Raw genomic sequence first — 140,365 nt, forward strand, 5'->3', positions numbered from 1 at the left:
TGTGGGGAGAGGGTCCCTTGACAAGCTTCAATCCCAGTTTCAGCCTATTTCTGGTGTAAAGAAGCTGGCATGCTTTAAAGCTCAGGATGGTGAGAAGGGGAATGTACTTACTATGAAGAAAATATATTTAGACATTTAACCACATGAGCATTCCAATTGTTGACCACACTGAAACCAAGTTATTTGTGACTCAGCATCTCCAGAGGTACATTCGCAGCGATAGCATCTCTTTAGTTGCATGGCCTTGTAATTTCTGCTGAATAATTATAAAACAAAAACAAAACAGTCACCACCACCAATACACAAGTCCCAACTTGCAGTACTGAAGATGAGTGTTCTGTCCAACAAGCTACAGTCAGGGTTTGGCTTACCAGAGTTCAAATACATAATTTCTTTTGTCCAGCTGTAAACAGCCTTTTTGTTGTCTCTAATATTTTACTTGCACCCATATCTCATGTCTTCCTCTCCAGAAAGCACTGTAACAGCTAAGGATAAACCAAGGGACAGCATTCTTCTGAGACTCCCTTTCTCTACACGCTCTAGAAGATGGAAAGTACAAAGGTAGCCATGTATGGTTGCTCTGCCAGTTCTACTCTGCCTATAGAGCCAATTTAAACAGTAATCACTCCCCAGGGCTGGGACTGCATTTTCTCAGTGTTAAGGGTCTGGAGTGGAACTGGCAGAACGGGGACTCAGCACATCATGCTCATCGACTGGAGAAAGAAACTCCAAAATTAGAGGCTAAAGCAGGGAAAACGCTGACAGAGCCTCACAGAAAGGCCCTTTTCTTAGAACAATTTTGTCTTACAGCCATTAAAGTTGCAAATTTCAGTCTCTAACCAACTGCTTTAAAATAAATAAAGAAATAATATCACCTCTTAGCCTTGAGAAAAGCCTGGCTATCAATAGCTGAAGGGTGGGACACAGGGGGGCATGGGCAGCCTCTGCTCAGGGTCTGTGGGGACAGGACAAGGGGCGATGGGCTCAAGTTGGAGCACAGGGAGTTCCCCCCAATGTGGGGAAGAACTTCTTCCCAGTGAGGGTGAGGGAGCCCTGGGACAGGCTGCCCAGGGGGTGTGGAGTCTCCTTCTCTGGAGAGATTCCAGACCCATCTGGACGCCGCCCTGTGCGCCCTGTCCTAGGGACCCTGCTTTGGCAGGGGGTTGGACTCAATGAGCTCTTCCAATCCCTATGATTCTGTGATTCTGTGAAATTAAGGTTTGCACTTAAAGGTAACAGAAATGTAAGAATTCCGTTTGAACCAGAAAACCCCAAGTACCCCTTTGATATCCCCATGAGTAGGCAAGTTCAAGCCAACTTCCAATCTTGAGAGAGTAAAGTTTTACCTTAGATACTCACAAAGGGAAATAAATCCTACATATCAGAGAGGGATTTTTTTTTCTTTTCTCCCTAATGCAAACTTAGCAAGAGAAGCAAAAGAGTTAATTCCCAGGCTTCAGCTGATCAAATAAAGTTCTACATGCACACTTTGTTTACATATGCCTATCTTATGGTCAAAAAAAATTAAATACCATATAGTGCTTTAAACCCTCAGACACTTTGTGGGCTGCACTAGATAATCTTGAGATGTTCCTTCCAACCTAAACAATTCCATTGCTTCTCCAAGATCACGTGCAGCGATGTTTTTGGCTGTAGCTGTTTGAGACAGGCTGGTAAAAACAAACATGCAAGTAGGAAAAAGACCAAGATGCTAAACATAACCACATAAAATTAAGTTCATTAACTTGCTTTCACAGGCTGCTTACTCACAGCTATGGATGGGGAATCAACGTTCCAAGCAGCACTGAATCACAGAATCACACACTGGGCTGGGTTGGAAGGAACCCCAAGGATCACAGAGCTCCAACCCCCTGCCACAGGCAGGGACACCAACCTCCAGGCCTGGAGCTACACAAGGGTGCCCAGGGCCCCAGCCAACCTGGCCTTGAACACCCCCAGGGACGGGGCACCCACCCCCTCTCTGGGCAGCCCCTTCCAGCCCCTCACCACTCTCTCTGCAAACAACTTCCCCCGAGTCTCTCCTCTCCCCCTTCCCTCCTCCAGCTTCACTCCAGCCCCTTGTCCTGACAGTCTCTGCCCTTTAACAAGCCCATTCCCCTCCTGTTCCTGGGGTCCCTTCAGGGACGGGGAGGCTGCAGTGAGGTCCCCCCACAGCCTTCTCTTCTCCAGGCTGACCCAGCCCAGCTCCCTCAGCCTCTCTCCGTAGGGGAGCTGCTCCAGCCCTCTGAGCATCCCCGGGGCTCCTCTGACCCCTCTCCGACAGCCTCACATCTTCCTTGTGTTGGGCCCCAGCTCTGGACACAGGACTCCGGCTGGAGCTTCATGAGGGCAGAGCAGATAAAGAAAACAAAAAGCAAAAATTCCAAATTTAGGAAAGAGAAAACTTGAACAAAAGAAGAAAAGCAGAAGAGGGAATTATCCACAGCTTAAGTTAGGGGGTAGAACCAACCAACACAGCTTGGATCAAGCAAGCGTTGTCGTGTTTTGATCCAAGCAATGAATTTTAAAGGTCAAAATTAGCTACAATTAGCCATGATATTTAAGACATGCTACATCTAACCACACCTGATTTTACTCTGATATGGCCCTGAAAAGTGATGGCCTCCTCATCTAAGGAAGCCATTTCTCAGATTTATTTTTCAAGAATTTGCTGCCTCTTTAAAAGCATCCCAACAAAGACCTGAACTACCCCATCTTCCAGCCAAGCATTTCTTAGTCCTAAAGGTTTCCCCATATTCTCACATCCTAGACAGAAGATTACAAGTTACAGACAGACAAAATCAATTCCCACTTAGTGTTTTTACAACATCCTTAATCCTCTTTGAATCTAGCCTTTTGATTCTGACATTTTACTAACAGTTCCCCAACCTCAGGAGAAAAACCCTTCTCAGTTTGTTGTCATCTCCAAAACACCAGCTTCATGCAATTTATTTCTTTTTCCTCTTTTTTTCCCCCTCAAAGACTTTGGCCACCAACTTCAAAAAGAGTTTATTAAACAACTTCAGTGAGGCCAACTCATAATGTGGATTAGCAACTGATTTCTTAGCATGCTCCCCCTGTAATTCAAGTGCCATTCCAGCAGTGATCAGCAGATAACGCTTCATAAGTGTGGTTCAGAAGCAACCTAAGATAAACTGCATTCACACCAGGTATTGTGTTAAAGTTGGAAGCACAAACATTGGGCAAATCCACATCAGGATCTAAAGTCTTGGGGAAAACTCCAAGAACACTTCACACAAATCATCCTATTAATCACCTTCAAAGTAGAGACTCCAAACAAATCCACCCATCCTCTGGCTTCCTCACAACCCCAAACTGAAAAAAAACCCCATGGAAAATTCCAAACTTGAATAAACCATTGCAAGTTTTAACTGTGCAAAAAGCAGGAAAAGGAATTAATCATTATTTCCTTTTAGGTCTCTTCTACTTTATGCTTGAGATCTTATTACAGAACCACAAGGTTGGAAAAGCCCTTTAAGCTCCTGGAGTCCACCCGTCCCTGTCCTGTGCTGACCCAGATCTCTCAGCACCTCATCTTCCCCCTGTTAAACACCCCCAGGGCTGGGGACTCAGCCCCCTCCCTGGGCAGCCTGTGCCACAGCCCCACAACTCTGCCAGGGAAGAACTTTGCCCTCCCAGATGAGCTGACCCTGCCCTGGGGCAGCTTGAGCCCATTGCCCCTTGGCCCAGCTCCTGGCCCCTGGCTGCAGAGACCATCGCCCACCTCTCTGCACCCTCCTGGCAGGGCAGGGGAGGTGGGGAGAAGGGCTCCCCTCAGCCTCCTCTTCTCCAGGCTCAACACCCCCAGCTCCCTCAGCTGCTCCTCAGAGGATTTGCCCTCCAGCCCCTTCCCCAGCCTGGTTGCCCTTCTCTGCACTTGCTCCAGGACCTCCATGTCCTTCTGATGCTGAGGAGCCCAGAACTGGACCCAGCACTGGAGCTGCAGCCTCCCCAATGCTGAGTACAGGGACAATTATTATTATTATTATTTATGACTATAATGTATCATAAAGGAAATGAAGGATATATTTAGTAGAGCCAACAAAGACTGTCATGACATACAGCCTCATTGTGCAGTGCCTTTTCACAGAAAAAAAAATACATCTGGGTGAAATTAAGTAAAAAGATAACACCAGCATTGCAAAAGGAGATGGAAGTTTTGCAATCGAGTCTATAGATGACCTATTAATTGGTGTAGACAGATGAATGCTGTAATAAGCACTCTTTAGTCTCGAGATAGCTGCTTACCACACATTCTGTTCTGTATGCTCCTTGTTAAGCCTCTACATATGAAATTTTGTGGTTATTTTTATATGTATATGAAACCAAAGCCAAAACACTTTCGATGACACAGTATAAAAGAGGAGGAAGGGATAGCTACCCATCTACCCCAAGGCACTGCAAAAAAGCCCTGTGGGCAAAAGGGGTAGGAAACAGCTAGTTTGTCAGGTGGTTATGGATTTATACATTATTTATAATTATAAAAAGCCCATCCAATCCCTGCTGTAAAGGATAAATTAAGAGATGTGTAGACAACTATGACAAAGAGTGAAAAGTCCCCAAACTGAAGAGTTGAATCCCACAAGTGAATCATTTTTTTTCCAAATGAAATAGATTTTAAAGTTACTAATGAGGCAATGAGAGGGGGCAAGGAGAAAAACAGTCATGAGACTTCAGGAAAAAAAACCCCAACGTAGGTGGATTAATTCATGGTTATCTGTCCCAGAGAAATGAGGTGACAAAAGAACCAACTTGACTCCTCCTGTACAAGTGAGGAGGCAAGAGGAGAATGTCACCTTAGTCATTCCCCACCCAATTCTGATCATGGAGAAAGGAAAGGAGTCCATTCATTGCTTGCAAGCACTGGCAGCGTTTCCCCAACCCATTCCCACCCACATGAAGGCACAAAAGGAGAATACATTATTCTCCCAACTCCATTTTAATTAGTCAGTGGGAAAGAAACTCCAGTGCTGCACTCGGCCATTCCACTTCTATTAGGTATTAAGAAGAACCACACTATAATCCCCAACATCTTCTGTGTCAATCAGGAGTCTGTGGAGGAAGGAGGGCACGTGCTACACTCCCCCGCTCCTCCACGCTCCTCCTCACTGTACTACAGGGCAGAAGGAAGGAATCACAGAATCATAGAATTGTAGGGGTTGGAAGGGACCTCCAGAGATCATCGGGTCCAACCCCCTGCCAAAGCAGCTCCCCAGCTCATATTGCACAGGTCAGCATCGAGATGGGTCTTGAATCTCTCCAGAGAAGGAGACTCCACACCCCCTGGGCAGCCTGTCCCAGGGCTCCCTCACCCTCACCGTGTAAAAGTTCTTCCCTGTGTTGTTGGGGAACTCCCTGTGCTCTAATTTGCAGCCACTGCCCCTTGTCCTGTCCTCACAGACCACTGAAAAGGGGCTGCCCATGGCCCCCTGCACCCCATGCTTAAGATATTTATAAACATTAATTAGGTCCCCCCTTAGTCTTCTTTTCTCCAGGCTGAACAGCCCCAGCTCCCTCAGCCTTTCCTCACAGGGGAGATGCTCTCCCTTAATCATCTTCGTAGCCCTTCTTTGGACTCTCTCCAGGAGATCCCTGTCCTTTTCATATCAGGGACTCCAGGAAGATGCCAAGTATCTCCTCTTCCCCTCTCCCTCCACACAGTGACACCACGACAGCCCCTGTCCCACTCCCCACAGGGAGGATGGGGAGGGTGAAGTCCTTTCTGCTTAGATGCTCCATGTATATGGAGGGACAGGTCTAGCACCTCTCTCCACTGGAGTCCATACTGCACGGTGAGCTAAAGGAACTGGAGAGGGGACTCACATCCCTCAGAGGCAGGGTGCAGGCTGGAGCAGCATCCCCCTTCCCCTTAAATCCTTGCTCTGTTTCAAAGGCAAAAGGAACAAGTGCACGCATGGGGCTGGCACCTGCTTGGATCCCGAAGGGAATTCCGAAGGGAAAGGATGGATATCAGCGCTGATTGAAACCCCTGGGTTTCTGCTATACTCGCTGCAAAAGGCAGAGGAGAGAGTGCGTGTAGAGAGCCAGCATCCCCTCGGGTCTGTGCCGCACTGCACAAGGAGAAGGGATTAGCATCCTTCCCTCCTGGGTCACGGCAACCGCACTGCGAGGAGAAAGGAGGGAAGGAAGGAAGGAAGCACGGGGCTCGCAACCTCCCAAGAAGAAGGTGTCTGCGTGAGGAGGGGGGGGACACGGCATCCCCTCCTCCTCGGGCCCTGCTGGGGGGAAGAGGGGCAGCGCGTCCCGCTCTTCTCGGACAGCGAGGGGGCAAGAGGGGAGGGCGGGCGGCACAGGGGACGAACATCCCCCTGCCCCGAGCTCCCAGGGCGCTGCGAGGGGGAGCGCGGAGCATCCCTGAGGCTCGCACCCCGCTCCCTTCGGGTCCCTAACGGGAATCCAAGGGATGAGCATCCCCTTCTGCTGGCTGCGGGGGGGGGACAGGGGGAAGGGGGGGGGGGGATGCACGGCCACAACCTCCCCCAGCCCTGAGGCGCTGCTGAAGGAGACGGGCTGGGTCCAGCAGCTCCATGTCGTTCAGCGGAGGGCAGGACTAGCATCCCCTGCCCTTCGGCCGCCCGCCTGTATCAGAGGCAGGGGGGGACTTACCCCTCCGCTCCGCCCAACGGACGCCTCATGGCCGCCCCCCCCTCCCCTCAGCGCCGTCTCCGGGAGCGGGTGTCTCTCTGCCCTTGGCGGGCGCCGGGGGGGTGAAAATACGACACCCCTGAGGGAAAACCCCCACCCGCCTCCACGTCCCGCCCCACCTCGGCGCCGCCCGGGGCCCAGGTCCCCGCCGTTACCTCAGCGCAGGGTCCCGCCGCTGCGGCCCCGCTCCTTCCCTCAGGTGGCAGCGGCGGAGGCAACGGCCGCGCCTCCTCGCGCCCGACCCCGCCGCAGCGCCCGCCCCGCCCCGCCCAGCCGCGCCCCGCCCCTCTCCCTGCCGAGGCCGACGAACCAATCGGAGCGGGCGGAGGGGGTTGCTAGGTAGATCTGGACCTCCGGCGGCTCTGGCTTCCCGCCCTCCTCCCCTTCCTCTCCCTATTGGTAGGAACCTCCCGGGGGGGGGGGGGGGGGGGGGGGCCGCGGGAAACGGTTGCCATAGCGACCGCAAGCGGCCTTGCGGGAGGAGCAGGCCGCGCCGCCCGGGGCGGGCAGGAGGCAGGTGAGGGGCGGCCCGGCCCGGCCCAGCCCGGGGCTGCGAGGGGCCCGCGGGGGGAGGGATCCCCCCGAGGAGCGTGGGGCACCCGGGGGTGCGTGGGGAGAGGGGGGGGAAAGAGGGGGCAAATGCCGTGGGGGACTTGGGGGGAGAAGGACCTGGGTGTCGGGGTGGGAGAGGAACGTCCCCTGAGCCAGCAGTGGCTCTGGCAGCTGGGAAGGGCGATGGGATCCTGGGCTCCATCAGCAGAGGGGTGGCAGCAGGGACAGGGAGGGGATTGTCCCTCTCTGCTCTGCCCTCCCCAGCTGGAGTCCTGTGTCCCGGAGAAGAGCTCTGAGCTCCTTCCCGGCCCTCAAGGGGCTGGTGCCCAGGGCAGGGAGGGCCAGGCCCAGGCCCAGGGGAGCGGCCTTCAGCTGCAGGAGGGGGATGGAGAGGGGCTGGGAGGCAGAAATCCTTCCTGGGGAGGGGAAAGGCCCTGGCACAGGGTGCCCAGAGAAGCTGGGGCTGCCCCTGGATCCCTGGCAGGGCTCAAGGCTGGGTTGGATGGGGCTTTGGGCACCCTGGGCTGAGAGAGGTGTCCCTGCCCATGGCAGGGGGGCACTGGGTGGTTTCTGAGGTTCCTTCCCACCCAAACCAGTTTGGGGTTCTGGGATTCTGTGAATATAAATCCAGTGAGGTTCGGGGTAGAAAGGGAAAAGCTTTATTTTCTAGGGATAAAAGTGACCCTGCTGTTGTTTTATTTAGGGGGGGAAAGGTGTTAGGGGTCAATACTGATCAGTTCCTCCAACTATGACAGTCCCAGTGCTGTGACAGCTCCCAGGAGGAGGACGTTGGCCCAGTGGGTCCCAAGGAGGCTGATGTGGAGCAGGAGTGGCAGTCAGTGGCTCTGGGCTCAGAGCAGATGCAGAACATCTGTAATGTGAACACAGGGGAAAGCAGTCAGGTCTTGACAGCTTCAGGGAGGGGAGATGGTTGGGATTACTGGAGACCAAAGAAGGTACCAGTCATTTGGAGCTGAGTGATGCTGTGGTTAGAGGGTTTAGGATATGATAGGATAGGATATTTCATTTGGAAGGGACCTAATCATCTGGTCCAACACAGCCTGACTACTTCAGGGCTCACCCAAAGTTAAAGCCTGCTATTAAGGGCATCCTCAGAATGCCTCTTAAACAGCTGGCAGGCTTGGGGCATTGACCACCTCTCTAGGACGTCTATTCCAGGGTCTCATCACCCTCTTGGTAATGAAATGCTTCCTGCTCTCTAGTGAGGACCTCCTCTGACACAGCTTTGAGTCCTGGAGAAAGGGCTGGAAGTTAAAGCAGGGGCATTGGTAGGAGACAATGGTATGGAGGAGCACAAGGGATTGGGGGTCTGTGGATCAGTGGAGTGTGTGGCCACTAGGATGCTGTGTGGGGCTACCTATGTCTCTGTAGGCTTCATGGACTGGGGAGGGACATGGAATTATTCATTGCCTGGGGGAAGGGGCATTGTAGGGCTCCTCAGACCTTGAGTTCTCATGCACAGGGGTGTTTCTAACAGGTGTAAAGAGTGTTGGTCCCATGTGGTGCAGGGTGCACAGAGGGGATGGAGCTGGGAAGAGGCAGAAGGATCAGTGGCACAAGGTGCTGCAGGTGTTTGGGTTTATCAGTGCCATGCTCTGAGATTTATTGGTACCATGGAGATCTCTCTGGGGGATGACCTGTTGGAGAGGAGCTCTGTGGAGAAGGACCTGGGGGTGCTGGTGGGTGACAGGGTGGCCATGAGCCAGCAGTGTGTCCTGGGGCTGAGAGAGACAATGGGATCCTGGGGGCATCAGGGGGAGTGTGGGCAGCAGGTGACAGGAGGGGATCCTCCCCCTCTGCTCTGCCCTGGCCAGGCCCCACCTGGAGTGTTGTGTCCAGTGCTGGGCTCCCTGGGATCAACCAGCCAGGGATCTCCTGGAGAGAGTCCAGAGGAGGGACAGAGATGCTGAAGGGCCTGGAGCATCTCCCCTGGGAGGAAAGGCTGAGGGAGCTGGGGCTGTTCAGTCTTGACAAGAGAACACTAACAGGGGATCTAATTAATGTCTATAAATATCTTAAGCATGGGGTGCAGGGGGAAATGGGCAGCCCCTTTTCAGTGTCTGTGGGGACAGGACAAGGGGCAATGGCTGCAAATTGGAGCACAGGAAGTTCCCCAACAACATGTGGAAGAACTTTTACACAGTGAGGGTGAGGGAGCCCTGGGACAGGCTGCCCAGGGGGTGTGGAGTCTCCTTCTCTGGAGAGATTCCAGCCCTGTCTGGATGCCGCCCTGTGCAATATGAGCTGGGGAGCTGCTTTGGCAGGGGGGTCGGACCTGATGATCTCTGGAGGTCCCTTCCAACCCCTGTGATTCTGTGATTCTGTGATCTTCAAAGCCAGCTGGGGAAACATCTGTGTCGGGGTCACAGAGCCTTCCACAGGACTGGGGACAACTGTGAGGAGACCAATGTCAATGCCAGTGCCAAGGGGAACACTGGCAACATCATCCCATCAGAGTGGAGATGTTAACCAAGGACAGGGCATCTCTACACAACATGCAGGTGACAGTCTTGGAAGGGTCTCACCCTCCTCCTGTTGTCATCTTTCCACGCGTCCCCCTACATATGAGGACCTGTTTCACATTACCTTTGTCACCCAGAGCTATCCTCTTGAATTTTTCCCCTTTTAAGTACCTTACAGCTTGGTCCACCCCTACATTGGTTTTTCTGTTCCTACTTTTTGAAAGCATTCCTTCTGCAGCATCAATCATCATGCTGTTTGTTGTTGATATAATACTTTGCTGTAAAAGTGACTTTCCTGTCAAATCACAGAATCCCCAGGTTGGAAAAGCCCTTTAAGCTCCTGGAGTCCAACCATCCCTGTCCTGTGCTGCCCCAGATCTCTCAGCACCTCATCTCCCCCCTGTTAAACACCCCCAGGGCTGGGGACTCAGCCCCCTCCCTGGGCAGCCTGTGCCACAGCCCCACAACTCTGCCAGGGAAGAACTTTGCCCTCCCAGCTGAGCTGACCCTGCCCTGGGGCAGCTTGAGCCCATTGCCCCTTGGCCCATCTCCTGGCCCCTGGCTGCAGAGACCATCGCCCACCTCTCTGCACCCTCCTGGCAGGGCAGGGGAGGTGGGGAGAAGGTCTCCCAAAGCTTGAGATTGATCCAGTTCAGTCCCTCTGCTGCTGAACTCTGCGGTTGCGCCGCTGTCATCACCTGGATCAGTGTGATCAGGCTTTTCCTCTCCAAAAGGCATCCTTAAGCCTCTGAGTGTGCCAGGCTCTGTTGAACCCCAAAGGCTCCTGTGCTCAAAGCTGTTACTACAACAGGGCTGTTCCTGAAGGATTTGCTTAGAGTGCTTTGTGCACCCTGTGGAATGACATTGCAGCGGGTTAAGTGGAGATTAAAGAACTTCCCCCCAGTATCTGCACCCTTTTCATTCCTGTGATGGATGACAGAGGCACAGGGAGAATTAGCTCCAAAGGACTGTGATCATAGAATCACAGACTGGACTGGGCTGGAAGGGACCCCAAGGGTCCCAGAGCTCCAACCCCCTGCCACAGGCAGGGACACCAACCTCCAGGCCTGGAGCTACACAAGGGTGCCCAGGGCCCCAGCCAACCTGGCCTTGGACACCCCCAGGGACGGGGCACCCACCCCCTCTCTGGGCAGCCCCTTCCAGCCCCTCACCACTCTCTCTGTAAAGAACTTCCCCCCAGTCTCTCCTCTCCCCCTTCCCTCCTCCAGCTTCACTCCAGCCCCTTGTCCTGCCAGTCTCTGCCCTTTAACAAGCCCATTCCCCTCCTGTTCCTGGGGTCCCTTCAGGGACGGGGAGGCTGCAGTGAGGTCCCCCCACAGCCTTCTCTTCTCCAGGCTGACCCAGCCCAGCTCCCTCAGCCTCTCTCCATGGGGAGCTGCTCCAGCCCTCTGAGCATCTCCATGGCTCCTCTGACCCCTCTCCACCAGTCCTGCATCTCTCTTTTCCCTGATCTTTGCTGCCCTGCTTCCACATCCTGCTCAAACATCAAACTCAGGCAGTTTTATGACATGTAAGTTGGGAATGTGACTTCTTCCAGGTGGTCTGTGAGCCATACCTTTGGCATAGACGTTCCACAGGAGGGTCCAGAGGCACAACTATCTCTTTGGGTTATGAGACATCAGTGTGCCAGCTCACAGAGGTGCTTTGTGAATGCAGCTGCTCCAGCACTGGGAAAGCACCATCTGCATAGGGAAACTGGAATATGAATCCAGGGCTGGGAGTGTGCTGCAGTGACAACTGATGGTTTTGTGACTAATATACAAGGTTGTCCCTGAAAAACAGGCCATGGTTGCCTGAACCTGTTTTTTTGGCAGGGGAGCTGTTTCTCTCACTTGTAATGTTGTGTTGAGAAGGGCAGGGGCCTTGCAGAAAAACAAAGCAAACCAAACCAAAACCAGCCCAGTCATAGATCCCACTGGAATGTGGGCAAATGCAAATCCCAAATGCACCTACTCACTTGCACAAGACGTCTCTGACATTGGCCAAGCACAGAGTGGGAAACGTGGAAACCTTATTAAGCCTTCAGCTTTCAGTGGCTTCCCTGTGGGCAGTTCAAATTCCAGTGTGCAGGCAAGAAGCTATGTCAGGATCTCTAGCAAAGAAGTTAAAATGCTGTAAGAACTCTGACTCTTCTAATGAACTTATTTTCTGCCCACAGACCATGTTATACCACTAGATGCAGAGAGGAAGAGAGGACATTCTTCATTTTTATCCCAGAATCCCCAGGTTGGAAAAGCCCTTTAAGCTCCTGGAGTCCAACCATCCCTGTCCTGTGCTGACCCAGACCTCTCAGCACCTCATCTCCCCCTGTTAAACACCCCCAGGGCTGGGGACTCAGCCCCCTCCCTGGGCAGCCTGTGCCACAGCCCCACAACTCTGCCAGGGAAGAACTTTGCCCTCCCAGCTGACCTGACCCTGCCCTGGGGCAGCTTGAGCCCATTGCCCCTTGGCCCAGCTCCTGGCCCCTGGCTGCAGAGACCATCGCCCACCTCTCTGCACCCTCCTGGCAGGGCAGGGGAGGTGGGGAGAAGGGCTCCCCTCAGCCTCCTCTTCTCCAGGCTCAACACCCCCAGCTCCCTCAGCTGCTCCTCAGAGGATTTGCCCTCCAATTTTCTTTGATTCCATAGAGAAAGGGAAGAAAAACTAATCAAATGGGTGATGTGCCCAAACAGATCCCATGGTGGGTTTTGAAAATTAATCTTCCATTGCCAGAGACAGGAATTTTGTCTGGGAAAGCAATGGAGACCTGGCCTTTCAGGAAGTCTAGTGAGTCTTGGAGCTGTATCAGCTAGAAAGATCCATTTGCTGGGTGGTTTTGAGGTGCCTGGGTTCAGGTTAACACAAGATTGGAGTTCCTTAGTGGACTTGCCTTTTATTCCAAAAGTGCTGTTATTCACTTGGCCACCCAGAAGGGTTTAACAAGCTGGCAAGGGAAGATTTAAAGGATGGATGCTAATGATAGGGGGATTCACACAGGAGACAAGGTTTCATCTTTTCATGGTATAGCAGAGTAATGAGAGAATTATTTGGAAGTGACAATATTTTCATTTCTTGATAACCCCCAAGGAAGCCAGGGTACCTTTGTGGGAGATGTATTTTAGCCAAACACCCTCTTGTGATCCTTCATGCAGCAGAAATCAAAGTCATATTCATTAATAATTGTGCTGGGGAAGACCTGCTTAATCATTAAGTCATTATATTGTGTTATTTCATCAGGTTCCATCAGGAAATCTGGCCATCAGAGTCATAATTACTGTGGGTACATAAAATCAGGCTTCACCCTATCAGACTTTCAAATAATTTCAGAGAATTACAGAATTATAAGGCTGGAAAAGACCTTTAAGATCATCAAGTCCAAGTTTCACTTGTATCATTGCTGTGCTGTGAAATCATTGGCTTTCTTCTTAAAAATACTTGCTTTTTACTAACCTACTGTAATGGGGTAATGTTGGTCTTTGTTCTGCTCAGGCATTAGAGCCAGTGGTGCTGACAAGACACCAGAAGACCCTCTGTCTCCCATACCTATGGCATTTGCACCTCCTAGAAACATGGATGGCCCCAAGCTACAGACCAAGATGAGCACATGGACTCCACTGAACAATCAGCTCATCAATGACAAGGCCAGTTCTGTGCAGATGGGTCCAATTCATAGAGACACAGGATTGTTGAGGATGGGGGGAGATTCTGGGGATCATCTGTTCTGATCCCTCAAGGCAGCATCAGAGCATCTGCTTAGGAGCTTAACCTGGTCACATGTTCTCAAGTTCTAAGGCAAAGCCTCAGGTTTACTTCAGAAATTCTTAAGTTGCAGAAAAATTTAACTTCTCACAGAACCCCAGACTGGTTTGAGTGGGAAGGGAAACCCCCCACCAGCCCAGGGTGCCCAAATCCCCATCCAACCCAGCCCTGAGCCCTACCAGGGATCCTGGTGCAGCCCCAGCTTCTCTGGGCACCCTGTGCCAGGGCCTCCCCCCTCCCCAGGAAGGATTTCTGCCTCAGATCTCATCTAAATCTCCCCTCTCTGTGTTTAAAGTTTAGCTCCTCACCAGTCCCTCCTTGTTGGTGAGAACAAGGATTTATCTCCTCACTGTGATTCCCAAAGGCTCTGTGACCATCACTGATGGGCTCAGCCTTGGTCAGCAATGACCCCAGCCTTGAGCTGGCTGGTGTTTGCTCTGTGGGGCCTGCAGAGACCTGCTGGCTGCTCCTTGCAGAAGCCACCCCCACAACCCCCTCCTCCAGCAGAGCCCAACAGCACCCACACTCTGGCTTCACTGCTAAACCTGGCAGTGATGAGCTTAGCTTGATATTTTGGAAACTGAAGTGCTGCTCTCAATGTATAAATAACAGGATGCATTTCCTTACCACCCACTCCACGTGCTATATCTGGGATCTGCTAACAGAACTGAGGGGGGGCTGGCTCATGTGTCACCCATGTATCACAGGGAACATATTCCTCCCTCAGAATTCACTTTAAATGTCTGCTGATGATTCAAGATTTCCTGCAGAGTGGGCTGTTACAGCATGTGGTCTGGCTGCCTCATGATCTTGGACTGTTCCTGTCAGTACAGGCTGAGGGGGAGCTGTTGGAGAGGAGCTCTGGGGAGAAAGACCTGGGGGTGCTGGTGGGTGACAGGGTGGCCAGGAGCCAGCAGTGTGTCCTGGGGGCTGAGAGAGACAATGGGATCCTGGGGGCATCAGGAGGAGTGTGGGCAGCAGGTGACAGGAGGGGATCCTCCCCCTCTGCTCTGCCCTGGCCAGGCCCCACCTGGAGTGTTGTGTCCAGTGCTGGGCTCCCTGGGATCAACCAGCCAGGGATCTCCTGGAGAGAGTCCAGAGGAGGGACAGAGATGCTGAAGGGCCTGGAGCATCTCCCCTGGGAGGAAAGGCTGAGGGAGCTGGGGCTGTTCAGCCTGGAGAGAAGAGCCTGAGAGGGGATCTGATCCCTGGGGATCAAGAGCTGAAGGGTGGGACCCAGGGGGCCATGGGCAGCCTCTGCTCAGTGTCTGTGGGGACAGGACAAGGGGCCATGGGCTCAAGTTGGAGCCCAGGGAGTTCCCCCCAATGTGGGGAAGAACTTCTTCCCAGTGAGGGTGAGGGAGCCCTGGGACAGGCTGCCCAGGGGGTGTGGAGTCTCCTTCTCTGGAGAGATTCCAGCCCCTGTCCTAGGGACCCTGCTTGGGCAGGGGGTTGGACCCCATGGGCTCTGGGGGTCCCTTCCAACCCCTGTGACTCTGTGATTCCTGGATTTCTTGGGCCTTCCCATTCTGTACAGTTCTCCCAGTCTTGATCTCACTAACTCAAGTTTGGCTGAAATACATCTCCCCCAGAGGTGCCCTGGCTTCCTTCGGGGTTATCAGGAAATGAAAATTTCATGACTTCACGAATCATTTTCTCTTGATTCCTCCCCAGTGCCATGAAAATATGAATCCTTGTCTCCTGTCTGAATACCTCTAGCATTAGCTTCTGTCATTTAAATCTTCCCCTTCTGGCTTATTAAACTCACCTGTAATCAGTTTTCCCCCATGGAAGGACTTTTATTCTGCTTCAAGCCAATCACTTGAACTTTTTTTGATCAACTAAACAGATTGAGCTCTTTAAAGCCCTTTCAATCTGGCACCTTTCCAGTCTTTGAATCATTTTACTCTCTTTAAAAAGTGGGAGGACCCTGGCACAGGGTGCCCAGAGAAGCTGGGGCTGCCCCTGGATCCCTGGCAGGGTTCAAGTCCAGGTTGGATGGGGCTTGGGGCACCCTGGGCTGGGGGTTTCTAGAAAAGAAAGAACCCAGTATAATGTCAGTGATGACATTCATGATTAAAAGTGTTTCCTTGTTCCTGATCCCAGAAAGCCCCCCATGTCCTGGGCTGCATCCCCAGCAGTGGGACCAGCAGGGCTGGAAAGGGGGATTCTGCCCCTCTGCTCCACTCTGGGACACAGACCCCCCGGCAGCGCTGCCTCCAGCTCGGGGGTCCCCAGGACAAGGAGGACATGGAGCTGTGGGAGCCAGTCCCCAGGAGCCCCAGAGATGATGGGAGGGCTGGAGCCCCTCTGCTCTGGAGCCAGGCTGGGAGAGCTGGGCTGGCTCAGTCTGGAGAAGAAAAGGCTGCTGCTGGGGAGAGCTCTGAGTCCCTTCCTGTCCCTGGAGGGGCTGCAGGAGAGCTGGAGAGGGGCTGGTGCCCAGGGCAGGGAGGGCCAGGCCCAGGGGAACGGCCTTCAGCTGCAGGAGGGGGATGGAGAGGGGCTGGGAGGCAGAAATCCTTCCTGGGCAGGGGGGAGGCCCTGGCACAGGGTGCCCAGAGAAGCTGGGGCTGCCCCTGGATCCCTGGCAGGGTTCAAGGCCAGGTTGGATGGGGATTGGGGCACCCTGGGCTGGGCAGGGGGTGTCTCTGCCCACATCGGGGAGGCACTTGGGGGCTCTAAGGTCCCTTTCCACCCAAACCAGTCTGGTGTGATTCACCTCATATTGGGCAGTGACTCAATCATGGGGTACAGGAGCCCCCAGTGGCATCTGCAACAAGGGCTGGAGGGTCTTGCCAGGCAGCTTTGAACTTTAGCTCATTTAAAACCTCCTGCAGACATGGATGTGAGGTGGCAGGTCTCCGGAGCAACTCAGGCTTCAGGCTGCATCCAAAGCCAGCCAGCATAAGTACTCTAAAGATATAACTCCAAGGCCTTGGATGAGAGGCCTGTAAACATGAGCTTGATTAAGGCAGTGCATGATTATACCAATTTTGGGCCATTCTGTTGCTTAATTAATACTTCCAAGTGCTTGGAGGAGGCAGAACTTTCTGACAAAGTTGGCTCAGAAGTATCTCCAAGAATGCTGAAAGCAACTCTGTGTCTGTCTTTGATCAGAGACCATTAACATTGCTCCCAGTTACATAAAGAGCTCCCTGCTTCACTGGAGTTATCCAACCCAGAACTTAGATCTTTGACTATTCATCACTTGCTTGTAGCAAATCCTGTTCCAAGTTGAGCTTGTTGGGGTGGTTGTTGTTTCTTTGGGGTTTTATTTCTATTTTTTACTTCACCAAGTGTCCCACCTGCAAATAAAGCAAATAACAACTGTCAACTAAAAGAAATGTCATTTTCCACCCCTTGCAAGAGCTCTCCTGCTGAGAGAGACAGAGCTACAACCATCAACCATGGTACCAGGCATCAGCACTGACAGCATCCTTCTCTGCAGGAACCTTCTTGGAGGCTGTCATGGCAATCACATGGTTGGGGTTTATAATGATTGAGTGTTTCCCTAGTTGTGGTTCATAGCTGGTTTGGTGTTCTGGGCTCCCTGGGATCAACCAGCCAGGGATCTCCTGGAGAGAGTCCAGAGGAGGGACAGAGATGCTGAAGGGCCTGGAGCATCTCCCCTGGGAGGAAAGGCTGAGGGAGCTGGGGCTGTTCAGCCTTGATGTATAGGGAAGGGTTGAGAGTCCTGGGGTTGTTCAGCCTAGAGAAGAGAACTTTATCAATGTGTATAGATAGATGTGTACAGATATCTGATTGGAGGGGGTAAAGAAGGCAGGACCAGGCTCTTTTTGGTGGCATCCAGTGAAAGGACAAGAGGAGACACCCACAGCTTGAAATTCCATGTAAATATAAGATTAAAACCACATTGTTACTGTGAGGGTGGTCACACACTGTAAGAAGTTGCCACAGAGACTGTGGAGTTTCCATCCAAGAAGATACTCAGAACCCAACTGGTTGTAGACCTGAGGAACACACTTTTGTTGTCAGGGCCTGGAACAGGCTGCCCAGAGAGGGGGCTGAGTCCCCAGCCCTGGGGGTGTTTAACAGGGGGGAGATGAGGTGCTGAGAGATCTGGGTCAGCACAGGACAGGGATGGTTGGACTCCAGGAGCTTAAAGGGCTTTTCCAACCTGGTGATTCTGAGATTCTGTGATCCTAGCAGGGAGTTTGGACTAAAAGTCCCCCACAGGTTCCTTCCAAACACTTCCACTCAGTGCTTTTGGTTATATTTTGTAGGTTACATAGCTTGGTTTTGGAGCTGTAATTGTCTAAGGATATATTGAGTCCTCTTTAAATGTTCATTTTGATTTGCATGTCTGTGTTTTACAGGTGTTTGAGGAAAGAAGGGTCCTGCTTGGAAAATGGGTAAGCTTTTCCCTTTAAATATATCTTTACATACAACTAGATTCCTGAACCAATCAAGACATTACTGTAATGGGAATGTAAAGCATATCCTAATTTGGAGAAGGGGTTCATTTTCCTGATGTAGATGTGACAGTGAGTGAGCTGTAACTGCTCTACTTTTCATAGAATCCCAGACTGGTCTGGGTTGGAAGGGACCCCAAGGATCAGAGAGTTCCAATCCCCCTGCCACAGGCAGGGACACCAGCCTCAGTGTCCCCATTCTGTGAGTTCTGAGCTTGGGAAATCCTAATCCATCATCAGAACGACCTGAAATGGGATAAGAAGCCCTGGAAAAAGTCTGTGAAGTCTTCAAAGAAGATGCTGGGTGTTTAGGTATCGCCCTTGCCTGCTGGCAGGGCTTTGAAACTAGTAATAAATGATGTGTTATCTACCAAGTGCACACATGTGGCTCCTAATACTGTCATCACTGAGCAACTCACAATCTCCTACTGTCGTTATCTTCAGGGCTCCTCCATAAGACAGAAAAAATGAGGTGCAGAAAGACATGAGACAGGATTTGTCTGCTCCAGCCACAAATGGTTGCAAGTTAGACATTCCCCCTCTGCTCTGCCCTGCTCAGGCCCCACCTGGAGTGTTGTGTCCAGTGCTGGGCTCCCTGGGATCAAACAGCCAGGGATCTCCTGGAGAGAGTCCAGAGGAGGGACAGAGATGCTGAAGGGGCTGGAGCATCTCCCCTGGGAGGAAAGGCTGAGGGAGCTGGGGCTGTTCAGCCTGGAGAGAAGAGCCTGAGAGGGGATCTGATCACTGGGGATCAAGAGCTGAAGGGTGGGACCCAGGGGGCCATGGGCAGCCTCTGCTCAGTGTCTGTGGGGACAGGACAAGGGGCAATGGGCTCAAGTTGGAGCCCAGGGAGTTCCCCCCAATGTGGGGAAGAACTTCTTCCCAGTGAGGGTGAGGGAGCCCTGGGACAGGCTGCCCGGGGGTGTGGAGTCTCCTTCTCTGGAGAGATTCCAGCCCTGTCCTAGGAACCCTGCTTGGGCAGGGGGTTGGACCCCATGGGCTCTGGATGTCCTGTCTAACCCCTGTGACTCTGTGATCCTGTGATTCTGTGATGGGGTGTGTATGTTCAAAATACCATATTTAAGCCTGGCTGGTTTGCTAATGACAGGCTCCTTGTACAGTCAGCAGAGAGAACGTGGTACTTCCAGAGGGTAATTTATCTTACTTAATATAGGGTAAATGAACAGCTCTTTAGAGATGCCTGTTTCTTTCCATAGCCTCTGAAGGGAACCCTACCTGCCTGTTTGAGAGGAATCATAGAATCATAGAATGATCTGGGTTGGAAGGGACTATGGTGCCTAATAGGTCACTCATGGAAATGTTTTGCACACCACCTGGTCTTTACAGAGAACTGGTTTCATTTTAAGCTCATAAGGATTATTCATCTTTATAGGAAAAGTGTTTTCCATAACTTGTTTTGCTTGTAAGGCATTTCATGGACAGCAAGAAAACAAAAGAAATTGAATTATTATTGTTCATAAAGCACCTTTTAGCATGATAATCAGCAACTGGCAGAGCTAAAGCCTGTCTGTTGAAAAGTGTTGGGTGTTTTATAGTGCCCAGGGGATAAACCCTGGCAAAAGGGCAGAAATGTTTTCATTAGAACATCCACAGCAAGAACCTGGAAACAACCTTCCTGGGAATGCCCTTGGAGAGCAGAATCATCCCAAGGGTTAAAGTTCTGACCCTTCATCTGATACTAGATCAGTAGCTCTCATCTCTCTGCTCTGCCCTGGGGAGGCCCCAGCTGGAGTCCTGTGTCCAGAGCTGGGGCCCAACACAAGGAAGATGTGGGGCTGTTGGAGAGGGGTCAGAGGAGCCACGGGGATGCTCAGAGGGCTGGAGCAGCTCCCCATGGAGAGAGGCTGAGGGAGCTGGGCTGGGTCAGCCTGGAGAAGAGAAGGCTGTGGGGGGACCTCACTGCAGCCCCCCAGTCCCTGAAGGGACCCCAGGAACAGGAGGGGAATGGGCTTGTTAAAGGGCAGAGCCTGGCAGGACAAGGGGCTGGAGTGAAGCTGGAGGAGGGAAGGGGGAGAGGAGAGACTGGGGGGAAGTTCTGTGCAGAGAGAGTGGTGAGGGGCTGGAAGGGGCTGCCCAGAGAGGGGGTGGGTGCCCCGTCCCTGGGGGTGTTCAAGGCCAGGTTGGCTGGGGCCCTGGGCACCCTTGTGTAGCTCCAGGCCTGGAGGTTGGTGTCCCTGCCTGTGGCAGGGGGTTGGAGCTCTGGGACCCTTGGGGTTCCTTCCAACCCAGCCCAGTCTGTGATTCCATGATCATGCTCCTTTGGAGCTAATTCTCCCTGTGCCCCTGTCATCCATCATGTGAATGAAAAGGGTGCAGAAAGCACAAAGGCTGCTCTTTACTCCCTTCAGAGCCTGTGGCATTGTGATGTGTGGTATAAAAAGCCTACAGCACTGAGTTTGGGAGTAACTGTGTCAAGAAATCACAGTGCTCAAGTCAGGACTTGTTTTCATTGATTCACATGACCCCCTCATAGTGCTCTTGGGAAGTCTGAGCCAGATGGAACTGCTCAGGGGTGGGTTTGTGTGGCTGGGAACCCATATTTCACCAAACTGGAAGGCCAGTGTCTGTCCTCAGTTCAGACTGGTTAAATGTTTTTGGTAATGTCTGGGTGATGGAATGGAAAGCAGATACTCACCCACAGATGATACCAGGCTTGGAGGGATTTTGGGAACTCTGGAGATTAGGAATCAGGCAGAAATGATTGGCAGTTTGCTAAGGACAAGTGAAAAGGGGTGGATGTAAGAATGACCTTTACAATACCTGATGATCTGAGGAAACCCAGTTGCTCTTATCATAGAATCATAGAATCATAGAATCACAGCCAGGGATGCAGCTCACCCTGTGGGCTACATCTTCTCCTGGTAATTTATACAGCACACCTGAGTGTTCCCAGGTATTGGGACTTGTTCATCCACACTGGACAATGACACAGAATCACAGAGTCACAAGGTTGAAAGGAGGCACAGAATCCCAGGATCCCCAGGTTGGAAAAGCCCTTTAAGCTCCTGGAGTCCAACCGTCCCTGTCCTGTGCTGACCCAGATCTCTCAGCACCTCATCTCCCCCCTGTTAAACACCCCCAGGGCTGGGGACTCAGCCCCCTCCCTGGGCAGCCTGTGCCACAGCCCCACAACTCTGCCAGGGAAGAACTTTGCCCTCCCAGCTGAGCTGACCCTGCCCTGGGGCAGCTTGAGCCCATTGCCCCTTGTCCTACCAAACTGTTGGCACGTTCCCCAGCAGGAGTTTGGCCTGGGCTGGTAGCACTCTGCCAGGCATCATTCATCGTTCACCTGGGCCAGGAACCATGCCAAATCCAGTTTGGATCAGAACCACCTTGTTTGGAAGGGTGAGAGCATGATAGTGTGGACATACAGGTGTCCTACCTCTCAGTCTCATTATCATGGCAGATATGATGCAGGACTTGCAGACAACCATCGCTCTTGGAGTGGCAGCTGTAGGCTTTGTGGGATAGCCCACAGCACAGGGCGCTGGTGTTTGGGCAGCTCAACCCCATCCTTTGCCTCTGAAGACCCCCTCCTGTAGACACTTCTTCAGCCAGTAGCTGGCCCCACAGTAGGTGCCAAGGTGTGGGAGCAATGGCTCCTGCCTAGGATGTTTTGTAAACACATCCCTGGGGGTGTTTAACAGGGGGGAGATGAGGTGCTGAGAGATCTGGGTCAGCACAGGACAGGGACAGTTGGACTCCAGGAGCTTAAAGGGCTTTTCCAACCTGGTCACTCTATGATTCTGTGCCTCTGGGCTGACAGCTTGCCTCCCAGAGCAGCCTTCCCAGGAGTCTCCTGCAAAATTTCAGGCTGAGTTGTTTCATTATAGCAGTGAAAGCAAAACGGGGCCAATCCCAGGGGCACATTGCTAATTGCTGACAGGGAGCAGCTTGGCAGTAGAGGTGTGTGGGGTTTTGTGGAGTAGACTAGTCTATCTTATGGATACCAGGTGCCAGTCTGCTCTTCTTATCCCTTTTCTACTCATCCCTTCTCTTCTCATCCCTTCTCTTTTCATCCCTTCTCATCCCTTCTCTCTTCATCCCTTCTCATCCCTTCCCATCCCTTCTATTCCCATCCCTTCCCTTCTCATCACTTCTCATCCCTTTTCTTCTCATCCCTTTTATTCTTATCCCTTCTCTTTTCATCCTTTCTCTTCCCATCCCTTCCCTTCTCATCACTTCTCATCCCTTTTCTTCTCATCCCTTTTTTTCTTATCCCTTCTCATCTCATCCCTTCTCATCCCTTCTCTTCTCATCCCTTTTCTTCTCATCCCTTTTATTCTTATCCCTTCTCTTTTCATCCCTTCTCTTCCCATCCCTTCCCTTCTCATCACTTCTCATCCCTTTTCTTCTCATCCCCTTTCTTCTTATGCCTTCTCTCTTCATCCCTTCTCATCCCTTCTCTTCTCATCCCTTCTCTTCTCATCCCTTCTTTTTTCATCCTTTCTCTTTTCATCCCTTCTCTTCCCATCCCTTCTCTCTTCATCCCTTCTCATCCCTTCTCTTTTCATCCCTTCTCTTCCCATCCCTTCTCTTCCCATCCCTTCTCTTCCCATCCCTTCTCTTCCCATCGTTTCTCTTCTCACCCATGTCCCAGGTCTCCAACAAATCCCTTTATCAAGACTAGCAGACAGCTGGGGAGAAAGGGAGGGGAAAAACTGCTTCTCCCTGGCTGAAGCATCTCCATCTGCTCACAAGACATTCTGCAGAAGAGCCTCAATGGCCAGAGAATTCTGTGCTCCATTTGAGGAGTGTGATTGTAACCCCGTGAACTCCCGGCTCGCTGGCGGTTTGGAGAGGAGGATTATGTCCCCTTCACTGAAGTCACTGAAACAACCTGTCTCCTCCAACAGAGAGGGGCCTCTCTGGGTTAAGCAGCAGAGCCTCTGCACTTTGGCACGGAGGTCCTGGGCTCTCCCCTCAGTGTCAGGCTGGGTTATTTGTGTGTGTGCACTCAGGGATTAATTGTAAACTGATCGCAGGAGCACGGACTGAGCACCCGGCACGGCCAGCCCAGCCTTATGTCATCCAGTCCCTGGGGAGACATTGTTCACCAGGGCTGGGGGGAAGGCACAAGAAGAGGAAATCAAACCTTTCCTGGCTGCAGATAGAGAAGGTGCAGCGCCTTGAAAAAAAAGGGGAATCCGGTCCAACTGGTCGGGTTGCTGTAATCAGAGGCCAGGGGAGGAACTGTGGAGAAAGGCAGCCAAATGTAGGATGGGGACATGCTTGTTAATACTGGAAAAGAGACAAATTATGCCTACTTAACTACTTGGCTGCTGCTGAATGTCTTGGAGAAGAAGCTGTGTGTTCCCATGCTCCTGAGTGCCTGGCACTGATTTAAATGGAGTTTCCCTTGCGCTGCAAGTGCAGAGAGGAATCGCTCTATTGCAGAACCAGTGGCAGAATGGGAAGGGTTAAACAGGAGCAAATATTCCCTGTCCTCCAAAGAGAAGCTAGGTTCTGTCTGATTAGATCATTTTTAACCCCTTTCGGTGGAAGAGAGTAACCCAGTGAGCCTCTTGTCTCTAGGAGAAATTTATCTTGGCAAACTGATGATTGCAACTTGTTTCCATGATCCTGCATGGGGAGTCTGTGCAGCAGCAGCCTTCCCCCTTCATGCCACAGAGAAAAGATTTCACATCAAGCTGAGGGTGAGAAGGGGACAGGCAGAACCTCCTCTGCCCCTCTCTGCTTCACCTTTATCTGATTTTATTCTCAGGAAACAGGTTTCTGAGCCCCAAATCCAAAGAACCAGCTTCAAGTTTTCTTCAGGATTGTGCTAAACATCATTAGAGGTGAAATTTATATGCAAAACAGGGATGGAAGGGAAAGGATCTGACAAGGCATGGCCATTTGGGAGCTTTATTCTCTTTTTTGTCTCTGGGGGAATCTCAGGAATGCCAAGTCCACCCTTTCTTCACACTGACCTTGCAGAGGTGTTTGCAAGGAGAAGAGCTATTTACTCCTGAGTTTATTCTCCAGTCCTGGAATTAAATGGATCCAAGTGAAAATAAAGAAAGAATATTCTGCTAATCCTCTTGGCCATAGATTAGGGGTGGGGGGGGAGAGAAATAGAAATATCTCCATTTGTATTCTGTTTTGTTCTGCCATGGAAATGAAAGCGTATTGGGTGTTAAACCATTTACACACAAATATTTAAAAAAAAATAAGAAGAAATGTGTGTTTTTTCTTGTTAATTTTAATTTTTGGAGGTCACATTGAAATGAAGAGTTCAAATGCCCCCGAGGTTAAACACAAAAGTGGATGTGCTGTGATTTGCCCTGTGGAGGACAAGCTGTTGGCTGTGGCAAGTGGCCTTGGGAAGCGACCCCGCGTCGCTGAGTGTGTGCTTCTGGGATGGCCAACGCCTGAGAAGGAAACAAAGAGGAGAAAGCAGCATTCCCAGACTGGGGAATTCCCCAAAGGCTTCACTTTTCCTTTTGGAAAGAAGCTGAGTTTAGGTTGAGGCTGCTTTTGCTGGGCTAGAGAATGGGATGAAGCAGGACTGCTCCAAAATCTTGATTTCCCCCCCGCTAGAAACCATCTCTAACCACACTGTGGGCAGCTCCTGCCAGGAGGGGGGTGGAAATTCCAACAGATGCTGCCTGCAACCTGCTGTGGTCCTTTGTATCAAAAATAGTGTGGCCAGTAGGTCTGGGGAAGTGATTGTGCCCCTGGACTGGGCACTAGGGAGGCTGCAGCTCCAGTGCTGGGTCCAGTTCTGGGCTCCTCAGCATCAGAAGGACAGGGAGGTCCTGGAGCGAGTGCAGAGAAGGGCAACCAGGCTGGGGAAGGGGCTGGAGGGCAAATCCTCTGAGGAGCAGCTGAGGGAGCTGGGGGTGTTGAGCCTGGAGAAGAGGAGGCTGAGGGGAGCCCTTCTCCCCACCTCCCCTGCCCTGCCAGGAGGGTGCAGAGAGGTGGGCGATGGTCTCTGCAGCCAGGGGCCAGGAGCTGGGCCAAGGGGCAATGGGCTCAAGCTGCCCCAGGGCAGGGTCAGCTCAGCTGGGAGGGCAAAGTTCTTCCCTGGCAGAGTTGTGGGGCTGTGGCACAGGCTGCCCAGGGAGGGGGCTGAGTCCCCACCCTTGGGGGTGTTTAACAGATGGGTAGATGAGGTACTTAGGGATCTGGTTTAGTTTAGGATGGGATTGGTTGGACTTGATGATCTGAAAAGGTCTTTTCCAGCCCTGGGATTCTGTGATCCTGGGACGTGTCCTCCCTCCTGGCACCCAGCGCTGCCCCGCAGCCTGGACCGCTCTTGCAGGTTTTAAGACAGATTGTGGCAGATTGTGGTGATGAGGTCAGTCTCTTCCCAGGAGATTCCTGCTGAGGAGGCCCTTTCCATCCTCTGCTATCAACACCAGTTAAACACCAGTCACCGCCAGTACTCCCACCCTGTTTACACAGCTCTGCCCCGCTCGGCTGCCACCGTGGCAGAGCGATACACACTCCTGTGGTTACCTAAGTGCTCCTTTCTTCCCACAGCTCTTTTAATCCACCTATTTAGGTACCTGCCCCCAGCAGAGACAGTCTGATCCTTGTTCCTGTGCTGCCAGATCTGTGCCATGGGTTTTCCTTGTGAGACGCTGGCAGCTGATGTAGTTTCTCTTCACCCCACGTCTCTGTAGTGGGGATTTCAATCTGATGCAGCAGGAGTGAGAGAATAAACACCCATCGTATGGAATGGGGTTGGTCAGGCCCCACCTGGAGTGTTGTGTCCAGTTCTGGGATAAAAAAGCCAGGGATTTCCTGGAGAGAGTCCAGAGGAGGCTATGGAGATGATGAAAGGCCTGGAACATCTCCCCTGGGAGGAAAGGCTGAGGGAGCTGGGGCTGTTCAGCCTGCAGAGAAGAGCCTGAGAGGGGATCTGATCACTGGGGATCAAGAGCTGAAGGGTGGGACCCAGGGGGCCATGGGCAGCCTCTGCTCAGTGTCTGTGGGGACAGGACAAGGGGCGATGGGCTCAAGCTGGAGCACAGGGAGTTCCCCCCCAATGTGGGGAAGAACTTCTTCCCAGTGAGGGTGAGGGAGCCCTGGGACAGGCTGCCCAGGGGGTGTGGAGTCTCCTTCTCTGGAGAGATTCCAGCCCCTGTCCTAGGGACCCTGCTTGGGCAGGGGGTTGGACCCCATGGGCTCTGGGAGGCCCTTCCAACCCCTGTGATCCTGTGATTCTATGAACACTGCAGTAGTGGGGGCCACAGAAGCGGTGGGATAGATGAGGAATCAGCAGTGAACTCAGTGTAATGGGGGGTGCCTCATCCTGTAAACAGACATCTGAGTTTCCTTTCCATGAGCAAGGCCAAGTCTCAGAGCTGGTCACAGGAGCAAGGAGCCTTTTGAGCATGACTGAGTCCTAGACTAGGTCATCCTGGATCCTTTGAGGATTATAAATCATATGTTAAGTGGCTTTAGAGTTTCTTTTAATGTAGCCTCTCCATTTGTTCCCAGTTCCTACGTGCTTTGCTCTTGAATGAGTCACCAGAAGCTGCTGCTTCTGCATTTTCCCTTCCCTTAAACGTGTCCTTCTATTCTGAGAAGCTGAATCTCCGGTTTCTCAGAACCTGAAACTCCTTTTTTTCAGTTTGACAAGTGGACAGATGGTCAGAGGAGGAGGATTCTGCTGGACCTGTTGGAACACTGCTCCCCATCACAGCAGAAATTCTGTGCCAAGCAGCTACAGGCTCGAGTCCCCACTGAGGCTCTAGATTTTACCACAAAGCTTCCTAGAGTCCTCTCTTTGTACATCTTCTCCTTCCTGGACCCACGGAGCCTCTGTCGATGTGCACAGGTAAACAAGAAGCCAACATGTAATTAAGGTTCCAAAAGCTGAGCAAGTCATGCAAGAAGAAAACAGCCCTAGCTGTCAGCAAGGACATCCCAGTGGTGTTCCTGATGCAGGGATGTCTTCTGCTGGGGCAACTTGGTACCCAACACACAGCAATGCTAGTAAGAGACCGAATGCCACCCTTCCACAGATCCTAAACTAAGCCAGATTGGCCAAGATTTACAAAAGCAAACAGTAATTGTAGGTACTTGGCATTTAAAATGTGACACTTTACAAGTCTAATTTGTCCCCCAAGGGGGAGGCTTGGTACTTTGTGAAAGTTATGTTCTCTTAAAGTGCTTTCCATTGTGTGCAGCATCATTGGTTTCTTGAAAATCATAGAATCATTGAATGTGTAAGGTTGGAAGGGACTTTTAGAGCCCACCCAGTCCCACCCTGCAGTGAGCAGGGACATCTTCACTAGAGCAGGGTGCTCAGAGCCCCATCCACCCTGACCTTGGATGCCTCCAGGGATGGGGCCTCCACCACCTCTCTGGGCACCCTGTCCCAGTGTCCCACCACCCTCAGAGGGAAGAACTTTTTCCTGACACCCACCCTAAATCTCCCCTTTCCCAGTTTAACCCATCCCCCCTCGTCCCATCGCTCCCTGCCCTGGGGAACAGTTCTTCACCAGCTTCCTACAGCACCTCTCAGGGACTGGAAGGGGCTCTAAGGTCCACTGGAACCTTCTCTTCTCCAGGCTGAGCCAGCCCAGCTCTCCCAGCCTGGCTTCACAGCAGAGCTGCTCCAGCCCTTGGGTCATTTTTGTGGCCTCCTCTGGCCCCTCTCCAACAGCTCCATGTCCTTCTTGTGCTGAGGGCTGCAGAGCTGGACAAATGGGTGCAACTCACACTATTCATTCACAGACAGGGAGAAGACAGGTTAGGAAATGACTTAGGAAGAAAGGTCTTCCCAGTGCTAAGTGTCTCACATCATTGGCCAGCTGCTACTATAAGCAAGGCAGTGCCAATAGATGATGCATCTCCTTATGCTGGAACAAGCGTTGCACACAAGGTGACTGAGATGGAGAGTAGCAGCAGCAGAAGGGAGCAAATGGGTCTGTCAGAATTGAGGAGTTTATTGATGCTGTTTTCTCAGTGAAAACAAAGTGCTTACTCCAAGTGCTCTGGCCCAGAAAGTTGCCCCAGATCAGCTGAAATCTTTCCTCTTCACAGAATCAGAGCCACAGAATGACAAGGTTGGAAAAGCCCTTTAAGCTCCTGGAGTCCAACCATCCCTGTCCTGTGCTGACCCAGATCTCTCAGCACCTCATCTCCCCCCTGTTAAACACCCCCAGGGCTGGGGACTCAGCCCCCTCCCTGGGCAGCCTGTGCCACAGCCCCACAACTCTGCCAGGGAAGAACTTTGCCCTCCCAGCTGAGCTGACCCTGCCCTGGGGCAGCTTGAGCCCATTGCCCCTTGGCCCATCTCCTGGCCCCTGGCTGCAGAGACCATCGCCCACCTCTCTGCACCCTCCTGGCAGGGCAGGGCAGGTGGGGAGAAGGGCTCCCCTCAGCCTCCTCTTCTCCAGGCTCAACACCCCCAGCTCCCTCAGCTGCTCCTCAGAGGATTTGCCCTCCAGCCCCTTCCCCAACCTCTTGGCCTGTGATTTTTGGAGATCAGCTAACACAGGCACTGAGCATGTCATGAAGACCTTGAATTGAGTCCCCACCCCTGGGGGTGTTTAACAGGGGGGAGATGAGGTGCTGAGAGATCTGGATCAGCCCTGGAATTGTTGGACTTGATGATCTCAAAGGTCTTTTCCAACCTTGGGATTCTGTGACTCTGTGAATGGTTTAAAAGGTTTAATTAAAGGTTTAAATCAAGCACAGACAGTGCTGAAGATCTGTGCTATTTTAAGGACTGGGGGGAATGACATCCACAGCACAGGGATCTCTAGCTGCAGTCTCAGATGCTTGAAATCCAAAGGTTTTCAACTTCCTGGGTGTTCACAGGTGAGCTGGTACTGGAAGTACCTGTCTGAACTGGATCAGCTCTGGATGCTGAAATGCCTGCGTTTTGGCTGGTACATCAACTTCTCCCCAACCCCCTTTGAGCAAGGAATCTGGAAGAAACATTACATTGAGATGGTGAAGGAGCTGCATGTCACAAGACCAAAGGTACATACCTACCACCTCTGGAGATGTTTGGGGCCAGTGGGAAACTGGGCCAGTGATGGTCCTAACCCCTTTGCCTCTTTATCTTTCTGTAATCTCCCTCTAATAAAGGCTTTTAAATTAGAGTCTAAACTCCTCTTGCCATGCACTGCACTTTCCCATCACCCATCCATGGTGGGGGGGAGTGAAAATATAACACTGGTTAGAAGGTGCCATCCCCAAGGTCTCACCCTTCTTTCAAGGTATTCTAGAGTAATCCTTGAAATTTCCCATTGGATTTTTTCCCCTCTCTTTTTCCCCAGTTTATAAAGCATATGATGGCTTGCCTGAGTCTGATTAGCAGAGATGGGGTACCCAGCACCACCCCTGAAGACATTTCAGTCAGTTTTCCTGGTGGTGAGTTAAAACCTCACCCATTATGCCTGTTGTAGCCCTTGGTGGTGTCTCTACCTCTCTTCTTTAAAGGTGGCAGGGTTGTTCTGGGGAGGTAGAAAGCTTTCTCCTGAGCTTCCTTGCCTGGTTTGTGAGGGTGGGATACTTTCATCTTGAATTCAAAACTCAACCCTCCAATTTTAACCAAATTCCCCCACAGATTCTCTGTGGTCAACAGAGAGAAGCTGATGCATCTCAAGAGCAGCTCAGCTCATCTTAAGACAGGTTTTGGGCCATGGGCGATGATGTGCACTGTCTGGGTGCCTGTTTCTCTCCACTGACCACAGAGGAGCCTGGAAGGATAAATTCTGAGTTAATACCCAATTCTCAGAAGCCCAAAGTTAGGGAAAATCCATCTCCTTTTCATGATGGGCTGAAATTCCTTTTCTTCTTTCAATCTCTTCTTAGACCCCTTCAAAGGATGAGTTTGTAATTATTGACGTGCAGCCAGTGAGAAGCATCACTCCAGAGGCAAAACCTTCTATGGCAGGAAGGAAGACAAAGAAGGAGAAGAAAGAGCTCCCACCATGGCGTTCATCAGACAGGCACCCTACAGACACCATCCGCTTCAACTACCTCGACAACTACGACCCCATCGAGCAGGCCAGGCAGGCGTAAGAGCTTCATCTCCTCCCTCCTCCTTTCTGTTTCCTGCAAGCCTGATACTTCAGCATCCTGGTTGCAAACCAACTTTGCTGCCCTTTTGGCTCTTCTTGGACTGATCTTGGTCCAGCTGTAGGTGCAGCTGCACTGCTTTGTGGCCCTGCAGCACAGAGCATGGGCAGAGCGGGTTAACGGCTGTCATAGAATCAGAGAATCCCAGAATGGGCTGGGTTGGGAGGGACCCCAAGGGTCCCAGAGCTCCAACCCCCTGCCACAGGCAGGGACACCAACCTCCAGGCTTGGAGCTACACAAGGGTGCCCAGGGCCCCAGCCAACCTGGCCTTGGACACCCCCAGGGACGGGGCACCCACCCCCTCTCTGGGCAGCCCCTTCCAGCCCCTCACCACTCTCTCTGCAAAGAACTTCCCCCCAGTCTCTCCTCTCCCCCTTCCCTCCTCCAGCTTCACTCCAGCCCCTTGTCCTGCCAGGCTCTGCCCTTTAACAAGCCCATTCCCCTCCTGTTCCTGGGGTCCCTTCAGGGACGGGGAGGCTGCACTGAGGTCCCCCCACAGCCTTCTCTTCTCCAGGCTGACCCAGCCCAGCTCCCTCAGCCTTTCCTCCCAGGGGAGATGCTCCAGGCCCTTCAGCATCTCTGTCCCTCCTCTGAACTCTCTCCAGGAGATCCCTGGCTGTTTGATCCCAGGGAGCCCAGCACTGGACACAACACTCCAGGTGGGACCTGACCAGGGCAGAGCAGAGGGAGAGGATCATCTCCTTTGACCTGCTGGCCACACTCCTCCTGATGCCCCCCAGGATCCCATTAGCCCTCTTAGCCACCAGCTATCCTTAATCCAAGCCTGGAGAACAAGGAGTGGGTTAGCTTGACCGTTGCCTAGTTCCTGTGTGAGTGCCTGGCAAGAAGCTGGCTCAGACTCTCACCCAACCGAATGTGCAGAGCAGAGGAGATTCCTCTTCACCAAGAAAAACCTTGGGAACCACCTGTGCCACAATTAAAGTCTCCAGGTTGTCCTTTAGGTGAAGAATGGATAGACCTGAGTTTAGCCCTGTGCACAGGAACCATCCAGCCACGAATTTCCCCAGCTGAGCGATTATTTGGCTAAGCACTTGTGCACTCACATAGGCTCTTTCTCAATGTGATTAACTTTGCTGGACCTACCACTCCTCCAGGGTGTTCCACAAAGTTCCCAGTGTCTGAGCTAAAGCCTTTTATGAATCACTTTTTAATCCGCGTCCCCTCGGCCTTGGATGCTGCAGCACTTCAAAGAGCTCCCCAGTTTCCACCTCACCCTCTTTCTGTGGTGTGTTTCCAAACTCCACCACCTTTTGGGTCAAGTTCTTTGAGGCTTTCAACTAAATATTTCTCTTGTTGCTAATGGGTGTCCTGATGTTATCTTTCAGTTGTGCTAAATGTTTCTGTTTAGGGGCTCCCAAAGCTTTCTGTGGGGTTTAAGGTTCCCTTTGCACTGGATGTGACCCAAAGTGGGAGCATCCTTCTGTGAAGAGTGTGTAAGTCACTCATTCCAGCACTAAGCCACAGATGCAGCTGACAACCAGATGCAAATAGCTCTTGAGTTGCTAATGATACAGTAAACACACTGTTTTCTTCTCCTAAGTGAGATTTGAGCATCTATCCATTTGTGGGATGGAGAATGTTTTAATGCTGAGTGTGCCAGCAAATCTGGCATTTATCTGTAATTACAGAGGATTACTGCAAGGAGAGAGAGGAATTCTCTGAGATTTACTTGTTTATCAAGGATCTCCCCTTAATATCACTTAAGCTGAAAGTAATTGCTAGTGTGTAGTCTCCTCTGTAATGATTATTCAGCAGCACAGGTATGATATTTCAGGTGCTGACCCAGCTCCCCACTCACAAAATGGTATTTCACAGACTCACAGAGCTGTAGGGGATGGAAGGGACCTCCAGAGCCCATGGGGTCCAACCTCCTGCCCAAGCAGGGTCCCTAGGACAGGGGCTGGAATCTCTCCAGAGAAGGAGACTCCACACCCCCTGGGCAGCCTGTCCCAGGGCTCCCTCACCCTCACTGGGAAGAAGTTCTTCCCCACATTGGGGGGAACTCCCTGGGCTCCAGCTTGAGCCCATCGCCCCTTGTCCTGTCCCCACAGACACTGAGCAGAGGCTGCCCATGGCCCCCTGGGTCCCACCCTTCAGCTCTTGATCCCCAGTGATCAGATCCCCTCTCAGGCTCTTCTCTGCAGGCTGAACAGCCCCAGCTCCCTCAGCCTTTCCTCCCAGGGGAGATGCTTCAGGCCCTTCAGCATCTCTGTCCCTCCTCTGGACTCTCTCCAGGAGATCCCTGGCTGTTTGATCCCAGGGAGCCCAGAACTGGACACAAATATTTGGGTGCTTGTTTTGTGTGGACACATTGCTGACCAATTCCCCTCTGAAGCCCTGTCCCAGAAGTCCTCCTGCTAAGGGTCTAGATAGGCTAGACAAGACTAGACTAGGCTACTTCAGTTGGACAGACCTGCAGCGATCATCTAGTCCAACTGCTTGACCAGTTCAGGGCTGACCAAGTTATTAAGGGTGTTGTCCAAATGCCTCTTGGCCACTGACAGGTTTGGGGCATCAACTACCTCTCCAGGAAGCCCAGTTTGAGGGTTTGAACACTCTCTCAGTAACTAAATGCTTCCTAATATCCTGATTAAATGTGGCTTTCTCCATCCTTTGCTCTGGGCAGTTCAGTGGGGTTCAGTCTTCAGTGCTTCACCCAGCTCCCTGTCTGCAGCACAAGGGCTTGTCAATGGCAAAGTGGTCAGATTGCCCCTCTGTGTCACCAAACTTCATTCTGGATGGCAGATGAAGACTGTGCTCAGCCAACTGTGAGTGAACTTCTAGCTGGTTGAGTGAGGGAGCCTCTCATGAATGCTGTGCAAGATGATCTGCCCTCCCTGCAGCTGGCAGGCTCAGGCAGACCCTGCCTGACCAGCGTGCAGGGTTGTAACATAGAAGAGAGAGCCAAGATAAAAATCTCTGCCCCCCCAGGCTGTGTTGGGTATCATCATTCTTCAGATTTGATGAATTCTTTGAGCTCAAGGGCATAACAACCCCTCTTCACATCAAATGAGTGTCAGGAGTAATGAAATCTATGTAAAACCAGATTCCTGAAACAATAGGAGTCATTTCCCAAACCACAGCCTGTTGCAAAGGCAGTTGGGGAGAGGAAATGAGGTTCACTCCAGTCTGAATGCACACAGAGGGGAAGGAGTATGTTCTTGAGGTCACGTATAAATAGACACAGAAGAAGAGGCAAAGTGGTGGCTGGGGAGGGAAGGACTGCAGAGACCACTTTGCAGGCCAGCAGATGGGCTGGAAAGCTGTGAGCCAACCAGCCATTCTTGCCCTTGGAGTTGTGCTGCACTGAGGAAAACCCAACCTGGAGAAAACCCTTTGTGAACAGACAAGATTCCATCTCAGGAATTCCTGATGCTGTCATCAAAGCAACGTGTGAGACTAGTCACCTTCTTTGAATCAAAGCTCATCTGCCTAATGGCAGGTTAAATTTTGCAGAGTTTAGGAGTTTTTCCCAGCTTTTGGATGTGGTTACAGTCTCTGCTGAGCTGGGGCTCACTCTACACTTGCTTTTTGTCCAAAGAGAGGGGAGAACTTTCCTGTTCACTGTGGAAGGGTGTTCATGCTGATGTCATTTAATGTCAGTTGTGAGCTGTTTCTTTGCTGGCCTTTGGGGGAAAGTCATTAGCTTCATGATCCCACAGCAGTGTCAGGACTTCACTGCTGTGAACTTAGAATTACAGGATCACAGAATGTGTTGGGTTGGAAGGGACCTTTAGAGGCCATCCAGTGCCACCCTGCAGTGAGCAGGGACATCTTCACTAGAGCAGGGTGCTCAGAGCCCCATCCACCCTGACCTTGGATGTCTCCAGGGATGGGGCCTCCAACACCTCTCTGGGCAACCTGTGCCAGTGGCCCACCACCCTCAGAGGGAAGAACTTTTCCCTGACACCCATCCTAAATCTCCCCTTTTCCAGTTTAACCCATCCCCCCTCGTCCCATGGCTCCCTGCCCTGGGGAACAGTTCTTCCCCAGCTTCCTACAGGCACCTCTCAGGGACTGGAAGGGGCTCTAAGGTCCCCCTGGAGCCTTCTCTTCTCCAGGCTGAGCCAGCCCAGCTCTCCCAGCCTGGCTTCACAGCAGAGCTGCTCCAGCCCTTGGATCATTTCTGGGGCCTCCTCTGGACACCACTGCTCCTTGCTTAGCCAAAAAAATATGTGAACCATGGGAAGCATAACCAGCTCCAGTCAACTCTCCCTTGTGCAGGGGAGGGGAGGCAAAGGAAGACTAAAGATAACAGGAAACATCCACTTTGGGCTATAAGGTGCTAATTGGGTATTTACCTTAGTGAAACAATTAGATTTTCTGAGGGAGGGTTTGGACTGAACAGTGCTGGTGCTTCATGTCACTGTGGAGAAGAACCCTCACAGCTGGGTACTGCCCAGAAAACGGCAGATCCCTGTTAATTTGCAAGCTGGGTGATAATTGAGACTTGTCTGGGATTTTTTGGTATGGATTTTATTACTGGGTTTTTTTGCTGTTTGCTTGGAAAAGCAGGAGCTGGTGCTCTAAAAACTGAATGGCACCCAAGAGCCTCAGTGATGAGCATCACTGCAGCACAGAATCATAGAACAAGAATGGTCTGGGTTGGAAGGGACCCCAAGGATCCCAGAGCTCCAACCCCCTGCCACAGGCAGGGACACCAACCTCCAGGCCTGGAGCTACACAAGGGTGCCCAGGGCCCCAGCCAACCTGGCCTTGAACACCCCCAGGGACGGGGCACCCACCCCCTCTCTGGGCAGCCCCTTCCAGCCCCTCACCACTCTCTCTGCAAAGAACTTCCCCCCAGTCTCTCCTCTCCCACTTCCCTCCTCCAGCTTCACTCCAGCCCCCTTGTCCTGCCATTATCCACCCTTTGGAAACGAAGAGGAAGGGACAGGGGTCCCTGAGTGTGTCCCTGAGAGGTGGTTTCCTTTAGGTGGAATGGGGTGGGAAAAGCTGCGCGGTCGCTGAGCGGTGAAATTAAGAGTCGTGTAGCTGAGGGAGCTGGGGGGTGACAGAGAAGAGAAGAGACACAGACAGGGCTTGAATTACAAACTGCCTGGAAGGGGTTATCAGAATCCCACAGCAGAATTACAGCTGGGACTTTGGGTGTCGCTGCACCTACGTGTGCAGTTTGTCAGAAGGATGATTTCTGGTAGGTCTGGTTTGGTTTCTGCCTGAAACACTGGAACAGGGTGCCCAGAGAGGGGGTGGAAACCCCATCCCTGGAGGTGTTCAAGGCCAGGTTGGATGGGGCTTTGGGCAGCCTGGTCTAGTGAGGGTGTCCCTGCCCATGGCAGGGGGTTGGGAATTGATGATCTTTGAGGTCCCTCCCAACCCAAACCACTCTGTGATCCTATGAATTGCCCAGGTAGTTTTTTACTCATCCACAAATAAGAGACCACCACGGATGGCCATGTCTCTTTGGGCACAAAGCCATATGGCAAAGACAAAGTGAAAGGTTATGGAACCTGGCACATCTTCTCTAGGACTCAGGTCTGCCTAAAACGGCCCAGGAGGGCGTTCCTGTCAGTCCATGCACTGCTGGAAGGCATCTGGTGTTTGCTCTGCTTGCTGCCAATAAATCAAAAGGCTTGCCTCCTGCTTTATCATGAATAATGAATTCCCATTCCAGCCTGGTGATGGACCCCTGCCAAGACTGTGTCCTTGTGCCTGAAGAAAGCACCCTGCCTACTTCTCATGACAACAGCTCAGCCAGAATTCAAGCTCCTTCCCCCACCCCCCAGCCCAGCTCAGGCTTCTGGAAGCCAGCACTAATTCAGGCTGGTAATTTATGGACGTAGGCTGGCTCTAAAAACAGATGCAGATTGTGCTGGAGTGTTTACCCAACGAGCAAATAATTACTTTCAGTAATTGTTCTGTCAGCAGCCTGGGCCCAGTTGCTGACAAAAAAGGGTCTGGCTTGCGTGCGAAGGGCATGGGGGTTCTGCTGTCCTCCTGAATCCTAAGGCTTGTCTCTTGGTTTTCATGTTGCTGAATAGCCAGCCCGGTGTCCTCTGCCTGTCAGGCTTGTGGGAATGAGAAATGTTCCTTCAGGGAGGGCAGTGGGGTGAGGAACACCCGGTTCAGTACTGGGAGGGAGAGACCTGCCACCCGCATCTCGGCTCTGATGCCCTTTTCCTTTGCAGCCTCATCCTTACTCCTTATATTTTCATTGAATCCCAGACTGGTTTGGGTGGGAAGGGACCTTTAAAGGACACCTAGTCCAACCCCCTGCCACAAACAGAGACATCTTCAACCAGACCAGGTTGCTCAGAGCCCTGACCAACCTGGCCTTGAGTGTTTCCAGGGATGGGACCTTCCTGAGCTTGAAGTGAGATCATGGTGCTGACCTGTAGGATGCTCTCACACCATCAGCAGGGACACTAGAATACAGCCAAAGAGGTTGACATCTTCATTGACAAGGCCAGGTCTGTGTCCTATCTAAAGGTGACCAGTTTGGTCTCTGTGATCATGTTTGGGATTGAATTTTCTCTCTTGGCCATTAGTGAAGTGTTTAAAAAGAATCTGCAGCCAGCCTGGGACCAGTGAATCTAGGCAGGTGATTGTGCGCCTGGGCTGGGCACTGGGGAGGGTGCAGCTGGAGTGCTGGGTCCAGTTCTGGGCTCCTCAGCATCAGAAGGACAGGGAGGTCCTGGAGCGAGTGCAGAGAAGGGCAACCAGGCTGGGGAAGGGGCTGGAGGGCAAATCCTCTGAGGAGCAGCTGAGGGAGCTGGGGGTGTTGAGCCTGGAGAAGAGGAGGCTGAGGGGAGACCTTCTCCCCACCTCCCCTGCCCTGCCAGGAGGGTGCAGAGAGGTGGGCGATGGTCTCTGCAGCCAGGGGCCAGGAGATGGGCCAAGGGGCAATGGGCTCAAGCTGCCCCAGGGCAGGGTCAGCTCAGCTGGGAGGGCAAAGTTCTTCCCTGGCAGAGTTGTGGGGCTGTGGCACAGGCTGCCCAGGGAGGGGGCTGAGTCCCCACCCCTGGGGGTGTTTAACAGGGGGGAGATGAGGTGCTGAGAGATCTGGGGCAGCACAGGACAGGGATGGTTGGACTCCAGGAGCTTAAAGGGCTTTTCCAACCTGGTGACTCTGGGATCCTGTGAAACTGCTGTAGCTAAACTTGCTTTTCTCTGAATTCCCCAAGGCTGCTGCAACATGTTATGTGAATTTAGCTTAAATCATTAAGCCCTGAGCTAAGGGCATTTGTCTGAGGGCTATAAAGTTCTCACAGCTTTAAAAGTAGCAAGTTGCCACCCTCTGCTGAGCCTGGGTGCCTTGATTGTTCCCCCTTGATCTGCTGCAGGTGCTGGATAAACTGGATTCTCTTAAACCCTGTCTTTGCAGGGGGCTGATATCATAAGGGATTTTCCTTTTCTTCCCCTCAGGGAGTCAACTCCACTTGTTAATACTACTCTGTCCTATTTTGCAGGAGAAAGAAGGGAGGAGGGGAGACCCCAGACCTGAGCTGGCAGGCAGCTGAGAAGAAAAAGAGAGCGGGTGGTGGATCTAATAAGCTCCAGAGGGCAAAATCACTGGCAAGTATCACCGGCGTGGAATGACATCCCTGGGGCCCAGTGTCACCTGCACCCAGGATCCTTGTCACTCCGAGCTTTTCCTTAACTTGGGGAAGTGTGAAACTGCTCCTGGTGGTAAGTAGGCTGCCAGGCATGTTTGCTGCCCATCTGTAAGGGAGGTTGTGTGAGCAGGAAGAGGACACAAAGCATCCCATGCCTGGCTGCTCCAGGGGTGGTCTCTGAATTCTCTTAGGGACGTGTGAGTCTCATCCCAACGGTTGGTTTCTCTCTTCATAACTTTGGAACGCTGTGATTTGCTCTTAGTTTTGGTCTCTGTTCATCAGGCAGAGCCTGAGCTCTGTCTAGTAGGTCAGGAGAGGTCCTTCTCCCCCTCTGCTCTGCCCTGGGGAGACCACACCTGGAATGTTGTGTCCAGTTCTGGCCCCTCAGCTCCAGAAGGACACAGAACTCCTTGGGAGAGCCCAGCACAGGGACACCAAGGTGATGGAGGGAGTGGAACCCCTTCCTCATGAGGAGAGGCTGAGGGAGCTGGGGCTCTTTAGCCTGGAGAAGAGGAGACTGAGGGGTGAGCTCATCAATGTCTGTCAGTATGTAAAGGGTGAGAGTCAGGAGGCTGGAGCCAGGCTCTGCTCAGGGGTGGCAGCAACAGGACAAGGGGCAGCGGGTGCAGCTGGAGCAGAGGAAGCTCCATGGGAATGTCAGGAGGAACTTTGTCCCTGTGGGGGTGACAGAGCCCTGGGCCAGGCTGCCCAGAGAGGTTGTGGAGTCTCCTTCTCTGGGGACATTCAAACCCACCTGGATGTGTTCCTGTGGGATTCAGTCTGGGTGCTCCTGCTCTGGCAGGGGGGTTGGACTGGATGATCTCTTGAGGTCCCTCCCAACTCCTAACCTTCTGGGATTCTGGGATTCTGTGACCCAGCAGCCCCAAGGTCTTAACACTGAGGATTCATTGTGCTCAGCCCTGGTGAAATAGGCCATCCTCACATGAAAGGAGTCTGGGGAAGTCGGGTTTCCAGAAAAACATCCCATGGCTGAGCTTTTGTAGATACAGCAACAAAGAACTGCCAGAAGAAGGACGTGCTCACAAGCGTATCAGGGGGGGTTGCAGACCTGGAAGTCTGTTTCCAGAGCGATGAGAGCTGGGGAACACATGTGAGTGGAGCTAAAGAAGGTTTACATAAAAGAGAGGCATTGTCTCCCGAGGCTGAGAGGCATTCTCCTGACCCAAATACAGCCTGTTTGCAAGGAAACACACTCACTCAGGGTTTCAGAACAGAAAATGTAATGAAAGTTGTTCGGCCTGTGACTTGCAATTGCCAATCTCCAAAGGCTTCCTTAGATCAGAGTGCCCCTACGTGGTTTCACCCCACCACAGTTTCCCATTTCATATCTAAAGCTGGTCCAGTGTCAGTCCAGAAGTGAGGGATTCTCCCTTCAGGGTAAAAACCAGCCAAATTTCATTTTCTTTCCCTGGATTTTAAGAAATTTATGTGCTCTTTGAAGTTATTCAACCTGCAGCCCCCAGTCAGGATGACCCAAGTGCCTGGTCTGACTCCCACCACGAAGCCCAAACCCTCCTGCACGACCTCAGTGGGAATTTTTAGCTGTAGCTCCCAGCAGCACAGGGCTGAGCAGTGTGGATACAGGCGTCTCCTTCGGTTGGCTGCCCACAGTTTAAAAGGGACATTGTTATTTCTCTACCAAATCATCACCAGGAAGCATTTGAGCCGACACAAAACACTCATCAGCAGATGTCTGGGGGGTGGGGGGGGGTTGGTGGGTACTGAATTCTCACCCCACAAAATGCCCTGGGAAGAATTTTAAAAGCCACTGCCTGCTGCCAAGGGCTGCCAGGTTCACCACCCTCCCTTGGTCCCTCCTAGGCAGATAGAACAGGCAAGAGACAAGAAGACATCAAGGTCCTGGAGTGTGTCCAGAGAAGGGTGACAAGGCTGGGGAAGGGGCTGGAACACACGTGTGATGAGGAGCAGCTGAGGGAGCTGGGGGTGTTCAGACTAGAGAAGAAGAGGCTCAGGGGAGACCTTCTTGTTCTCTCCAGCTCCCTGGAAGGTGGTTGTGGGGAGCTGGGGCTCAGCCTCTTCTCACAGATACCCAGCGACAGGAGGAGAGGGAATGGCTGCAAGTTGTGCCAGGGGAGGTTCAGGTTAGAAATGAGGAGACATTTCTTCTCCCAAAGAGCAGTTGGGCATTGGAAGGGGCTGCCCAGGGAGGTGGTAGAGTCACTGTCCCTTGGGGTGTTCAAGGAGAGGTTGGATGGGGTACTCAGGGACATGGTTAGTGAGTGATAGAGCTGGGAGGGGGCTGGTTGAACTGGATGATCTTGGAGGGCTTTTCCAACCTTAACAATTCCACAATTCTATGACAGCCTGACCCATGAGTCTGTAGAATCCAGGAGGTTACACCTTGGTGCTGCCAGCCCAGAACAGATCTCCACACCCTTGCACGATGCTTTCTTGGCAGCACTTCTCTTTGTGTTAAAAACCTGGGGTAGCCTGTCTTGCTGTGTCACTCTTTCCTAGACCATTACTTGAAAATAGGCTCTTCTTTCTCTTGAGTTTAGAGTTGTCTGGATTTCAGTAGATCTCATCTGATGCATGAGCCTGCTGGTAGGCTGGGCCATTAATGACTGCAACTCCACAGGACAATAAAGGTTAGGTTATAGTAGGCTGATGCATAGAGAAAAATACATATATATATATATATATATTACTCATGGGGAACAATTGAAAATTAATTTCCATTTATTATTAAAATAGCATTGGGAAACCTTCCTGAAATGAAGACCTGTGAAAACACTCTTCTTTAGCCAAGTCCAAATCAAGAGCCTTCACGCTCAAATCTTTCAGTAAATCCTCAGAAGAATAGACTCTGCTGAAAGAACAAGTGCCCCAAGCAAACATTCAGCAAGTCAAATTAAAATGAAGCTCTTAAAATAGATCAATGAGCCAAGTAGGTGAGAATAAAGTATATTATGGCCAACAATGAAGAGGTGAGAAGGGTTATTATATATATATATGGAGCTCCAAGCTCAGGAGGCTGAACAACAATGCACCAAAATAGAAGAAACACGTAATTAAGGTGATGACCTGAGCCCTGAAATTACATCTACTGGCTCCACGTCTGTGTGAGGTGAATCAGTTCTCCCTCCTGGTAAACTGGTGAGGTTTTTGGAGTTTATTAGTAATCCTGGAAATGGGAGAGTAAAATGTGACCAAGCTCTGGCTTAATTCTGGATTAATTAAAGTAAATTAGCTCAATTACAATCAATAGTAAATTACAATAAATTAAGTTAATTAGGTCTCGGAATGGCCACTTTGGTTCATATGGAGACACGTGCAACACCCATGGCTCTGAAGGGAGGCAGTACCTGCTCTGTTGTTACACAGAGCAATGCCTTACTCCAAGGATACGTCCAGCTTCAGTGTAGCCATCCTGTAGGGCTCTGCTGGATCAAGGCCTTAGGGCTTGTCTCTACCCCTGTGACGCTCACGCTGCCTTCAGCAGCTACTGTCCCAAGATTATATAAGGAAAAGTGAGGAATGCAAAGGGTTTGGTGTCTTGTCCAAGCTTTTCAGGCATGGCATGGAAACCAGATCTCTGTTTTAGGCCCCTGGAGCCCCTCTGCTCTGGAGCCAGGCTGGGAGAGCTGGGCTGGCTCAGCCCAGAGAAGAGAAGGCTGCTGCTGGGGAGAGCTCCCAGCCCCTTCCCATCCCTGGAGAGGCTCCAGGAGAGCTGGAGAGGGGCTGGTGCCCAGGGCAGGGAGGGCCAGGCCCAGGAGAACGGCCTTCAGCTGCAGGAGGGGGATGGAGAGGGGCTGGGAGGCAGGAATCCTTCCTGGGGAGGGGGGAGGCCCTGGCACAGGGTGCCCAGAGAAGCTGGGGCTGCCCCTGGATCCCTGGCAGGGTTCAAGGCCGGGTTGGATGGGGCTGGGGGCACCCTGGGCTGGGGGTGGGGGGGTGTCTCTGCCCATGGCAGGGTTGACATTGTGGGGGTCTGAGGTCCCTTCCCACCCAACCCAGCCTGGGGTCTGATCACTCTGTGTCACCCCTCCTGTTCTCCCTGCCATGGAGCTGTGCTGCCCGGCCCCGATTCCCCAGCTCTGGCCCTACAGGCCCCTTCTGAGGCGTCACTGCTGCCACACCAGTGTCCTGCACACAAAGTCCTTGAGGACTTTCCCTCAGGAGCCTTTGCAGCTCCTCAGCAAAACAGGCAGCCTCATGCCCAAGCCTCAGAGCTCCCAGACACCTTAGGAAGGCAGAGTTTGACTGATGCTTTTGACAGCTTTGCAAACGACATCAATGGCAGCAATTAGGGGGTGGTTTTGCCTTTGGGCTGTGTCCTTGTTTCTGTTGAGCGACTGCTCCACCCTCCCAGCTGTTCCTGAACTACTGACTTATTTTTAGTACTTACTCCATAATGACTTTTTTGACAGGACAGTCTCACCTCCCTGGCTGTATCCTGAGGGAAGGAGATTGCAGCTTTTGAAGTCAGGAATAAATTGCCCTGTGAGATATTGACAGGGAATTGATGGTTTGAGTGTGGATGGCATTTGTTAGATAGGACAGCATCACAAGGTTGAAAAAGACCTTTAAGATCACTGAGTCCAACCATCCCTGTCCTATGAAACCACATCCCTGAGCACCTCATCTCCCCCCTGTTAAACACCCCCAGGGCTGGGGACTCAGCCCCCTCCCTGGGCAGCCTGTGCCACAGCCCCACAACTCTGCCAGGGAAGAACTTTGCCCTCCCAGCTGAGCTGACCCTGCCCTGGGGCAGCTTGAGCCCATTGCCCCTTGGCCCATCTCCTGGCCCCTGGCTGCAGAGACCATCGCCCACCTCTCTGCACCCTCCTGGCAGGGCAGGGGAGGTGGGGAGAAGGGCTCCCCTCAGCCTCCTCTTCTCCAGGCTCAACACCCCCAGCTCCCTCAGCTGCTCCTCAGAGGATTTGCCCTCCAGCCCCTTCCCCAGCCTGGTTGCCCTTCTCTGCACTCGCTCCAGGACCTCCCTGTCCTTCTGATGCTGAGGAGCCCAGAACTGGACCCAGCACTGGAGCTGCAGCCTCCCCAGTGCCCAGCCCAGGGGCACAAGCCCTGCCCTGGCCCTGTGGCCACGCTGGCTCTGACACAAGCCAGGATGCCCTTGGCCTTCTTGCTCCCCCAGGCACACTGCTGGCTCCTGGGCAGTCAGCATGGAATAAACAATCCCTGGGTCACTAAGATATTTTTTACTTTTAATTTTTATACTGTTTGTAAAAGGTTCATTGAGAAGTGTGTTAAAAAAACCTCACCTCAGCCTTTACTCTGCAAGACTTCAGAGACAGCCAGACTGGGATCAGTCACAGCCAGACTGGGATTGGTTGCAGCCAGACTGGGATCAGTCACAGCCAGACTGGGATCAGTCAGAGCCAGACAGGGGTCAGTCACAGCCAGACTGGGATCAGCACCAGCCATGTGCATCATGCTGCAGGGCATTTGTGCATTAACATATGAATTGATGTGGAGAATCAATTGGTGTGGGTTTGGCTTATGAGCATTGATTTCTAATTGGGGCCTTTTGTCCTTAAGGTAGACTGAGTACAACCCCTGTATCATTTAGGGAGAGAATTTAGGGATGTAATTTATAGAATGTGTAGAATTTATAGACATTCTCAATGGACCCCAATGTTTTCAGGACCCCTGAAGCTGGGATGATGTGATCTTTTCTGCCTTCTCTTCCTAGCTATCACTTTCTGCTCATCTTGAGTCTGTGCCAAAGCCACCAGTTCGTCCCAGCTGGGCCACTCCTCAACCAACTGGGAGTTTGCCCTCCAAAGCAGCAGGAAAGACCCTGGCCCAGAGCTCCCAGTGGAACGCCGGGATACGACCAGCGCCTGTTCGAGCTCCAGTGCCAAAGCCACAGGAAAGAGGAAGGACAAACACCAGCTCTCCATGTTAGTACACACAGAGGCTATGGTAGGGATGGTGGACACCCAAATTTAGCACACAGAGGGAAGGAGATGGCTCTGGTGGTGTTTTTCTGCAGGGGAAGGAGGAGGCAGTTGGTTGGGATGGTGGGAATCCAGATGACAGTGATGTCCCATTTCAGAAGAGACCATATGGCCAAAGATGTCACATGTAGCACTTGCTAGATGCACCTGACTGTCACAACTCTGGTGCTGAACGCTGGCACGGGCTTCAGATGGGTTTAACCCACTAATACCCAGTGGTGGAGTGGGAGATCTTAGATCAGACGTGACAGGAGGCTCAGCCTGGTGTCCACAGACTCTGCCAGGTCCTGGATGGACAGATGCCAAGAGGAGCTGGTGTGGTGGGGCTGGTATCAGAGCAGTCAGCAAATTACAGGAGAAAAGCAACTGACTTCAGGGAGGCAACAGCTGAGAAAGCAGCTGATCTGTGAATGCCTTCCAAAAATAAGGAGGCAGCCTGACACGATCAAAACCAGCTCGATGCTTCAGTCTAGGGCTGGCTTGGGCAGCTATTCATGAAGACCTCACCTCTCAATACACCCAACATCTCCTGAAGGTCCTGTGTCTGCAGCTGGCTGGGAAAGTTCTGCAGATCTTGCAGAAGCACACAGTGTTTCTGCAGACTTTGGTGAAATCCTATGAGTACACAAGCAGGCTTTCCACATAAGGACTGTGATTTGTGATCCCTGATGAACTTCAGCAGCACAGGAAGGGTGGGGGATAAAGAACCTGGAGGGAGCAAAGGAAAAGAGGCTTCTGATGTGACACTGTTAGGATTTTCAAAGAGAACATGGGGTAGAGTGAGGGGATCTCCTACAGGGCAGTGCCTATCCTGTAATTACTGATGACCCCATCCAGAAGGGAGATAATGGAGCATGTGAAGACCTCCAGCAACCCTCTAGGTCTCCCTGGCATCCAGCATTTTGAGCAGGTGCCCAGGCTCAGCTCCATGAGGAGGATCCATGGTGCAAAGGAGTCATCACAGAGCCTTCTGTGGGAGGTGAGAGAAAGAATCCAAAGGATAAAGAAGGCTACAAGGGGGAAAACATGGGAATGAGTAAGATGAGGCCTAAGAACAACACAGAAGTCCTCTTAACCCAAGTGACAGGAGATAGGATGAGGGGCAATGGGCTCAAGCTGTGCCAGGGCAGGGTCAGCTCAGCTGGGAGGGCAAAGTTCTTCCCTGGCAGAGTTGTGGGGCTGTGGCACAGGCTGCCCAGGGAGGGGGCTGAGTCCCCAGCCCTGGGGGTGTTTAACAGGGGGGAGATGAGGTGCTGAGAGATCTGGGGCAGCACAGGACAGGGACGGTTGGACTCCAGGAGCTTAAAGGGCTTTTCTAACCTTGTGATTCTGTGGTTCAGGCAGAAAGCTGAACCTAAATGAATCCCCATCATAGAAGCCAAGAGAGGAAAGCATCAGGATTGGGCTGCAGGGTTACAGTGCTGCCTATTCTAAAGCAATACAGGGTTTCTATAATGTAGGACCCTCATCCTGAAGTCACACTGCCTGGATAGAGCCTTGGGCAGGTGGTCTGCTGGGCTGAGACCAGTCAGGAAGAGTTAAGTTAAGCCAAGAGCTGAGTTATGGGTTGTTGTAGTCAATCAAGGGGATTCCACTTGCTGTGGCCTCCCAGGAATGTGGCTCTGACTGCTGCCATCCAGGGAGCACTGGGAATGGGAACAGGGTGGTTTTAAGTCTCCTAACATCTGCAAACCAATCTGCAACTGCTGCTGAGGTGTGGTTTAGTGTTGTCAAAGAGGAGGTGGGGGATGAAGTAAGGGGAGCTCCTGCATGGAAGTGGCCACCCAGGGATAATCAGTGATTCCATCTCTGTGGAGGATAGCAGCACATGCAGGGATGTGCAGGGTCCTGTCTGAGCTGTGCTGCAGTCACCATCTTCTACAAAATGAGACATTTTAAAACTCTGTGTGATGAAAAGGGCTTGGGGTACCCATGGGGGAGAAGCTGGACAGGAGCCACCAGTGTGCATCTGCAGCCCACAAGGCCAACCCCATCCTGGGCTGCATCCCCAGCAGTGTGGGCAGCAGATGAGAGAGGGGATTCTGCCCCTCTGCTCTGCTCTGCTCTGCTCTGCTCTGCTCTGCTCTGCTCTGCTCTGCTCTGCTCTGGGGAGACCTCACCTCCAGTGCTGGGTCCAGCTCTGGAGCCCTCAGCACAAGAAGGACATGGAGCTGTTGGAGAGGGGCCAGAGGAGGCCACAAAAATGATCCAAGGGCTGGAGCAGCTCTGCTGTGAAGCCAGGCTGGGAGAGCTGGGCTGGCTCAGCCTGGAGAAGAGAAGGCTCCAGGGGACCTTAGAGCCCCTTCCAGTCCCTGAGAGGTGCCTGTAGGAAGCTGGGGAAGAACTGTTCCCAGGGCAGGGAGCGATGGGACGAGGGGGGATGGGTTAAACTGGAAAAGGGGAGATTTAGGGTGGGTGTTAGGAAAAAGTTCTTCCCTCTGAGGGTGGTGGGTCACTGGGACAGGTTGCCCAGAGAGGTGGTGGAGGCCCCATCCCTGGAGATATTCAAGGTCAGGGTGGATGGGGCTCTGAGCACCCTGCTCTAGTGAAGATGTCCCTGCTCACTGCAGGATGGGGCTGGGTGGGCTCTGAAGGTCCCTTTGAACCTTACAGGTTCTGTGATCTGATGATTCTGACAGTGCTGGGAAGGTGGGAAATCCAGCTCCTACAAACTCCATCAGCACATGAGTATAAAAACTACCCAGATTAATTCTCCCCAAGGGATTGCATTTGGATGAGGAGCAATTTGTAAGGCAAACCTATAAATTCTGTATCAGAGAGAGACAAATCCTCCCTTAATTCCTTCAGTGACCTCTCCAGACCCTTGTCATCTCTACTAGGCTTTTCCCAAGGTGCAGTTATCCAACTGTAGATAGTTCTCCAGCTGGGCTTTGCCAGGGCATGTCTTCAGACTGTCATAAAGGTGGGCAGGCAAAGTAAAGATGTTTTTGATTGAGGATTATTTTCTCTATGATGAGATGATGAATGGAGACTGTCTTTCCAGTCAATCCCGATTTGCAAAGGTATTTGAGGTATTAAATGCCACCTAAATCCCAAGGATCAGCTGAATACCTAAATATGTTTACAATCTGAATTCTCTCACTGAATTAATCTGATTCTGACATTATTTCTCTGCCATGTAGCATCTCCAGTGTTTGAGGCTCAGCCCTGGCACATTCCTCCATCTAACCAAGGATCAGACACAGACTAAGGGATGATCTGGAGAATCCTTCATCCCAGGAGAACAGAAACTGCCTGGTCCTGGGGAAACAACAGCAGTGTTACCTGCGTCACAGGCTGTGCTCAGTGAAGAACAGCTGCTTTGGGCTCTTTCCTAAGTACTCAGCTTCAGTTTTATTCAATTCTTGCTGGAAGGGAGTTTCTTTGTTGGCCTCACCACACCGTGCAAAGAAACGGGCATGGAGGTTCCCCATCTGCTCTCCCACAGGCTGCCCAAAAGACATCTTAACTGCCTTGTACCCAATCCAGGCAGAAAGGTGTTGAAGGAATGGCTTCAACCACACTTGGTGTGGGGACTCCTGCCAGCCTTTGAGTTCTCCAGGTGGGATCTCCTGTTTCCAAGCTGAAGCATGGTCTACATCTGTTTTCCTGTTGTGCTCCTCAGCCTGGTTTCTTGTCCATCTGCTCTTGAGCTGGTGCTATGTTCTGTTTTTCTTCTGGGTATGTCATCTCCACAGGGCTCACCCAGGCTTCTGACCATGCAGACAATTGTGTTCATCCTTGCTAGAGCTGCAGGACCTCATGTGAGCTTGCCTGCCTGTCACACAGACATCTTGGGGTGTATCCCATGGCCTGAGCTGCTCTGTGACCCTTTGCCAAGGAGTTACAGAACTTTTCTGCCTCTGTGAGCTCCAAGGGCATTGTGGAAGAGAACAGAGGACTACCAGCCACCTAAGCCATGGAAAGTGAGTGGTCACCATCAATGTTAATGTGATCCCTCAGCTGTAACTCACAGCCCCTGCCAAAGCAGCTCGACCACGAAGAGAGCACCACAGCCTTCAAATGTTGTCCCTTCAATACATGGGAGAGAGGAGGCTGAGGGAAAACACCTTGAGAAGAACCTGGTTAGGGCTGTACTGAAGCCAGAATTTCTTCCTCTGGTTAAACAAGGCAACTCCATCTTTTCCATCCTGAAGGAAATCAAATCCCACGCTCTGGATCCCGGCGTTGCACGCGGATCCATGTGGGGAGCTGGCAAGAGTCTCCTCATTTAAGAGGATGTAAATCATGGGCTCTTATTTGTCTTTTTCCTAATTAAGGAAGTGACTGGTAAATGTAATGAGTGGCAGTTTGTAAGGGTACAGGGACTGAAGTTATAACTCAGGGTCTTGTTGTATCCTGGAGTGGGAGAGCTGGGATAGCCCAGAACCTTTCCACACGTCAGGAAAGGTTTTCTCCCCTGTCCAACTGAAAAGGAGAGTGATGGGCCAACGTTGGTGGGTGTGTGGCCTCCAGACAGGGCTAATCCACCACAAGGAGTCACAGTGTACCCATGAATTCTCAACATTTACAGACCAGAAATCCTGTTTCAGATCCCAACTACTGACTGACACGGATCAGGAGAGGACTTCTGCTCAGGGAGCAGAGGATTCTGCAGTGTGTTGCTTCAGGGTTTTGAGGTTTTTGGCCTGAGACACATTGATCATCGTTGAGGCCAAGCAGCAGGTGTGATGCACCGTGGATCTTACTCACAGGGAGAGTGTCCAGCAGGAGGGTCTGCCCAGGGGTGTTTGCTCTATGAATTCCAGCCCCGAATCCATGATTTGGTAAGTCAGTGCATCTCCCCTGGGAGGAAAGGCTGAGGGAGCTGGGGCTGTTCAGCCTGCAGAGAAGAAGCCCCAGAGGGGATCTGATCACTGGGGATCAAGAGCTGAAGGGTGGGACCCAGGGGGCCATGGGCAGCCTCTGCTCAGTGTCTGTGGGGACAGGACAAGGGGCGATGGGCTCAAGTTGGAACACAGGGAGTTCCCCCCAATGTGGGGAAGAACTTCTTCCCAGTGAGGGTGAGGGAGCCCTGGGACAGGCTGCCCAGGGGGTGTGGAGTCTCCTTCTCTAGAGAGATTCCAGCCCCATCTGGACACTGCCCTGTCCTAGGGACCCTGCTTTGGCAGGGGGTTGCACTTGATGATCTGTAAAGAGTGGTGAAGTACTGGAAGGGGCTGCCCAGAGAGGGGGTGGGTGCCCCATCCCTGGGGGTGTTCAAGGCCAGGTTGGCTGGGGCCCTGGGTAACCTCTCTGGAGCTCTCTTCCAATCACTACGATTCTGTGACACTGTGATCTCCTTCTCCAAAACTTCATCCTGTCATTTGTCCAGTTGCTCTGTAAGGACGTTAAGAGTTCATCTCAACCAATACAATGGCCTAATTGCTAATTAAGTCTAAGCAACTTGCAGGTGGTAATTAGCTCATACATTTTAGTATGAGCTGATTGTGCGAAAGACCAGAGTGATTAATTTTAATGATAAAAGCAAACTTTGGAGCATTGAAGTTGAGGTGGGGTAAATCCCATCCCATTGCCATCATTCCCTGGCACTGTAAATCCCTGCCCTGGCCCTGTGGCCACGCTGGCTCTGACACAAGCCAGGATGCCCTTGGCCTTCCTGGCCCCCGGGCACACTGCTGGCTCCTGGGCAGTCCCAGTCCCCCCACACCCCCAGGTCCTTCTCCCCAGCAGCTCTCCAGCCGCTCTGCCCCAGCCTGTAGCGCTGCTGGGGGTCGGGGTGTCCCATGGGCAGGACTCTGCCCTTGGCCTGGTTCAACCTCAGCCCCTTGGGCTCAGTCCATGGCTCCAGCCTGGCCAGACCCCTCTGAAGAACCTCCCTGCCCTCTGGCAGATCACCACTTCCTCCCAGCTCAGTGTCATCTGCAGACTTACTGAGGGCACATTCAGTCCCTTCATCCAGGCCACTGAAGGGATGGTGTGTTGTACAAGCTCACTGTACATTTTAAAGCTCAGGCCTTCTCTGATTTCTAAAGTGTTTGTATTTCTGAGGCTGGAAGATAACTAACAGGAACGTCCAGGAATGTACTAAGCCAAGTAGTCTGTCCTTGAGCTGCAACCCTACATAAGGCCTTGATGTAACTCCTACTGATGATGCTACCAGAATAAAGAGAAACGAGCTCACAGGAGCCTTGACAGTCATTCCTGAGGTCTCAAAATGGGTCATCTCCATCTGGAATGGAGAGAAAAGTTACAGAGAGACAGAGTCTCCATCACCTGCCTCTGCCAGTGCCTCAGGGAAGCTGCATCCCCCTCCATGTCCCAGGCTGCTGATCTGCAGAGGGTTTATTTATCCACCTTTCCTGGTGCTGATAAGAAACTGCTACTCCAGTCCAGAGGGAGGGGGTTGTGCCAGCACCCTTCCTTGCATCTCCCAGTGCTGCTTGGCATTTCCAGCTCCTGCCCAACTCTCATTAGCCCCAGCCTTCCATTGAAGAACTGAAAGTACCTTTTAAAGCCCCGAGGCCAATGAATCAGCATCACCACATCTGAATTCCACCAGTACAAGCAAGATCAGAAGGTGAGCCCTAGGCTACAGCCCTGCTCAGATGTGGGGAACAAACCCAAACACGCCAGCCGCCCTTTTACCCAAGCTTCACCATCCCTTTCTGCCCAAAACTCCACCTGGTGTTCCTTGCTGGAGGCAATGGCAGAGTTTGGGACTGTAGTTTGGCTTTGTAGCCCAAAAGTTCTCCTAATTAGCACACTTCTCAGCTAAAGCAACACAAACTCAGAGGAAGGACTGTGCCTGGCTGAAGGTGATGGGGGTTGCAGATGGGAGCGTGGTTGGGTTGAAGCTGAGGATTGTTGGGAACACCCGACTTATGTGGTAAGATGGAAGATGAGTGAGCAGGAGTTCTCACCAGGGAAGTAAGAACATTGAGGGAGTGAAGTCTCAGCATGGCATTAGGGTTTGCAGTAGGTTAAAGGATGGTTTCTGAGTGGTGAGGGGCTGGAAGGGGCTGCCCAGAGAGGGGGTGGGTGCCCCGTCCCTGGGGGTGTTCAAGGCCAGGTTGGCTGGGGCCCTGGGCACCCTTGTGTAGCTCCAGGCCTGGAGGTTGGTGTCCCTGCCTGTGGCAGGGGGTTGGAGCTCTGGGATCCTTGGGGTCCCTCCCAACCCAGCCCAGTCTGGGATTCTGTAATTCTGTGAAGAGTGTGGAGACCTTGTGGCGTCGGGAAAGCAGGTGATAAGGGCAGTGAAGTGCAAGATAAGAAGTTGCTGGCATAGGTGGATGGAACTGATGTGGTTGGAGAGCAGAGCTCTGCTCAGGGAATGAAGGGAGGAGGAGATGAGGAGCAGTGACATGGTGTGTAAGGCTGTGGGTTAAGGGGAGGGAGGGGGTGTGTGTGGGAAGTGGTTTGAAGTCATAGAATCATTGAATGTGTTATGTGGGAAGGGACCTTTAGAGCCCACCCAGCCCCACCCTGCAGTGAGCAGGGACATCTTCACTAGAGCAGGGTGCTCAGAGCCCCATCCACCCTGACCTTGGGTGTCTCCAGGGATGGGGCCTCCCCCACCTCTCTGGGCAACCTGACCCAGTGACCCACCACCCTTAGAGGGAAGAACTTTTTCCTGACACCCACCCTAAATCTCCCCTTTCCCAGTTTAACCCATCCCCCCTCGTCCCATCTCTCCCTGCCCTGGGGAACAGTTCTTCCCCAGCTTCCTACAGGCACCTTGTCCCTGCTGGCACGCTCTTTGATGCTCTCACCATGCATCTAGCCTGGGCATCCTACCTGTCCTGTGCTCCGTGCCATCCCCAGCACCACACAAAGACAGCAGAATGCTGGGTACTATGTGCCCCACCAAATAATTCAGGGGGAAGGAACTGCTGTCACAGCCCAGCCAGCTCAAAGCAGGGCTGGACACACAACCAACCCCTGCCACTGAAATGCCCCTTGCTGCAGGGTTTGGGAAAGGGGGTGACAAGACTTGTGTGCCTAGCTAGATGTTTTATAGCTGTTTGCACACCCATATCCTGGTCCCAACCGCTCTCCAAACCACTGATAAAATTGCTGGTTGGCACAAGGTGCTTGGGAGACCTCTGGGGAGGTAAAATCACAGGGAAGGGCAGGTCCAGGCACTGCGGGGCACTCCCAGCACATCCCGCAGGAAGGAAGCTGCCTGCAGATCTCTGAAAAGCCCCGAAGGCAGCAGAGATGCACCAACAGGGAGCAGCAGATGGTCCAAACCATATTTCCAACCTGCTCCATCCTGGGATCTTGCTTTGCAGAGGCTGGATGCTGCCAAATCCACCCAGCAAGGTGGGGGGAGGCTGGATGGTCTCACAACACGTGCACAAGGCGCTGCCAGGCTGTGTGTGTGGACCTCAAGCTCTGGGTGCTTTATAAACCAACCCTCAGAGAGGGAACAGCTCCTTCCACGTGCCCTCTGCCCTCCGTGCAAACCCTCCTGTCCCCAGGTGCACACCGGTCGTCGGCGTGATGCCAGAAATCTTCAGCTCCTGGGTTGGGAGGTTTTCCAGGGAAGGTTTTTACCTTCTCATGAAACACTTGGCTGTTGCCAGCACCTCGCTTCAGTTTTGTCCTGTGTTTTTTCCTTTTGGTGGCCTGTTTGGCCTTGCTGCTTTTCTCCTCTGCAAGAATCATAGAATCCCAGACTGGGCTGGGCTGGGAGGGACCCCAAGGGTCCCAGAGCTCCAACCCCCTGCCACAGGCAGGGACACCAACCTCCAGGCCTGGAGCAACACAAGGTTGCCCAGGGCCCCATCCAGCCTGTCCCTGAACACCCCCAGGGACGGGGCATCCACTACTTCTCTGGGCAGGAATGTTCTCTTGCCTCTCCTCTCTGATCACCTTACAAGACCCACCAGAAGCTACTGGCTGTCCAGGATGCCACCAGGAGCTGGTGGCACCAGCGAGGCTCTGGCTAACAGCACCTAACAAAAGCAAGGAGTTCTCCACGTGAGATGTAGTTGGAAGGGGCTGCCCAGGGAGGTGGTGGAGTCTCCATCCCTCGGGGTGTTCAAGGAGAGGTTGGATGAGGCACTCAGGGACATGGTTAGTGAGTGATAGAGGTGGGAGGGAGATAGTTGGACCAAATGGTCTTGGAGAACTTTTCCAACTTTAATAATTCTATGATTCTGCATCACCAGCCCCTCTAAAACGTGTGTCCCTGTTTGCAGTGACAAGTAGTGACAGAATGAGGGGCAACGGTTTTAAACCAGGACAAATTTAGGTGAGCTGGGAGGCAGAAATCCTTCCTGGGCAGGGGGGAGGCCCTGGCACAGGGTGCCCAGAGAAGCTGGGGCTGCCCCTGGATCCCTGGCAGGGCTCAAGGCCGGGTTGGTTGGGGCTGGGGGCACCCTGGGCACTCAGGGACAGCGTTAGTAACAGAGGTGGCAGCCGACCGGCTGGGCTGGATGCCCTGGGAGGGCTTTTCCAGCCTCAGTGGCTCCGTGATTCTGCTCAGCGCTGCTTCCCGCAGCCCGGCCCGAGCTGTCCGGGGTTATCCAGCCACAAGCCCGACCGGGCTGAACCTCAACGGGTTCCCCTCGGCCCGCCCGGGTCCCGCTGGAGGGCAGCGGTGTGCCTGCCAGTGCTCCCCCGGCCCCGGGGCACGGCGCCGGCCGCCTCAGCGGGAAACCTGCCTCACGCCACCACCCAGCGCCGGGCGGGCGCGGGGCCGCAGGCGGGGGGCGCTCAAAGGCGAGCGAAGGGCAGGGAGCCCGCCGGAGGGACACGGAGAGGCGGCCGGGAGGGCAGCGGGGCTGAGGGGAGCGGGGCGGAGAGGAGCGGGGCTGAGGGGAGCGGGGCGGAGGGGAGCGGGACGGAGCGGAGCGGGACGGAGGGGAGCGGAGCGGGACGCGCCTCAGGCGCTGCACACGGCCCGGGGGGGGGGGGGGCTGCACACGGCCCCCGGGGGGCTGCACACGGCCCCGAAATGCCGCGGGTCGCCCCAAAGGGAGCGCAGCCGCCGCCCCGCAGCGCCCCTCAACGGCTGGCGGAGGCTCCGCAGCGCCTGGCCTGAGATATGCGCATGCGCGGTACGGCAGCGCTCATCCTCCTCCTCCTCCCGCCTTTTTCCTGTCGCTTTCCGGCAGCGCGGCTGGAGGTGCGGCGTTTTTACGGCGGTGAAGGGGGTTTTCTTGCTTTACGGTAGGAGCTGGCGGCCTGGCTGTGAGGGGAGAAGGAGCAGCCGCCGGCGCCATGAGGCAGAAGAGACAAGGTACCGGTCTGGGGAGGTGGGGTAGGGCTTTGCGGCGTCCCCCGGCGCTGGGAGGGAGGAGGGCGGGAGGAAAGTCCGCGGGGCAGAGCGTCAGCGCCTTCCCCGGGCCCGTGGGGGGCTGCGAGACAGGCCCCCCCGCGCTGCCCCGGCCTGTGAGGCGGCGGCTGTGGGGCGGCGGAGCGCTGCCAGCCCGCGGGGTGATCAGCCAGCACAACCGGACTCGTCCTCTGCTAACCCGTGTCACAGAGCCGCTGAGGTTGGAAAAGCCTTCCCAGGTCATCCAGCCCAACCACCCCCCTCCCACCTCTGTCACTCACTAACCATGTCCCTAAGTATCTCATCCAACCTTTCCCTGAACACCCCCAGGGACGGTGACTCCACCAGCTCCCTGGGCAGCCCCTTCCAGTGCCCAACTGCTCTTTGGGAGAAGAAATGTCTCCTCATTTCTAACCTGACCCTCCCCTGGCACAACTTGCAGCCATTCCCTCTCCTCCTGTCACTGGGTATCTGTGAGAAGAGGCTGAGCCCCAGCTCCCCACAACCTCCTTTCAGGGAGCTGGAGAGAACAAGGAGGTCTCCCCTCAGCCTCCTCTTTTCCATGATAAACAGCCCCAGTTCACTTAGCAGCTCCCCACCAGACTTGTGTTCCAGCCCCTTCCCCAGCCTGGCTGCCCTTCTCTGGACTCACTCCAGGGCCTCAATGCCTTTCTTGGACTGAGGGGCCCAAAGCTGACCCCAGCATTGGAGGTGCAGCCTCACCAGAGCTGAGCACAGGGGGATGATCCCCTCCCTGGTCCTGCTGGCTCCACTCTTCCTGACACAAGCCAGGATGCCATTGGCCTTCTTGGCCACCTGGGCACACTGCTGGCTCGTGTTCAGGTGTCAACCAGCACCCCCAGGTCATTTTCCTCTGTGCAGCTCTCCAGCTGCTCTGCCCCAAACCTGTAGCACTGCTGGGGGTTATGACCAAAGTGCAGGGCCTGGCACTTGACCATGTTGATCTTCATCCAGTTGGGCTCTGCCCATCAATTCAACCTGTTCAGGTCAACCATATCCCTGAGCACCTCATCTGCCCATCTTTTAAATACATCCAGGGATGGTGACTCAACCCCCTCCCTGGGCAGCCTGTTCCAATGCCTCCCCTCACACTGGGTGCTTGGGACCTTGCCTTGTTCCTCCCCACTGCCCTGACCAGTGGCATGGTCTGAGCATTTCTGGGCTTCTCCCTCCTGACAAGAAACACTCAGAGAAACAGATGTGGTACAGCAAAGTGACACAGGGGAGTGCAGGGCCAGCAGCAAGAGGGGCTGAACCACAGAGCTGCCTGCAGAGAGAGACCAGATGGGAGCATTGCTGTGGTGCTTCTCCCAGGTGGGTGGAAATGCTGCCAGATCTGAGCACAGCTGGTGCAGACAGAAGCTGGAGTGGTTGTGCACCCAGCTGTGTTCCTGCTGACAAATTTGGGGTGTGTGTTCTACTGTCCTGACGCTTGCTGGTGTTGGCAGAGCTGCACAAGGTGAAGTAAGTGCCTGGAGCCCTTAATAGCAATGCCCCCTCTTCTGCCAGTGCTGGTATGGAAGGACAGCTGGGAAGGGCGATGGGATCCTGGGCTCCATCAGCAGAGGGATGGCAGCAGGGACAGGGAGGGGATTGTCCCTCTCTGCTCTGCCCTCCCCAGCTGGAGTCCTGTGTCCAGAGCTGGGGCCCAACACAAGGAAGATGTGGGGCTGTTGGAGAGGGGTCAGAGGAGCCCTGGGGATGCTCTGAGGGCTGGAGCAGCTCCCCATGGAGAGAGGCTGAGGGAGCTGGGCTGGGTCAGCCTGGAGAAGAGAAGGCTGTGGGGGGACCTCACTGCAGCCTTCCCATCCCTGAAGGGACCCCAGGAACAGGAGGGGAATGGGCTTGTTAAAGGGCAGAGACTGGCAGGACAAGGGGTCTGGAGTGAAGCTGGAGGAGGGAAGGGGGAGAGGAGAGACTGGGGGGAAGTTCTTTGCAGAGAGAGTGGTGAGGGGCTGGAAGGGGCTGCCCAGAGAGGGGGTGGGTGCCCCGTCCCTGGGGGTGTTCAAGGCCAGGTTGGCTGGGGCCCTGGGCACCCTTGTGTAGCTCCAGGCCTGGAGGTTGGTGTCCCTGCCTGTGGCAGGGGGTTGGAGCTCTGGGACCCTTGGGGTCCCTCCCAACCCAGCCCAATGTGTGATTCCCTGTTTGGGGGAACTCTGCAGAGCAGGAGTGACACAGGGTGCTAGAATTCCCTCTTTGAAAATGAGCCATGGAGCAGATGCACCTCAATGGTCCCAAGTGGTTGGAAAGCACTGGCTGTACACATGGTTTGCTGTTTTGTTCTGGTTGCAGGAGACCTCAGCCATGCTGAGCTGATGATGATGACAATAGCTGACATCATAAAGCAATTAATTGAAGCTCACGAGCAGGGAAAAGATGTGAATCTGAACAAGTAAGTCACTCTGGGATGGCACTGAAGGGCTGGTCCCCTGGTGATAGATGTGTCCTGTGTGGTCTCTTGTGTTCAGAGGTGATTTTAAAAGGTGTGATTTGCACAGGCTGTTGTCACTTCTCTTACTTCTGCCTGCTTAAAACTTGTCATTGTCTGTGTTTCCACCCGTGTTCATCCTTCATTAGACCCAAAGTCAGTTCCATCAGCCAAAGGAGAGATTAATTTAGGGATAAACTGTAAATCAGGTTTTCCTAGAAGCACTTTCTAAATGAAGCTGTTGTTGTTCACAGCAAGTTCTCCCTTCTTTGCATGTGTGGAATGATAGAAACAGTGGGAGAAAATCAGGTTTTATTTTGTTTGCACAAGGTAATTGCAAAGTTTGCTGCTGCTGCTGGAAATAACTGGCATGAATATCTGAGAGAGGAGCTTGACCAGAGTCTGTGTGTAGGAGTTCACAGTGTGGAAGATACAGAAGGTGGAGAGGGGCTGGTGCCCAGGGCAGGGAGGGCCAGGCCCAGGGGAACGGCCTTCAGCTGCAGGAGGGGGATGGAGAGGGGCTGGGAGGCAGAAATCCTTCCCAGGGAGGGGGGAGGCCCTGGCACAGGGTGCCCAGAGAAGCTGGGGTGCCCCTGGATCCCTGGCAGGGCTCAAGGCCGGGTTGGATGGGGCTTGGGGCACCTTGGGCTTTGAGGGGGGCGGGTGTCCTTGACCATGGTGGGGGGGAGGCACTGGGGGAGCTCTGAACTCCCTTCCCACCCAAACCAGTGTGACATTCAATGAGATTTGAATCACTTCAAACTGATAAACCAGAGTCTGTGGGTGGCTGTCACAAGCCTTTAGTGAAACCCCATTTACAAGGAAAACACAGAAGCTGAGAACTTTGGCAGTTGTTACATAGAACGTTGTCTGGGAGCTATTTTCTGTGTCTTAATTCTCAGTGCAGCTGTTGCAGGAAATCTCTGGAGGAGTTTAAATAAGTCCCTTGGCAAGGCAGGTTGGGGGATCCCACCTCCACCTCCACAGAGCTGGAGGGGAATGGGCTAAACTGGGGGGGGACGGGCTAAACTGGAGGGGGACAGACTAAACTGGAGGGCAATGTGATAGTGCTGCCCTGCAATAGAGCTGGAGGTGTTAATTTGAGGTGTTAATTTGAGGTATTCCTGCTTTCAGGCTGAAAACCAAGACCTCAGCCAAGTACAACCTTTCAGCGCAGCCGCGGCTGGTTGACATCATCGCTGCTGTTCCGCCGCAGTACCGCAAGGTGCTGGTCCCAAAGCTGAAGGCCAAGCCCATAAGAACTGCCAGTGGGGTAAGCACCTCCATCATCATCATCTTCATCTCTGTACCCCACCATCCTGCCTTCATTTCAGCCATAAATTGTGATTGACCCCAGGGCTCAGTCCTGGCTCCAGTCTTATTCAGAATCTTTATCAATGACCTGGCTGAAGGGATTGAATGTTCCCTCAGTCAGTTTGCAGATGACACTAAACTAGGATGAAGTATTGATCTGCCTGAGGGTGGGGAGGCTCTTCAGAGGATCTGAACAGACTGGACCCATGGGCTGAGACCAACAGGATGAGGTTTAACAAGGCCAAGTGCAGAGTGCTGCACATGGGACAGAACAACCCCCTGCAGCGCTACAGGCTGGGGAGAGACTGGCTGGAGAGCTGTCAGGCAGAGAAGGACCTGGGGGTGTTGGGTGGCTGCAGGCTGAATATGAGCCAGCAGTGTGCCCAGGGGCCAGGAAAGCCAATGGCATCCTGGCTTGTGTCAGACACAGCATGGCCAGTAGGGCTGGGAAGTGATTGTGCCTCTGGACTCGGCATTGGTGAGGCCAAACCTCGAGTGCTGGGTCCAGTTCCTTCTCCCCCTCTGCTCTGCCCTGGTGAGACCCCACCTGGAATATTGTGTCCAGTTCTGGCCCCTCAGCTCCAGAAGGACACAGAACTCCTTGGGAGAGCCCAGCACAGGGACACCAAGGTGATGGAGGGAGTGGAACCCCTTCCTGATGAGGAGAGGCTGAGGGAGCTGGGCCTCTTTAGCCTGGAGAAGAGGAGACTGAGGGGTGATCTCATCAATGTCCATTAGTATGTAAAGGGTGAGAGTCAGGAGGAGGGAGCCAGGCTCTGCTCAGGGGTGGCAGCGACAGGACAAGGGGCAGCGGGTGCAGCTGGAGCAGAGGAAGCTCCATGGGAATGTCAGGAGGAACTTTGTCCCTGTGAGGGTGACAGAGCCCTGGGCCAGGCTGCCCAGAGAGGCTGGGGAGTCTCCTTCTCTGGAGACATTCAAACCCACCTGGATGTGTTCCTGTGGGATTCAGTCTGTGTGGTGCTGCTCTGGCAGGGGAGTTGGACTGGATGATCTTTCAAGGTCCCTTCCAACCCCCATCACTCTGTGGTTCTCTCAGAGGTAGTTCAGGCTGAAAGCAGGAATAGAGGCAGAGCTGACATGCAGCTGTGTGTGTTTAAGGTTCCCAGTTGTAAGTATAGTATGCCTCAGCTCAAGGTAACAACAAAAACCAAACCAGAAACCGAAATCTCCATCTTTAGAACTAAAAAAAGCCCCAAGCCAAACACAACCACAAATGAAAGACCCACCCCCCCTAACAAAAATCCCTTCATTTCTTCAATTTCTTCTTTCTAGACCCAGAAGATAGTGTTGTGCATTGTGCTTGCATTTAATATCTGAAAAGCTGTCTGACATCAGCCTGGGAGGGGGGGGGAAGCCTCAGTGAGGTAGAGGGAAGAAGCTAATGTTATTTTCCTTGGTTTAGATCTTTTTGTTTCTCTTCATCTCTTCCCCCATTTTCACCTTCTGGGTGGTGTTGGGTGTGCTTGGGGCACACTCTCACCCCTGCATGGCAGTATCACAGAATCACAAGGTTGGAAAAGACCATTAAGGTCATCAAGTCCTGTCCTGTGCTAACCCATACCCCTAAGTACCTCATCTACCCCTTTTTTAAACACATCCAGGGAAGGTGACCCAACCACCTGCCTGGGCAGCCTGTTCCAGTGTGTTAAGTGGGCCAGGGGAGTACCTGAATGTCAATCTGCATCTCTTCAGCAAGGTGCTCATACCAAACTTGGTGTAAGACACCTGGCTCTTTAAAATATGCTGCTTTGGAAATTATTCCAAATTGTGAAACTATTAAATAAGAGGATTCCTGTTGCTTGATATATTCTCTCCTTCACAAATTAATTCAGAGATATTCTCAGTGGCAGACTAAGCAGAGAACATCTTTAAATGGCCTCTTGCAGATGCAGGTACACCTGTAGCCTTCCAAGATGTGCTTTAGTAACTTCAGAAGCAATTGCTGTCACTGTTTCTCCTCTGTAACTTTGGTTCTTACAGATTGCTGTCGTGGCTGTGATGTGTAAACCACACAGGTGTCCCCACATCAACTTCACAGGCAACATATGTGTGTAAGTATCATGCTTAGATGACCTAAGAGGACTGATTTCCACTGTTGATGTATAAATCTCCTGCTGCAGTAGCACTGACAGGCTTCCTTTCCACACAAGCACAGAGTTACAGGCTGCTGCTACCTGCACACTGTTTAAAAGCTTTGTCTTCAAGGATGCTGCTTTTTTATTCTTCAAGGATGATGATTTTTTTCCCTTCATGGGCCAAAGCCTGCTTACCTTGAGCAGATAGACACGTGCTGTCATGAATGTAGTGAGTAGAGGGATGTGTTCGTGCTCCAACGTCGTGTCCCCGTGTCAGGGTGCCCAGGCACACGTGGCTGGGGACTTTGGCAGGTTGGGGAAGACTCTTAGGGAGTCTGAAGGGTTTGCAAGCTGCTGAGCTGAGCCCTGCCTGAGGAGCTGCAGGTGCTGTCTGCACAGGCTCGCTCAGTGCAACGATCTGGCTCTGGAATGAAAGGAGAGCGCAGATGGACGGGAAAGCTTCCAGCTGCCAGGAGCTGGTGGCCTCAAGGGAATAGCTGCTGAGTTGGGAAACCCGAGCTGGGCTTAACTTGAAGTGTGTTACCTCTGGGTGACTTAGGAGCCTGTGCACCTGAGATCTCATCTGCTTTTTCCCCCCCCCAACCATATCAGTTCATCTATTTCAAAACATCACTTCTCTGTCCCACCCTGTCCCTCCTCAAAGCTCGGTGTGTTTGGCTGCCAGCCGCTCCTCGCAGGGCGAGCTGGCTCTGCTCTGGCTTTTGTCTGAGCAGATCCTGCCTTTGAGACATTCCAGGTAATGACATATGTGAGATGTCTTCAACTGGGTTGCACAACTTTGGCCAGCAAATTAATTTGGCCACGGTAATTTGGTAATTAATTTGACAGATGACTTAGGTTGAGCCTTTGAGCAGGCGGTGAGGAGACCAATCGATTATGCTGTGAAGCAAATATCTCTCACTTGATGGAGATGGTGTTATTTTTGCCTGTGCATTTGAGATCTGCACTGTAAGTAACAGTACACTGACAGCTCGATTGCCTGGCCTGTTAGAGGTGCACAGAGCATGCAGCTGAAGCTGAAGGGGTTGTCAACCCACCTGTCTCAGGTTGGCTTTGAGTGCAGAGGACTGTGCATTAATCCTGCAGCCCTTGAAGGAAAGCTAAGGACCCTTCAGAATAAATTTCTATTATTTTTATTTGGTGCCTGGGGGATAACCTTTTGGAAAGGAGCTTTGTGGAGAAGGACCTGGGAGTCCTGGTGGGCAACAGGTTGGCCATGAGCCAGCAGTGTGCCTTGGTGGCCAAGAAGGCCAGTGGGATCCTGGGAGGCATCAAAAGGAGTGTGGCCAGCAGGTCAGAGGAGGTGATCCTCCCTCTCTGCTCTGCCCTGCTCAGGCCCCAGCTGGAGTGTTGTGTCCAGTGCTGGGATCCCTGGGATCAACCAGCCAGGGATCTCCTGGAGAGAGTCCAGAGAAGGGACAGAGATGCTGAAGGGCCTGGAGCATCTCCCCTGGGAGGAAAGGCTGGGTGAGCTGGGGCTGCTTAGCCTGGAGAGAAGAAGCCCCAGAGGGGATCTGATCAATGGGGATCAATAGCTGAAGGGTGGGACCCAGGGGGCCATGGGCAGCCTCTGCTCAGTGTCTGTGGGGACAGGACAAGGGGCGATGGGCTCAAGTTGGAGCCCAGAGAGTTCCCCCCAATGTGGGGAAGAACTTCTTCCCAGTGAGGGTGAGGGAGCCCTGGGACAGGCTGCCCAGGGGGTGTGGAGTCTCCTTCTCTGGAGAGATTCCAGCCCCTGTCCTAGGGACCCTGCTTGGGCAGGGGGTTGGACCCCATGGGCTCTGGGGGGCCCTTCCAACCCCTGTGATCCTGCCATGTACCATTCCTCTCCTGGCTGTGCAGTGACAGCAGCGAGTCTGTCTCGCTGTGCCACAGAGGAGTTTCAAACAAGCCTCTCTAGTTGCAGCAGCTGCACTTCTAATACCAAGCTGCCCCACAGTTATCCAAAGTAGATGGACTGGGTTTGTTTGGAGTAATCTTAGAATGCTTTAGCACATACTTAAGCTCAGAAAATGAGTGGAAACAAGCTCTCCCACCAACAAGATATTTAAATTTTACAGGTTTCTGCAGCAGAAATGTAGATTGTTTAGCAGGATGATGTACCTGGCTTATGCCAAACAAAAATAACATTTTAAATCAAATGAATTAATGTTTTCAATAGAGTGGTGGAAAAATTGTTTATAATTGTAAAATTACTTTAAAAAAATCTAATAATCTGTGTATAGCTATTACTCGTAAACTGTCTGGCAGCTCCCTGAGAGAATGCTGTGTTCCAGAAATAGGTTCACAGTGTATTTTGCTTCTGATAAGCCTTATCAAGTAGTTTTATGTGGCTGTAGTCACTTGACAGGTCTGAACTGGGTTTTGACATCCTGTTTTCATTAAAATGTAATTAAAATTAAAAGTCCTGTGCTCTCAGCTGACCAGTTGTGAGCCAGCTTGGTCAGGCTGCCTCAAATTTGTGTCTCCCCCCATTTCTGATGAGCGTTGGGGCAGTTAGAGCGGTGTCTGCTCAACCTGCAGCCTCTCCTGTCCTCATACCTCAGGCAGACAGGCAAAGTCATTGCAATTGTATGAGTTTGATGCCTCTTCTTTCTGTTTTTTACATTTTCAGATACTGCCCTGGTGGACCTGATTCTGATTTTGAATATTCAACACAGTCTTACACTGGATATGAGGTATTATGTTTTTCTGCCCCTAATGCATTGTCTGTGTGCTGTAAACTCTGGTTAAGCTGCTCTTTATTTCTACAAATTCTCCTGTGTTGCAGTGAGTTTTGGGCCCCTCGCTGCAGGAAGGATGTTGAGATGCTGGAGAATGTCTAGAGGGGGGTGATGAAGCTGCTGAAGGGTCTGGAGCACAAGTCCTGTGAGGAGCAGCTGAGGGAGCTGGGGCTTTTTAGTCTTGAGAAGAGGAGGCTGAGGGGGTCCTCATTGTGCTCTACAGCTGCCTGCAAGGTGGTTGCAGAGATGTGACACAAGAGACTGACCCTGACAAGTGACAGGAAGAGAGGAAATGGCTTAAAATTGCCCCAGGTGAGATTTAAGTCAGAGATGAGAAGAATTTCTGTATTGAAAGGGTTGTCAGCCCTTGGAACAGGCTGTCCAGGGAGGTGGTGGAGTCACCATCCCTGGAGGGATTTCAAAGGCATGTGGATGAAGTGCTCAAGGACATGGTCTAGAGGTGGGCTGGGCAGGGTCAGTCTGTGGTTGGACTCGATGATCTTAAGGGAATCATCCAACCCAGGTGATTCTGTGAATAAAAACCAAAGCAGTTCTCATAAACTTTGAGATCTAAAACAGCTCAACTGTAGGACTGGAAATCTTCTCAGTTATTGTTCAGGTGTTTCTTTCTCCTCACCTTGCTGCTGTTTATACTGTTGTATGTGTGATACGTTGTAGAGCAGGGGACGTGCAGCATCGTGGCTGTAACCCATGACTTGCTTTATGGGGAAGGTGCACAGAATCACAGGGCTGGAAAAGCCCTTTAAGCTCCTGGAATCCAACCATCCCTGTCCTGTGCTGACCCAGATCTCTCAGCACCTCATCTCCCCCCTGTTAAACACCCCCAGGGCTGGGGACTCAGCCCCCTCCCTGGGCAGCCTGTGCCACAGCCCCACAACTCTGCCAGGGAAGAACTTTGCCCTCCCAGCTGAGCTGACCCTGCCCTGGGGCAGCTTGAGCCCATTGCCCCTTGGCCCAGCTCCTGGCCCCTGGCTGAAGAGACCATCGCCCACCTCTCTGCACCCTCCTGGCAGGGCAGGGGAGGTGGGGAGAAGGGCTCCCCTCAGCCTCCTCTCCTCCAGGCTCAACACCCCCAGCTCCCTCAGCTGCTCCTCAGAGGATTTGCCCTCCAGCCCCTTCCCCAGCCTGGTTGCCCTTCTCTGCACTTGCTCCAGGACCTCCATGTCCTTTTAGTGAGAAGGCAGAGCCAGGCTGCTCAGAGCTGGAAGCTGCTCAGAGTGGGAAGATGAGGCAATATGAGTTAGAATGTGGAAAATTGTACCTTAATGTAAAGAATGTTTTCACATGCTGATCACCATAATGCTTTAGTAGGGAATCTAGAGAGATTTTGGGGATCTTTATCCTTCCAGGTAGTCAGAGGCTGACTGGACACAGCCTTGAGCATCCTGCCCTGACTGCCCCTGCTTTCAGTTCTGTCCAGCCTACAGGACACTGGAGATTGACAAACATTAAGCTTGGGAAGAAAGCCTGTTATTTAGCTGTTAGTGCCTCTGAAATGACATCCATCCACCCTCTCATGTCTCTCTATTTGCAGCAGTATCTCCCTAAATACAGACCTCTATTTCTGAAGTGTCGCTCTCCTCCTGTATGGAGAGAGTTTGATGGCAGAAGATCTTGTGGCTAAATTATTGTGAATGATTTTAATGAAACAACAGGGTAGAGATGCTGCAAAGTAGTAAAATGAGGTAAAATACAAACTGAATTTGGTGCACAGGGATGCAGTGTACTTCTAGCATGGATTTTGTCTGTTATCCACCTTCCAGTGTCTTGAAACATGTACTGATAAAGCAAAGTAGGAAAATCCTGTGTAAGTTGAACTGCTGAATGATTCCTGTGGTTTTGGATATGTTGGGTTCATTTGTTTAGTGCTAACAGCATGTGGGAGCTGAAGAGCCCTCGTTCTTCAGAGCTCTTCATAGAACAGATATGAAACACCAAACAACTCCAGGATGCACAAGATCCTTGAAAACATTCTCTTAGAGTATTATTCAGAGGCTTACACCAGGTAGTAATGTAAAAAGGGAGTTGCTAGGGAAGCTTAAAGAATATTTGAGGTTTAGATTGAGCTGCTGCTTGGATAACTCTGGTGCCAGTGAAGAAAACCCAAAACAAATGGAACAGAAGAACTGGTATTTTGGAAAAGATTTTGGTTGTGATTTTTGCAGTGTCTTTTGTGAACCACTGCAGAAGTTCTTCATCCATCCTGTGGTAATGCACTAAAATTGTGAGAAATTGTGACATTTCTGTGTCATTTTAGGTTGTATGAGGATCTCAGGACAAAGAAGTGTTTTGTTATCATTTAAAAATGGAAAATGAAGGAGCCAAATTGAGATTTCTAGTTGGGTGGATTCTTTGGTTGTGAGTTTGAAGACCTTAGTGTGCATTAGGATTTGAAGACTTCAACATTTATTTTTTGGGGGGTTGGACTCAATGATCTCTTGACATCCTTTCCAATCCCTGCAATTCTGGGATCTGTTTCAATGTTTAAAGTTCTTTTTCACTGTGTTCTTTTAAAAAAAGAACTATACAAAGTGAATCTCTTTGTGTTTTCCCAGCCAACATCCATGAGGGCCATTCGGGCTAGATATGACCCCTATCTCCAGACAAGACACAGAGTGGAACAGGTATGTTTTTGCAGTGAAAGGTGGTTGTGATGAAAAGATCAAGGATGCTTTTTATTGCCTGGACTGGTGGGCTGAAAGGATTGTGATCAGTGGCACAAAATCTATCTGCAGGCCAATCTCTAGTAATACAGACCAACTGCTGATGCTGGGGCTGGCCTGTGTGTTCATGACATGGGTGTTGGGGCAGAGTGTGCTGACAGCAAGTCTGTAGATGATACAGAATTGGGAGGAGTGGGTGATAGGTGCCCAGGTGGCCAAGAACAGCATCCTGGCTTGTGTCAGCAATGGTGTGGCCAGCAGGAGTAGGACAGTGACTGTCCCCCTGTACTTGGCATTGGTGAGGCTGCCCTTTGAGTGCTGGGTTCAGGTTTGGGCCCCTCACTATAAGAAGGACATGAGGTGCTGGAGTGGGTCCAGAGAAGGGCAGCAAAGCAGTGAAGGCTCTGGAGCACAAGTCTGATGGGCAGTGACTGGGGGAACTGGGGCTTTTGTGCCTGAAGGAGGCACAGGGGAGACCTGATGGCTCTTTACAACTACCCCAAAAGAGGGTGAGGGGGTTGGTCTCTTCTCCCAAGTAACAAGTGATGGAACAAGAGGACACAGCCTTCAGTTGTACCATGGGAGGTTTAGATTGGAAATTAGGAAAAGGTTCTTCACCAAAAGGATTGTCAGGTACTGGCACAGGCTACCCAGTGGTGCAGTCATTGTCCCTGCAGGCATTCAAAAATTGTGTAGATGTGGCACTTGGGGACATGGTTTACTAGATGTGGTGGTGTTGGGTTGATGGTTGGACTTGATGATCTTAGAGGTCTTTTCCAACCTTAGAGGTTCTGTGACTCTCTAGACCAGAGGATTGTTCTGTCCTTCAAAGAGACCTGGACAGGCTGGAGAATTTTGCTGGCAGGAACCTCTTGAAGTTCAGTGAAGGGAAATGCCAAGTCCAGCTTCTGAAGTGAAACAACCCTGGGAACCAGGATGTGCTGGGGGTTGACCAGCTGGAAAGCAGGACCTGGGAGTCCTGGTGGACACCAAATTGACCATGAGCAGCATCATGCCCCTTAGGTAAAGAAAAACAGCAGCTTCTTGAGCTGCAATAGGAGGGGTGTTGCCAACAGGTCAAGTTGAGGCCCCACCTGTAGAGATGTGTCCAGTTCTGGGCTCCCCAGAAGATGACAGACATAAACATGCTGGAGCAAGTCTAGCAGAAAGGCTGCTAAGGTGATGAAGGGATTAGATCATCCAAGGAGACATTGAGAGTGCCAAGACACTGTGCTGGGGTAGAGGAGGCTTGGAGGAACCTCACCAATGTGTATAAATTCCTTGAGGGAAGACACTAAGATGATAAAACCAGGCTCTTCCCAGTGGTGCCCAGTAACAGGACAGGACACAGTGGGCACACACTGAAATGCCAGAAATTCCATTTGAACACCTGGAAGCAGTTTTTAAACAGTGAGAGTCACCAAGTGCTGGTGTTCCTGATGCTGCTTGGAGAAGAGGGATGGTTAAGGTGATCCCCAGAGGTCTCAAGTCTCACAGTTCTGTAATTCTGCATTAGACTGACTTGATTTCCTGTAGAGGAATAACCTTAAAACCTTTTAACTGCTTGTCTGTGGTTCCACTAAATAAATGACAGGTTTTAAACCTCTTCTATGATCTCACCTGTTCCAAGAGATCCCTCATTACTGATCAGAGATCTTCCTGCAGCAAACTTGTACCAAACTTTTGTGGCAGTTGCCAGTTCTTGATAATGACTTCCATGGAAAATTTCCTATGGAAATAGTGGCTTTCCTACCAAACTAGCAACCAACCCAACATTTGTTTTGGGTCTCTGCTGGAGAATTAGGTCAGAAGAGTTTCATCATCCTGTTCTGCTTTGACTGGTTTCAAATCCATTGGAAAATTCTCCATGGATCCAGTGTAGTCCTTTTCTCCCATGACCTCTTACTAAGTTGATTATAGGTGGATTGAAGCAGATGTGAGAGAACTTTTCCTGCTGGCCACATCTAAGCTAGCTTCAAACTGGAACCAGTGTAACTCCATCAGCTGGATGCTAGGCTCAAAGAATTCTGCTTTGCCCAGAAAACCTGTTATGCTGGGCTATGTCCTGTGTTCTTGCAGGAGATAAAGGAATTTTGAGGGGTTTTGGGGAGGAATTGTAAGAAATCTGTACAGAAGTACTAATGGTCTGTCATTCGTAAAAGATCTGACAACTAGAGAAGGAATTGGAAGAATGTCATGGATTTTACTGATGGGTGACTTGTTTTTCCCCCCCTTTGGTACTTTGAATTTACAGCTGAAGCAGTTGGGCCACAGTGTGGATAAAGTGGAGTTCATTGTGATGGGTGGAACGTTCATGGCCCTGCCTGAAGACTACAGAGATTACTTCATCAGAAACCTTCACGATGCCTTATCAGGTCACACTTCCAATAACGTAGCAGAAGCTGTCAGGTAAGCATCTTGTTTTAAAAGTGATCCTTAACTGGTGTAAGAAAGGAAAATACTGGAGACAAAAATACAAGCCTCTTCTTGCTTTGTTTTATTCCCTTTGAAAGGCAGCACTTACCCAAATACACACTTAGGCACAGAGTATTTGTAGCTTAACTTCCAGCATTGCTCCGTGTACTGCACAGCACTGGCAGAAGATAGAATCATAGAATCACAGGATCACAGGGGTTGGAAGGGACCTCCAGAGCCCATGGGGTCCAACCCCCTGCCCAAGCAGGGTCCCTAGGACAGGGCAGTGTCCAGATGGGGCTGGAATCTCTCCAGAGAAGGAGACTCCACACCCCCCTGGGCAGCCTGTCCCAGGGCTCCCTCACCCTCACTGGGAAGAAGTTCTTCCCCACACTGGGGGGGAACTCCCTGGGCTCCAACTTGAGCCCATTGCCCCTTGTCCTGTCCCCACAGACACTGAGCAGAGGCTGCCCATGGCCCCCTGTGTCCCACCCTTCAGCTATTGATCCCCATTGATCAGATCCCCTCTGGGGCTTCTTCTCTCCAGGCTGAACAGCCCCAGCTCCCTCAGCCTTTCCTCCCAGGGGAGATGCTCCAGGCCCTTCAGCATCTCTGTCCCTCCTCTGGACTCTTTCCAGGAGATCCCTGGCTGGTTGATCCCAGGGAGCCCAGAACTGGACACAACACTCCAGGTGGGGCCTGACCAGGGCAGAGCAGAGCGGGAGGATCATGATTTATCTATTTCCTCCTGCAGGAAAAGCTAAGCTGCTTCTTAATTTCTCTGTGTTCCATCTGGACTTCTACCTTTTTATGCCTCATCACCTTGATTTGGAGTTGTGACGAATGGCTCTGCCGTGGGATTGATTTCCCTTTGGCTGGAGAAGGGAGGGGGGGAGCTGATCCTGGCTTGGAGGGAGGCCAGACGTCAGGAGTGACTCACCCCTGAGAGCGTCAGTGCTCAGGAGCTCCCAGCCCCTTGCAGCCTTCAACGCAGTTACCCTTGCAGGGTTTTGATGTGACAGGAACGTGCTCCTCTCCTCATTTCACACTTGATGGACTGGAGATCAGAGGCAGGTGTATTTACCTGTGGTTTGGGTCATTAAATACATAACTTCTCAGTGCATTTTGCACTGTAAAACAGAAGAAAAATAAGACCTTTGCTGGTTTGGAGCTGCTAAAACTAGGTGAGCATCCCTGACAGTTTTACTTTGCCTACCTTGTCTTCTTTCACTGTAGTAGAGTATTCTTGATACCACTCTCTCCTACTAAATCAGTTTTAAAGCTGTGTAGGACTAGCCCTTGTCAAGCTCCATGTCTACCTTCGTGTTTTAGTCTGTAATTTCAGTTGAGTTTCCTCTGGAGGGCAGCAAACGCTTCTCTTGGTTTTCTTTGTGGCTTTTTTTTTTTTGTCCCCTTGTCTTGCAAAGACCAGACAAAAAGTGCTCTGCTGCTCTTTATGAATGGATTTTATCAAGGGAAAATCACAGACAAGATGGGAAAAGGACTGTGTGTCTTTTGTTCTGGTGGTTGTGAGCACAGGACACAGCTCAGTGTGGAAGAAGGGCAGAGTTTGCAGGTTGTCTGCTGTGTTTGTGTCACACAGAATTGCTCAGTTGGAAAAGACCTTTGAGATCACAGAGTCTGACCGTCCCTGTCCTGCGCTAAACCAGATCCCTGAGCACCTCACCTACCCATCTGTTAAACACACCCAGGGTCAGTGATGCTCCCTGGGCAGCCTGTGCCACAGCCCCACAACTCTGCCAGGGAAGAACTTTGCCCTCCCATCTGAGCTGACCCTGCCCTGGGGCAGCTTGAGCCCATTGCCCCTTGGCCCAGCTCCTGTCCCCTGGCTGCAGAGACCATCGCCCACCTCTCTGCACCTTCCTGGCAGGTGGGGAGAAGGGCTCCCCTCAGCCTCCTCTTCTCCAGGCTCAACACCCCCAGCTCCCTCAGCTGCTCCTCAGAGGATTTGCCCTCCAGCCCCTTCCCCAGCCTGGTTGCCCTTCTCTGCACTCGCTCCAGGACCTCCCTGTCCTTCTGATGCTGAGGAGCCCAGAACTGGACCCAGCACTGGAGCTGCAGCCTCCCCAGTGCCCAGCCCAGGGGCACAATCCCTGCCCTGGCCCTGTGGCCACACTGGCTCTGACACAAGCCAGGATGCCCTTGGCATTCCTTGCCCCCCCAGGCACACTGCTGGCTCCTGGGCAGTCCCAGTCCCCCAACATGTACATCAGGTGGTTTGGTACATGGGTTATTCCCTACTGGCTAATTATCTGGGGTCCAGAATTGCTTTTAGAGTAGCTTGTCCTTTACTGTGCTGGTTCCTGGGGAAAGTATTTATGACCCTGTGACAAAGTAACTGCACCCAGCAATGAAGTGACTCTGAAGTCAGTGTACATCCTCACCTGTGCACAGATGGAGCAGTGCAAGACAACCTGTGCTAATGACTTGTGCTTGGTTGGGGGTCTTTTTTTCCCCCAGCAAATAAATAAAGTTCTACATTTTTAACATAAAATTCCTTTTAAATGCTTAGTAACAGTGGAGGTATGTGGGAGTTATTCCAGTTAGGCTTCCTAAATATTCTAGAGGGGAGGAAATTGGGTTCAAGATGAATCAGACCTTGTACGTTTTGTGCTGGTTGCGTCTCGCTGGGCTGTGTCACTGCGGCGCTGCGTGGAGATGGGCACTGGCACTTGGAATAAACAGTCATGGTTGACCTTATTTCTCTGTGTATATGAGGATTCAGCCCTTCTGCAAGTTGCAGCAGCAGCAGAGACCATGCTACGTGGGGAATGCTGTCAATACTGTGCTTGTTTTATGTTGTGGGGTGCTGGGTTAGGTGGTGACCTGAGATCATAGAATGACAAGGCTGGAAAAGCCCTTTAAGCTCCTGGAGTCCAACCGTCCCTGTCCTGTGCTAAACCAGATCCCTGAGCACCTCATCTCCCCCCTGTTAAACACCCCCAGGGCTGGGGACTCAGCCCCCTCCCTGGGCAGCCTGTGCCCCAGCCCCACAACTCTGCCAGGGAAGAACTTTGCCCTCCCAGCTGAGCTGACCCTGCCCTGGGGCAGCTTCAGCCCATTGCCCCTTGGCCCAGCTCCTGGCCCCTGGCTGCAGAGACCATCGCCCACCTCTCTGCACCCTCCTGGCAGGGCAGGGGAGGAGGGGAGAAGGGCTCCCCTCAGCCTCCTCTGCTCCAGGCTCAACACCCCCAGCTCCCTCAGCTGCTCCTCCGAGGATTTGCCCTCCAGCCCCTTCCCCAGCCTGGTTGCCCTTCTCTGGACTCGCTCCAGGACCTCCCTGTCCTTCTGATGCTGAGGAGCCCAGAACTGGACCCAGCACTGGAGCTGCAGCCTCCCCAGTGCCCAGCCCAGGGGCACAATCCCTGCCCTGGCCCTGTGGCCACACTGGCTCTGACACAAGCCAGGATGCTGTTGACCTTGCCCACCTGGACACATTGCTGGCTGTCTAGACACACTCAGCTATCCAGTCTGAATTCTGCAGTGCTGAAGGGCTCAGCAGTCTGGTATCCTCCTCTTGATGTGATTTTAAATTTTCTTCATATGCTGCTTTCTCTTAACCAGCCCAGGGCAGCTTCTGGTCCCAGTTAATCTTATTAGAAGGATGTGACTGCAGTTTCAAGCAGTAGAGCACAACCGTAGCCTTCCAGGAAGGTGTGTACTGTTCCTCACCAGGAATTGGTGCTGCAAGCCAAATAGCTCCTCAAACAGTGTTGGCCCTTGGACTCAGCTGTTGCTCTGTGTTGGCATCTGGCTTCCTTAGAGATTCAGAGTCTTACAGTGAATCCAGCTCCACAGGAACTCCCAGAGCTGCAAACCTGGCAGTGCCTGTGTGACACAAGTGACATGGGGCTGGGAGTGGTCTGTCTTGGGCACGTGGGGCACCACTCTAACCACCTCCTGCCAGGTAAATGAGTCTGAGACACTGGATTTATAGCCAGTGGAGAGAGTGGGATCTTTGTGGGATGGGCTGGAGCCTGTGAGTTAGGTGCTGCTTTAAACTCTTCCCAGGTCGAGTGGGCACCTGGTGTGGGGGGGTTATGAAAAACTCCCTTTATACCTCAATTTATAGTGGTGGAAGGTCCTTTTTGCATGAGCAGACCTAAAGATTTTATGGATGTGTGAAGAGAAGAATGTAGAAGTGACCCTGTTTATATACATGAATTTGCCAGCAAAAAAACATGGTGGGGTTTGGTTTGGGGTTTGTTTTTAAAGATAAACCTCTAGGCTTTCCTAGCAACTCTTGGGAGAGGAGGAAGGAGATGACTTCCCTGAGAAAGCCTTGCTGGTGTTTAGTGTTTCTGTAGCACCTCCTCATTAAGATAATAAATATTTTTTAGGCTTTTGAGTCTTTGCTTGAGAAATAAGTTGGCCAAGGAATAGGTAAAGAATTGCAGAGCCATTGGGGGGTCTTAGAGAGCCTGTGACAAGGCTGAGAAGTTTAATTTTTATCTGCTGAGAGAGCACTTTTGGATGCCCAGCAAGGCTGTGGACTTGCCTTGGTTAGGAGATCTGCAATGACTCCTAAAGACTTGCAATGAGGTAGGCTTTGCTTTGTGCACTAGAGAAATGCATCTTCCTCTGGGAGTTGCTCCCATCAAGCCAAAGCATTAACTTGACCGCTGATTGCAGCTGCCTTTGCTCTTTCCTGAGGACGCTGAACCTTCAAGGAGGTGTGAAATACACATGCAAATGAGAATTGCTCCCCATCATTGTGCTCCTCTCACCTGACCCGTGAGTCATTAGAGGTTCTGGGCATATTTAACTGCTGCTGTGACTCACCACTTAACGCCAAGGGCTGAGCACCTCTTCTCTGAGCCAGGATCTGACTTTTAATTAGTGGATGGGGCCAAAGGAGAGCTCAACTGCGTTGGGAAAGGCAGGTGTTGGAAAGGTCCCTCTAGACTACGTGCCTGTGCAGCTCCTTGCACTACAACACCAAGCCTGGCTTCTCTTAATGCAGGGAAAAACACCCAGCATTTACATCTTAGATTTTATTTGAACAGCATTGTGCCTCATCTAATGTTCAGTCTGGTTGTAAACTGCATCCTAAATGGCAAAGAAAATAGGGAATCAAATTATTGGAACCTCGTGTTGGGTAATTGGAGCATCTTGTGTACCTGATATTTATGTGGCAGCATTCAGGTGCTCAGCAGACACAGTAACTATTTCCATAATCCAGGGCTGCTCTGGCTCTACATCCATCCACTCAGCAGTCAGGAAGCTCTTGAAAGGCTCGTTCTTCAGCCCACAACTTGAAGAAGGGAGTAGTGTCTGCTGTGTTTGACTCCTCACAGAGCAACTGCAGCTCCAAATGACCCTGAGACAGCCTTTTCCCGTGGCTTTTCATCGATCCCTCTTGCCAAGTGGCCTTTTGTGTTTCCTCCCTTAGCTGTGTCTTCTGCTGGGCCAGTGGGCAGGCAGCAAGGCTTCCTGCTGCCACAGAGCTTTTTGTTCTGCAGGAGGAAATTTCCTTTAGGAAAAGGCAGCCAGAAGCAGGTAGATCCATCCAGCTACTTTAGAGCTTCTGCTGAATGAAAAAATACAGGTTTTAAATAACCCCTGTATAGGGCTGGATTAGTGTGTGTCCAGTTCAAGCCCAGATGGGATGGAGGGGGGGGGAATCAAATGGAGACACTGGTAGTTGCATCAGCAACTGGTTTGATATGTGGAGCTTGTTCATGTGTTTTAAACCCAGCTGGAAATCACTCCTCTTGAAGGTGCTGGATCAGAGCAAATGTGCTTTGTGTGGTTCAGATGAAGTGTTTTCAGGAAAGGTCATTATATTCCCCTCTTAAACACCCACATTAGGGCTCATGTGCAAGTAATTCTCATAGAAACCTCAGTTTCTCCTCAAAATCTATAGTGATGGTGAAGGTTGGCAGCTAAGCAACTCCTAGTTTTGCTTTTCCATAGTTAGGAATGAACCTGCTCTCCAACAGTGAAGTCTGCTTTGAATTTCCTAAGTTAAACACAAGGAGTTTTGTGAGAAGATGTAGGTTTCTGTGGGTAAGTCTAGCCTTGCTGCTGCCAGTGCTGTAATTTTACCAAGATTTAACCTTGGTTAGGACAATGGGATCCTGGGCTCCATCAGCAGAGGGGTGGCAGCAGGGACAGGGAGGGGATTGTCCCTCTCTGCTCTGCCCTCCCCAGCTGGAGTCCTGTGTCCAGAGCTGGGGCCCAACACAAGGAAGATGTGGGGCTGTTGGAGAGGGGTCAGAGGAGCCCCGGGGATGCTCAGAGGGCTGGAGCAGCTCCCCATGGAGAGAGGCTGAGGGAGCTGGGTTGGGTCAGCCTGGAGAAGAGAAGGCTGTGGGGGGACCTCACTGCAGCCTCCCCGTCCCTGAAGGGACCCCAGGAACAGGAGGGGAATGGGCTTGTTAAAGGGCAGGACAAGGGGCTGGAGTGAAGCTGGAGGAGGGAAGGGGGAGAGGAGAGACTGGGGGGCAGTTCTTTGCAGAGAGAGTGGTGAGGGGCTGGAAGGGGCTGCCCAGAGAGGGGGTGGGTGCCCCGTCCCTGGGGGTGTTCAAGGCCAGGTTGGCTGGGGCCCTGGGCACCCTTGTGTAGCTCCAGGCCTGGAGGTTGGTGTCCCTGCCTGTGGCAGGGGGTTGGAGCTCTGTGATCCTTGGGGTCCCTTCCAACCCAGACCAGTCTGGGATTCATTGCTTAACTTTTAGGGTGAGGGCACACAATGAACTTACACAGGGTAACAAACAGGCATGTGATGCCTTTGCTGCTGCAACCAGCTTTGTGTATGTGTTTCCTTGGCTCTGCTTGTGAGAAATCCTAATGTGCTCTGAAAGAAAGAGATTGGAGCAAACATCCCTTACTTTGGGTTTAGTTTGGACATAGAAGATGCTCTCCTACAACTCACATGGCTCCATTGACATCTGGCCGCTCGTTATATTAATGCATCTTAATTGTGCTTTCTGAGTATGGATTGTGACTCTTGCAGAAAAAACAACCAAGGGCTTTGACTCACTGGCTACAGTGATTCATGCTGGGGCAATTTAAGAGGTTACTGTTCTCCTTTTATCTAGCTTGACCCCTCTGCTTGAGGTTACCACGTCCAAAACAGCCAGCTAAACATAGTCGTCCACCCTTCAGCTGCCAGAGTTCACCTTGTGACAAATGAATGTGATCTGGAAGGGATGGTGATTTCAGAAGCTACCCTCCATCTCTGGCTGCAGGGAGCCTGGCCTGTTAAATTGCCCTGCTACAAATTGCCAGAATTTGATAGTCAGATCTCACCTCTTGACTTGCCATAATGAGTAGGTACTGTGACAGGTAGGCTCTTGCAGCTCTAGCAGCTCCAGCACAACCTGCTGTAATTGTCAGCTTAGATTCCTATTCTAGCAGTAATTTGGGCAACCAAGGGGTGTGTGGGGAGGGTAGAGGGGGGTACTGGTGCAGTTCCACATCCCTTCCTGCACAGGCAGCGGCTTCTGGCAGAGAAGGAAGTGAATAGCAGGAGGCAGCAACATTGCAAATTGCTGTGGCTGTATCCATCAGAGCTTGTCTGTCAAATCCCTCCGGACATCTGACTGGGCAGTGAGTTTCCTGTGCCAGGCAGGAGATAACTGGCTATTGTTTTAGTGCCAGATCGTTTACACCAGAGATTCTGCCTCAATTTTCTTTTATTCCTGGGGATTTGGAGACTAGTTCCTAATGTTCTGGAGAAGCAAGCAGTTTGTCTTTGTTTTCCAGCTTTGGATGTGACTCTTTCAGTGGTGAAGGAGACATGTTTGCCCTTAAAACCTGTTTGCTGCCTAGTGTTTACCCCAAAAAGCCTTCAGTGTGGGGAACCCCTTTCCTGCTTGCAGAATTTGAGGAAATGTACCCCAAAGCTGGCTGGCCTTTGTTGAGCATCCTTTTACTTCTGGGTTGCTTATTTTCTTACTGCAAGACCCAACTGTTACCTGCTGAAATGTGTGTTGTTTGGAAGATGTTTCATAGAATCCCAGACTGGGCTGGGATGGGAGGGACCCCAAAGGATCACACAGCTCCAACCCCCTGCCACAGGCAGGGACACCAACCTCCAGGCCTGGAGCTACACAAGGTTGCCCATGGCCCCAGCCAACCTGGCCTTGAACACCCCCAGGGACGGGGCACCCACCCCCTCTCTGGGCAGCCCCTTCCAGCCCCTCACCACTCTCTCTGCAAAGAACTTCCCCCTAATATCTAATTTAAACCTTCCTTCCTTTAGCTTTAATCCATCCCCCTTGTCCTGCCATTGTTTACCCTTTTAAAAAGTTGATTCCCCTCCTGTTTGTATGCTCAAACAGTATTGCAGTGAGAAGTCATTTCATCAGATCTTAATCTTGTTACAGGTAGCTGTTCTTGGGGTTTTTTTCCCCCCTCCTGCAGCTATGGAAAGCAATTACCTATCTGGTTATCAGTCCTGTTAGGTATTTCCACAGCATTTTCTCCTGCATGTAAAACATTCAGGTTTGTGACTGAACATAGATGAGTAGAGGAGGTAGATGTGAGGGAGCCAGGCCCATGTGTTTCTGTGCATATGTAACAGCACATCACAGAGTCACAGGGGTTGGAAGGGACCCCCAGAGCCCATGGGATCCAACCCCCTGCCAAAGCAGGGTCCCTAGGACAGGTCAGTGTCCAGACAGGGCTGGAATCTCTCCAGAGAAGGAGACTCCACACCCCCTGGGCAGCCTGTCCCAGGGCTCCCTCACTGGGAAGAAGTTCTTCCCCACATTGGGGGGAACTCCCTGTGCTCCAACTTGAGCCCATCGCCCCTTGTCCTGTCCCCACAGACACTGAGCAGAGGCTGCCCATGGCCCCCTGCGTCCCACCCTTCAGCTCTTGATCCCCAGTGATCAGATCCCCTCTCAGGCTCTTCTCTCCAGGCTGATCATCTGATGTTGTCTGACTTCAGGTTCTGTAGCGTTGGGCGCTGGACCCAAATACACCTTCCTCACGTAGGCTTAGGAGGTGGCAGGGTTTATTCATGACACAAACCTGAGCTACACCACTTCTAGCAATATTTGTAAATGTTATTAATCTGTATTTTATCCTACACTGGCAGAAAGGGTGATGGCCTTAGCGGTCATGACATTGTCAAAGCTAAATAATGAATTTCAGTGCCCCTTTTTTTTTGCCCCTTTTCAGCAAATTACAGCTGAACACCTGCCAAAGGGAATACTTTTCTCATTTTTGCTGCTTCACTGCTGTGTGTGTGTAATTTGGCAAGCACAACAAGTTCTCCAGTGACCTGCACTAAAATGTTAATGGTAGGATGGGTTCTGAGTGGTCAGCTGGGATTGGTAACTGGGGATGGAGTTTTATCTCTGGTCACCTGTATGAATATAAACCTGGTCTGTTTATTAGGTGGTTCTAGTTCAAGTTGTGCTGCTGACCCAAAGGTAATGTCACAAAGAGATGCTGTGGCATGTTCTAAACAAGCTTTCTGGGTTAATTCCCTCCCTGCCACTGAGCATTGCAGCATCCCATCCATTCCATCAACCTTTAGTTGTTGTCTGCTGGCTTTGCAGGTGGGCAGAACCTCAAACATCTCCGTAAGGATGCAAACCATCCTAAACTGATGCTCCCGTGCCCTGGAGGTCTAAATTGAGACCTGCTCTACCTTCCCCCCCACTTCTTTCAGCAGAGATTGTTTTGCAACCCAAATGAAAACGGGCTGGTGAAGCACTGTGATGCAGTTTATAGCTCCCTCAGCTGTTCTCCGCTTGCCTCATCGGTATCGTAAACCGAGATCCGCTGCCTTTCCACAGCACTAAATGAATTTGAAAGAAAAGTCATTTTCTAGTAACGTGGTGAGTGCAGTAAGGCATAAACACCCCCCCACAACCAGTTTAATTTTCATACTTTTATGGAAGGGTGTCAGGAAGGGGTTGACATCGTCTCTGTCTTTGCGCAGAGGCTGTTTGCTTTGAAAGACGTGGTTCTGTGGTGTGCGGCAGTTCATGTGCTCTGGGACTCTGTGCCTCCTCTTGGCCCGTTGGTTTGTGAAGTCAAATCACAGAGGCACAGAATTACAGGGGTTGGAAGGGACCTCAAGAGATCATCAGGTCCAACCCCCTGCCAAAGCAGGGTCCCTAGGACAGGGCGCACAGGTCAGTGTCCAGACGGGGCTGGAATCTCTCCAGGGAAGGAGACTCCACACCCCCCTGGGCAGCCTATTCCAAATACTGGAATAGGCAGAGCTGGGGGTGTTTGTGCAGCCCCAATTCAGTCACACTCTCTCCAGGCCTTGGACTGTATGATTACCTACTCTTCTTCCTCGTTCTGCAAGACCTTTGCCTGGTTTATCTCTAAAGATATCCCCTATGTTGCCCTGAAAATTCTAAAATTAGGAAGAAGGGCCTTTGTTCCTTTGATGTAAATTAGATAGCCCTTTCTTCTAACAGCTCTGTGGTGAGATGTGGTTCAGCTTGTGGGTTGAGGCAGTTCTGGGTCTGTGTCACTCCCTGGGCTCTGTTGACTGGGCATGGGAGACAAGAACACCAGCCTGGTGTATGTTGGTGTTTGCAGCCACAAGCTGGGTCACACACCAAGAGTCTTGGCTCCATCACAGGCTGGTGCAGGAGGGGGTTTTCTTCTTCATCTCTGACTTCTGACTCCTCAGGCTCATGCTGGTTTCAGCAGCAGTTCCAGCAAGATACTCCTCTTTCTTCCACTGTTGGTTCTTGGTCCCATTCTCCTTTCCAGGTCTTTGCTTTTTCCCACCTCAATGAAGACACAAGTGATCACTCATTCTTGACTGTCCTCTTTTCCTGTTCTGGCTCCTCTCTGGTGTATTTGTCTCACTGTAAGCCAGGTTGTGCTGTTCACACAGGGCTGTAGCTGTGATGGGAACCGTTTGGCTTCACTCCTTAGCAGGAACTCACTTTGGGACCAACACATCCTCACTGGAGTTGTGAGGGATGCCTGTGCCTAGGGAGGATGCAGTTTGAAGCTACTGTAGCAGCTAAAAGCTGATGAATACTTTTCCAAAGCAATCAGCTCAGTTGAGTAGATGTCAGCACCTTAGTTGGAGCTCCCACAGATGCTGAGGAAATGCCACCTCTTCCTGACCGTGTGGGTTTACAACCACATCTCTGTAGTGCATTATCAGAGGTCGTATTGCAGCTTTATAGGTGTGAGGGAGTTGCTTTGGCAAGGGAACATGAGCTAACCCATAGCTTTTCCCTGGCAGTTTTGGCTGATGACTGCTTTTTATTAGCTCTGTTTATAATTTTATTGAGACAATTGCTTTGTTTCCACAAAGCGACAATCAGGCTGCTTTTCCTTCCTCAAGCTAAATGTTTATATCCCAGTGTCAAATGGGGGCAAGATGAATTCTGTTTCCTCAGTTAAATGCAGAGATGATGAAGCCAGGTCTCTACTGGCCACCAACTTTATGCAAGAACAGCTTTTAGGGGTCCAGAGGAGCCCCGGGAATGCTCAGAGGGCTGGAGCAGCTCCCCATGGAGAGAGGCTGAGGGAGCTGGGCTGGGTCAGCCTGGAGAAGAGAAGGCTGTGGGGGGAGCTCACTGCAGCCTCCCCGTCCCTGAAGGGACCCCAGGAACAGGAGGGGAATGGGCTTGTTAAAGGGCAGAGACTGGCAGGACAAGGGGCTGGAGTGAAGCTGGAGGAGGGAAGGGGGAGAGGAGAGACTGGGGGGAAGTTCTTTGCAGAGAGAGTGGTGAGGGGCTGGAAGGGGCTGCCCAGAGAGGGGGTGGGTGCCCCGTCCCTGGGGGTGTCCAAGGCCAGGTTGGCTGGGGCCCTGGGCAACCTTGTGTAGCTCCAGGCCTGGAGGTTGGTGTCCCTGCCTGTGGCAGGGGGTTGGAGCTCTGGGACCCTTGGGGTCCCTCCCAGCCCAGCCCAGTCTCTGATTCTGTGATTTAGCCTTTGGAACTCTGTGCACCGCCACAGTGGCAGCAGTGGTTATTTTCCTCAATAACCACTAGGAAGTGGTTGTTACTAAGAATATACAACTTTCCCTAGACCACAGTGAGTCAACATCAGGTCTGAAATTGGAACTGGGTATTTTTTTTTTTGAAATCCATACAGGTCTCACCTGGTGCTGTCTCATCAGCTGCAGCAGAAGCTCCAACTTGGGTTTAGATTTAATAAAAGAGACTGTCGTGTCATTTCTCTCATAATTTTAGCTACAAGGATTGTTTTTTCCTCCCCAATCCCTTTTTAGCCTGTGCCTCTAACTCCATATTGACTATTCTGTGGTAAACTGTCTCTATAATTATGACCTAATCGTTGATCATATTGATTTGGCAACAGACGTTGAAATTGTTCTGTCAAGTTTCCCTGAACTAAATTGCACCAGCAAAGATGTGAGAAACCAGCAGCAAATCTTGGGCCTCTCCTCAGCCCACTTCTAGAAGAGTCTTTTGCTTTGCACTTCGGTGTCACTGTGGTGAGGTGGTTTGTGGGGTGTGTTATCTGCAGATAAAAACCAGAAATGCAGAGTAAAACCTGAGGAAAACCTGTCCTGTGGGAATAGCTGCTATTGATTGCCTGGTAGAGGTGGAATTTAACTAAAGGTCAAATAAAATTGTACTGGAATCCACCTAAGTGACAGCTGAAATGGGACCAAGAGCTACTGCTTTTTAGAATTTAGAGTGCTTGGTGAAAAGATACCAGAAAAAATTGACCAAAAGGAAGTGTTAAGCCAGTGCAGCTGCCTGCTTTTCTCCCTGTGTCATACCCTGTGGGCTGAGACACCAGGAACACGTCCAGGCAGGTTTGAATCTCTCCAGAGAAGGAGACTCCACACCCCCCTGGGCAGCCTGTCCCAGGGCTCCCTCACCCTCACTGGGAAGAAGTTCTTCCCCACATTGGGGGGAACTCCCTGGGCTCCCACTTGCAGCCATTGCCCCTCGTCCTGTCTCCACAGACCACTGAAAAGGGGCTGGCCAATTCCCCCTGCATCCCATACTTAAGATATTTATAAACATTAATAAGGTCTCCCTTTAGTCTTCTTTTCTCCAGGCTGAACAGCAACAGCTCCCTCAGCCTTTCCTCCCAGGGGAGATGCTCCAGGCCCTTCAGCATCTCTGTCCCTCCTCTGGACTCTCTCCAGGAGATCCCTGGCTGGTTGATCCCAGGAAGCCCAGCACTGGACACAACACTCCAGGTGGGGCCTGAGCAGGGCAGAGCAGAGGGGGAGGATCCCCTCCTGTGACCTGCTGCCCACACTCCTCCTGATGCCCCCAGGATCCCATTGTCTCTCTCAGCCCCCAGGGCACACTGCTGGCTTATGGCCACCCTGTCACCCACCAGGACCCCCAGGCCCTTCTCCCCAGAGCTCCTCTCCAGCAGGTCACCCCAGCCTGTCCTGATCCCAGCAGTTATTCCTTCCCAGGTGCCAGACTCCCCATTGCTGTTGTTGACCCTCATCTGGTCTCTCCCTGCCCAGCTCTCCAGCCTGGCCAGGTCTCTGGATGGCAGCACAGTGTCCTGTGTGTCAGCCACCCCTCCCAGCTTTGGATCATTGGTGTACTTGCTGAGGGTGGATGCTAAAAAATGAGTGCAGATACAGAGTGACAAATGTGAGACATTTCCCCTTATTTTTCTGCAGAGCAATGAGCTCCAAGGCCCCTCAGGAATGAGTTTTTAAACTTGTAGTAGATAACCATGAGAAACACAAGGTTGCTGCTTGGTATTAGTTAAAAGCCCAGCTCAGTGTGAGGAATTAGAAGGAAGAGAATAGAGAGCAGAGTGGGGGAATAGTGTTACACTGGCACATAATCCAGTGGTGCCCTCACAGCTTGAACCTCTGTGCAATTCTGCTTTCTAAAATCAAGGGAGGGCAGAAGGAAAATGAGACACTGGAACTGGGGAAAAAAGATCTGTGAAACCCTGAGCAGCATGGGGAAGGTGGGAAAAGGGTAAATGTTGTGTCCTACACTACAAGAAGTAGAAGAAAAGGGAACTTAATACAAAGGAGATACTCCTTTGTGCAGCGTGGAGTTAGGCTGGAGGGTTTATAGGGAAAAAAGCCTGGTGAGAGCTGCTGAGTCCTGAAGACACCAACTGCTACTGGAGACATCACCTCTGACTCAGGGAGCCCCTGAAGAGGAAATAATTGGCAACTGTGAGAGTATTCAAGGAAAATAGAGCTGCAGCCTGTGCTGCTCCTACTGCTCCAGTCTGAGCATCTCCAGCAGCCATGGGCAGGGCAATGTGGGACTCAGCAGACCTTTGGACTCGCCCCAGGCACTGTTCAGGTGGTCCCAGAGCTTGCAGGTCCCTTGTTCCACCTCTGGAGCAGGGGGGTTTGATAGTGCTGCTCCTGTTGCCACCTGATGGGAGTTGGGAGACTGGGATGAGCCTTGTTCCCTTGAACTTTTGGTTTTGATGGATGGAGGTAACAGAGGGTGTAAGTCTGCTCCTGTTTGAGCTGTGCAAAAGTGACTCTTCTCCTTGGAAATACTTCAGCATCTGCTTGTTCATCCTGGTGTTTTGAGTTACAGCTTGTTAAGAATTTGTTGCTGAAGAAGCCATTGCCTATGTTGCTCTTGCCTGATACTTCCAGGGGTCCTGCAGGAAAGTGGGAGAGGGGCTGGTCACCAGGGAGAGCAGGGACAGGCCAAGGGGCGATGGCTTCAAGCTGACAGAGGGCAGGGGTAGGTTAGATGTGAGGAAGGAATTCTGTACTCTGAGGGTGGGGAGGCCCTGGCACAGGGTGCCCAGAGAGGCTGTGGAAGCCCCATCCCTGGGGGTGTGCAAGGCTGGGTTGGATGGGGCTTTGGTCAGGCTGGTCTAGTGAGGGTGTCCCTGCCCATGGCAGGGGGTTGGAACTAGATGGGCTTTGAAATCCCTTCCAACCTGTACCATATTGTGATTATTTAATTAATACATGATTAAAATCATTCTCTGATACAGGATTAAAAAACGAGCCTGCAGCATGAGCAGGTCCTGCTGGCATTGTCTGTTCAAGGTCCTTTTTTTGTTTTACATTTACTCTCTTCCCTCCTGACCTAAAACAAATCTTTCAGGTCCTGCTCAGACATCCTCTGAGAACAGTGATTATGGCTTTCAAAATAATTATGCACTTATTAGCCCAGCCTGGTGAGCGCAGAGCAGCTCTGGTGCACAGCTCTGTCCTCAGCACCACGATCCCTCCAGCAAAGCTACAACCTCCTTGCCTGGAGGTCATTGCTCTCTGAAAGCTGTGAATGATATAAAAATAAACCAAAGAACCACCCCCCCCACACACCCTTCCCTTTACAGCCAACATCATTACCTCCTTGTCGTTACAGCCAGGCGTTTAATTAGTCTGTGCAAATAACCCTGCTTTGATTAGGCCTGAAGTGTGTTGCCATAACTGTGCCGCTTCTGCTCGTGCTGTGCTGCTGCTGCTTGGGGTTTTCACATGTCAGATCCATCCATTGGGGTTAGAAATTGGTAAACAGATTAAGAAAGAGAGAAAATCACTTAGTTCTAAGGGTTTGGGGTTTTTTTTTTTTGCTTCAGAACAGATAGTGTTTAGAAGGCAGATCCTATCCTGCATTCCTTACACCACGCGACACAGCAGGAGGGAGCGTGGTTGCCTATGACTTACCTGCTAGTGGCATTTCACAAGGGGGGGAAAAGAGGATTTGTATTCACTTGTAGCTGGTATAAATACCATTACTTCATCAAAATAGGGAAATTATCTTTTACTCAATAAATAACTGTATTTTAAGTAAGTTTTTCAGTATTTCAAAGCTGAATCTTGGGAAGCTGATGCTGCTAAGAAACCAGAGCCAACTGTCATCACCACCTACAACTACCTGAAGGGAGATTGTAGAGAGGTGGGCGATGGTCTCTTCAGCCAGGGGATAGGAGATGGGACAAGGGGCAATGGGCTCAAGCTGCCCCAGGGCAGGGTCAGCTCAGCTGGGAGGGCAAAGTTCTTCCCTGGCAGAGTTGTGGGGCTGTGGCACAGGCTGCCCAGGGAGGGGGCTGAGTCCCCACCCCTGGGGGTGTTTAAAAAAAGGGGTACATCAGGTACTTAGGGATCTGGTATAGCTTAGGATGGAAATGGTTGGACTTGATCATCTTCAAAGGTCTTTTCCAACCTTGTAATTCTGTGATTCTCTCATACTCCTGATAAAGAAACCACAGAGATGTTGTAATAAAAAGTGAGCAGTATAAAGCCAAATAACCAGCACTTGAGCTTTCAGAACTCTCTGCTCTGGGCAATCATCAAACACACAACTTCTGAAAGATGTCAGATGAGTAAGATGCCACCTGCTTTGTTTACTAGCTGGAAATTGTAGATCCTGATTTAATTACTGCTAGCTGGCTTTCAGAGGTTGACATTGTGATAGAGAGCTCTTAGAGATCAAGAAAAAAGAGGTCATTTAAGTGATAGGTGAGGTGCTTGTGTATTATATTAGTGGTTTCCTCTCCAGAAACCAATGGAGTCACTCTTCTGTCTTAATTCTGCAAGTATTGACATCGTTGTCTTGAACACCTGTAATGGTGTCACACCTGGGACCATGTTCCTTGCAGTCAAGGGCACAAGAAGGGTTTTCTTCATTTCAAGGTATAGAGGTGTTTGAGGGGTGGAATGTTGACAGCCAGTGTGGTTGGCAAAGTTGAGGCCAGGAACTTGCTGCCAAGGACTCCTTTGGTCACTGATAAAAATTCTTCCCACCCAACCCTCTTTCCACAAGGCTCTAAGCACATCTTCCAAGGCAAACTGTGGTTTTTGGGGGACAGGCTAAGGGTAGATGAGCAGCACAGCTGTCCCCATCCCAGCTAAGCTGATCAAGTAATATCATCATCATCATCATCCATAAGAAGGGTTGCTTTGGCTGTTGAAGTCATGCTGGAATGTCCTGCAGGCAAGTTTTTGGGGACTCTTGGGTTGGATGAGTTGTTCTAGATCTTTCCCTTCTTCCCATATAGATATAACATAAGCACATCTTGCTTGTGGTGACTGGTTCTCTTTCATGCCATCATTTCTACTGCTCCTTGTGCCTTCTTCCACTCTTCTCCCTCTCCATTTGCCTCCCCTTTATATTCCCTCCCTCTCTGAAACATGTAAAACACAGAAGTGGTTTCCAGGCCTGTGATTAACGTGCTGTAAGTCTGTCTGTGGTGTCTGGCATCCTGCCACTCCGATCCCAACCAGGATGTTTGGAAGCTGCTGCTGTATGGCTTGTAAATAATTGAGTCTTTGACATTCAGGTCTCTCAGCTGATGAGACTTCTGTCTGTAGACCAAAGTTTAATTGAGAGCAAGCAGAGGCTTTGTTAAATGAGTTGGTTTCTGCTGGAACTGTGCTGTCTGGTTATATTTCTAAGTGAGAAAGTGTCTGAGAGCTGGCATCAACCTGCTGGGTCTGGTGGAGAGGTTTGATCTGAAAAAAAACCCCCTCTGAGCTTGTTTTAGAAGCAGATTCTGATGTGAAGGTCTGCTTAATGTGCCAGCTTTTCTCTGAGCATTCAGTCAACTCTCTGTTCAAATTAATAATCTCTCCTTTACATCTTATTTCAGGTAGTTCTGCAATCATGCTGAAAGGAACTGACTTTGCAGCAGTTCCATCTGTGCACACCTTCAGCTTTCTTTGTATCTTGTTGCCTTCCTTTGTATGTCTTAGGATCTGTTTCATTTGCATAATTTGCTTCTCACCAGTCTGTTATTAAAATCACCCCACTGTCACCTTGTTCTATACACTTGTCTGGATTTCTGGTCATCCTTTGGCTCATGTGGGGTTCCTCAGCACCACTGTACTGCAGGTAATACATAACACTGTTCCAGGGAAGGAGGAGAAACACTGTAGGGTGCTTGTTGATTCTGGAGAAGATAAAATCCATCTCTGCTCTCAGGTTCCAGAAGACATACACATCAGAATGAACCTGGAAGTCACAGAATCATAAAATGATGAAGGTTGGAGGGACCTCTGGAGACCCTCCAGTCCCACCCCTGCCAGAGCAGGGTCCCCTTGAGCAGGCTGCATCCAGGATCAGGGGTTGGAATGTCTCCAGAGATGGAAGGAGACTCCCCAACCTCTTTGGGCAGCCTGGCCCAGGGCTCTGCCACCCTCCCAGCAAAGAAGTTCCTCCTCAGGGTTAGGGGGAACTTCCTCTGCTCCAGTTTGTGCCCAATGCCTCCTGCCCTGTCCCTGGGCACCACTGAACACCAACTGACCCATCCTCCTGAGCCCACCCCTCAAGGATTTATCAGTATTGAGAAGATCTCCCTCAGTCTTATCTAGGCTGAAAAGTCCCAAGTCCCTCAGCCTCTCATAAAGAGAGATGCTTTAGTCCTCTCCTCATCCTCATAGCCCTGTTTTGTACCCTAAAAATCAGATTAATTTGTATGTACAGGACCACCATGGGTGGAGTTTCCAACTTGAGTTCATTTAGTTTTTCAGGGCTTTCTCTCCTTAGCAGCTCTTTGTCTTCAGTTAGTAATAGTTTTGCTTGTCTGGGTTGTCATCTGGGTCACCTTGACCTGTTGTGTGAGTCTCCTGAAGTCATTCTCTTCAGAGCTCTGGATGTCAGGCTATGTAATTGGGTAGAGAGTGTCCCCTCATCATGTCTGCCTTGGCTAGCGTGCCATTCCAGCAGGCTGGGTGGCTAGATGGCTGGTGTTTTTAAAGATGAAGTGAAGGCAAATCCCTTGTGTCCCTTACCACAAGTCATGTATCCTGTTAGTGAGCTTGTGGGGGGGGTGGAGAAATGGATCATAGACTCATAGAATGCTTTGGGTTAAAAGGGACCTCAAAGCCCATCCAGTTCCAACCCCCTGCCATGGGCAGGGACACCCTCACTAGACCAGCCTGCCCAAAGCCCCATCCAACCTGGCCTTGAACACCTCCAGGGATGGGGCTTCCACAGCCTCTCTGGGCACCCTGTGCCAGGGCCTCCCCACCCTCAGAGTACAGAATTGCTTCCTCACATCTAACCTACCCCTGCCCTCTGTCAGCTTGAAGCCATCACCCCTTGGCCTGTCCCTGCTCTCCCTGGTGACCAGCCCCTCTCCCAATTCCTGTAGGACCCCTTGAAGGATTGGTAGGTGGTATTTAGGTCTCCCCAGAGCCTTCTCTTCTCCAGGCTGAACCAGCCCAGCTCTCCAGCCTGTCCTCATAGGAGAGGTAATGAAGGGTTCCACAAGGGAACTGCCTTGTTGCAGCGAGAGATGTTGACATTAAAAACAAGACCAGGAGAACATGTCACCTATTACACTGTTTTTTCACAACAGAAAATTATTGTCATTGACCTGAACGGATTCTGGTGGTTTTGCCTCCAGGCTTTTTGTTTAATAGGCTTTTTAAAATAGTCATTTCTAAGGCTTGGCAGGAGCCATCAGTATTGGAGATGGGCAAAGAAGGGGTAATGTATTCCATAGTATGTTGCATATGAGCAAGGCATGTGCTTTATTGGGGTGGCCAGCAGGGACAGGGAGGGGATTGTCCCTCTCTGCTCTGCCCTCCCCAGCTGGAGTCCTGTGTCCAGAGCTGGGGCCCAACACAAGGAAGATGTGGGGCTGTTGGAGAGGGGTCAGAGGAGCCCCGGGGATGCTCAGAGGGCTGGAGCAGCTCCCCTATGGAGAGAGGCTGAGGGAGCTGGGCTGGGTCAGCCTGGAGAAGAGAAGGCTGTGGGGGGACCTCACTGCAGCCTCCCCGTCCCTGAAGGGACCCCAGGAACAGGAGGGGAATGGGCTTGTTAAAGGGCAGAGCCTGGCAGGACAAGGGGCTGGAGTGAAGCTGGAGGAGGGAAGGGGGAGAGGAGAGATTGGGGGGAAGTTCTTTACAGAGAGAGTGGTGAGGGGCTGGAAGGGGCTGCCCAGAGAGGGGGTGGGTGCCCCAGCCCTGGGGGTGTTCAAGGCCAGGTTGGCTGGGGCTCTGGGCACCCTTGTGTAGCTCCAGGCCTGGAGGTTGGTGTCCCTGCCTGTGGCAGGGGGTTGGAGCTCTGTGATCCTTGGGGTCCCTCCCAACCCAGGCCACTCTGTGATTCTGTGATTCTATGAAAATGTACAACTCTTTTTCTAGGAACCTATTCTGAGAGGCAGAGAAATATCTAGAAAATACTCCGGAGTTACGCCGCGTTATCATGAGCTTTCTGGGTGATTCAGCAGCCAAATTACCCTTGACTGTATAAATAGTGGAAAATTGGATAGGAATAGGCAAATCATATTCCATCTGGATGGGGTAGTGGTGTGTCTGCAAAGTTCTGTGGCTGTTTTTGGTATCAAAGGCAACGAGAATAATATTTTAAAAGTGCTAAGAAAAGGTACACAAATTATAGACTTGTTAAAAAAAGTTTTAAAAAATCTCTTTCTCTGCTAAAAAAAAGTGTTACTGTGAAGTGTAGATCAGTTTGTCCTCCCTGTGTGGCCTGGTGAGTGTCATGCCTGGATCCCAGCTGTGCATTAAAGGACAAAATTTTACCAATTTGATTTTAAGAAGAAGAAAATAATGATCATTGTGTTGATGTAAATCCAGTATTTGGTAGATAACTTTATTCATATCACGTTTCCTGCCCTCTTCAGGTCTCTCAGCTCTCCCTTCGTGTCCACCATTGACTTGCTCAGCGATTGTTCATGTGTAGGGAAATTATGAAACTAAATGTAAACTTGAATGTTCCCTCAGTCAGTTTGGGGCCGACACTAAGCTGGGAAGACATGTTGATCTGCCTGAGGGTAGGGAGACTCTTCAGAGGGATCTGCCAAGCTGGAGCCATGGGCTGAGCCCAAGGGGATGAGGTTCAACAGGAAACCTGAGCGGGGATCTGATCAGTGGTTCTCAACAGCAGAAGGGTGGGACCCAGGGGACCATGGGCATAGAATCATAGAATCATAGAATGGTCTGGGTTGGAAGGGACCCCAAGGGTCGCAGAGCTCCAACCCCCTGCCACAGGCAGGGACACCAACCTCCAGGCCTGGAGCTACACAAGGGTGCCCAGGGTCCCAGCCAACCTGGCCTTGAACACCCCCAGGGACGGGGCACCCACCCCCTCTCTGGGCAGCCTGTTCCAGCAGCCTCTGCTCAGTGTCTGTGGGGACAGGACAAGGGGCGATGGGCTCAAGTTGGAGCACAGGGAGTTCCCCCCAATGTGGGGAAGAACTTCTTCCCAGTGAGGGTGAGGGAGCCCTGGGACAGGCTGCCCAGGGCGTGTGGAGTCTCCTTCTCTGGAGAGATTCCAGCCCCTATCCTAGGGACCCTGCTTGGGCAGGGGGTTGGACCAGAATCACAAGGTTGGAAAAGACCTTTGAAGATCATGAAGTCAAACCATTCCCATCCTATGCTAAACCAGATCCCTAAGTACCTCATCAGCTCTTTTTTTGAACAGATCCAGGGAAGGTGACTCAGCCCCTCCCTGGGCAGCCTGTGCCACAGCCCCACAACTCTGCCAGGGAAGAACTTTGCCCTCCCACCTGAGCTGACCCTGCCCTGGGGCAGCTTGAGCCCATTGCCCCTTGGCCCATCTCCTGGCCCCTGGCTGCAGAGACCATCGCCCACCTCTCTGCACCCTCCTGGCAGGGCAGGGGAGGTGGGGAGAAGGGCTCCCCTCAGCCTCCTCTTCTCCAGGCTCAACACCCCTCAGCTGCTCCTCAGGGGATTTGCCCTCCAGCCCCTTCCCCAGCCTGGTTGCCCTTCTCTGGACTCGCTCCAGGACCTCCCTGTCCTTCTGATGCTGAGGAGCCCAGAACTGGACCCAGCACTGGAGCTGCAGCCTCCCCAATGCCGAGAGCTCTGGAGGTCCCTTCCAGCCCCTACAGCTCTGTGATTCTATCATCCCCTTGTCCCCTTGAGCTAAAATTTCCCTCTCCAGTTCTTGCAAGTCACGTCGTTAGTTGAGCGGGTTTCATGTTAATGAATCGCACGACGAGCTAAACAATGGTCCTCGCCTGTCAGCTCAGTGAGCCACAAACTGCCGTGTGCTGCCTGTTCCTGGCTGCTTTCAAGTTGCTTATTTTGACAGCTGTTACGCTCTATCCCCCCAATATCTTGCTCTTTATCTATCTCAGGCTCTAACAGTTTGAAGGGAGTTAATATTTCACCTTGTGAGCCTGAGCCAACTCCATTTGGGGGCGGTTGAGAGTAGGGGGGGGGATTGTTTTGATGTTGTTTTGGGTCAAATTGAACTTTCATCGTGCTCTAATATAGGATCTGGAGCTTTCTTTTGATTTGGAAGTTTCCAGCTATCTGAAGCTGGAAATGGGATGATGAATCTTTATAGAAGAACTAATAAAGAGCTGAAGTTAGTCATCCTTATGATTTTGGTGTGCAATATTCTTTCTGATACCGACATAACATCTCTTTAACTCAAGGTGTCCTCTTTTCAGCAACATTTAATGTTAATACTGAGATCTTCATCATTTGGGACCATTAAGGAGACCGATATTCCTCTCAAACAGTAGCTGTTAATCCTGCCCACATCCTAGTTTGGGAATTATCCAGATTCTCTGCAGTTTTGAATGGTTTCAGAAGTTTCCTCCTTCTTGCTGTAAATCTTTCCTCCTGTGCTGCAGTCCCCTGTTACACAACCACCACGTTCAGCAGTGGGAATGGTCAAGGGAAGCGATTCCTGTATGGAAAGGAGCCTTATCTTTGCTGCTGGCCATAGAGATTAGGTTGATTGATGTTTTTCTGCTGTGAATTTTGGTTCAAGACTGCTTTGGATTCTTGTTTTTCCCTTTTGTTTTACTCTTTCATAGGTCAGTAACTTACCATTTGTCTTCAGCAGAGGATTTTATACTTGCTAGAGTAATCTGTTAGACATCCAGTGATAAATGGGAGAGGAAGGGGAACAGGTTATCAATGAATTTTGTTTCAGTGTTAGACTCCAGTGAGGGTGGGAACATGCCACTTGTTCACAAGGGGAGGTGATTTGTGAAATTTTTCATGGACAGTCTGGTATGTTTTCTTGTGTGAGCACAGCTGGATCTTATCCCAATCCCTGCAGTCCAATCCCAAGTCTATCTGTACACCATGGGAATCAAATGAAAATGCACTGACTAGAGCAAACTGTCCCTACTGTGAGGTCCTGTGTTAGTGTCAGAGAGGGAGCAAAGTGCTCTGCCAGCCTTCCATTTGTCCCCAAACAGAGCACAGCTGTCAGTGCTTACTCTGACCTTCCCTTCTGCCCAGGCTGTGTTTCTAGATCATAGAATCATAAAATCACAGAGTGGCCTGGATTGGGAGGGACCCCAAGGGTCCCAGAGCTCCAACCCCCCTGCCACAGGCAGGGACACCAACCTCCAGGCCTGGAGCTACACAAGGTTGCCCAGGGCCCCAGCCAACCTGGCCTTGAACACCCCCAGGGATGGGGCACCCACCCCCTCTCTGGGCAGCCCCTTCCAGCCCCTCACCACTCTCTCTAAAATAAAAGATGAGTAGTGAAAGCTCAGTCTGGTCTGGGACCGTCCTCACCTCGAGTCCTGGGGGCAGGTTTGGGTGCCACAGGTCAAGAGGGACAGGAAACTATTAGAGAGTTTCCAGAGGAGGCACTGAGGATTGGGAAGGGGAAGGCTTATGAGGAGAGGCTGAAGTTCCTGGGGTTGTTCAGCCTGGAGAAGAGGAGGCTGAGGGAAGACCTCATGGGGTCTGTAGCTTCCTGATGAGGGGAGTGAAGGGGCAGCACTGATCTCTCTTCTCTCTTTGGGGACCAGGGACAGAACCCGAGGGAACAGCGTGAAGCTGCCCCAGGGGAGGTTTAGGCTGGGTGTCAGGAAGAGGTTCTGTGCTGAGAGGGGGTTGGGCACTGGCACAGGCTCCCCAGGGAAGGGGTCACAGCCCCGAGCTGGGCTGAGGTCAGGAAGCATCTGGACGATGCCCTCAGTGCCACCTCTGACTTGGAGCCTGTGTGGAGCCAGGAGCTGGACTGGATGGTCCTTACAGGTCCCTTCCAACACAGGATGTGATTCTGATTCTATGATCTTCCTAACAAGAAGTGTTTTATACCCCCCTGTGAGGCTGCCACAGTCCAGTTCTGTGCTGTACAAAGCAAACCCCAGTCTCAGGTTAGTGTGCATGGCTGTGTGTGGTTCTGTCCATGCATTGCAATGAGGTTGAGTGTTCCCTTGTTGCTGGGGTGTTTAAAGGTTTAAACCTGGGTTTTAATTCTGGTGGTGGCACAGAAACTCCTGGAGGGTGTTTGAAACTCTTTGGAAGTTACTGTGACACCTTCACAGTTTAATAGAGGGTGTTGGGGTTTCTTTCCAGGTACTCAGAACGAAGCCTGACAAAATGTGTTGGGATAACGATAGAGACCAGACCAGATTACTGCCTGAAGAGGCACTTGAGTGACATGTTATCCTATGGCTGCACCAGGCTGGAGATTGGAGTGCAGAGCGTGTATGAGGACGTGGCCAGGGACACCAACAGGTGAGGAGACAGCTTCAGAGCCACACTGAGCAGGGCTGCTAGCTCTCTGCTCCCTGGAGTAGTCTGGAGTAGTGTGTGCCTTGACCTCTTTGCTCCAACACCTCTTCAATGCTGAGTGTTGAAATGCTGAACTCATTTCCTTGCCTCTGTGTTCCATTCCTGCTAAGAGAAGCTATAAACCTCACTGGCTTCATGAATTTCTTCAGACTGCAGCCTGAGAAGATGAAATTACACGTGATGCTTTCTTTTAAACTCATTTTACCCTGTATTGTACATCTCTCTCCTATTATTACTGCTTCCCAAACACACATTTATTTCCCAAGCAGTCTGTGTGCCCAGAGAGAGCTGATAGTTCTTGTCCTACATAATTCATAATCTAAAGGCTCGATCATACAACGCAGCCTTGATCTATTGGAGGCACATTGCCAGCAGCCAGCGTGTTCTCTACACCAGACACCTCCTTCTGCTGAGTGCTGGAGAGGAGAGAGCTGGTGCTGACAAGGCAGAGCCAGGAGCATCACCTGTTGAAAGATTAACCACAGTCGTTCTAGGCATAAAGTGTCTCTAGGGGTTGGCTCTAGGCCTGTGATGGATTCCTTCTCACATCAAACCTGTGGCTAAAAGAACAGTTGTCCTGTGTAGGAGAGCACACAGCACATTGTTCATCCCACCCCTTGCAGGCGAGTAAGCCAAGCTCTCTCTTATTATTATTGTTTTGCTGTGAGTCTCATAATTCACAGAATCAGAGAATCACAGACTCACAGAGCTGGAGGGGTTGGAAGGGACCTCCAGAGCCCATGGGGTCCCACCCCCTGCCCAAGAAGGGTCCCTAGGACAGGGCAGTGTCCAGATGGGGCTGGAATCTCTCCAGAGAAGGAGACTCCACACGCCCTGGGCAGCCTGTCCCAGGGCTCCCTCACCCTCACTGGGAAGAAGTTCTTCCCCACATTGGGGGGAACTCCCTGGGCTCCAACTTGAGCCCATCGCCCCTTGTCCTGTCCCCACAGACACTGAGCAGAGGCTGCCCATGGCCCCCTGGGTCCCACCCTTCAGCTCTTGATTCCCAGTGATCAGATCCCCTCTCAGGCTCTTCTCTCCAGGCTGAACAGCCCCAGCTCCCTCAGCCTTTCCTCCCAGGTAAGATGCTCCAGGCCCTTCAGCATCTCTGTCCCTCCTCTGGACTCTCTCCAGGAGATCCCTGGCTGTTTGATCCCAGGGAGCCCAGCACTGGACACAACACTCCAGCTGGGGCCTGACCAGGGCAGAGCAGAGGGGGAGGATCCCCTCCTGTCACCTGCTGGCCACACTCCCCCTGATGCCCCCAGGATCCCATTGTCTCTCTCAGCCCCAGGACACACTGCTGGCTCATGGCCACCCTGTTGCCCACCAGGACCTTCTCCCCAGAGCTCCTCTCCAGCAGGTCCCCCCCAGCCTGTACCGATTCAAGAGCTTATTCCCAGGTGCCAGACTCCCCACTTGCCTTTATTAAACCTCATTTGATTTCAAATTCAGTTCAGATTTTGAAAGAAGTGATTTTCTATGTATTTTTTGGGACTTGTTTTTTCACTTCTGCCTTTATTCTCAGGGCATCTTCCAGTCACCTACCAAGGATGTTTAATACCCATAATCCTCCCTAATGAGAGAGAGATGATGGGTCAGTAAGAGAAGCTTGGTTTTGTTCATTCCTACCTCAAAGACAGCAGTGCAGAATTCAAAATGTTGGACACACTGTTTTAGAGGCTTAAAGAATCCCAGAATGAGTTTCCTCCTGTGGGTTTGGCTGTGGTGACACGTGGAAGTGGAGGATGGCTCTGCTGTGGAATGGTCAGGCTCACAGAATCACAGAATCCACAGGCTCCAGGTTGCAGCAGACAGAAAAAAGCCATTTATTGAGTAGTCCCAAGAGTGAAGAGGTAATATTTCTAGGTAGTGCTTTCCTCCTCTAGATGTCAGAGCTTTCCAAAGGAAAGGATCCATCCTGAGGAACGTAGCTAGATCTCACTCTTACCCCTCAGTGACTACACCTACTCTAAAACTATAAACTTCACTAACTCCTCTTCAGTTTTTCCTTCTTATTTTCCCTACCTTGGATCTTTTAAAGGTGTCCTGACCCACAGTGAGACTTTAAAACCTCTACTTAGCCATCCCCTCAGTCATCTTCAGTACCAGAAACCATTCCAAGCTGCCTGTCACTTTTGCCTTCCCCGTTTGCTAACCAACCCTTGCTTCCCTGCTGATGAATCAGAAGAAGAATGAAGTGGGATATTACTGTCTTGATTTCATTCTGAAGTAATTCTGTGTAGAATTATGGTGTTAAATGCTTCTGGCACTTTGCAACACTGCTTGTGGAATTCCTAAAAGGCTTTTGCTGCAGGCTGGCTTGGAGCAGGCTCTTCACTCCCAATGCCTCCCTCCAACTTTTTAGAGCAATGAATTGGAATATGCATTTGAGGGAAGGGTGATTCAAGTTCCTCTTTCTCTTGAAATTACCTCATTTTGCTTCTGTTCCTCTTTCTACTTTGTGGGGGACGTGTTTTGGCTTTAAACTTTTAATATTTTGCTTGTAGCAAAATGTCAGATTACAACCAATTAGGCTAACTGTTTGGAAATTACTTTCTATTATGTTCCATAAGTCATTAGTGGAGGTTTTTGATTGCCTTTGGTGGCTGTGAGGCAGAAAAATATTCAAGAACAGATCTAGGCATCAAATAATCAAGTTATTGATGCAGCTCAAATTCCACTTCTAATAAGAAAATAATTTTTATTTATGAAGCAAGTCTCCATTTACTCCCCTCAGGCTACACAAGGTCTGGAGTAATACTGTCCTTGAACAGGCTCAAAAAAACACTGTTAATGCTTGTGAAAAAAAGATCATAAATAAAACTATAGGCACAAAACTACACGTAGGGGTGTGATGGAGGTGGAAATCTTCCAGTAGAGAGGAAGGATGCAGCTCTTTAACCAAGGGAAGCAGCAGTTTGGTTTGGTGAGTGTTTGGTCTTAGGAGGAGGTATGTATTTGTAAAGGTCTTGAATCTCAGACTGGTTTGGGTGGGAAGGGACCTCAGAGCCCCCCCACTGTCCCTCCTGTCATGAGCAGGGACACCCCAGCCCAGGGTGCCCCAAGCCCCAGCCAATCTGGCCTTGAGCCCTGCCAGGGATCCAGGTGCAGCCCCAGCTTCTCTGGGCACCCTGTGCCAGGGCCTCCCCCCTCCCCAGGAAGGATTTCTGCCTCCCAGCCCCTCTCCATCCCCCTCCTGCAGCTGAAGGCCGTTCCCCTGGGCCTGGCCCTCCCTGCCCTGGGCATCACCCCCTCTCCAGCTCTCCTGCAGCCCCTGGAGGGACAGGAAGGCTGCTAGATGCCCTGATGCTGTTAGTCTTCCATTCAAAGCACTGTGGAGGTGAGGAAGTGTCTCCTGCTGAGCTAATCTCTTGGCAGGGAATTCCAAAAGATGGGGTGGGAGGAAAACAGGGATTGGAGAGAAAGGAAGCTGATAGATGCTGAGAGAATGGGAATGTCCAGAAATGTCAGCCAGCAGTGGGAGAGCCCTGCCAGGCAGGGGAGAGCAGAAGCAAGGACTTAGGGGGGAGGTTGGTTACCTGGATTCAACTGTTGTTCCTGCAGTTGTTGGGGCTGCTGCTCTCACCCAGCTCCAGCAGAGCAAGCCTTGAGCCAGTGTGGTTTGATGTTGGTGGAGAAGAACACAAAATCCTTCAGGAGTCCCAATCCAGCCTGTGTTTGGGAGCTTTGACACCTCTAGAGGTTGAGAATTGTTAAGAAGGAATACTTGAGTGTTAGTTGGTTTTACTTACCCCCCATCCTTCTCCTTTCTCCTCTCTTGCTGCTGTTGTTTCTGGTTGTGCTTCATGCTGATTACACAGAGTCTTCAGAGTGGTGCCCTAGCTCGTCCTGTGGCCTCAGCTTGGGTTGTTGCTTTACAAATTGAATTCCAGCAGTTTCCCAAAGTTTCCCAGGCTGTGATTTCAACAGCTGTAGCCTTGGAATAGGCTGCCCAGGGGGTGTGGAGTCTCCTTCTCTGGAGAGATTCCAGCCCCATCTGGACACTGCCCTGTCCTAGGGACCCTGCTTTGGCAGGGGGTTGGACCCCATGGGCTCTGGAGGTCCCTTCCAACCCCTGTTTCCGTGCTTCACCTTCTCTACAAGTAGCAAACTGGGCTACTTTCAGCCCTGAGTGTAGTTTACTTTATTAGCAGCCGTGTTGCAAGGCTTTGAGTGGTGATAAACTAATGATAACACAGAATCACAGACTCACAGGGGTTGGAAGGGACCCCCAGAGCCCATGGGGTCCAACCCCCTGCCAAAGCAGGGTCCCTAGGACAGGGCAGTGTCCAGATGGGGCTGGAATCTCTCCAGAGAAGGAAACTCCACACCCCCTGGGCAGCCTGTCCCAGGGCTCTGTCAACACTCAACTTCCCCTCTCACTTCTTGGAAAATAAATCTCAATTAAACCTATCAAAATACATCTTTACCTATGTGATCCTGAATCTCTCTCTCTCTTCCCAGAGGTCACACCGTGAAGGCTGTGTGTGAGTCTTTCCACTTAGCCAAGGATGCTGGATTTAAGGTGGTGGCACACATGATGCCTGATCTACCAAACGTGGGTCTGGAAAGGGACATGGACCAGTTCGTTGTGAGTATGGCTTAAAACAAACTGGGAGTTTCTGGTTTCTTCCACCTTTTCCATCTTAATTCTTCCCCTCTTCCTTAGCTCAGCTATTAGTTACCATCCAGGCTGGAATTGTTTCTTAAGGACAAATAATTTCAAATTCATTTTTGAAGGTGGAGAGTGAGAAAGATTTGTTGAACTACTTCATCCAGAAAATTATATCCTTGCCTCGTGAAAGACTGAGTCACTCTGCTCTCTGTGGAATATAGCTCTTCTGATAGGAACTAAAGCTCCTACTTTCTTCCAAGGTGGTTTTCTTCCCTTGGATTTAGAATAGTGCATGATTGAAAGCTAAAAGCATGAGATCTCAGAGGTAATTAATGGCAGAGCGCAGTGTATAGGTGTATTATATCCCATCTCTGTTCCTGGCTCTGTGCTGTTCAATAGAGTTATCAATGGTGTGAAAGGGAATGTGGAGTTCTTTGTAGAGGAATTGAAATGAGCAAAGAGCAGATGGTAAACAGTGTGGGGAACAAACCACTGTATGTGGGAGCATGGGGGATTCTTTTCTTTTATTATTTAATGTCTTTTTTCAAGTCAGAGTTGGTTGTCTTTTCAAAAGAGTGCAGGAGATGTGGTCATGATGGAGGAATCACAGAATCACAGAGTGCTTTGGGTTGGAAGGGACCTCAAAGCCCATCTAGTTCCAGCCCCCTGCCATGGGCAGGGACACCCTCACTAGACCAGCCTGACCAAAGCCCCATCCAACCCGGCCTTGAACACCTCCAGGGATGGGGCTTCCACAGCCTCTCTGGGCACCCTGTGCCAGGGCCTTCCCACCCTCAGAGTACAGAATTCCTTCCTCACATCTAACCTACCCCTGCCCTCTGTCAGCTTGAAGCCATCGCCCCTTGGCCTGTCCCTGCACTCCCTGGTGACCAGCCCCTCTCCTTCTTTCCTGTAGGCCCCCTTGAAGGATTGGTAGGTGGTATTTAGGTCTCCCCAGAGCCTTCTCTTCTCCAGGCTGAACAAGCCCAACTCAGCCTATATTCACAGGAGAGGTGCTCCAGCCCCCTGATGATCTTCATGGCCTCCTCTGGCCTCACTCCATCAGCTCTATGTCTTTCCTGTCCTGTGGCCCCCAAACAGGACACAGCACTGCAGGTGGGGTCTCCCCAGAGCAGAGCAGAGGGGCAGAATTCCCCCCAGCCCTGCTGGTCAGGCTGTTCCTGTTGCAGCCCAGGACACAGTTGGCCTTCTGAGCTGCCAGCACACGCTGCCAGCTCACGTTGAGCTTGTCATCGATCAGCCCACCCCAAGTCCTTCTCCTCAGGGCTGCTCTCTATCCATTCTCCACCCAGCCTGGAGCTGAGCTGGGATTGCCCTGACCCACATGCAGGTTATAACCAGGAATTTCTCAGTGCCAGATCACACTAGGTGCTTTCTGGCACTGGGCAGCTCTCACCACGATGGGGTGTGGTGATGAGAACAAGCAGAAAGCAGTGATTTATCTTGGTATGCTGCAGACAGGGGTGTCTAGAAAGAAGTCAGAACACTGCACAGTCCCCAAAGGAAATCCTGAAAACTCCTCTTGGTTCTTTATGCCCCTTTATTGGGCAGAATTCCTTGAGCTCTTCCTAAACATAAAGGAAGGTTTAGATGAGATCTTAGGGGGAAGTTCTTTGCAGAGAGAGTGGTGAGGGACTGGAAGGGGCTGCCCAGAGAGGGTTGGGTGCCCCATCCCTGGGGGTGTTCAAGGCCAGGTTGGCTGGGGCCCTGGGCACCCTTGTGTAGCTCCAGGCCTGGAGGTTGGTGTCCCTGCCTGTGGCAGGGGGTTGGAGCTCTGTGATCCTTGGGGTCCCTTCCAACCCAGACCAGTGTGGGATTCTATGATAACACCATAGTACTCAGCCAGTACTACATTCATATGACAAAAGGAGAGGCTGGGGTGAAACTGGAGGGGACATCAGTGACAGAGCTGAAAGTTAACTCAGAATTCCCACCCCAGACCCTGTTGCTTCTGGATTATTTTCTCACAGTGCTGAAGGTAAGTAGAGGCTGGACAGCACATTCCTGTGTTTTCCTAGTGATGGTACAGCAAAAATTGAGTCCCTTACTCAATATCCTGTGAAGCTGCAGCTGTAGTTCTGGGTTCTTTATGTTCCTGTCATTACTGAAGCACTATTAGGCTGGAGAGAATTTGTGGAGGAAGAATAACAATCCTGACTAAAAGATTTAAAGACTTAACCTTGGGTAAGACCCAACAGAAGGGAGACAGTAATCTAAGGTATTTGTGAGATGTAGAACTGAAGAGGGAGGAATTATTTAAGGCAGAATTACAAGCTTCCACAGAACATATTTAGTCATTATTATTGTTATTATTCTTTGCTGGTTATTCATGATAAATGGGTATAAAGTTTTTCTGCTGTTGGATCTGGAGCTGCTTCTCTTTCGTTGTAGGAGATTTGGGGAGTGTTTAAAAGGTAGAACTGCCAGTGGTGCTGAACTGCCTCTGGTTTCTGAAGGCCAACAGGCTCCCCTGCTCATGGGGGAAGGGTAGAATCACAGAATGGCTTTAGTTGGAAAAGACTGCCCAGAGAGGTGGTGGATGCCCCATCCCTGGGGATGTTCAAGGCCAGGTTGGATGGGACCCTGGGCAACCTTATGTAGAGGTTGGAGGCCTGGAGATTGGTGGCCCTTCCTATGGCAGGGGGGTTGGAACTGTCTGATCCTTGGGGTCCCTTCCAACTTAGATCATTCTATGATCATCAAGTCCAACCATCTCTCCAACCCTACAAGGTCCAACACCAGACCATGTCACCAAGTACAACATCTCCTTTTCTTTTCAACCCCTCCAGGGACGGTGACTCAGCCCCTCCCTGGGCAGCCTCTGCCAGTATCTGACAGCCCTTTCAGTACAGAAATTGTTCCTAATATCCAACCTGAACTTCCCCTGATGCAGCTTCAGGCCATTTCCCCGTGTCCTGTCACTGGCTACCAGGGAGAAGAGACCAACCCCACCTCACTGCCACCACCTTTTAGTTGCAGAGAGCGATGAGGTCTCCTCAGGCTTTTCTCAGGACTAAACAATTCCAACTCCCTCAGCTCATAAGATTTGTCTTCTAAACCCTTCCCCAGCCTGGTTGCCCTTCTCTGGACTCGCTCCAGGGCCTCCATGTCCTTCTTATGGTGAGGGAGCCAAACTGAACCCAGCACTCGAGGTGCAGCCTCACCAGAGCTGAGCACAGGGGGATGATCACTCCCCTGGCCCTGTGGCCACGCTGGCTGTGACACAAGCCAGGATGTCATTTGCCTTCTTGGCCACCTAGGCACACTGCTGGCTCATGTTCAGCCAGCTGGTGATCAACACTCCCAGGTCCTTCTCCAGACAGTTCTTGACTCACTCCTCTCCAAGCCTGTATCTTTGCATGGGGGTTTTGTGACCCAAGTGCAGGACATGGCACTTGGCCTTGTTGAACCTCATGCAGTTTGCCTCAGCCCATTGGTCCAGCCTGTCCAGTCCCCTCTTGCAGAGCCTGCCTACCTTCAGGCAGATCAATACTCCACCCAGTCTTGGTATCACCCACAAATTTACTGAGGATGCACTTGATTCCCTCATCCATGTCATTGATAAAGACACTGGTAATGCTATGGTGGATTTTCTCCATCTGTTGATGACAATTCTTTTCAGAAGCAGGAGAGGCAGAAGGCAGGTTATGGGAAGAGGAGTCAAGAATATGGTGAAGAGGCTGGAATTGTGAGGGGATGGAGTTTCAGATCAAGCTGGAGAAAGTAATTGAGCACAGAAACATGAGAGAAGGAGAAAGCAAAGCAGAGAAGGTGACCTGGTGCAAACTTTCTGACAGAGATGTCTCTTGGCTTTAGGAGCTGGAAGGACCAGTGTTGATGGGCCAGGCTAGCTCTGGGACATGGCAGGAAGGAATTTGCATGTTGTGATGGAGGAAAGTGAGAGTGGATGAGAATGAGGCCAAGAGAGAGTTAAAAAACCTGTCATTTCTGCAAAGGAAGGGGTAAGGTAAGAGCAGAATTCTTTGCTGAAGGGCTGGAGTTGGCTGAAAGGTTGGTTGGAGCATCAGCAGAAAGAAATGCTAAGCAGGAAGTAGGAAAAACGAGGTGATGGTTTAACTGGGAGGGGGTCAGGAATACAAGGAGGGTGATGGGGGGAAGGACCAACTGAAGTGACAGCCCTGTGAACGAGTTCAGGAGCCTGAAGCCGCCCTCACAGATCAGAGGAAGATTTGATTCCAGTGAACGTACAGATGAGGAGTTGGAGGGTGAGTAATGGGTGTGGAGGATGAAGCCCTCCAGAAGTAACCTGATTGCTGTGGAGTGAGGAAGAAAAATGGGAGTTGGAGAGGCAGGCTGGTGGGGAAGAGGTGATGGATCACATCAGCGTGGAGAAGAATGATACCTGCCTGGTTTTTAAAGAGAAGGGAGTGTGGAAAAGGAGGGAAAGAATCAAAAGTGCCCATGTTGGAGAGGTGCAGGGGGTGTCTGCTGTGATCTGAGACCAGGAGAAAAGACCAGAGGCAGCTGCAGAGCTGATGCCCAGCTCAGTGATCACTCTCCCTCGTGGGAAATGGAGCTGCAGGGAATGAGAGGGGCTGTGGATCACTCTGACATGTTTGAAGATGGAATGGTAATCAAGAGACAGCTCTCCCCTTAGCTTCTCTGCCTTTGTAATTCATTCTTTAAAGAATGTTTGTCTTAAATAGAGAACAGAGGGTAAAACCAGCCCTTTTTTCTCCTCTCTTTTCTTCTCCCTGCATCCCAGAGCCCTGCACTGGTGACTGTTGTAGGAGCACACAGCAAACAGTAATTCCTTTGGGTGTTTTTTTTTCCTGGGAATTCAGCTAGAAGAGGACATTCTGTGTTTCCTACCTTACAATTTTGCATCAGGCTTTTGAGTTATTAAAACAACATCATTATTTGTTGGGCTGTATAAATGTTAGTCCACACTGGTAAATATTTAGAGGCTTCTGTTGCATAAAAAAACCACGTGAGAGGAACTGAGTTTGGGTTCTTGTGATGATACAGAGCTGCTCTGGAGCAGTGGTTGTGTGCTTTGATGTAATGTCCTCCTAGTTCCCACAAATAGGTAATCTTTCTAACCCTCTGACTTTTTGGGACAAAGACACTCGTGGTTCATCAAGGATGAACTGTGCTAAACCATATCCCTAAGTACCTCATCAAAAAGGGTCAGTGAGGTACTTAGGGATATGGCTTAGCTCAGGATGGGAATGGTTGGACTTGATGATCTTCAAAGGTCTCTTCCAGCCTTGTGATTCTGTGATCCTTAGAGGTTTTTGGGTTTGTAGTACTAAAGAAGTTTGGGGGTGGGGAGGGAAGTGAGGTGCTGTGGTACTATCCTCCTCTCCAGCCACCCTGCTTTTCCAACCAGGGAAAGGTAGGACAAAAAGGGACCAGGTGACTTTAGAAGGAGGTCTGAGCCTTTGTTACCAGTTGATGTATTAAATACAGGGGCTTCTCCTGGGAAGATAATAACTTGCTGATTGTGCTGACTACTTACTAAAAATACCGGGTGCTTCTTCAAACTGAGCAGGTAATTACGGTTCCAGGAGTAACGTCGCTCCTGTCCCTGATGACCTATTGATTTCAAAGTGTTTCCTGCTACTTCCAGCCAGGGGCTGGGCTGCCCGCTCTTTGGCAAGCAGGTCTGGGGTTGGGACGTTCTGTGTGTGGGTGGGGGTGTGTACAGAAACTTTTCCTGGAGAGTTTCATAGAATCCCAAGGTTGGAAAAGCCCTTTAAACTCCTGGAGTCCAACTGTCCCTGTCCTGTGCTGCCCCAGATCTCTCAGCACTTCATCTCCCCCCTGTTCAACACCCCCAGGGCTGGGGACTCAGCCCCCTCCCTGGGCAGCCTGTGCCACAGCCCCACAACTCTGCCAGGGAAGAACTTTGCCCTCCCAGCTGAGCTGACCCTGCCCTGGGGCAGCTTGAGCCCATTGCCCCTTGGCCCATCTCCTGGCCCCTGGCTGCAGAGACCATCGCCCACCTCTCTGCACCCTCCTGGCAGGGCAGGGGAGGTGGGGAGAAGGGCTCCCCTCAGCCTCCTCTTCTCCAGGCTCAACACCCCCAGCTCCCTCAGCTGCTCCTCAGAGGATTTGCCCTCCAGCCCCTTCCCCAGCCTGGTTGCCCTTCTCTGCACTCGCTCCAGGACCTCCCTGTCCTTCTGATGCTGAGGAGCCCAGAACTGGACCCAGCACTGGAGCTGCAGCCTCCCCAATGCCAAGTCCAAGGGCAAAAGTTTATTAATAATGACTCAAAACATTACTGTTAGGAGTGTATTAGATCTTTTTACATGTTTCATTTTTACAGTGAGTGCCAGGTGACTGTTGGGTTTTATTTCCTGGTGTCTTCATCCTGAAGATCACTACTCTTTTACTTTTTTATGTTCTTGAAGTGGAGTGGCTGGCCCAGTTGCGTTGTGCTTCTCCACTCCTCCCGCGCCGTCACGCTTCTTTTCCTCCCTTGTTATTGATTCTTTTTATAGCCTCAGAGGATTTCCTTTCAACTTCAAGTCTTTCCACCCCATTCCACATACAGGAAAACGCTGTGGGGGAAGGAGTACGCTCTGCTTCCTCCCACCACCCGTGTCGTCGTGCCAGGAGTAGTGTCAGGTAGTTGTACCCATGTACACACACGCTCCTCCTCGCTGTCGGCGAATGGAAGTGGTAAGAGAGAAGAGCCATCCTCAGTGCCTCACATAGCAGGTGGTTGGAGAAAATAATTAGAATAATAGCTAGAATAAATCAAGGACTCAGCAGGAATAATGGAATTGTTACCAGAGCAGACACCTCGTTCTGTGGAACACCATAAACACCCGGCTTCGCTCTTGTAGCGTGAGAGAGATGAGGTGACTCTAGGGGTAAATGGTTGGAAGGATTCATGAATCACACTTGCCAACAGGGCTACCAAGCAGAACTTTGGATTTAAGCAAAAAGTTTAGGAGGCTAAAGGATTCCCAGGATGCCATTACTAATTCCTCACTCTGGTTCTGCAGAGCCGCTGAGTGGCAATAGTGTAATCAGCAAACTGGATCTGCTCTGGAATAAGTATTACTAAGCTGGCAACACGTTAATGGAGAGGAGAAGGGACTGCTGTGCTTGCCTGTATTTTATTTTTATGGTCTTTGCCTAAGCATGAGCATAGAATCACAGAATGGGTTAGGTGGGAAGGGACCTTTAAAGGCCACCTAGTCCCACCCTGCAGTGAGCAGGGACATCTTCACTAGAGCAGGTTGCTCAGAGCCACATCAAGCCTGACCTTGAATGTCTCCAGGGATGGGGCCTCCATCACCTCTCTGGGCAACCTGTGCCTGTGATCCACCACCCTCATATCAAAGAACTCTTTCCTAACACCCAACCTAAATCTCCCCTTTTCTAGTTGAAACCATCACCCCTCATCTTATCGCTCCATGCCCTTGGGAACATGATTCACTGTTCCCCTTGGTCTTCCAGGAGGGATGGCTGTAAGCCCACCTTAAATAACTTTAAAGACCCTTTGTAGATGAAATATATCTGGGGAGCAGAAGAAAAAGGAAAGGAAAAGGAGGGAGAAAGGCAGAAGATGAGAAATTTCAAGTGTGGGAAGTGTCAGAGCAGGTTGCTTGTAGAACAAGGCACAAGGGAGCTGGTGGATGCTGCTCGGAAACATCAGATAGGCCTTTGGTTGCTGGGAAGCTATTTTGCCTTGAGGAGATGCATGACAAGGTCCTGTGGCTTCACTCGCTGCATCTAAAGCCTTTTAGACATAAAAAGATGAGGGTAGGACCACAGGCAGGACCACTGAACAGGAAACAGGTATGGGAATGACGTGATTCTGGGTTCAATTCCCCAGAGCCCTTCCTACATTCCTTAAAGAAAATGCAGTCACTGAACGACTGTAGCCTGGTGCAGATTCCTTTCCTTACAGTCATGTGTCAGGGTGGATTGGGGTTTGGGGTTTTTTTTTGCCTTGAAGGAATTGCCAAATAAGCATTTCCCAGAAATAGCCTGATTTGAGCAAAGCACCCAAAGCATCTGGGATCCAAGCGTAAGCCGTGCAGTGGGCTGCACCTTCCCTGGGTGCTTCAAACACCCAGAGAGGGATAGATAGAGTGAGTCCTGCAGCAGGTAATACAAGTCTCCTTTCTCCTCATGATGGATTTGATGTTGCTGTAAAACTTTAAATCCCACTCTTATCACCTTTAGCTGTAAATGAGAGAGTTTTCTTGAGGACTCTCCTTTTTCTCAAGGAGATGAAATTCAGAATGAAACTTAAATCTATTGCACCTCTACCAGGAGCTTTTAATAACCCTAATAAAAGGCAGTTAAAGTGTTGATCTCCATTGATTTTTACTCTTTGGGGAAGACAATTATCTGTGTTTTTAAATATAGCTCTGAAATTTTTAGTGGGGCAGATGATTTTCCTTTTCAATTCCTCCTGAACGTGGTGGTGAAACGCTGGTACTGGCAGGTAGCCAGCATCACCTCCAAAAAGTCATCTTTCCTCTTGTTTTATGGGCACGTTTGCAGCAACAGACTAGGTGGTATTTAACAATCGGTCCTTCAGTTACTACAGCTTCTCTCAGAGTCTTTGTAAATGTTAGAGCTAAAAAGCTCTTCACTTCTGAAACAATTATAGTTTCATGAACTATGGCCAACGCTGTGGTAATTTTTATGTTAATGAGAATCGTGGTAGTAAGGAACAGGCTATTTTTAGAACCTATTTTCACAGCTAATTGCACTTGTATTTCTGTGGGTAAAATATCCAGATAAAGCCCTGATGTGTGCCCACTTCTGCAGATGGTTGAATTGTGTGGACGAAGTTTCCCTCCCTCTCCAGGGGAAATGACTTCTCTTTGCTCACCAGGTCTTTTGCTACTGCTCTGGGTCACACTGAGCAGAATCACATGGTTGGAAAAGACCTTTGAGATCATCAAGTCCAACTGTACCCATCCTCTACTAACCCATATCCCTGAGCACTTCATCTCCCCCCTGTTAAACACCCCCAGGGGTGGGAACTCAGCCCCCTCCCTGGGCAGCCTGTGCCACAGCCCCACAACTCTGCCAGGGAAGAACTTTGCCCTCCCAGCTGAGCTGACCCTGCCCTGGGGCAGCTTGAGCCCATTGCCCCTTGTCCCATCTCCTGGCCCCTGGCTGCAGAGACCATCGCCCACCTCTCTGCACCCTCCTGGCAGGGCAGGGGAGGTGGGGAGAAGGGCTCCCCTCAGCCTCCTCTTCTCCAGGCTCAACACCCCCAGCTCCCTCAGCTGCTCCTCAGAGGATTTGCCCTCCAGCCCCTTCCCCAGCCTGGTTGCCCTTCTCTGCACTTGCTCCAGGACCTCCCTGTCCTTCTGATGCTGAGGAGCCCAGAACTGGACCCAGCACTGGAGCTGCAGCCTCCCCAGTGCCCAGCCCAGGGGCACAATCCCCTCCTCAGACCTACTGGCCACACTGTTTTTGACACAAGCCAAGATGCCATTGACCTTCTTGGCCCCTGGGCACACTGCTGGCTCATGTTCAGCCTGCAGTCACCCAACACCCCCAGGTCCTTCTCTGCCTGACAGCTCTCCAGCCAGTCTCCCCCAGCCTGTAGCGCTGCAGGGGGTTGTTCTGTCACATGTGCAGTATACAGGTACAGCTCAGACCTGCTTTGTACCTGAACTGACAGATCATTGGTGCACATAGCAGTCCTTGGACCACTGTGGGGTGTGTCAGCCTGTGTGGTCCCTCTCCCTATTCAAGGGGGGGGGTGTCAAGCCAGCATTCTAAAGTTGTTTTCTGAGTTTCTTTCACAAAGGCCTCTTGCTGCTGCAGTCATTACTGGGTATATGGCTGGGAATCTGCAGCCAGATGGAATGGAGCTCAGGGATAAAGGGATGTGCTTCAGAGAGAGAGTGCAGATTCACCAGGAGAGAGATGGAGAGGGTAAAATACGTATCACCACGAGCCTGCAGCAGCCACGGAGTGCTTGCTCTCAGGGTGGGTGAGCAGTGGTGTCCAAGTTCAGTCTTTGAGGAGTGACTTGTGGGGGTGTTTCATAATTAAATAGCTTTTAAGAAAGCTTTGTCACCTCATTAATGTTCATCAGTATGTAAAGGGTGGGAGTCAGGAGGCTGGAGCCAGGCTCTGCTCAGGGGTGGCAGCGACAGGACAAGGGGCAGCGGGTGCAGCTGGAGCAGAGGAAGTTCCATGGGAATGTCAGGAGGAACTTTGTCCCTGTGAGGGTGACAGAGCCCTGGGCCAGGCTGCCCAGAGAGGTTGTGGAGTCTCCTTCTCTGGAGCCATTCAAACCCACCTGGATGTGTTCCTGAGTGATTTAGTCTGGGTGATGCTGCTCTGGCAGGGGGGTTGGACGGGATGATCTTTCAAGATCCCATCCAACTCCTAACCTTCTGGGATTCTCTGGGAAAGCATACTGGTTTTCTTAAAGTAATAAATGAGAGAAGCTTTGCAGAGGTGAGTGAGGTGGGAGCAAGCACATGGCTGCATTGCTGCACTTTGTGGAAAGGTCTGATGAAGGAGGATTAGATTATCAGAAGCATTAGAGCTGCTGGCCTCACGTGTTTTTTGGGGTAGAAGACATGCTTTAAAGGGATTAGTGTTGCAAAACTTGTGAGCTTAAGACAGTGAAAAATGCTGTATTTCCGTGCTTAGCCCTAGGGAATAGCTGACACTCCCAGAAACTTACTGACCAGACTTCTGTGCTTGGTCAAAGTGAAGGTGAAACTTCACAGCAAATTGATGGAGGTATTCTCCTGGGTTTCTCCAAAACTGGGTAATAAATGGAGACTCACTTGGAGCACCTGCAAGACGACGCAGATGGGACTGCTCGGTGCAGTGAGCACAAGCTGGAGAGATTTGTCTTGGTGTTCAGGTAGATGCTGTGTTCAGGAGTCACAGCCACGCTCCAAGGTCATGCTGCTGATGCCCAAGGCCTCTTCCAAATGTTAAATGTCTCCTCTTGCTATTGAGTTGTATTCTAGCAGTGCCAGGGACTCTCACAGACTAGATCTCCTTGTGGTAAGTTCTGTGTAAACTTGGAGAGAGCAGCTATGCAACAGGGTTAGGCAGGAGGCAACCTGTAGATCCTGGCAGTGCAGGGTAAAGAGAGACAGGGGAAAGGGAAAGGGAAAGGGAAAGGGAAAGGGAAAGGGAAAGGGAAAGGGAAAGGGAAAGGGAAAGGGAAAGGGAAAGGGAAAGGGAAAGGGAAAGGGAAAGGGAAAGGGAAAGGGAAAGGGAAAGGGGGAGGGAAGGGAAGGGAAAGGAAGGGAAGGAAAGGGAAGGGAAGGGAAGGGAAGGGAAGGGAAGGGAAGGGAAGGGAAGGGAAGGGAAGGGAAGGGAAGGGAAGGGAAGGGAAGGGAAGGGAAGGGAAGGGAAGGGAAGGGAAGGGAAGGGAAGGGAAGGGAAGGGAAGGGAAGGGAAGGGAAGGGAAGGGAAGGGAAGGGAAGGGGAGTAAAGAATTAGGGTATTTACAACACACTGCGTATTCTTGGTAAGTACCTCGCTGAAGGTGGCTTCACATCTGTGGGCTAAATGGTTCTGTCAGTTACTTTGTCTTTACTATAATTATTGCTTTGCACCCCAAGAGCAGTTTGTTCCCTAGTTTGATGTGATTAAGTGCTCTGACCAAAGCTGAAGACCACAAGGATTCGCTGGTGTCGGATGCTTTTGGGGAAGTTCCCTTTGGCAGGTGGATTTGGGGTGTTTGAGGCTGTCAGGGAAAGGAGGAGGTGTAACAGCTTCCTGCACCTGGAAGGATGAATTACAAGGTCCTTTACACTCTTCCCTCTGGACGTTAGCAGACACATCCACTTTTCTTTTTGAGGACGTTGAGGTCTCTGGATCGAGTGCAGAGAAGGGCAGCCAGGCTGGGGAAGGGGCTGGAGGGCAAATCCTCTGAGGAGCAGCTGAGGGAGCTGGGGGTGTTGAGCCTGGAGAAGAGGAGGCTGAGGGGAGCCCTTCTCCCCACCTCCCCTGCCCTGCCAGGAGGGTGCAGAGAGGTGGGCGATGGTCTCTGCAGCCAGGGGCCAGGAGATGGGCCAAGGGGCAATGGGCTCAAGCTGCCCCAGGGCAGGGTCAGCTCAGCTGGGAGGGCAAAGTTCTTCCCTGGCAGAGTTGTGGGGCTGTGGCACAGGCTGCCCAGGGAGGGGGGAAAGACTAGCAAAACAAATATGCAAAATTAAGACCAAACAAACTGTTTGAAGAGATTTGCAGGCTGGTGGGCTAAAAATAGATGATGGGCATGGCAAAACTGACCTTCTCGTGGCCGAAAGGTTGGGCTATATGTCACTGTTTTCTTGGCTCAGTAGTTTCCTTAATGGTATTTCCAGGCTGTAGGGTGAAATTTGACAGTTTGCACGTGTCAGGAATGGAAAAGATTTAATTGTGTCGCTGTCACTAGTCAGGGAATTTAAAACAATTAACTGGAAAATGGTCTTTTCTTCCTTGACTGCAGCAGGCTCTACAGGTACTCTGAGGAGAGCTGGGAATTCAGATCATCTCCTTGTAAAACCTTTTTTACTCCCTTGTTCTTTCTGTCTGTAGATTTTCATAGGCTGAAAGAACTGGGGCTGCCTGCAGAGAAGAAGCCCCAGAGGGGATCTGATCACTGGGGATCAAGAGCTGAAGGGTGGGACCCAGGGGGCCATGGGCAGCCTCTGCTCAGTGTCTGTGGGGACAGGACAAGGGGCGATGGGCTCAAGTTGGAGCCCAGGGAGTTCCCCCCCAATGTGGGGAAGAACTTCTTCACAGTGAGGGTGAGGGAGCCCTGGGACAGGCTGCCCAGGGAGTGTGGAGTCTCCTTCTCTGGAGAGATTCCAGCCCCTGTCCTAGGGACTCTGCTTTGGCAGGGGGTTGGACCTCATGGGCTCTGGGGGGCCCTTCCAGCCCCTGTGACTCTGATTTTGTGAACTGCTAGAGAGTTCTTATCCCTGTTACAAAGGAATGATGTGTTTAAACATCACTGGATGCTCCGCTGGTGTACGATGGCAGTATGTAATGCACACCCATGTAACACTGTGCATCATGCCACACATGATTCCTTTCTGTCATCATCCCACCCAGTGGTAAGCTAGGTCTAAAAACCTCTCATTTATCACAAGTCCGAGTCCACAAGCAGCAGGTGTTCAGAGCTGCTAACAGGTAGCAGCTTCTGGTAACCTTACAGGAAATCTAAGGTCACAAAGTGTAGCCAGCGGGACCAGGGAGGGGATCATCCCCCTGTGCTCAGCTCTGGTGAGGCTGCACCTCCAATACTGGGGTCAGCTTTGGGCTCCTCACTCCAAGAAAGACATTGAGGCCCTGGAGAGTGTCCAGAGAAGGGCAGCCAGGTTGGGGAAGGGGCTGGAGGGCAAATCCTCTAAGGAGCAGCTGAGGGAGCTGGGGGTGTTGAGCCTGGAGAAGAGGAGGCTGAGGGGAGACCTTCTTGCTCTCTCCAGCTCCCTGAAAGGAGGTTGTGGGGAGCTGGGGCTCAGCCTCTTCTCCCAGATACCCAGTGACAGGAGGAGAGGGAATGGCTGCAAGTTGTGCCAGGGGAGGGTCAGGTTAGAAATGAGGAGACATTTCTTCTCCCAAAGAGCAGTTGGGCATTGGAAGGGGCTGCCCAGGGAGGTGGTGGAGTCACCATCCCTGGGGGTGTTCAAGGAGAGGTTGGATAAGGTACTTAGGGACATGGTTAGTGAGTGATAGAGGTGGGAGGGGGACAGTTGGACTGGATGATCTTTTCCAACCTTAATGATTCTTTAATTGAAAGATACTGAGGGTAAGTGACTTTAAAATGCCCATTTCTCATCTTGCTGTTTCCCAGCTTCCCAGGTAACAACCTGTGCTTGACAACACCTTGTGTTCTCAGGCTGCTCCAGAGGCAGTGAGAAGGCACGATGTGGTCTCCACTCCTCAGCCAGTGGGCAATTGTCAGTATCAGTGAACACAGATCCTATCCTTACATTTAATTACCCTAGCATTTGCAAGAAAGAAGGGGGGAAATGCCAATTTTGAGCTAAAACAGAGCCACCTTTTGGAACCACAAGCTTCTGTTAATGCATATAATTAAAGTACTAAGTGATTGTTCCTTCCCTGTAGAGTTGGAAGTGTCATTCCACTCGGTGGCTTTCAAGTGCTACCTGTATTCCTGGTTATAAATAGTAGATGGAGATAAGGAGTGATGTACCCTGGAGAGTTAAGATCACAGAATCCCAGAATCCCAGATCTGTAGGGGTTGGAAGGGACCTCCAGAGCCCATGGGGTCCACCCAACTGCCAAAGCAGGGTCCCTAGGACAGGGGCTGGAATCTCTCCAGAGAAGGAGACTCCACACCCCCTGGGCAGCCTGTCCCAGGGCTCCCTCACCCTCACTGGGAAGAAGTTCTTCCCCACATTGGGGGGAACTCCCTGGGCTCCAACTTGAGCCCATCACCCCTTGTCCTGTCCCCACAAACACTGAGCAGAGGCTGCCCATGGCCCCCTGGGTCCCACCCTTCAGCTGTTGATCCCCATTGATCAGATCCCCTCTGGGGCTTCTTCTCTCCAGGCTGAACAGCCCCAGCTCCCTCAGCCTTTCCTCCCAGGGGAGATGCTCCAGGCCCTTCAGCATCTCTGTCCCTCCTCTGGACTCTCTCCAGGAGATCCCTGGCTGTTTGATCCCAGGGAGCCCAGCACTGGACACAACACTCCAGGTGGGGCCTGAGCAGGGCAGAGCAGAGGGGGAGGATCCCCTCCTGTCACCTGCTGCCCACACTCCTCCTGATGCCCTCAGGATCCCATTGTCTCTCTCAGCCCCCAGGGCACACTGCTGGCTCATGGCCACCCTGTCACCCACCAGCACCCCCAGGCCCTTCTCCCCAGAGCTCCTCTCCAGCAGGTCACCCCCAGCCTGTCCTGATCCCAGCAGTTATTCCTTCCCAGGTGCCAGACTCCCCACTTGCTGTTGTTGAACCTCATCTGGTCTCACCCTGCCCAGCTCTCCAGCCTGTTGAGGTCTCTCTGGATGGCAGTACAGTGTCCTGTGTGTCACCCTCTGTGTGTCAGGATGTGGATTTAATCATCAGTGCAATGCAGGGGCTATAGTGAAGGAAGCTATTGAGGAATCAGGCTGAGCAGTGTCCTGATTGCTAGTGGACAGTCATTCAAAAATAGACTTTGGTGACCTTTATTTCTAACAAATCCTGACATTTTAGTAAATAGCTTTTAAAAAAAATCCATCCTATAACCTGTATCTCCTCAAACATCTTGACCAGGAGAAGATTAAAGATGGCAACACTTTGGTCTGTGAAATAGTGAGGTGGAATCCCAAAAAATAGTGTGGGTGGGCTGGCAGGTTTTTTTCCTCTTGGAGAACTGCAGGGTTTAGATGTCTTCAAACCACATTTCTAATTTGCTCTGTACTTAGAGTGGTCAGTAAACTCAGATTAAAAGTCCCAGGGTAAAATCTTCTCATATTGCCTGAGTTGAACTTGAAAACGGGCCCGAAACACCGTGTGGTCTTGTTATGATCCCAAATTATTTGACCTTTCTGTTGCAACTCTGAACGGATATATGGGTGACTCATGGGTTTGCTGTTGAAAAAGGTTATTGGAAATGCACATGGGAGTGAAATGCTTGAGTTCAGGACTTCATCTCCCAATTCCATCTCCTCTTAGATGCTGATCTTGTTTTGGTTCATGTACTGTTAAGTTGAGTTTTGGTTTTAACTGAATCCCAGAATTCCAGAATCCCAAGGTTGGTAAAGCCCTTTGAGATCATCAAGTCCAACTGTACCCATCTTCTACTAACCCATATCCCTGAGCACCTCATCTACCTGGCTCTTAAATCCATCCAGGGTCAGGGACTCAGCCCCCTCCCTGGGCAGCCTGTGCCACAGCCCCACAACTCTGCCAGGGAAGAACTTTGCCCTCCCAGCTGAGCTGACCCTGCCCTGGGGCAGCTTGAGCCCATTGCCCCTTGTGCCATCTCCTGGCCCCTGGCTGCAGAGACCATTGCCCACCTCTCTGCACCCTCCTGGCAGGGCAGGGGAGGTGGGGAGAAGGGCTCCCCTCAGCCTCCTCTTCTCCAGGCTCAACACCCTCAGCTCCCTCAGCTGCTCCTCAGAGGATTTGCCCTCCAGCCCCTTCCCCAGCCTGGTTGCCCTTCTCTGCACTCGCTCCAGGACCTCCCTGTCCTTCTGATGCTGAGGAGCCCAGAACTGGACCCAGCACTGGAGCTGCAGCCGCCCCAGTGCCCAGCCCAGGGGCACAAGCCCTGCCCTGGCCCTGTGGCCACGCTGGCTCTGACACAAGCCAGGATGCCCTTGGCCTTCCTGGCCCCCCGGGCACACTGCTGGCTCCTGGGCAGTCCCAGTCCCCCCACACCCCCAGGTCCTTCTCCCCAGCAGCTCTCCAGCCGCTCTGCCCCAGCCTGTAGCGCTGCTGGGGGTCGGGGTGTCCCATGGGCACCACTCTCCACTTGGCATTGTTAAACTTCATCCCATTTCAACTCAATGTCTGTTTTCTTGGGCAGTTATTCTGATGTCTCACAGTATTTTTAAGACTCAGAGCGATCAATGGGAGTTGGACAAAAGGATTCCATCATGTGCTGTGCTACATCTGCCTTGATGGAAAAATCAGTGGCTTCTTGGCATCTAAATGACTAATTTTACACCCATTGGACCCTGATTATTCATAGTGGCAGCGAGTTTATGAGGTGGTGGATGAATGGATCCTTTAGATGCCATCAGGTGTAATAACAGGGAACTTGGACAACAAAGGCGTGTGCTACTGAAATCAATTACTGTTCTCATAAAGCATGTTAGTGGGGAACTTGTGTAACCTTGTAGACTGAATGTGTGTTGATGGGATCTTATTAAGATTCAGTGTTTGTAATTCATGGAGCAGCTGTTCCAACAAGTAAAGTATGTTTAATGGAGCTCAGGTGATGCAAAAAAAATGTGTGAATTCCAGGATTCTCTAGTTATTTATTGTATTATTCACTGGGGAAAAGCACTCAACTTCTCTCTGATATCACAGAAATTGGGCAAGGTTATTTTAGGAATGTTGTTTTAGGGTATAAAAAAAATCATAGAATCATAAAATGCTTTGGGTTGGAAAGGACCTCAAAACCCATCCAGTTCCAACCCCCTGCCATGGGCAGGGACACCCTCACTCTGGACCAGCCTGACCAAAGCCCCATCCAACCCGGCCTTGAACACCCCCAGGGATGGGGCTTCCACAGCCTCTCTGGGCACCCTGTGCCAGGGCCTCCCCACCCTCAGAGTACAGAATTCCTTCCTCACATCTAACCTACCCCTGCCCTCTGTCAGCTTGAAGCCATCGCCCCTTGGCCTGTCCCTGCTCTCCCTGGTGACCAGCCCCTCTCCCAATTCCTGTAGGACCCCTTGAAGGATTGGTAGGCAGCAATTAGGCCTCCCCAGAGCCTTCTCTTCTCCAGGCTGAACCAGCCCAACTCTCTCAGCCTGGCTTCACAGCAGAGCTGCTCCAGCCCTCTGATGATCTTCATGGCCTCCTCTGGCCTCGCTCCAACAGCTCTCTGTCTTTCCTGTCCTGAAGACCCCTGAGCTGGACACAGCACTGCAGGTGGGTCTCCCCAGAGCAGAGCAGAGGGGCAGAATCCCCCCCAGCCCTGCTTTCTACGCTCTTCCTGCTGCAGCCCAGGACACAGTTGGCCTTCTGAGCTGCCAGCACACACTGCCAGCTCACGTTGAGCTTGTCATTGATCAGCACCCCCAAGTCCTTCTCCTCAGGGCTGCTCTCCATCCATTCTCCACCCAGCCTGGAGCTGAGCTGGGGGTTGCACCAATTCATGTTGAGGACCTTGCACTTGGCCTTGTTGAACTCCATACATGGTCCCACTTCTCCAGCCTGTCCAGGTCCCTCTGGATGCCATCCCTTAGCTCCCTGTTTTAGGAACCTGCAGATTATTTGAATTTCAGCTGATCTGACTTGATCACCCACCCTCACCACACCAGACGTGTTGCGTGCCGGTTGACTGACAGCCCTTAGCTACAGGGGAGAAGACTTCAAAGACAATGGCTTTAGGAGCTTTGAAGTCCTGTGTGCTTCCATTTGGAGTAGTCATGCACGTGAGCACTCCCTGCATCCTTCAGTGCTTCAAACAACTGGGAATAAGTAAGGATCCTTCCTCCCTAGGTCATCTTTAACCTCTAACTTCACTGCTCCGTGGATTTAAGCCCTGATTGAGCACTCACTAGAGCTGCTGGAAAGCCTCCTGTTGACTCCAGCATCGCTGGGGATGGTGGTCTCCAGAAGAAATGTTGGTTTAGGGATTGAATTTGTTTTGGCAGGAAACTCTTCTGAACATCTTTATCAGTGGAAGACACCTTTTAAGGTGTCTAATTAAAACAAGAAAAGGCTACAATTCCTTCTAAAGCTTGGCATGTGTTTGCATTTTAGAGCTCCTTTGTTTCCTGAGAGACTTAATCCAACCCCTTGGTAAACAGGGAGAGGTTAAGCCTGGAAATAGGGGGATTGACAGAACCTCTTTAAAATTTACTGCCAGAAAAAGAGGGGGGGTTTGGAGGGGGGAATAAAGGAGAAGCCGCTTGGTTCTGTTGTTGGAATTTAATTACTTTTGAAATAATGAAACTTGGGGAATTAGTTGAGGAATAGTTGAAGAAATAACTCTGTAAATGAAGTTGTTGGGGGTGGTTTTGGTGCTGAAATATTGAGTCTCGTTGCTGCCTCGTTTAATACGTGGACGTAAAATGTGAGGGGTGGGGGGGGTTGTGAAGTGGTAACGCTCACAGTGTGAAGTAGAAACCTTTAACTTTTGACCTTGCCTTTTGCCTGCTGGATGGTGTTGACCTCAGTGGTGGGGTGATGGCTGCCTGTAATCTACAATGTAAATCAGGGAAGAGTTCGATATTCGGACTGGTGAATCATTGGTGCTCGTGCGTTCAGTTCGGTGTCGTTGTGAATATTAATGCTCAGCCTTCCTGGAAGCCTCTTTCCTTGCTGGGAAGGATTATTTACTTTCCCCTCATTTGGGAAGCATCATTGCTTCCTTACCTTAATGTCTTTCTGGGCTCCTCAGCATCAGAAGGACATGGAGGTCCTGGAGGGAGTCCAGAGAAGGGCAACCAGGCTGGGGAAGGGGCTGGAGGGCAAATCCTCTGAGGAGCAGCTGAGGGAGCTGGGGGTGTTGAGCCTGGAGAAGAGGAGGCTGAGGGGAGCCCTTCTCCCCACCTCCCCTGCCCTGCCAGGAGGGTGCAGAGAGGTGGGCGATGGTCTCTGCAGCCAGGGGCCAGGAGCTGGGCCAAGGGGCAATGGGCTCAAGCTGCCCCAGGGCAGGGTCAGCTCAGCTGGGATGGCAAAGTTCTTCCCTGGCAGAGTTGTGGGGCTGTGGCACAGGCTGCCCAGGGAGGGGGCTGAGTCCCCAGCCCTGGGGGTGTTTAACAGGGGGGAGATGAGGTACTTAGGGATATGGGTTTAGCATAGGACAGGGACAGTTGGACTTGATGACCTTAAAGGTCTTTTCCTACCTAGTCATTCTGTGATTCTGTCTTTCTCTTCCCCAGTGCCTCTTGGCCATAGAGCTCCTGTCATCAGAACAATCACCTCTTACAGAATTTTCTTATTCCTTCTTCCACAGTTGCTTTGTCTGGCCTTAGAGCACCTCTAAGCACCCACCAAAGATGGCAGTCTGTCCTTCTGGGTTGTTCCAGGACAACAGGATTCTAAATTATCTCTCTGACCCTGCACTGCCTCATGCAATATCCCTTTGGTTTGTGCACCTGCTTCATCTGGCTGATTTGAAAACAAATCCAGTGATTTCTTTTATTTTCCCCTCACTTTGCATCTTCAGCATCAGATGCACAGCAGGGTCAGCAGAGAAGAAGTGGTAAGAGTGGTCAGCCAAGGACAGAGTGTATCTGCCTTTTTTGACAGCCACCAGCAACAGTGTTGACCTACAATGTCAAACTGAACCCTTGGAGCAGAGGGGAGGACACACACTTCAAGAGATGCATTAAACAGGCGTGACTGTCCCCTGCTGTCACACAGGGGCAGATCCTGTTTCTGACCTACTTCCTACAGGCCAGTCAGCCTAACCTTCATCCCTGGAAAGGTGATCACAGAATCACAAGGTTGGAAAAGACCTTTGAAGATCATCAAGTCCAACTGTACCCATCCTCTACTAACCCAGATCCCTGAGCACCTCATCTACCCGGCTTTTAAATCCATCCAGGGTCGGGGACTCAGCCCCTCCCTGGGCAGCCTGTGCCACAGCCCCACAACTCTGCCAGGGAAGAACTTTGCCCTCACATCTGAGCTGACCCTGCCCTGGGGCAGCTTGAGCCCATTGCCCCTTGGCCCATCTCCTGAAAGGCTGAGAGAGCTGGGGCTGGTCAGCCTGGAGAAGACTGAGAGAGGGTCTCCTCAACAGTGATCAATAGCTAAAGGGGGGATGTCTAGATGTTGGGGCCAGACTTTTCTCAGTGGTGTCCAGGGACAGGACAATAGGCAAACTGGAGCATGGGAAGCTCCATCTCAACAGGAGGAGAAATTTCTTCCTTCTGCAGGTGTCAGAGCCCTGGGCCAGGCTGCCCAGAGAGGTTGGGGAGTCTCCTTCTCTGGAGAGATCCCAAACCCTCCTGGACACGACCCTGTGTGACCTGCTTGAGGTGTCCCTGCTTTAGCAGGGGTTTGGACTAATGATCTCCAGAGGTCCCTCCAACCCCACCAGTCTGGGGTTCTGTGATTCCTTACTGGGAGTTGGACTGGATGATCCTTATGGGTCCCTTCCAGCTTGAGTTAGTGTGTGATTCATCAGTGGTGCTCAATAGACTGCTCTGTAACCCTGCCCAGTGCCCAAACAAAGGCAAAGCAAATGCATGGTGGGTTTTCTCACATTAGTGAGGTGAGTCATCCTGGTCAAGGGTCCATCAGGAATCAGAGCTGGCATGATGTTGGGAGCAGTACAGCATGGCTGGAGGCGTGGGCAGGTTGCCATCATCACATCTGCTGCCAAAGAAGTTGTTTATGTCCTGTCCTCAGAGGTGATGACGATCGTTTGGTTGTTTTGTGGAGCTGGCCATGGGAGACTTGTGACAAACAGCAGTGTTTGGGGGAGGAGAACATCTACACCCACTCCAGAATAAGTGCCTTGACATTGGGGTTCAAAGCCATCTACCTTTGGTTGGTCTTGTGTCTTGGATGCTCCTTGAGCAGAAATGAGTTAGTTATCCCTCCTGGAGCTGAGGGTAGACATCCAAAGTGGTTTAGTGATTCTGTAACTAGGTGAATCCAAGGAGACCCTGCCTGGATGGGGTTCTTTCAGCCTCAGCACAGCCCTTTTGCAAAGCTGCAGGTAATTCAAGCCAAGGAGTTGGTCTGAGTTAAAACAGCCCAGGAAAAATTTCAAGCCAAGACCTCCCCTTGTGTTGTTCAGGTGGGTTTGGACCATCTGGGACTTCCTGCTCCTTAAGCCAGCAGTGCTGCTGGGGTGGTGATGGCTGGACCTTCATCAGACCAGGAATGAAGGATCTGACAGTTCATTTTGTGGCAGCAGGGTGGGCTTGGGGTTGTTCAGCCTGGAGAAGACTCTGGGGAGACCTGATTGTGGCCTTTCAGGACTTAAAGGGGGCTGATAAAACAGACATTTTTAGCAGAACCTGGAGTGATAGGACAAGGGGTGATGGGTGGAGACTAAAGGGGGGAGATTCAGACTAGATACATGGAAGAAGTTTGTTATGATGAGGATGGGAGACCCTGGCACAGGGTGCCCAGAGAAGCTGGGGCTGCCCCTGGGTCCCTGGCAGGGCTCAAGGCTGGGTTAGATGGGACTTGGGGCACCCTGGGCTAATGGGGGGGGGGTGTCCCTGCACATGGCAGGGGTGGCACTTGGGTCCCTTCCAACCCAAACCAGACTGGGATTCGATGATTTATCCATGGTCCAGATCTTGTTTTGTCTCTTAAACAAAAGGAAAGTGGGAGAGGGGCTGGTCACCAGGGAGAGCAGGGACAGGCCAAGGGGCGATGGCTTCAAGCTGACAGAGGGCAGGGGTAGGTTAGATGTGAGGAAGGAATTCTGTACTCTGAGGGTGGGGAGGCCCTGGCACAGGGTGCCCAGAGAGGCTGTGGAAGCCCCATCCCTGGAGGTGTTCAAGGCCGGGTTGGATGGGGCTTTGGGCAGGCTGGTCTAGTGAGGGTGTCCCTGCCCATGGCAGGGGGTTGGAGTTAGATGGGCTTTGAGGTCCCTTCCAACCCAAAGCACTCTGTGATGGTTGTTTCACATGAGCTAGAGCTGTGCTGGGCGTTAGTCACAGGAGTTAGCAGAAGATACAGCATGTCCTCCCATTCTCCAGGATTGTTCAGAACATCATTGTGGAATAAATCCCTTTTCCTTCATTGCTATTCAGATGATGTGTCCCAGACACATTGATTAATCTCTAAATGTGGTCTGCTGAGATTGAAGATAAGTAGGCTCATTCCTATTGTTCTAACTCTGAACAGAGCCCCTTACAATGAACACTGTGCTGTCTATTGAATTCCTGCTGAACAGGAGAAGTAACGTACAGATCTGACTTGTAGCCTTGTCATGTGGGTTTTTTCCTTTCATACCTTTCTCTTTTAAGACTAAAACGTGCTCTTTTCCTTCAGAAAAATGTCCTAAACAAATAAATATAGAATCATAGAATCATAGACTGGGATGGGTTGGAAGGGACCCCAAGGGTCCCAGAGCTCCAACCCCCTGCCACAGGCAGGGACACCAACCTCCAGGCCTGGAGCTACACAAGGGTGCCCAGGGCCCCAGCCAACCTGGCCTTGAACACCCCCAGGGATGGGGCACCCACCCCCTCTCTGGGCAGCCCCTTCCAGCCCCTCACCACTCTCTCTGCAAAGAACTTCCCCCCAGTCTTTCCTCTCCCCCTTCCCTCCTCCAGCTTCACTCCAGCCCCTTGTCCTGCCAGTCTCTGCCCTTTAACAAGCCCATTCCCCTCCTGTTCCTGGGGTCCCTTCCGGGACGGGGAGGCTGCAGTGAGGTCCCCCCACATCCTTCTCTTCTCCAGGCTGACCCAGCCCAGCTCCCTCAGCCTCTCTCCATGGGGAGCTGCTCCAGCCCTCTGAGCATCCCTGTGGCTCCTCTGACCCCTCTCCAACAGCCCCACATCTTCCTTGTGTTGGGCCCCAGCTCTGGCCACAGGACTCCAGCTGGGGAGGGCAGAGCAGAGAGGGACAATCCCCTCCCTGTCCCCACTGATTAAATCAACTCGATTTAAGCTGCTGATTCTTAAAACCTACATTCAAAACCCATCTTGAACAGGTTTGTTGGGGCCCTGAAGCCCCAGGAGGTGTGGTTTTGCTTTGCCCTGACTTGCTTTCTCCACGTTTCCAGGAGTTTTTTGAGAACCCTGCTTTTCGCCCGGACGGCATGAAGCTCTACCCGACACTGGTGATCCGTGGCACTGGTCTGTACGAGCTCTGGAAGACTGGGAGATACAGGAGTTACCCCCCCAGCACGCTGGTGGATCTGGTGGCCAGAATCCTGGCTCTTGTCCCCCCGTGGACACGCGTCTACCGTGTTCAGAGGTAATTGTTCTGTCTCAGGTCTTGTACCTTCATCTCTTACACCTGGAGGGATTCTTCCTCTAATTACAGGAAGATCTGATTAAGTCTTAATCATTAAGGCACTAAATACTTTTCTTAACTACTTCCTGTCGATTTAGAGTGGGAAAGGCCAAGGAGGATGAGAAGCTACTTAAATACCTGGAGTGTTGTGTCCAGTGCTGGGCTCCCTGGGATCAACCAGCCAGGGATCTCCTGGAGAGAGTCCAGAGGAGGGACAGAGATGTTGAAGGGCCTGGAGCATCTCCCCTGGGAGGAAAGGCTGAGGGAGCTGGGGCTGTTCAGCCTGCAGAGAAGAAGCCCCAGAGGGGATCTGATCACTGAGGATCAATAGCTGAAGGGTGGGACCCAGGGGGCCATGGGCAGCCTCTGCTCAGTGTCTGTGGGGACAGGACAAGGGGCGATGGGCTCAAGTTGGAGCCCAGGGAGTTCCCCCCAATGTGGGGAAGAACTTCTTCCCAGTGAGGGTGAGGGAGCCCTGGGACAGGCTGCCCAGGGGGTGTGGAGTCTCCTTCTCTGGAGAGATTCCAGCCCCTGTCCTAGGGACCCTGCTTGGGCAGGGGGTTGGACCCCATGGGCTCTGGAGGTCCCTTCCAACTCCTATGATCCTACGAAATTGAACTGCCTCTAATTCACCCAGAACCATGAAGATTTCTGGAGGCCCCACTTCTGCTGTCGGCCAGACGAGAGCACAGGCTGCGGCGCACGCAGTACTTTAATGATACTGATAGTTGCCTCTTGGCTCCAGGTGGAGTTTCCTACATTTATTGCAGCAGCTCCAAGGTTTATATTTTTTTTACTCTTGACTGCAAAGACTCCCTTTCTTTCCCTGTGGGTGTTGCAGAGTTTTCATAAATGTACTATGGTTTTGCCTTAATTCTGGTGCTCACCTCCCAGGACGACAGATAATAATACAAGGAAGATGTGGGGCTGTTGGAGAGGGGTCAGAGGAGCCCCGGGGATGCTCAGAGGGCTGGAGCTGCTCCCCTACAGAGAGAGGCTGAGGGAGCTGGGCTGGGTCAGCCTGGAGAAGAGAAGGCTGTGGGGGGACCTGACTGCAGCCTCCCCGTCCCTGAAGGGACCCCAGGAACAGGAGGGGAATGGGCTTGTTAAAGGGCAGAGACTGGCAGGACAAGGGGCTGGAGTGAAGCTGGAGGAGGGAAGGGGAGAGGAGAGACTGGGGGGAAGTTCTTTGCAGAGAGAGTGGTGAGGGGCTGGAAGGGGCTGCCCAGAGAGGGGGTGGGTGCCCCGTCCCTGGGGGTGTCCAAGGCCAGGTTGGCTGGGGCCCTGGGCACCCTTGTGTAGCTCCAGGCCTGGAGGTTGGTGTCCCTGCCTGTGGCAGGGGGTTGGAGCTCTGGGATCCTTGGGGTCCCTTCCAACCCAGACCAGTCTGTGATTCTATGATTCTATGACAATACTTCTATTTAGCACTGTATCTTCTGTGTGGGGTTTTCCTTGGGTTATTTGTCTCCTGTTATCTCCTCCATCTGGCTGATACTAGGAAGGGAAGCTGTACCATACTTGCCTGGTCCTGCATGTGCAGACAATACTCAGTTGGCTTCCCAGCTGCATGAGCTGGAAGCTGTGCCAATGCCTAATTCTCCAAGCATATGCAGCACAAGAGAGCCCCATGCACTAGATATCACCTGCCTGGACTTCTCTAAGACTTTTGAATTTTATGTCCTATGGAAATATGATGGAGCAGGGAGAAGCAGAGAGATGTGATTGAGAAGAAAGCAGCTGAAAGCAGAAACACTGGGTAGCTTTGACAAAGAAAGGAAGGACTCGGGGTTATTAGGGGAATTTCTTAAACACCTACTTAAGAACTAATGTTCCTCAATTTTGTAATCACTTAAAATGACATGAAGAGTAGTAGGGTGCTGAGGAAACCTTGCAGGGCTGGGAATCACGGAGTCACTACGTTGGAAAAGACATTTAAGATCATCAAGTTCAACCATCCCTGTCCTGTGCTGACCCAGATCTCTCAGCACCTCATCTCCCCCCTGTTAAACACCCCCAGGGGTGGGGACTCAGCCCCCTCCCTGGGCAGCCAGTGTCACAGCCCCCAGCTTTTTCAGGGAAGAACTTTTCCTTAACATCTAACCTGAACCTGCCCAAGCATCACTGGAAGAGAGAGGATGCACAAGCAGGATCTGGTGGTGGTGGAGCTGGGGTGATTTGAGATGGGATGACATGCACTTCAGGGAAGCTTGTGGTCAAACTCAGGAAGGGTTTTTCTGTGAACTGTGAGATCACCATGTGAAAATAGCAAAAGGGAAAGGTTCTTAATGTCTTGGTCTGTAATATGAAGAAGCCACTGATGGATCCAGCCATGAAAAGCTTTTTTTTCCTCCAGATAACTCTTCTTAGAGATAAAAGTATTAATGCAGCAGCCAGACAAGGCTTTGGTAAGACCTTTTCTGGAATAATCCCCATCTTCAAGAAAAAGAACAGTGGAAATATGTGCTGAGGAGCTTCAGTCTTTTGTTTGAGGGCTAAATGTGGACATAAATGCCCTCTGCAAATCTATGAGAGGGGGAAAATAACCTTTTAAAACATAAGAACATCAATGTGGGCAGAGAGTTAAGTAAACTTGCATAAACCAAGGTAGGAAGCTGGGAGGTTTTGGTGAGGAGTGAGATTCTGGAGTAGCTTTCTGGAGTTATCAAAGATGCTAAACAGGAGCAAGGGGAAGCTTGATTAGGTCTGTTGTTGTGGCTTTGCCCCAGCTGAGAGCTGAGCACCACGCTAGCTCTCTAAGAAGGAGCCTGTGGGGAACTGGGGGAGGAAGGGGGGGAAAAAGAAACTAATAAAGCCAAACCCAAACCTCATGGGTTGGGATAAGGATGGGTAAAGAGAGATGGAACAATAACAGGGCTTTAGAGCAAAATACAGGAGACTGGTGATGCACAATGTGGTTTCTCAGCAACCTGCACAGCTCAGGCCATACAGCTCAGAGACATCCCAAAACCAGACCATCCCCAAAACTGCATGTCATGAAGCTGCCTACTCCTTCCCCCACCAGCCCCCCTTTAGGTTGAGCTTGATGTAGCTGGCATGGGATACCCTCTTTGGCCAGTTTGGGTCTCCTGTCCTGGCTGTGTCTCAGCACTGCTCCCATCCCAGCTCCCAGTCATGTCATCCCACCTCTGCTAGACAGAAATCAACTCTATCTTGGACAAACCCAGGACACCTGTGAATGTGGTTGTGATCCAGCAGTCTGCAGTAACTGAGGTGCAGTTTCAAGGATCAGAAGATCCCTTCATTGAATCCCAGACTGCGTTTGGTGGGAAGGGACCTTCCAAGCCCATCCAGCCACCCCCTGCAGTGAGCAGGGACATCTTCACTAGAGCAGGGTGCTCAGAGCCCCATCCAGCCTGACCTTGAGTGTCTCCAGAGATGGGGCGTCCACCACCTCTCTGGGCAGCCTGGGCCCCTGACCCACCACCCTCAGAGTCCTATCACCACAGAATTGTATCTAAAAGCAACAGGTTTCTTCTTAAAGGGCAGCATGAGTTTGCAGCCTGGCAGATCTTCTCCTTTGGGCTCCTCACCATAAGAAGGACATGGAGGTCCTGGAGTGAGTCCAGAGAAGGGCAACCAGGCTGGGGAAGGGGCTGGAGGGCAAATCCTCTGAGGAGCAGCTGAGGGAGCTGGGGGTGTTGAGCCTGGAGAAGAGGAGGCTGAGGGGAGCCCTTCTCCCCACCTCCCCTGGCCTGCCAGGAGGGTGCAGAGAGGTGGGCGATGGTCTCTGCAGCCAGGGGCCAGGAGATGGGCCAAGGGGCAATGGGCTCAAGCTGCCCCAGGGCAGGGTCAGCTCAGCTGGGAGGGCAAAGTTCTTCCCTGGCAGAGTTGTGGGGCTGTGGCATAGAGGCTGCCCAGGGAGGGGGCTGAGTCCTCACTCTCTGGGGGCAGATGAGGTGCTCAGGGATATGGTTTAGCTTTAGGATGGGAACAGTTGGGCTTGATGATCTTAAAGGTCTTTTCCAGCCTTGTGATTGTAAGGAACACAGGCTTGGAAAAATCTCTGCTCGGTGCCTGAGCTTGACTCTGATTCCTTCTGCCAACAGCAGCGGGCTCCATCCAGCTGTCATCTGGTTGTCAGTTATTATGTTCCAGTGGAATAGCTGTTTCCTTACCGACCAGCTCCTGTTATCAGAAACTTGTTTGTGGTGATTACAGATTTTTACACCTCCAGCACAAAGTCCAAAAGCCATTACTTTGATCTAAATTGCTTTCAGGGCCATTGTGTGGCTGGGAGGGAATAACAGGCAAAGCTGGATTGCCAAACGCATCTGGGAGCTGTTCCCGACGCTGCCTCACTGAAGGAGAGCAGCTTCTTTCCCCTTCTCCCTCCCCTCCAAGCATGTCCAGAGAAGGGCAACCAGGCTGGGGAAGGGGCTGGAGGGCAAATCCTCTGAGGAGCAGCTGAGGGAGCTGGGGGTGTTGAGCCTGGAGAAGAAGAGGCTGAGGGGAGCCCTTCTCCCCACCTCCCCTGCCCTGCCAGGAGGGTGCAGAGAGGTGGGCGATGGTCTCTGCAGCCAGGGGCCAGGAGCTGGGCCAAGGGGCAATGGGCTGAAGCTGCCCCAGGGCAGGGTCAGCTCAGCTGGGAGGGCAAAGTTCTTCCCTGGCAGAGTTGTGGGGCTGTGGCACAGGCTGCCCAGGGAGGGGGCTGAGTCCCCAGCCCTGGGGGTGTTGAACAGGGGGGAGATGAGGTGCTGAGAGATCTGGGGCAGCACAGGACAGGGATGGTTGGACTCCAGGAGCTTAAAGGGCTTTTCCAACCTTGGGATTCTGTGATTATCCATTGATGCCCCAGACTCTTTCTGCCTCCCTCCACCCTGCTACCAAGCGTACTCCATCCTTCCCTTCTTTCATTTCAGGTTCTATTTCAGCAGTTCTTTCAGTTCTCAAAATCCTTGGGGCTTTGGGTGACATACTGTAGCAGAGGATGTCCCTGGCCATGGGACCAGATGGGCTTTGAGGTCCCTTCTCACCCAGACCAGGCTGGGATTCTGGGATTCAGCTTGTGGCCCAGACAACAACTTGACCCCAGCTCTCTGTGCACTGACCAACTGTTGGTATTTGCTTTCACAGACTCACAGTGTCACAGGGGTTGGAAGGGACCTCCAGAGCCCATGGGGTCCAACCCCCTGCCAAAGCAGGGTCCCTAGGACAGGGCAGTGTCCAGATGGGGCTGGAATCTCTCCAGAGAAGGAGACTCCACACCCCCTGGGCAGCCTGTCCCAGGGCTTTCTGGTTTTGTAGTAACCACACCAGAAGAAAACTGAGCCGTCTATGCTGGCCCTTAGGACCACCACTGGATCTCTGCTCCCTGTTTGAAGAAACATAAGGGACTCAGTGTTCTTGTAAGTCCATCACATCCTCAGAATTTAATGAGTTGGGTCAACCCAGGAGAGGTGTCACGGGAAAAACACTGTAGCACCCATAGAACAGTGTGGGCTGGAAAAGAAAGGCCTTCAGGATCACCAAGTCCAGCCATCTCCTCAGCCCTACTAGGTCCAACACTAGCTCATGTCACCAAGTACAACATCTATATTCCATCTGCTTCAGGAAACCAGGTTAAATATGGGGATTTGGGGGTTATTTTACAACAAGATGCTGTTCCTAGTGGCTGGTTGGAGGAGAATCTATCTCCCAGGGTGCTGTCAGAGACACTTAATACTGTATTTGTCCTGAATCTCATTATCACCAGAGTGCTTTGGTGTGTGAGAAGGTGTGAAAAGACAGGAGTGGTGCCACACACCTTCAGACTTTCTCTTCTGTGGATCTCAGTGGTTTGTATGAACGTTATTTTCACTGTACTGACGGGGTGATGTGGGTATGAAGGAATAAACCACCTTACTCCACTGAGCTCATGTCAAGGCAGAGCTGAGAGGGGACTCGAGGTCTTTAGACTTTCAGTGTGTGCTGCAATCAGCTCCTTCAAGAGTGTCTTAAGTAATGCAAAATGTTTGCAAAATAGAAGATTAAATGGGCTGCTTGAAGCTGCTGGCAAACGGCACATTAACTTTAATAAGGTCAGGATTTAATTCCCCAGATCCCAGAATTTGTTTAGCATTTTAACAAGTCCTAAAATCACTGGTACCATGCTGGCCTGGGGCTATTCAGAAGAGGCAGTTAGTGTGTGTGCTCGTGGGGGGTGCAGGGTCCTTAGTTAAATACTCTGCCCTCATCTGAAGTGGGGATGGAAAACCCATTCCTTGCCTTTTCCTTTGCTTTTCCCATTTGGATTTTCATTTCTCTCCCTGGTAGGCAGATGAGAGAGGCTCTGCTTACTCTGTGTTGTAATCTCTCTTTTATTGCCAACACTTCATTTACTAGCTCAGAGCTGACTCTGGATTTATCCAAAGCCCTGGTACTGATGTAGACATCAGTAGGTGCCTGGGCTGGGCACTGGGGAGGCTGCAGCTGGAGTGCTGGGTCCAGTTCTGGGCTCCTCAGCATCAGAAGGACAGGGAGGTCCTGGAGCGAGTGCAGAGAAGGGCAACCAGGCTGGGGAAGGGGCTGGAGGGCAAATCCTCTGAGGGAGCTGGGGGTGTATCTCCTCAGAGTCAGAGCCTGTCAGGGAAATCAAAGCAGAAAAGTGGAAGGGTGTTTTGAGGTGAACGTGGCACAACTGGAAGAGAAACGGGGTGACAGAAACTATCCAGAGCTGCCTCCATCCGTGAGAGAAACACAGCCCAGCAGGCACTGCTAGATGGAAGGGAAGATCTGCAGGACACCACTAACTGCCCATAAATCACACAGAAGGAATCCATCTTCACAGACATCTCCACTGGGAAACAGAGTCACAGAATCACGGATTGGAAGGGCTCCCCAGAGCCCATGGGGACCAACCCCCTGCCCAAGCAGGGTCCCTAGGACAGGGGCTGGAATCTCTCCAGAGAAGGAGACTCCACACCCCCTGGGCAGCCTGTCCCAGGGCTCCCTCACCCTCACTGGGAAGAAGTTCTTCCCCACATTGGGGGGAACTCCCTGGGCTCCAACTTGAGCCCATCGCCCCTTGTCCTGTCCCCACAGACACTGAGCAGAGGCTGCCCATGGCCCCTGGGTCCCACCCTTCAGTTCTTGATCCCCAGTGATCAGATCCCCTCTCAGGCTCTTCTCTCCAGGCTGAACAGCCCCAGCTCCCTCAGCCTTTCCTCCCAGGGGAGATGCTCCAGACCTTTCATCATCTTCATAGCCCTCTCTGTGTCCTCCTAGGGAAACTACATACAGCCTGCCTTTTTTGGAGTCATTCCAAGTAGAAGAAAAGGATTTAGTTAGATTATCACTGTGGGTCTAACATACCCTGGTGAAAACACCCTTCTCCTCTGGCATGTCCCTTAGTCACCATGTGAAGTGCTCATTCCCTCTAATTGCAGCTCTTGCATGCATGGTTGTGTTGGCTGGGTTGGAAGAAAATCCACCTGAACCAGTGAACCCATTGGCTAATTGCATTTTGCCTCCAGCTTTTTGGCACGTGGTTTGAAGAGGTGAGGAATTTTTCAGAGACCCTTTGGCTTTATGGAGGAAAAAAAAGGAGTGGGGAAAAGAGGGGATGGAAGCAAAACGCTGGCCCATCGCTCTGCAGGGGGAGGTTGAATGGAAATTGGAGCAGGATGCTGAAATGGGAGGAGAACTCTGGAGTCTCAAAGCCTTTGTTTTCATTCTTAATAGTAAAAGAAAACTCCTTTTCTTCCCTCCCCACCCCTCCTTGCCAGCATCTCAGGCTTCAGTGAGGTACTGAGAGATCTGGGTCAGCACAGGACAGGGACGGGTGGACTCCAGGAGCTTAAAGGGCTTTTCCAACCTTGGGATTCTGTGAGGCTGAAGCAGCATAAAGATCTGATTTTTTAGACCTTTGAAGAGCTTCATCTTCAGCTACTGCCCAAGCTAGGAATTGTTAATGGGGCCCATGGTGGGAATGCAGGTCCTCCAGGAACCAAAGGGATCAATTACTACATTTTACAGAGGCCATCAGACAGCTGCTAGATGGTGATGACTTTCAATTACTACTGAACCAAGCTGGATTAAGCTAATTACATTACCAATTCCCTGAACCATTCTGTTCTCTCTGTGGCTTTCTTGTGATACTCTGTTCCTTGTCGAATGCTTGTGGAGCTAAAGAGGAGCAATACTCACCAAGGGGTGTTTGAGCCCCGTTTGGAGACCAATGTACAGTGTTCTGAGTATCTTTCACACTTGTGTAGTCCTTATTTCCCTGGAGAAGATCTGATGGGGTTTGGATTACACTGTGGTGCATTTGTGGTGCCAGGGTTGACTTTGAGCAGGGAGAGAGAGAGGCTTTTGGAATCAACATACAGCACAGCTTTAGATAGACAGGGAGTGGGATGTGCCACAATCCCCATGTTTCTTTGCCAGCTGGATTGGGGTGCATAAATCCTCCTTTCCTTAGGGGTGCTGTCCTGCTTTCTGTATCTCTAGATGGACAAACTGCCCTGGAAGGCAGTGGAGAGGCCAACCCTGGTCTTGCTTTCAAATTTCACTTCTGAACCTCCCTCGGAGAGCCTCAGTAAGGAGTTCTGCCCTTTGCAGACTCCTGATTTATGTCCTGTAGGAAGGCCCTGGGCTTTCTGGCTGGGAGCTGCTGCAAATCATTTGCCAGATAGAAATTATTCACCTTTAAGCAGTAGCATCCCAGTGTCAAATCTTGTCATGCTGATGAATTTACCCCGATGGATGTTCAACTTGGAGGCTGCAGAACGATGAGGTCTGGTTCCCCATCATGATACCTGCTGCTGGAGACACCAGCAAAGAGCATCTGACCTGGAGGAGAGGAGGCTGAGGGGAGACCTTCTCCCCCCGTCCCCTGCCCTGCCAGGAGGGTGCAGAGAGGTGGGCGATGGTCTCTGCAGCCAGGGGCCAGGAGATGGGCCAAGGGGCAATGGGCTCAAGCTGCCCCAGGGCAGGGTCAGCTCAGCTGGGAGGGCAAAGTTCTTCCCTGGCAGAGTTGTGGGGCTGTGGCACAGGCTGCCCAGGGAGGGGGCTGAGTCCCCAGCCCTGGGGGTGTTTAACAGGGGAGAGATGAGGTGCTGAGAGATGTGGGTCAGCACAGGACAGGGATGGTTGGACTTCAGGAGCTTAAAGGGCTTTTCCAACCTTGGGATTCTGGGATTCTGAGTCCCTGGACAAAGCACAGGCACAGCTGGATGATGCTTTTATTCTCATCCTGCAGACTCTCAGGTGAAGAACCAAGGACAAAATCGTCACTTATTCCTCAGGATTGTTTAAGTCTTTGGTCTTCAGGCTTTTTTCTAAAACAAAATCTGTAGCTTTTCCCTTTCATTTGTCTCCTGCTTTTCATTGTGTTTTGCCTGGGTTATTTCTCCTGCAACCAAAGCCTTGAAACAAAGGTAATTCAGCTACGTTCTGTGGTCTGCTATTTAGCATCTTAGCTTAGGTGACTGTAATGATGCTTCATGATCTACTGGCTGCTAATGCAGTTCTTTGAGGTCTTTGTTTCTCCCCTTACTTGCAGAGATATCCCGATGCCACTGGTCAGCTCTGGAGTGGAGCACGGGAACCTGAGGGAGCTCGCCTTGGCCAGGATGAAAGATCTTGGGACACAGGTAAATATTTGTCACTTGGTATCAAGGGAGAGCTGCTTGGTGACTTCACACCAAATAGCAGAGAGAAGAACAATGGCCAGAAGACTTAACCTGAGCCAGCAGTGGCTCTGGCAGCTGGGAAGGCCGATGGGATCCTGGGCTCCATCAGCAGAGGGGTGGCAGCAGGGACAGGGAGGGGATTGTCCCTCTCTGCCCTCCCCTCCCCAGCTGGAGTCCTGTGGCCAGAGCTGGGGCCCAACACAAGGAAGATGTGGGGCTGTTGGAGAGGGGTCAGAGGAGCCCCGGGGATGCTCAGAGGGCTGGAGCAGCTCCCCATGGAGAGAGGCTGAGGGAGCTGGGCTGGGTCAGCCTGGAGAAGAGAAGGCTGTGGGGGGACCTCACTGCAGCCTCCCCGTCCCTGAAGGAACCCCAGGAACAGGAGGGGAATGGGCTTGTTAAAGGGCAGAGCCTGGCAGGACAAGGGGCTGGAGTGAAGCTGGAGGAGGGAAGGGGGAGAGGAGAGACTGGGGGGAAGTTCTGTGCAGAGAGAGTGGTGAGGGGCTGGAAGGGGCTGCCCAGAGAGGGGGTGGGTGCCCTGTCCCTGGGGGTTGGCTGGGGCCCTGGGCACCCTTGTGTAGCTCCAGGCCTGGAGGTTGGTGTCCCTGCCTGTGGCAGGGGGTTGGAGCTCTGGGACCCTTGGGGTCCTTCCCAACCCAGCCCAGTCTGGGATTCTCTGATTCTCTAAGACACAGCAGGAGCTGGTTTACCACTGAATTGAAACGATCTGCAAAGGTCTTGCAAACAAACCATGAAGTTAATGACTAAAAAGCACCGTGATGAAAAGCTCAGGTTGTTTGGTTGACTTTTAGTTCAGCACTTTCACCTCCTTCCCGAAGGTCCTTGGTAACTAGTTTGTGATATTCCATTTTTTAACAGAAACCTTTAAATCAGAGAGGAGGCAGGAAGGTTTCTGTTTAATTTATGCTATTAGAAATTCTCCTTCCTTTCTTTTTCCCACGCAGGCACTTACTTGCCTGAACAATTGGAAGAAAAGCTCTTAGGCTGAGGCCAGAGAAATCTTGCAAAGAGAGATTTCAGCACAAACAAATGAGACTTGATATTCTTGATATTTCTAAGGTCAAATAAAAATACGAGCGGGGGCGGAGAGAAGGAGGGGGAGGGAGGAATTGACTTTCTATTTGAAGTCAGCAGGAGGGATGTATACCCAGTCTTGATTCTTCTTGGAAGGTGGCTCTGGCAGCTGACATTTGTGGTGCCCCTCGTGCTGCTCTGACACAGCTCCCTGTTTGAGCCTCCCTCCAAACCCCAGTTATTAGCCCCTGTTTCAGATGCTCCAGCAAAGCTGTGTCCAAGTTCTGCCTTTCTTGGGATACCCAGGTTCCAAGGCAGAAATGGAGAAGGGGGCCCAGGGGAACCTCATGAGGTTCAACAAAGCCAAGGGCAGGGTCCTGCCCCTGGGTCAGGACAACCCCCGTGATCCGTACAGGGCAGGAGAGGATGTGCTGGAGAGCAGCCCTGAGGGAAAGGACTTGGGGGGACTCGTGGGGGAGAAGCTGGACAGGAGCCACCAATGTGCATCTGCAGCCCACAAGGCCAACCCCATCCTGGGCTGCATCCCCAGCAGTGTGGGCAGCAGATGAGAGAGGGGATTCTGCCCCTCTGCTCTGCTCTGCTCTGGGGAGACCTCACCTGCAGTGCTGGGTCCAGCTCTGGAGCCCTCAGCACAGGGAGGACATGGACCTGTTGGAGAGGGGCCAGAGGAGGCCCCAAAAATGACCCAAGGGCTGGAGCAGCTCTGCTGTGAAGCCAGGCTGGGAGAGCTGGGCTGGGTCAGCCTGGAGAAGAGAAGGCTCCAGGGGACCTTAGAGCCCCTTCCAACCCCTGAGAGGTGCCTGTAGGAAGCTGGGGAAGAACTGTTCCCCAGGGCAGGGAGCGATGGGACGAGGGGGGATGGGTTAAACTGGGAAAGGGGAGATTTAGGGTGGGTGTCAGGGCAAAGTTCTTCCCTCTGAGGGTGGTGGGACACTGGGACAGGCTGCCCAGAGAGGTGGTGGAGGCCCCATCCCTGGAGACATTCAAGGTCAGGGTGGATGGGGCTCTGAGCACCCTGCTCTAGTGAAGATGTCCCTGCTCACTACAGGGTGGGACTGGATGGCCTTTGAAGGTCCCTTCCAACCTGATACATCCTATGATTCTATGAAATAACCACACAAACCCCATGTTCCTCAAGATTGTCCCAAAGAGGTTCAGTTGCTTTGGTGTCCTGATGTCCAGGCAGGGGCAGGTCCTCCCCATTACTGCTCTGTGCATCCCTGTTGGGATTCAGCACTCCCTCTCCCTGCCTCACCTTGTCTAGGGGAGGTTTTGCAGCATTCCTGTGTTCAGCAGTGGTACAATCCTTGGCTACTGCATGTGTTCCTGTAGTCCCATCTCAACTTGTGCTGCTGGCAGGTGTATTTGGTATGTAACGTGGACACCTCTCCAGGTTGTGTCTGGCTCCTTCTTGCCTTTCCTGTTCCACTTGGATCTTGTGGTTGCAGTACAAAAGCTCAGAAAATAAACTCCAGATCATCTTCCTCCCAGCTGAGCTTGCCATACTGCTTAATCTCTCCTAAGCTCATGCCCTGGACTTTCTCCTTCAATCATCCCTCCCAGTCTCTCTCCAGCAGCAAACTGGGAGCTGGCAAACAGCTTTGCCACCCGCAGAAGCTTCCATCCCTCCTGCTGACTTTGTCACTCCAAAACCAGGCAGGGGAGACAACCTCCACAGTGCAGCTAAGCCTCTTTGATAGAGCTCTTTAGCTCCTGGTGAACTCTTCCTTAGGTTTGATCCTAAAACCCACATCATTTGATCTGAACCTGATGGGGACCAGCTGGAGAAGCAGGGATAGCTGATCCAGGGCAGTGAGGACTGAGCTGAACCGCCTGGCAATCACCACTTTTAGAAGAACCAAGTCTGGAAATATCTCTGCTGTGGAGATGATTATAGATTTTAATTTAGTGAGGCAGAAATGCTGCAGCTGGTGGAGTGAGGAACCAGTGTGATGCAACGGCGCTCGGAGCGTCGGGTTGTTCTTGTGTTGGAGGAGATGGCTATAAATACACGTTGGTCCTCCTCTCTCAGCCTGGAAAAAGAGAGAGGAGAAGGCCAAGGCAAGGAAGGAACTTGAAGGAATCTTTGGAGCACAGGGAGTTCCCCCCAATGTGGGGAAGAACTTCTTCCCAGTGACGGTGAGGGAGCCCTGGGATAGGGTGCCCAGGGGGTGTGGAGTCTCCTTCTCTGGAGAGATTCCAGCCCCTGTCCTAGGGACCCTGCTTGGGCAGGGGGTTGGACCTGATGAGTTCAGGAGGTCCCTTCCAACTCCTAGTGGGTCTTTCTCTGCCTTTTCCCATGCTGCTTCTGTAGCTGGGACATTGTAAAGCAGAGAAGGGTCTGTCAGCTCTGGAATCCTGGTTCAACAGCAAGTCCTTGTTTTACTGTAGCCCGCTCTGAAAACAGCCAAACACAACCCCAGTGTTTTTCTGCTGATAATGGAGTTAAAAGCATCCAGAGAAGGACAGGCCATGAGACAGAGCTGTGCTGGTTCAAAGGACTCCCAAGTTTCTGTGTGAATTGGATTTTCACACATTTTTTTCCCTAAGAGCCTGGCTTTTGGAAATGGCTGGGTGGGGAGGTGTGGGTGCTTTCAGAGCAGAGCTTACTTTCCTTCCCAAAGCAGGGTCCCTAGGACAGGGCGCACAGGTCGGCATCCAGATGGATCTTGAATCTCTCCAGAGAAGGAGACTCCACACCCCCCTGGGCAGCCTGTCCCAGGGCTCCCTCACTGGGAAGAAGTTCTTCTGCATATTCACTGTTTGTTTATGTGAGCAGGCTCCAAATTGCTCAGCTCTCATAAGCTACAGCCCATCTCTCAAGAGTTGAGCTTGGAGCCTCATCTCCTCCATCTTCCTTGGAAGGGAGGGAGGATTTCTCTTGGATGCCTCTTTCTCCATCCCTGGTCCCAAACCTCAGTGAGGCTGCAGATGCTTTACCTTCTGATACCTGGGGATGGCTCCTGCAACATCTCTCATGGAAGAGCAACAAAAGTGTTGCTGTAGTTACAATCTGGATATTTAAGGGCTCTCTGGTGCCTTGGCACAGATTTTCCCAGTGTTAGACCTTCCCAGTGTAAGGCAAAGATGGATTATGCCAAAATCTTCCTTTTTATTTTCCCCTCTGTTATTAAGTACGTTGGCTTTGCCACCAGCCCCTGCTGCCTGGGAATCAAAGGGTAGGTTTCCTCAGGAGCCATAATGGTTGCTCAGTGAATTGATTTTTGCCAGCATGCCTTTCCACTTAGCGCCGCGGCCGCTTCCTCCGGGTGTGTTAGGGATGGATCGGTGAGCCTTTTGATTCTGAAGCCTACCCATTTGAAATTCATCCCTGCCACTTTGTGCTATTTAGGTTTAGTTTTAAACCCAATAGGTGACTGGAAATCTGTGTGATTCCAAGTTTAATGTTTCATTTCCACCCGTCCCCCCCCTTTCTTTCCGTAGTGTCGCGACATAAGGACAAGAGAGGTTGGAATTCAAGAAATCCACCATAAAGTCAGACCATATCAGGTGAGGTTTATCTATTTCTTTTCTCTTTTCTTGTTTCTGTCACAAATTGTACCATACCTTTGGGACATAAGGACCCCAAGCAGCGCTACAGGTGGGGGCAGAGTGGCTGGAGAGCCACTGGGGAGAAGGACCTGGGGATGTGGGGGGACTGGGACTGCCCAGGAGCCAGCAGTGTGCCCGGGGGGGCCAGGAAGGCCAAGGGCATCCTGGCTTGTGTCAGAGCCAGCGTGGCCACAGGGCCAGGGCAGGGCTTGTGCCCCTGGGCTGGGCACTGGGGAGGCTGCAGCTTCAGTGCTGGGTCTAGTTCTGGGCTCCTCAGCATCAGAAGGACAGGGAGGTCCTGGAGCGAGTGCAGAGAAGGGCAACCAGGCTGGGGAAGGGGCTGGAGGGCAAATCCTCTGAGGAGCAGCTGAGGGAGCTGGGGGTGTTGAGCCTGGAGAAGAGGAGGCTGAGGGGAGCCCTTCTCCCCACCTCCCCTGCCCTGCCAGGAGGGTGCAGAGAGGTGGGCGATGGTCTCTGCAGCCAGGGGCCAGGAGATGGGCCAAGGGGCAATGGGCTCAAGCTGCCCCAGGGCAGGGTCAGCTCAGCTGGGAGGGCAAAGTTCTTCCCTGGCAGAGTTGTGGGGCTGTGGCACAGGCTGCCCAGGGAGGGGGCTGAGTCCCCAGCCCTGGGGGTGTTGAACAGGGGGGAGATGAGGTGCTGAGAGATCTGGGTCAGCACAGGACAGGGGTGGTTGGACTCAGGGAGCTTAAAGGGCTTTTCCAACCCTGGGATTCTGTGTGGAGGCATTTGGCCCCATTTGTTGCACATCCCATCCTGTGGTTTGCCTTGGTAGCTGTCTCCAATTTTCCATGTGTATTTGTGGCAGCTCTGGGTGGCTTTGGTTTGGACACAGTCATGTGTTGAAATTTATGGACTGGTACCAGGTTCAATAAACCGACTGCAGCTGGCGGTTGGTTGGGTGTTTGTGCTGCTCTGTTGGAAGAGCTGCATTCCCTTCTCTCCCTCCCCATTCTGAATCTGGATTTAGAGAATACTGGTAACACCACGGTCTGTCCTGAACCGGAGTGAATGGTTAGCAAGATGAGCTGGCAGCCTTTATGCATATATGTAAATACACTTCAGCACCTGTATGTATGTGTTAATGTATGGGCAGCAGGTCAGAGGAGGAGGTCCTCCCCCTCTGCTCTGCCCTGGTCAGGCCCCACCTGGAGTGTTGTGTCCAGTGCTGGGCTCCCTGGGGTCAAACAGCCAGGGATCTCCTGGAGAGAGTCCAGAGGAGGGACAGAGATGCTGAAGGGCCTGGAGCATCTCCCCTGGGAGGAAAGGCTGAGGGAGCTGGGGCTGTTCAGCCTGCAGAGAAGAGCCTGAGAGGGGATCTGATCACTGGGGATCAAGAGCTGAAGGGTGGGACCCAGGGGGCCATGGGCAGCCTCTGCTCAGTGTCTGTGGGGACAGGACAAGGGGCGATGGGCTCAAGTTGAAGCCCAGGGAGTTCCCCCCAATGTGGGGAAGAACTTCTTCCCAGTGAGGGTGAGGGAGCCCTGGGACAGGCTGCCCAGGGCAGGGGTTGAGTCACCAACCCTGGATGGATTTGAAAGCCGGGTAGATGGGGTGCTCAGAGATATAGGTTAGTAGAGGATGGGTAAGGTTGGACTTGATGATCTCAAAGGTCTTTTCCAACCATGTAATTCCATGCAGCAGCTCAGAGAGAGATTCCTAATGGTGCTCCTCTTACTTGTGCTTTGGAACCTCTGCTGACTATGTAGGCTTCAGAGAAGGGCTGACTTTGATGCCAGAAGTGAAGCAGCATGAGTACCCTCTGAGGTCAGCATCTGAAAGACGTTCTCACTTTGCTCATCAGAGATCACTGGGAGCCACGTCCTGCTTTTCTCCTGTCACTATGTGAGTTTGGATGGAGGCCAGTACTTCCCATCTCACAGAACAGGAATCAGCTATAACAATCCCAAACAAATCCTCTTGTTCTTACCAGATTTCATCAAGAACCCAGCCTGCATGGCATCGGTCATACATAGTCCACGCAGCCTTTCATGCTCTGCTGCCACTGACTCATCTACGGTCACCTCACGAAACATCTCCCCAAGATGTCTATTGTCAGCAGCACTAATCTAATTTAAATTGTAAATTCAGGGAGTAGTTAGCAAATAGCTTATCACAGGGTTTTCAAAGCATGGTTATGTTGAAAATTCCCTTTGTTCCACTCATCCATCTGAGTGGCAGGAGGATGTCATTATCCAGTCTTCGCAGAATTTATCCTGACAGCAAGTGAGAGGAATATTCTGAAGATGGGCTCATTCTTCATGGGCTTTAGCCTCATGACAAGGTGAGATGTTTTGCTTGGCTTCGTGAATAAACAATGTGCCCTCTTGATAAGAGAGGATATCGTGCCAGATCTAAACTAAACGAATCTCTTGCTGTAATTAGCTCCGTGTTACGCAGCTTCTCTCTGTTCAGGAGCACCAGGCTGTCCAGATTTATGTAACAGTGGTGGTGTGTCTGCTTTTAAAAGTAGTTCTTTTTTGTACAAACATCAATTTGTAAGTAGATTTCTTGCCTGTAGTTGGTTATTCCCTACAGAGAGAGGCTGAGGGAGCTGGGCTGGGTCAGCCTGGAGAAGAGAAGGCTGTGGGGGGACCTCAGTGCAGCCTCCCCTTCCCTGAAGGGACCCCAGGAACAGGAGGGGAATGGGCTTGTTAAAGGGCAGAGACTGGCAGGACAAGGGGCTGGAGTGAAGCTGGAGGAGGGAAGGGGGAGAGGAGAGACTGGGGGGGAAGTTCTTTGCAGAGAGAGTGGTGAGGGGCTGGAAGGGGCTGCCCAGAGAGGGGGTGGGTGCCCCGTCCCTGGGGGTGTCCAAGGCCAGGTTGGCTGTGGCCCTGGGCACCCTTGTGTAGCTCCAGGCCTGGAGGTTGGTGTCCCTGCCTGTGGCAGGGGGTTGGAGCTCTGTGATCCTTGGGGTCCCTTCCAACCCAGACCATTCTATGATTCTATGATTTACAGAGCTGTCTCTAAGCTGCCTTTTCAATGAGCAGCCTTTCCCTGTGGCAGCAGGAGGTACTGCCTTGCTCTCCGAATGGTTCCAGCCGCGTAGCGCTACGTAACAGCCTTAAAAATCCTCTGGTGAATTGTAGCTGCAGAGAGACGTTGGATTGACAGGTTTTGAAAGGCATGGGGCACTGACAGCTCTGTTACCAGTACCAGCCTACAGTAGTGTTCAAGCAGAAGGTGTAACGATGTAGAAGCTGCTGCTCCTGCGAGGAGGCGGCAGGGGAGTTGCAGCAGGAGAAGGATCTTGATACAGAGTTGTAGTAGCAGTAAGTGGGTTTGTATTTTCTTTGGAAGCTGGGAGTAGCTGGTTTAGGTCTGTGAGGAGTGTAACCTGCAGCTGGCTTTGTTTTTCAAAGTAAGTTTAAAGTGGACAGTGCCGGGCATGTGGTAGGATTGCATATGGACTTGGTGATCCTGGTGTGGGGTGTTCTTCCCCAGAGCAGAGGGTGGTGCTGCTGTGCACCAGCTGACCAGGCTGGCTTTCCCTGCCTTTATTACTGGTATCCCAGAAGGAAAAGGTTTTTACATCTCCCAAGTCTCTGCAGAGCCTTCAAGGGGATTCATGTATCCCAGGACCCTCTGTGCCCAGGGAAGAACAAAGGACTTGATCCAATAGGGACTTCTCTGAGCACGTCAGCTTATGTTGTGCTTATGATGGGATACAAATGCACACAAAGCCTCCTAGTGAAGGTTCCTCCATCTTTCTGCATCTCTGCCTACAAGTGGCTTTTGGACTGGCTGTGGGCATAACAGGGCATCTAGTCCCTGCTGGAGGACAAGTGATGGGGCCGTGGGTTTTATATGGTTTGGCTCCAGCTGATGTCCAGCCTTGCTGTTTCAAACTCTTGGCACACACAGTCTTTAATCATGTTCTCTGTTCTTCTGATGCCTTAGCAGCAAGCTGGAGTCTGACTGCTTTTCCACATAGAAGTGCCCCTCTACTGCCCTTAGAGTGAGACTCCACCTGCAGTGCTGGGTCCAGTTCTGGAGTCCCCAACACAAGAAGGACTTGGAACTGTTGGAGCGGGTTCAGAGGAGGCCACGAAGATGACCAGAGGGCTGGAGCAGCTCTGCTGTGAAGCCAGGCTGGGAGAGTTGGGCTGGTTCAGCCTGGAGAAGGGAAGACTCCAGGGAGATCTTAGAGCACCTTCCAGTCCCTGAAAAGGCTACAAAAAAGCTGGGGAGGGACTTTTTAGAAGGGCCAGGAGTGACAGGATGAGGGGGAATGGGTTTAAATTGGAAAGGGGTAGATTTAGATTGGATATTAGGAAGAAACTTCCCTTTGAGGGTGGTGAGGCCCTGGCACAGGCTGCGTAGAGAGGGGGTGGGTGCCCCATCCCTGGGGGTGTTCAAGGCCAGGTTGGCTGGGGCCCTGGGCACCCTTGTGTAGCTCCAGGCCTGGAGGTTGGTGTCCCTGCCTGTGGCAGGGGGTTGGAGCTCTGTGATCCTTGGGGTCCCTTCCAACCCAGACCATTCTATGATTCTATGATTCTAAGGGCAGGTTGGATGGGACTTGAGGCACCATGGTCTGGTGGGAGGTGTCCCTGCCCTTGGCAGGGGTTTGGGACTTGATGATCTTTAGGTCCCTCCCAATCCAAAGCACTCTGTGATTCTATGAAATCACTGTCAAATCAGGGTGGTTTTTTTTTAAATATCTCCTATTCTTTTACTTTCCTCTACATTTCTCCTTTGCTAGAGGTGTTGTGTACCTAATGGTGCACCCAGCTCAGTGTGTGTCACCTATCCTGACACACAAGCTGGAGTGGAGTTGTGCCCTTGGAGAACTTGGCACATTGGCAGCCAGCTGCTTGGGCGCGTTGCCCCGCGAGCCGTACGTCAGCGCTGAAATGAGCCTCCCTCTGCACTCAGGAAGGGATTTAACTGTGAGCTGCGTTCACCCAGGCTTCGTCATGGAGCAAAGCAGGCAGGAGACAGCATCCCTTACGGCTCTTCTGTAAACAAATCTTTAATTCATGGCTTTTGGGGTATTAGAGGATTTGCAGGAAAATACTGAGGTCCTGGGCTTTGTGGTAGTGCTGGGATGAGCATGGCAAGGTGTGTGTAGGGATCGATCCTGTAATGTACTGTTGGGATGGACAACAGCCCTGAGGAGAAGGGCTTGGGGGTGGTCAGGGATGAGAAGCTCCATGTGAGCTGGCAGTGTGTGCTGGCAGCCCTGAAAGCCCCCCGTGTCCTGGGCTGCATCCCCAGCAGTGGGACCAGCAGGGCTGGAAAGGGGGATTCTGCCCTCTGCTCCACTCTGGGACACAGACCCCCCGGCAGCGCTGCCTCCAGCTCGGGGGTCCCCAGGACAAGGAGGACATGGAGCTGTGGGAGCCAGTCCCCAGGAGCCCCAGAGATGATGGGAGGGCTGGAGCCCCTCTGCTCTGGAGCCAGGCTGGGAGAGCTGGGCTGGCTCAGCCCAGAGAAGAGAAGGCTGCTGCTGGGGAGAGCTCCCAGCCCCTTCCCATCCCTGGAGGGGCTCCAGGAGAGCTGGAGAGGGGATGGTGCCCAGGGCAGGGAGGGCCAGGCCCAGGGGAATGGCCTTCAGCTGTAGCAGGGGGATGGAGAGGGGCTGGGAGGCAGAAATCCTTCTGGGGAGGGGGGAGGCCCTGGCACAGGGTGCCCAGAGAAGCTGGGGCTGCCCCTGGATCCCTGGCAAGGCTCAAGGGATGGGGCACCCTGGGCTGGGGTGGGGGTGTCCCTTCCCATGGCAGAGGGGGCACTGGGGAACTCTGAGATCCCTTCCCACCCAAACTAGGATGCTGTGAAGTTTGTAACTGCAGCTGAATGTCACTCTGAGTGAGTCCCTTGGCTGTAGGTCAGACTTGCTGCCCCCATTGACCTCGCAGTGCCGAGCAGCTTGAGTAAGACGAGACACATGGCTGTTCAGTGAGTTCTGGACAGGCAACATGTGGCCTCCCAGCCCTGGGTGAAGGTCTGCAGATAGGCACAGGAGACTCACCCTGTCCCACTGGCCAGTACATTCCTGCTGAAAGGGTTGGGTGGTTTATCTTTGACGTGGCTGCAGTAACAGCAGCTCTT

General features: G+C 51.8%; 2 protein-coding genes and 2 long non-coding RNA genes across 4 annotated transcripts in view; all 4 read left to right on the forward strand.

The window, feature by feature from the left end:
- Window positions 1–13,267: 13,267 nt before the first annotated feature.
- On the forward strand, window positions 13,268–46,762 carry FBXO16 (F-box protein 16; the record flags this gene model as incomplete). The annotated part of the gene is made up of 8 exons (XM_084261189.1): window positions 13,268–13,363; window positions 17,819–17,854; window positions 26,520–26,726; window positions 28,718–28,882; window positions 29,720–29,925; window positions 37,439–37,544; window positions 43,284–43,494; window positions 46,695–46,762. The coding sequence occupies 8 exons, from the start codon at window positions 13,268–13,270 to the stop codon at window positions 46,760–46,762; spliced, it is 1,095 nt and encodes a 364-aa protein (XP_084117315.1).
- Window positions 46,763–53,727: 6,965 nt separating this feature from the next.
- Window positions 53,728–85,054, forward strand: ELP3 (elongator acetyltransferase complex subunit 3). Its single transcript, XM_084261958.1, has 8 exons — window positions 53,728–53,761; window positions 56,111–56,210; window positions 57,381–57,519; window positions 59,562–59,632; window positions 62,292–62,355; window positions 64,977–65,045; window positions 67,339–67,493; window positions 84,990–85,054. The coding sequence occupies exons 1-8, from the start codon at window positions 53,743–53,745 to the stop codon at window positions 84,991–84,993; spliced, it is 621 nt and encodes a 206-aa protein (XP_084118084.1). The 5' UTR covers window positions 53,728–53,742; the 3' UTR covers window positions 84,994–85,054.
- Window positions 85,055–91,769: 6,715 nt separating this feature from the next.
- LOC311190106 lies at window positions 91,770–119,951 on the forward strand. The gene is made up of 3 exons (XR_014617188.1): window positions 91,770–91,827; window positions 96,352–96,478; window positions 119,827–119,951. It is a non-coding gene; the product is annotated as an uncharacterized lncRNA (long non-coding RNA).
- An 18-nt stretch (window positions 119,952–119,969) lies between these two features.
- The window catches only part of LOC311190107, a 20,639-nt gene continuing 243 nt past the window's right edge, over window positions 119,970–140,365 (forward strand). Inside the window, exons 1-3 of the long non-coding RNA XR_014617189.1 lie at window positions 119,970–120,020; window positions 129,562–129,652; window positions 134,189–134,254. This is a non-coding gene — a long non-coding RNA (uncharacterized lncRNA). The remainder of the gene's footprint in view (window positions 120,021–129,561; window positions 129,653–134,188; window positions 134,255–140,365) is intronic.

Source organism: Gallinula chloropus (assembly GCF_964237585.1).
Source record: "Gallinula chloropus genome assembly, chromosome: 3".
Lineage (NCBI taxonomy): Eukaryota > Metazoa > Chordata > Aves > Gruiformes > Rallidae > Gallinula > Gallinula chloropus.

What these genes read in the sequence shown, in the direction of transcription:
- ELP3 (XM_084261958.1), top strand. An exon ending in AAAGATGTGAATCTGAACAA is followed by an intron (nt 56,211 to 57,380) that starts GTAAGTCACTCT and finishes TCCTGCTTTCAG; the next exon opens with GCTGAAAACCAAGACCTCAG. An exon ending in CCATAAGAACTGCCAGTGGG is followed by an intron (nt 57,520 to 59,561) that starts GTAAGCACCTCC and finishes TGGTTCTTACAG; the next exon opens with ATTGCTGTCGTGGCTGTGAT.